At 41.4% G+C, this 144,179-nt stretch overlaps 5 protein-coding genes and 1 pseudogene across 6 annotated transcripts in view; 4 read left to right on the plus strand and 2 right to left on the minus strand.

Annotated features, from left to right (window-relative positions):
• Positions 1 to 16,504: 16,504 nt before the first annotated feature.
• LOC137296699 (uncharacterized) lies at positions 16,505 to 19,954 on the minus strand. The gene is made up of 3 exons (XM_067828524.1): positions 19,900 to 19,954; positions 17,719 to 18,959; positions 16,505 to 17,210 (listed from the first exon to the last, which is right to left on the minus strand). Exons 1-3 carry the CDS (start codon positions 19,940 to 19,942, stop codon positions 16,644 to 16,646), a joined length of 1,851 nt encoding a protein of 616 aa, XP_067684625.1. The 5' UTR covers positions 19,943 to 19,954; the 3' UTR covers positions 16,505 to 16,643.
• An 18,179-nt stretch (positions 19,955 to 38,133) lies between these two features.
• On the plus strand, positions 38,134 to 47,816 carry LOC137296563 (uncharacterized; annotated as a pseudogene).
• Positions 47,817 to 51,450: 3,634 nt separating this feature from the next.
• Positions 51,451 to 59,166, minus strand: LOC137295892 (1-deoxyxylulose-5-phosphate synthase YajO-like). Its single transcript, XM_067827459.1, has 8 exons — positions 58,983 to 59,166; positions 56,375 to 56,517; positions 56,042 to 56,195; positions 54,902 to 55,075; positions 54,305 to 54,402; positions 53,143 to 53,315; positions 52,518 to 52,657; positions 51,451 to 51,707 (listed from the first exon to the last, which is right to left on the minus strand). Exons 1-8 carry the CDS (start codon positions 59,088 to 59,090, stop codon positions 51,582 to 51,584), a joined length of 1,116 nt encoding a protein of 371 aa, XP_067683560.1. The 5' UTR covers positions 59,091 to 59,166; the 3' UTR covers positions 51,451 to 51,581.
• A 60,566-nt stretch (positions 59,167 to 119,732) lies between these two features.
• Positions 119,733 to 120,971, plus strand: LOC137296564 (tigger transposable element-derived protein 4-like). The gene has a single exon (XM_067828370.1). The coding sequence runs from the start codon at positions 119,733 to 119,735 to the stop codon at positions 120,969 to 120,971; it is 1,239 nt and encodes a 412-aa protein (XP_067684471.1).
• Positions 120,972 to 135,291: 14,320 nt separating this feature from the next.
• LOC137295894 (uncharacterized) lies at positions 135,292 to 140,086 on the plus strand. Its single transcript, XM_067827460.1, has 2 exons — positions 135,292 to 135,329; positions 138,837 to 140,086. The coding sequence occupies exons 1-2, from the start codon at positions 135,295 to 135,297 to the stop codon at positions 139,537 to 139,539; spliced, it is 738 nt and encodes a 245-aa protein (XP_067683561.1). The 5' UTR covers positions 135,292 to 135,294; the 3' UTR covers positions 139,540 to 140,086.
• A 4,020-nt stretch (positions 140,087 to 144,106) lies between these two features.
• Positions 144,107 to 144,179, plus strand: part of LOC137295891 (tripartite motif-containing protein 3-like) — a 4,632-nt gene continuing 4,559 nt past the window's right edge. Inside the window, exon 1 of one of the 2 annotated variants that reach the window (XM_067827458.1) lies at positions 144,107 to 144,179. This exon is cut by the window's right edge and continues 83 nt beyond it. The gene's annotated coding sequence lies outside the window, so the exon portion shown is untranslated. The other variant, XM_067827456.1, reaches the window with a different exon arrangement.

The following is a 144,179-nucleotide window of genomic DNA, read 5'->3' on the forward strand; positions in this document are numbered from 1 at the left end:
CGAATGCATATTTTATTCCTTTTGTACATCAACGTAGGTGTTTTATGTAGATCGTATTGTCTACAAGATAGCAAAGTGAATTTAAGAAAAATGAATTCTTAATGCAGCACTTGACTTTGGCATGTATATTGGTGACAGACAGCAGGAAGAGAACTCGAACAATAAAATATTTCACTGTAAACCTGTATGATATTTTATCCACACTTGGTATTTTATCATTATAGGAGCATCAAAAATAGAAACAAAATGTAAAATCTATTGTTAATTCAGTAAGTGATTTTAACTATATGAGGGATTTGTAAAATGTGCCTTTCATGTTAACAGGTCAAAGATTTTCCGTAACTGGGCCGACCTCAAGGTATGGAACGATAATTTAGATTTTTATGAATATTAAGGCCGAGCAACAAATCAGTGTAGTCGCTCAGTCAGTGTGTATGTGGGATTCAAAGCGTCCCACAATGTACGTACCTTCAGAGAGAACTGCATCCACTCCGACCAGTAAATGTCCTATACACCTTCATGCGATGGACAATGAAGGTCATAGCTTTATCAATATTTGAAGAAATCAATAAACATTTCACGCGACTCTCTTATCGCTGTCTGATCACTCACTTAGATTCGATCTTACTCGGAGCACGTCTTTTATGATGTATGTTTAAATATCTTAATGTATGTATCCTGTAAGATGTAACTGAGTTAATAACTGTAATAACACTAATAACTGTAAATGATATGTGTCAGGGTTTCATTTTCCGAACATATCCAATTATAGTTATTACAATGCCCTGTGTACCAGGTACTTGCGAAAGAAAACTTCTGTACATTGTACATGAGAACCACCTTATCGATGAGTGGAACGCACAGTGCCCAAGGCTCAGATTAAGCAATTTATTACGGTCTGCGTGACGTGTGCTGAAACAGATGCTGGTTATTGAATTAACCAGACTATATCGTTGTAAACCTCTAGTGAGCGAGGCCTGAGGCAAGGTGTCACAGGCGGATCGCCATACTCCTAAAAATAACTGTTATTTTGGGCATCGGCAAGGTTATATAAAGGTAGCGGTATATTAGTAGAGGCCAAACAGAATTATGGTACGTTACTGACGTTATGTTATAAAAGTAAATGTGGGACAGTGTTTTCAAACTAGTTCATGATGCAGTATCAATATAGAAGAAAGACTTTCGTCACCATGCCGTATTTGAAGTTGTCTTAACTTTCAATAATAGTTCATAATCGTAAATTATGACTCTCAGATATATACCTTTAAAAAACATAAGTCTGAATACTTGAATATTTCGAATATAGACTGTAGACGTGCTCAAACCACCTCTGAGCAAAATTTGCCTACCATTTAATTTGGATGGAAAAATTCGATTTTTCGTCGAAGTTGCGAAATGTTGTCGTTTAAGTCTGGTGCTGTAATGAGTGAGTGAGTTTAGTTTTACGCCGTATTTACCAATAGTCTAACAATATCACAGAAGGAGACACCTGACTTTGTCCACACACATTGTACCCATATGGGGAATCGGACCCGGGTCGTCTGTGTGACCAGAGGTCTATAATAATTGATTATAATTATAATGCTCAAAATTGATTTCCACCATTTCTTGAGCTGTGAGAACTGAAGGGTGAGTTTGTTAACATTTAATGTCATCTGCGTCATTTCGCACAGAGATAAAGTTAATACATCAATATGTGGTTCACAAGTACAACCTTATATTTAAGACTAAATGTGTTATAAACATTGACGCATTTCTACAGCTCTTTAACACCCGGGGCAGAGGCAACCAGTAATCAAGGCAGTGTCACCTCGCTGATGAAGATCCGGGTTAGAATTGGTCTTCAGCAACCCATGTTTTTCGTAAGAGGCGATTATTGGAATCGGGTGGTCAGATTCGCTGACCAGCTTGACATGTCATGGTGTCCTAATTGCGTAGATGGATGCCGTGCTGCTGATCACTGGATTGTCTTTTCCAAGCGTATTTACAGCGTATTTACAATATTTTTGTAATATTGATTAGAGCGGCCTAAAACTAAACTCACTCACCCATGCAGTCACTCATTAATGATCTTCAGTGCATACAGAATGCCAGCATTTACCAAAATGCAGAAGAGAGAATTCGTAGGTAACAATACTTTTAATAATCGTATTACATACACGATTAAAAAAAATAAGGAAACCTTTTAAAGCTATTTCAGTGTTAGCGGTCTAGTTTCATAAAATGGACAGACACTTACACTCAAGATACTGATCCGTCAGAGTTAATGCCACTGTTGGCGAAATTCCTCGTATATAAATACATAATTTCAGTTTCCACTGCAATTACGTCACAGCGTTGGCACCGACGGTCTGCAATGGAACCAGTGGCAAATGGCAAACGACCAGTCTATGTTTAGTACCTTTTATGTTGGAGAAATAATTATTTTGATGTTAAAAGACATTCTCATGAAAGGTTCATTTTTAAAATATTTGTAGAACTAGATGGAGCCCAGGTTTTCCGCTGCTATCGTGTTCTGAAGAAATTAGGATGTCGGTATTTTAATCATTGAGGGAAATACACCAGTAGGTTTCCTTCATACACAACATAGACTGCATTTATGTAACATCTACGGACATATATCTGAACAAGGTTTAATGCCTCGTCTTAAGATATAACGTTAACATCGTTTTAGGTCTTAGTGAGTGTCCGTTTACGATGCCTTTAAGCAATGTTTCAGTATTATCGAAGGTCCCGGGGCAGAATAGGCCTTCAGCAACCCATGCTTGCCATAAAAGGCGACTATGCTTGTCGTAAGAAGCGACTAATGGGATCGGGTGGTCAGGTTCGTTGACTTGGTTGACACATGTCATCGGTTCCCAATTGCACAGATCGATGCTCATGTTGATCACTGGATTGTCTGGTCCCGACTCGATTATTTACAGACCACCGCCATATAGCTGGAATATTGCTGAGTGCGGCGTAAAACTAAACTCACTCACTCAGTATTACCACAGGAATGGGCTTCACGTGCTTCTGTCCAAGTAGGGAATGGAACCCGGACACTTTAACCGCCCCTATTCCTAGCTTAAAGATCACATGCAACGTAAAACACAACTTTTCAGATTCTGATACCTTACGGTATGCACTTGCCGAAACAAATCATCAAAAATGCCAATTCAACCTTTAAAGTTGAAAAATACGCGATCAAAAAAAAAGCACTAACGATTTACTAAATTTCCTCCAGTGCTGGAGGAAAAGTGGTTTCAACAGCTGTGCTGCGCTGCGCCCATAACGCACGTGTAGTGAATAGGTTCGCGGAGCTTGAAACAGTATGCCTGCCCGGAGTGTGTGGTCGTGAGTAGTAGTCTAATCTTGTGTACGCAAACAAGTAAATAATGTACTCGTTATATAAAAAAACTTGTTGATTGTGGTAAGCAGCCTCTGTCACAGACAAAGCTCAATGTCTGGTTTATTGACACCTATGTCTGCCTCCCTGTCTGCTAAAGACAATATGCAATACACAGCTTCTATCACTGACCACATGCAGTTTGATCTTAACACCTATCAGGCTATATGCCATAATCACGTAAATGTACGACCAAAGCGGAAGTTAGCCGGAAGATATTTTTACAAGCTCTGCTCATGCGCACAACGATTCTTAAATTAATGTGAAACCAACGAATGTGTGGTTGACAAAATGCCCGTAAGAACAAGGTTGAACTGAACAGGATGATATATCAGCTAGTGGCAGTTATTCGTATTAATCAGATGGATAAGTTTCTGTGTTATACAGCAATACATCAATCCGATACTGTCCCGTTTTTGACCGGACTCTATCACTATAGGGTAGGGTGAGAGTGGTTCAAGAATATAGACTGTATTATTCTTTTTCAGTACAAGTAGTTACGCGTTAGGCAGTCTCTTTGATCTTACACCAACTCTGAACCATTTTCATGAACCATTAAACAGTGATGCACCTCATATTTATGTGGAGTAAATACGTTCGTTCATGCTCCACTTTTTATTGCCTCATTAGCGTGTACATGTTGTGCTTGTCAATTTCTCTTTGTCATCACTGATATTCACACGCAACAAACACATTCTTCATGTTTTTCATGTGAATGTACCAACTGACCTGCGATGCATGTTCGGTGTATTTCTTTGCCTCTAAAACACCGATAATTATCTCAATAATATGCTCTCTGTCACGAAATGCAGACAGGCTAGTAACTGTCCCATAAAAAAACAAACAAAAAAATTAAAAGTGTGAACAGGTTTTATTGATTCCCGTGCAAATATGCCGATCGTATAATTTTTGCATAAAAATATGTCTTTGGAGACTGACATTGTATATTCATGAGTATATCAAGTCATTACACTACATATTATGCCAAGTACCAGATTATCCACATTGTACACACATAGGGCTGTATCTCACCTAGGGATGACAAACTGTGTTCTAGAAAGCTAACCGCCATATACATTCTGTGCATTATCGGACTGAGTGAGTTAGTGAGTGAGTACATTGTACACACATAGGGCTGCATGTCATTTCTCACCCAGGGATGACAAAGTGCATTTTGGAGGATAGCTAACCGCCACATACATTCTCTGCATTATCGGAGTTAGTGAGTGAGTACTTTTGGTTTGGTTTCCAGTCATACGTGAAAGAGTAACTGTTTGGGTGTACTGTGTATTTTTTTTTTTTTTTTGAGATAACAACAACGAAGACGTATTTATATAGACTAATGGGTAATCCATTAGGAGCGTGTAAATAAAATACAAGATATAACCTATCACCTACAACATCATTACATCGTATACCGGACTAGATTTCCGATCCGTATATTGACTATGTTGCATGGCGAATACAAGAAAAGACCGACAGATTGTGATGTATTTGAATCTGGCATCAGAGGCGATAGTGCGCACACGTCGCAGTTTCATAGGTCGGCTTTATGAACTGAGTTGAGGAGTGAGTGTTCAAGTGTATAATTTCTTTCGTCCGGCTGTTTAGTTCACCTGCATGCACTCAAAAACCACCTCTCGTACCTGTGAAGATATGGGATAGAATTAATCTTAAGCAGCACATGCTTGTCGTAACAGGCGACTGAAGGGTTCGGGTGACCAGGCACTCTGACTTGGTTGACACATGTCATCATATGCTAATGCTGTCGGTCACTGGATTGTCTGGACCAGACCGCCGCCATATATCTCGGATATTGCTTAGTGTGGCGTAAAACTAAAATCACCCACTCACTCATATCTCTTTTCTTGCTGGACCCTAATTTCCAAATTTTCATGGTTTAGAGATGTGGACTTGACACGATCAAATGACCAAATGAAATCATTAAGTTTTATTACTGCACACCAAGAAACAATGAACGGTTAGTCCGAAGAATCTTGAAATATCCATTTGTATAGGCAGCACCAATCGTAGGATTAAGGTATCACTCAACTGTTGTGTGGACCTATAACACTATACATCAGTTTTCTCAAAAACAATTATTGAATTTATTATTCACTTGGGGGTTTTTTTAATTAAAAAATGGGTACACATATTAAGATGTTGTTATAAGGTGAAAGTTTACAGTTAAGCATTTAGGATGTTGTTGGCTTAAGGCTTAACAATAACCCTTGACAAAGCATGGCTGTTCTTGGAAATCAGTCATAAGACAGCCGCTCACTGGTGTAAACGGCCATCACTAGCACATCCAGGATGCAATGCATGCTGGTATGTACAGAGCAGGTTATAATATCAAGATGCGCTAACGCAGTCGTTTCCTTTGTACCCCTGTGAACACCGACTGGTGTGTTGTCTCTGGCAAAACCACTTTAACCGTGGGATATGTACGTAACAAATATCCTTCCCGCCAGGTATATTATGTACCAAAATATAAAGAAAACGGAGTTAATTGCATTGGGAGGGTCTGTGTATTACCATGTCGAGTGAGCTTCAAGGGTAACGTTAAATAATTTACTCCACGAAAACATATTAAATTTGTTACATGAAAGGAAAGAGGTGGAGATCAGGTACAGTATGTGTATCATATCGTGGAGTCATCCTGCACATGATATCCTTACGTTATGAGCCTGCGTCCAACTGATCAGGGGTTCGAATCCCACCACGCCTCTCGCAATCTTTACGCCAGATGCGAAGGCCGCCGGCATGGGGTGTGAACATGCTTATAATATAATTGGGCAAAGTATGTCTTAGTACCCTGCTATGTGGCCCAGAAGGAGCCTTCTGTTGACCGGGGCAAACAAACAACATATACTACAAGTCTATAAAGTTTTAATCCAGGTAAAGGAGTTCATACGTGTAAGACTGTATACGGACCTATTCCAAAGAATTTGATAATTGTCATTTCAATGACAGTCTATGGATATTTTGGGTTGCACAATGTATGGACCTTTGTGTTAAAACAACAAGCATGGCGAAGACTGTATTTGAAAGATCATGCAAGGACACCAGCATGTTGCTTAAATGGAATGTGCAAATGGTGGATATCCACTGTTTAGTTGAGCACTGTCTATAAATTTATTCATGTTTTATATCTTAATTTCAAGTTTTCATTTTGCAAATGTACAACGTTGCAAAATCGCACATGGACTCTTTCACGTAAAAGTGACTGGTGGTGAGGAACAAACAAAACACTTTCTGTTTGATTTGCAAAGCATCCGACTTCATCCAAGTGAAGACCTCTTCGGGCTTGGTGGTCTTCTCAAGTGCCTTGCCTTGAAAACACAAGCCTGTGTCTTACAGCACACTACGCTAGGTTGACACTCACCAACAAAATCAACACTGACGTCGTGATTATGTCCTTTATCCTTTGCTCATTTCAGACAACTGTAAAATGTCTCGTTCTCACCATGAATCTTGACATGCTTCACACGACAATCGTCACAGAAATACATGTTTACAGAAGTGCACCATGACACTCTGTAATGAAGAATATCCACGTTAACCAAATATCATCATCATCATCATCATCATCATCATCATCAGTATGTGAGGCCCATTTCTCGTGTCCCCCGCCGTGATATTGCTAAAATACTAACTAATAGCGGCCTAAAACCACACTCACCTACTCATCAACACTTCAACCATCGTCTCTGACGTCATCATCATATAAAGTGAAACCATTTGATTCTTGGCTAATTGTTCACAGCAAAGTTTCAGCAAAGCGATGTCACACATGTCCCCCAAATATTTCTCTCCGTCAGCTATGTTCATACGTCATACTCACGTCATTAACACTAGAGATACATGACGGCTGTGAGCGGCGGTTGCACTGTTGTAACATACGAAATGTAGGGTAGCCTAGTGGTTAGAACGTTCGCTTGTCACACCGAAGACCCGGGTTCGATTCCCACTTGTGTACACCCATATCAGGTGTCCCCGCCCTGATATTGCTAGAATATTGCTAGAAGCTCACTCACTCAGCATATCACTCGGTATCAACTGAACGTCAATGCCTGGTATTCGTACATTAATCATTTGTAGCAGTACTTCACCGGGCATTCCCTCATTGTCACATACATTGTTCACCTCTGCCAACGACCTTTATCGCATCATGAGATGAGATTTACATGATATCTGACAAGAAAACAAACACATGTATTTGAATTATGTCGTTTCGTATTAGGTTTAGGCATCGCAACAGTGTCTGTGACGAAAATGAAAATAGTAGGAGAAAGAAAGTCAAACTGAACATTCACTTTAAAAATAATTTACAAACGTTATCAATAATTACTTTCTTGAATCAATCCAAACTCGTAATAAATACATCAAGTACCAATTTTCTGTTTTGGTTTGCCCTGTAGTCCCTCGTAGTTTAGACCAGGAATAAAGTAAATGCTTCACATAAATACTTATAACAGTGTTGAATCAATGAAATGGTGCATGATAAAGTAATTAGGGGGTTTCACTATTGATAGGAATGTTAGTAAGAATGTAAATGCTGTAAATCGTATTCTCTCATTTTCGCACTGTCTATCATAGCGCCATAAAAAGGCTCTTCACTTCCTCGTTTTGATGAAATAAATTAAATTAAATATTTACGTTGTTATAATATATTATGTTGTTCCTTTTTACTTCTATGGCGTTGGGTACATATATGTTTTGTGTTTAAATGTGAATCCTTGTGCCTCATCGATACACCGGTACCTGCTTTCGGGTTGCTTTGGGGATCAATACAGGTGTCAGTTTCACTACATTCTGTGTGAGGTCCATATCGGTCACTATTCCTACAGAATTTAATGAAGTGAGCTACAGTTTCAAGTCGCTTCGACATTATATCAGTCATATATCGAATACAATGATGACTCTGCTGCCATTCAATTTCACCGAAGTGATTTACGTCCATCTTTCGAGATGCTGTCAATTTGCTGGACGAGATTCTTCCTTGTCACAATTGTAATCAATGTTTCAAATTCACTTCCTGGTTCACAGGACCTGATATTGGGTCCAGTCACATAGTTCACAGAGTGCATACTGCAGTGGTTCAGTTAAGTTAATTGGATCCCCACTTTCATTAGTAATAACACGATTCTAAATTCGATGTTAAGGGCAAGGTCAAGGTTTGTTATTTTGGCTGATAACATAAAAGCAGAGAACTCTATACGTCTAAACAGCACTCGTAATTCAAAATTATTTAAGTGGAGTTTCCTGTCCATCAATCAGTTGATTGTCTGGTTTGTCTACACGTCGAGGTCTGCCGTGTGGTTTCCGGTATAAATATCTGCCTAATGTGTTACCGTGGTACCGTTCAAGCTGACCAGTACAGAGCAGGGCACGAGGATCCTTTTGGTGAACACCTGGTGTCAGACCTGATTTCATTGATCCATATATAAATACGTTCACAGCTATTTCCATTTATACAAAGCGGAATTTGTTTCTGATAATCATCACTGTTTCTTGTTTGTAAATGACGTTCGATATTGTAAATAGTCGAGTTAGGATCGGACAGTCATTGTCTGACAATATGGTCTTCGATCTACGCAACTGGTACAAGTTGACTAGGTGAGTGAGTGAGTTAGTGAGTGAGGTATTACTCACTTTTAGCAATAATCTAGCAATTCAACAATGGCGGACACCAGAAACAGGCTTCACATAGTGTCCCTGGTAGATCGAACAGGAGCCATCTGAGTAAACACTTAAACCACTACCGCCCTAAAACTCCAAGGGGCTATATTTCTTCACAGCGTTTTTTGAGAATCACAACCAGTTGATATCGTATATAACTGTTTGGGAGTTATTGCTTCTTATTTTGTTTAAGTATAATGTCATTCACAACTGCAACACCTTTGACGAATGGATTAAATCATAATTTTCCGCTTAATTGTTCAGTAGCTCTTTTCCGAAAAGCTATATTTGGAGTACTTTATGAAGAAGGGTTATTTGTTCCAGATCTCCGGTTCACGGAACATCGGACAGAAGTCATAGATATTCAAGTGAGTTTGTTCAAAATTGCCTCTGTTCACCCATTAGAAAATGGGTACCCGGTGACATAATGTCATGTGATTATAACCTTCTAGCGCCTAACAAGCAGCTTGGGTTATCCGGGGTAATGATCGATGATGATCAGAGTGTTAGCTCTTTGAGTATGCTTTCATGGAGATTAGCGCATTATAAGACTTCACATTATTATATACATGTCATGTCATCACAAGCACATGCACTATGACATCTACAGATAAAACCCGTCATACCCCAACCGTTTAACTGCAATTGAGTAATACAGGACTTTTATGCAGTCTGTTTAGTTCAGCTCAACCTGAGCTGAAGGGCAGGATAAGCCCCGAAACCTCGTAAAAAAACTCAAGAAGTTGCAATCCATAAAATTTGACCTGTATTACCACGTCAACTTCTAAATGCCTTTGAAGAATCACATGTATTTGAGTTACCATTATACCACTTTTTACTCCAGCTTCAAGAGTCTATCTCGCCACAATGTCACACCCCTGACGACACTTGCCATTACATTAAGTTCTGTGTCCATGTGGCCATGTGGCTGAGTTCGAAACTCAGATTCGTTCTGACTTTCCAACACCATTCTCACTCATTCTTTTCACTAAAGTCTACAGCATGCGTTACTACGGTTTGTTCTCCTATAATAAACAGACCGATATAGTTGATACAGGGGTCTACCCAGTGTGCAGATTGTCGTTGGTCTGAAGTGAATGAATGAGTGCCACACCTGGCAATCCTACCAGCAAGTGGTTCCCTCATCGTCAAAAAAATCAATGATTATCGTTTGTTAAAACATTTTTGATTCCGATGTCCAACGTTATGACACAAATCATCAGTTGGTTTGTCGATTTCATGTATCTTGTGCACTTAGTGAGCAATCACCGATCTCAAACGAAATCATGCGGACTGTAGCGTCGCTTATATTTTATGTACGCTTCATAGACCGAAACGGTGATCTTGACATCAGCTTTAGTTATGTGATCATGTCAGTAAAGTGATGTAAGTGAAAGTTTACTAACTGCATGAAATCGACCAGTAAGCAGAGAAGAGCAATTTAGACAAAACACTGTATTTCCAAAACAGATACGACAGCTTTGTTAAACAACACTGAAGCAAACAAATCCTTTGTTCTCCGTATAAAAAGTTTATTTTACACTATTTTACTACATTGTAAACCACGCATGTCATCAATTGTTGGTTAAAGTTTACACATATATGTCAATGTAACAACACGTCAAAGAACAGAATAACTAGTGTCAAGTATCCGCCGAATCAAACTCACCCTATTTAAAGCCTTATTAGTGGTTAAATGCATCGATTAGTAAGAATCAGTTTTAAAACCAACGTTTAACGACTCACAAGTTCTGCTCTTCAGGCAGAACCCGTCCACAGTGTAACTGGATGTCTTTGCGTTTTGCATAGAGACAAACAGAAGCAAAAACAAAATACAAAACAACAAACACGCCTTCACAGACACAGACACACACACGCACGCACACGCCCGCACGCACACGCACACACGCGCGCGTGCGCACGGACAGATGACCATAAGATTTTCACTTGTGTTTACTGCCTATGCATTGTTTAGTATAGCCCCAATTCTCTAGACACCAACATATATAAGTTCAAGGACAGCGAGCACTTCAGATCTATAACTCACGAGATGATATGTCTGTTTGTCAGTTTTCCCAGTTTCCCAACAAGTGTCACTGTCTGAGGGAAATTGACAAACAGTTCTTATCTGTGACAGACTATGGTTACAGCTGCAAAATAGCTTAAATACTCGCTCTATGGTCGTCATCTTGTCACAACACGTAGAAATGATCACAAGTCGTGGAAATGATCACAACCCGTGGAAATGACTGTTCCCGCAGTTAACAGAAGTACAACCAGTCAGTCTCAGATTGTATGCCATTACTGTTATCAGGAAACTGTTACATCTCGATTTCTATTTTAATGCTCAGTTGTTCCAGGGGTCATCAAGTACGACAATTACTTTTAAACAAAGAAACAAAAAACAACGTCAAACAATAGGCATTTGTATTGTCTAATTACATATCTTCACAAAACCAATGCAAATTACTGCAAAGGAATTCCAATGGTGGGTCAAAAGATACGACGGCACTCCTAACGGTAATTATAGTCACATAACAGCATGATCATTAAGTGAGTGTTTAGCAATATACCATTAATTCTAGAACTTTACTTAATTCATTGTACGCATGTGTGAAATTCAAACAGGGCCTTCGACGTGTCGAGCGAACGCTTTGTCCGCTACCCAACGCCCATACTTCCGAAAAAGACCTGGATTAGACATCCAGCATGAAAATTAGAATTTCTACAGACTGGTGGATTATATAATATAATCTATACACGCACAGAGATTCCCGACTTGACCCTGCTACGATGTATTATCCCGGCTGATCTAGAAACGCACAGATTACTCCTGCCTCATAATCTGAATATCAGGCTATTTGGCGGTGGCCTGTAAATAATCCAGTGTGCTCTAGACAATCCAGTGATCAATAGCATGTGCATCAATCTACGCAATTAGGATACGATGACGTAACAGCCAAGACAGCGAGCCCGACCACTTGATCACGTTAACCGTCTTTTACAACATGCGTGAGTTGGTGAAGATCAATTCTAACCCGGATCTGCACGGGTCACAAATATACACTAGCACACAAAGGTCTGCTTTTTACCGAAACTTAACAGAAACAATTTTGTACAACACTGGTAAAGTCATCAATAACCCGGGTACAAGCAATACCATGCTTGGGTCTAGAATGTTTAATGATATCCAGTTATATAGGGTATGGGACGCATCTGCAGTTACGTGCTCCGTCATGTCAACATCATAGTGAGTGACTAGTTTTACGCCGCTGTTAGCAATATTTCAGCAATATCGCAGCGGGGGACACACGAAATGGGCTTCACACACTATACCCACGAGTGGAATCTGATGAGTGAACATTTCAACCATTAGACTACACCACGGTCACTAATATCAAACTCACCCAGACTCGATTGTTTACGGGTATATACGTTGTCACATATGTGGAATATTGTGGTCGCTGTTGAGCAATTTTGTTGTTAGGTGCAGTAGATTAAGAACCTGATCGTTCCTGGACGTTTCACTGTGATGCCGCGTTATTTCCGTCTATCATAAAACTTACACAAAAATTTGAAAGCAAAGAAGAGCGACCATGTTTTTCATCAAATTCTTTTCAGTATATGATGAGGTGTTTTCGGTTCATGTAAGTAAAAATCGATGTCTTACATGTCATGTTTTTTTTGCACGCGAACAATAAACTAAAGACTACAGTGGAGACTTGTTTTCATCAATAGTTTAATGACAATATAAATACAGAAAAAATATATTTAAATGTTGTGAGGTCGATAAACATTCGAGGTAAACGACTATATTTGTTTGGGGAGTGGATAACTCCATAGTGATCATTAAACTCAGTCGTGTGTGTCCCTAAAGAATGAACGATTTTAGGGAATATTTGTTTATATTTTTGGAGATACATTTGGTCGAAAGTATTTTTTAACATCACTCATCCATCCTGCAACGACTTTGGTCATGTGACCTTGAACAATCACAGAGCGGCGTTAGTGAGATCAGCTTAGTGTCGAGGAAAGAGGGTGAAGTCTTGAGGAGTAGCTGGGGCATTGTTGATAAGTAAATGTTTGTTTATAATTGATCCTGGTTGATCGTAGGTAAGTAGTCACATGTTGTCCTGCATGGCGGTATCGAGCACGTTTCCTTCACAAGATCAATCAGATCGTGGCTTATCGTGTGTGTTCTTTCTTCTGTCAAATCTGCTGGAGCGTTATCTCCAAGTGGCTGTATATTTTCTTCGGGGTGTATCTGTATAATTCAAGCTACTTTCGATTTTTCATCTTAAGACTATCTGAGAGGGTAGCAGGTAGCGTATACATGTACAAGCGAATTAACATCAAATCAGTTTTTAGTACATTAAAGAGGGTTGTATTTTAACATCTTTACCAAATGAAGGCATATTGGTATTTTGACACTTCACATGGTATCGAGGGAGACCACGTGTATACCCAGATTGATGCAAAGAATGTTTGTGAATCTTATGAATGAAATTTTGAACTGCACGAAATTTGTCAGAAGCATGACATATTTGAGAAAAATCTTCAGCGTGTTCACTTAACAAAGCCGTTCAGAAAGACCACATTTGTCCTTATTTTTGTGAAAGTATGAATAAGTATCTCCCAGCGTGAGGCAGCTTGTCGATTCTACGTCCATGGAACACCGTTACAAGGATGACGTCACGTTACTGACCATCCCTGTAGTGTCCGACCAGCAGGTGCGACCCCGAAGATCGATGGATTCGAACCAGGCACCTTCGACACAAACTCCAGCCAACAACTCGGTGCAACGCCTGACAACAATGTGCCTACACGAACGTTTCTACGACGTCGACGGCCAGTTTCGGAGCAAGTGCATCCACGTCGACATCTTCAGTGCAGCAGAGTTCACCATTCACAGCGTTGTCTAGTGTTTGTTTTAAAATCTAAACAGCAAATATTCTCTGATAGTTCTGGAAAGCATATTTGTGACCACGGGCACAGTAGTGACTGAGCCGTATTGCGAAGTGCTTCCATATCAAGTTACACATATGCTGGTTATGTCTAACAGATTTACATCAGCGAGTTCCCTTTATCGATGAGTCATGATTAATTCTAACCCGGGTTGACGGCATGACAGGTGTGAACGTTGCAGCAGCAGGTCATGTTCCGGAAGGGGACTCATTTTGACGGGAAGTTATGGAAGGGATAACAACTGCAGTAAACGGCCAGTTTACCTTTTGGTTTTGTTTTTACCACATATTACAGAGAAAAGAATGAACACAAGCGAAGAAAAGAAAGAACAGAAACACAAGACACTGATTTAAAACTTAAACATAACATTTAAAAATATCTTAGTGTCTGTCCCTAAAACAGTTTTCTGTCAAACTAAAACCTGTTTTTTTAGATCCAAAGATCCCATCCAACGGATCTAACTAAAAATCCAACTAAACACATTTATGTGTATCCAGTAGAAACTATGAAACACTTACATACTTGACTTTTTTATCCACGAAAAGTAGTTCGCGTAAACAATGTATGTTATGTATTAATTTTAAACGTAAACAGAACTTAGGTCGTAGTATGAATTATATGGATATTTATGGATTTTAAGAATTGTTTTCTAAATACTTCCTACACGCTGTCGAAACATTCACAGGTGTTTTCAAATTAAAGTTCTTCATGGAGGCTTTCCTATGGACAGGCATGCTCGTTAAATCTCTTAGTTTCTTACTTACTTTGGCATTGAATCTTTCTTCAGTTTTGCTCCCACAGTTCTGTAGAAACTAAGAAACTAAAAGATTAGCCAAGTTTCTATAGCTTGCTGGGTTTTTCAAAGTGCACAAGACGTCGCTGTACCCCAAGTGTTTCCCTTGCTGGATTGGTCCTTACGCTTTGATGCCCGAAGAAATGACACATTTTACCTTTTCGTGATGGAGTGAGACATCACAGTGAAATACAGTTTCATATCGCCAGTAGACCGCACACTGAAAACAGCATTACTTTATTGTCATGAAGATGCATCAGTGTTAGCAAGGGAAAATGGGAAATGTCTCTCCACTACAATGCCACTGACTGGAGCTGGGATTACGATATTCATAAGAACACATTGATGATACTTGAGTAGTTGTTTGTTGCTTTGAAGATAACAATAAAATCACCTACAACTATTCATGTATGTATATAAATGTAATTCGTCTGTCCATTTAACAAATCTGAAAAGGTCTGTATTCAATGTATATTATTCCATATGAAACTTATATACGGTATTTATATATTTAGTCTTCCATATGAAAACGAACGCATCATTTCTAAAATGTACAAAAAGCAAGTGCAAGACTAAAGGGGCCGCCATATAGCTGGAATATTGCTGAGTGCCACGTAAAACTAAACTCACTCACTCACTAAAGGGGCCCTTCAGATGGCAAGATGCGTTGCTACACTTCACGACAAACTCTCGTAGTTGATGTTCTTAGAGTGTTCACTCTGAATAGTTGCCAGACTTCCTATTTCTAATGTTATAACAAGCGCTGTATTCTGTAAAAGTAATTGTTGAAATTGCCTGGAAGTGTTTTCAAATAAATATTTCCTGTGGTGGTAATCAGGAAAATAACAAGACAATGTGGAATGACATGTAGTTACCATGGGAGACCAAATAAAATGGAAATTTGGAACCAAATCTTGTAAACATTGGCATGATGGCTTTCGTCAGTCAATCACAGGACGTCTTAAAACAGTACATGCGAGAATGTTCCGTATTTTTTGTTTCATTTTGACCATTTCTGAGATCGATGTAAATTTGAGGAGGGGTGAGGGGTGTAATGTCGAAAGGGAATCGGAAGTGTTTGCTAACTGTGTGCTGAGTTTATATTTCTAACACGGAGAGCCAACCAGCGAAACCTACACAATGTGTCGAGTTTCGGAACCCCAGTTGCGGCACAATCAGTAACCTATTCTAGCGGTAATGTATAGGGAGTGAATTGCCGTACCTTTGCGTCCGTGGTAAATGGCATTTCGCGGGAAAATGGCTACCATTATCAAGCGAAGTGAAAATGACGTACATACATTAAATGCTTATTTGCTTTACCCAGAGTCGTGTCTTTTTATAATAGTAAAGGGAAGCAACTCTTGCTGAAACGTGGGTCTTGATTCAGTAGTCCGGATAATTCGCAATCCGGACGAATTTGCTGAAAAACACAACTATCCGGATTAACGAGGCTTCATTGTACATCTTCTAGTACTGCTACGTGGTAGTTTATTCTGCCTGACGCTGGACAAGGGTTTGATTACTACATCACAATTTCTGCGTTACAGAGAAAATGCAATTCCAAATATAACATGTCGTACATTTGACTATGTACTGAATATTAAATCGCATTGTGTATTCACATCAAACCTTTGGTTGACTAATCCAACAGTACACAGAGCCAGAGAGGAAATTCAACTGGCGTATTTAGTCTTGGGGTGCAATAGTGTGCAAGACCAACAATAACGCCTGGAATCAGGAATGTGTATGCAAAGTGAAAGAGAAACAATTTAACAATAATAGATGCATCAGTACCCATGGATACAACATTCATGGCTAAAAGGCTCTTTTCAGGTGCCTAATTATTCGTGGAATGTCTCCAATGAACATAATAACGCAACACAAAGTGAGAAATGTACAGCCTGTTGCCCCAAAAGTCTTTGACGAAGGCCTGTCATCAGGCGCACTTATCTTTCTCCTCTTCGCTTTGGACGTTTGGTTTGGGAGGATCCGGAGGTCTGCTTGCAGATACTTTATGATTATCTGAAGTTCCTCAAGGGTCATATTCTGATATATATTGTTAGATTCCCCTTGACATGAACAACTTTGTCGCGGGTCCACGTTACCAGCTACCGTTGTTTCATCAGCACCTGAAGCGGAGAGAGTTGTGTCCATGCTGATCGTGGTTTCTGCTTCAGTATTTAAAGAAGTGGTAATAGCAGTTGGAGCAGCTCTCGTAGTTGTGGGCGGAGTTGTCGATGTTGTTGTTGCAGTGGTAGTAGATGTACTGGATGAGGTACTCACAGATGTCGTGATAATGTTTGTGGTAGTAGAATCTGTTGTGGGTGTCGAAAATGTGCTTGACTGACAATTTGTATTTTTCTCTTTTGTATGAATCCAATTCTGTAAAGAAAGAATATTGAAGTATATTCAGTTTTGTGTAAATACTTTGTCAGCCTAGCATTTGCAATGCTTCATTTTGCCAGTCAACCCTGAATGAAATCTGAAGGCCCAAACAAAATAAAATGAAAACAGGCTCCACTGTAACAATTTCACAATGTTCTGACAAAATCCGTTAGCGAAACCTATGATGCAGAGAGAATTTGGAATTTCTATGAGCAAAGCGCTGAAATACCAGGAGGTAAATTATCGTAACAAGATGGATCATGGGTGATAAAGATAAAATGTATACATAAGATTCCAGTTGAAAAAATAACAGATACTTTACTCAAGGTCTGCAAATATTTCAAACTGTTGGCGCCCCGGCCGGTGGTTATTTCAAAGTGCTTATGAGGCCGTAGGAAGTGCAAAAATGCAGCCTAAAATTTCTATTCGGAGCTACTGTCATGATTCTTTAGATCTGATGTTAATGACTTTATCAAGGAAGTAATTGATGTTTGTAGTCCCTTACCTCATTTATTGGAGTTAAATTCATTCCGACTGCTGAACAGAAGGCACCTGTACCTTTACTCTTCTGGAATATGTATACAGCAAACACATCCCTGACACTTTGTATGACGTAATAGCCTTTGGGAAGAAGAATGCATCCAGATGTCATGTTCGTGTGCATGACACTGACCCAGTTCTGTATATCTAGGGGTTGTGAGTTTAGCATTAAAGTTGATTTGAAGGACGAATCAATGACGACAATTACATACGCAGAACTCTTTTTGGAAGGAAACCGGAAGCTGTATTGATATTGCCACTGGGTGTTGGGATGAACAATCATCATACAGGGATCAAAGGTTTTTGTAACTGTCACAAACTTTACGAGCAATATTGCTTCATTCGACGTGACCTCAACAGGATCTGTTGCCGAAATCGTTGTTTCCAACCAGTCCCCTTCTTTTTCAAGGCGGTAAATTGAACCACCCACATGTACAGTTGTGTTTGGGGTGCTTGCAAGAATGCGATACAGGTCCTTGGATGTGTTCGTCTTTTCTGGGGAGAGAACGGACACAAAATGTTTCCCCCATGTAGTAACTGGGGTCATCTGTTGCGCAAGGTGATCTTTTGTTTTTGTAGTGTCCAAGTAGGATTTCTGTGCCCCTGCTATCACAGCAACTGGTTTAGTTGAGGACACATACGTTCCCGTCAGGTCCTTGTCGTTTTGCATCTGAATAACTTCATGCTTCTGTAGGGTTACATTTATCACACGTGGATTCAGAATGGTGATACCATTATACTGTAATGTAGTCAGACCAGGTGGGAACTCTATGGTTACTGAAGTATCGGCGGATGAGGACGTCACTGAGAATTGTGTCTTATCATCTTTACTCTGGTATGTCACCACATAGAAACTGTATCCGAATTCCTGAACGGGTAGTGCGAGATATACATCCATTGAATCTTCTCCAAAATCCACAGCAAGAACATTAACGTCATTATTAGAAATGATACGTACGACTTTATCCATTATCCCACTCCCTGACAACTGGATGCCTTCCTCTAGGCAAATGTAACCGCCTTCAGCGCTGGTGATGTTCACAATTTCTGTAAAGTTGATGCTCTGAGACAGACTGGTGACCTGCACAGACGCTACGCTCAGAACGGTCGTAATGATGATACATTGTTGTTTTGGCTTGTTGGGATTTAACACATTTTCTGGAAAGGTAACCAGGAATTCCTTTCCGCTGCTGTTGTTTCCATTTGCTAGGTAATAAAGAGGTATTTTATGTAGAAACGAGTTTCAGTAATAACAGACTCGTACAACTTTCATGATAAAATTGTTCATGTCATGCACATATTTAAAAAAATATGAAATATCCAAAGGCTTGAAAATCTTAAACAGATCCAAGCTTGTCGTCTGATTCATTTGTCTATAATTAGTCAACCATGGAGTCAGTTTAAACCTTTGATCTGACAATTTACTTTCCTCGGGCGTAGTATTGTTATGAAAGTGAGCATTTGTCTCAATATATAAATACTATGACAAACCAGTCACCGAAGGCAAGGAAGCACATGTGCCCATTGTACTCCTGTTCCAGGGACGCTGTGTGAACTGCATTTTGTCGTTTTGACAATTCAGCGCTAACAAAGTGCGAGTTCACCGAAAGATAATCTCATGTTGACATTAAGATGCGATGCGCATTTTATGACCTAACTCAAAAACTGAAATAAAACAGGTGTTAAATTGTGTCTTTTGTTTGTGCCTGAACAAAATGGTCATCTTTAATGATAAGTCTTATAAATAATAAACTTACACATTCCGAAAGTTTCTACAGGGATGTGAAACATTTGAGACTATATTAGATCACAGTAAGTACAATACTATATTGGAGGAGGATTACTCAGTGAAACAAACAGTATGAGAAATGTAAAATAGACGTGAAAATGATATGGAAGGAATCATTGGAGATCAGCGATGACATTATATAAAATCGTGAAGAAAATACTGTGCTAAAAAGTTGGACTACATAAATAACAGTAATAATAATTATTCATTTAGAGAGGGTTATTCAACAAAACATGCTCAATGAAACATATAAGACAAAATGATATGAAGGAATAATTGAAAATCATTAAATCAAACATAATATTGCCATGAAATCACAAGTGTAAAGTTTTACTGTCAGCCGTGGCACTGTCTTACCGTTATTTCCCACAACACAGAGACACATCAGTAGCAGGAGCATGTTGACTGTCCCGCTGCTTCACGACAACTAAGTCAGCGCTCTCTCGTTTTGTTCATATTGTCAATACCTTTAGCATATTGACGCATTGCGCCATTGCGCTCTGTACACCGTCGGTTTGGTCATCGTATTGTCAGTGTACATCTGTTTCAGCTCAGTTTCGCTAAGTTGAAAAGCAACCTCTTTCCTTGCTATTGATATATGACGAAAATGTATTTAAATGGAGGTTGTCCCGCCATAGTGTGATGAATGGGGAAACCACTGTGGGAAGCTGATTCGGATGACTAATCAGCAAGCTACACAGCTTACTCGCTCATGTAGCGAACTGCATGGTGGTTTTATTCGTATATAGGCAGTGGGTCTGTCTGGTGGTAAAGTCGTTGCCCCTTCACGATGATACAGGTTAGATTCCCCATATTGGATACTACGTGTGAACTCTCTTGCTATGATTGGTATAAGTGGCGTAAAAAGCGCGCGCGCTCGCGCGCTCTCGCGCACGCACACACACACACGGCCCATTCTCGTAATTAATAGCATTTCCAGAAATTATTGAGAACGTTGTTTTGGTAAATAGCCAACAGATATTTTAAAGTCTGTCACACATCGCAAGCAGCACATTAGTTTATGGTGTTCGTTATGTCTATATGTATTGATATATTTGGGCATGTCACCGTTGCGAGTAGATAAGGATAGGTTCATTGATTGTCAGTCAGACACTGACTTAACAGTGTTTGTTTTTTGTGACTGTGTCATAGTGAAACAAAGCGCCAGGAGCAATGCCTATTCCCTTGAGTAGTCTGCAAGAGAAATGGCTCTCAGAGACCATTCCAGTGTCCCATTCCTCCAAGCGATCGTGAAGCTGCGACAGTCGTATGTCGATGTAAAAGTATGGGAGTTGCACTACGACAGTCGTATGTCTATGTCAAAGTATGGGAGTTGCGCTACGACAGTCGTATGTCTATGTTAAAGTATGGGAGTTGCGCTACGACAGTCGTATGTCTATGTTAAAGTATGGGAGTTGCGCTACGACAGTCGTATGTCTATGTTAAAGTATGGGAGTTGCGCTACGACAGTCGTATGTCTATGTTAAAGTATGGGAGTTGCGCTACGACAGTCGTATGTCTATGTTAAAGTATGGGAGTTGCGCTACGACAGTCGTATGTCTATGTCAAAGTATGGGAGTTGCGCTACGACAGTCGTATGTCTATGTTAAAGTATGGGAGTTGCGCTACGACAGTCGTATGTCTATGTTAAAGTATGGGAGTTGCGCTACGACAGTCGTATGTCTATGTTAAAGTATGGGAGTTGCGCTACGACAGTCGTATGTCTATTTTAAAGTATGGGAGTTGCGCTACGACAGTCGTATGTCTATGTCAAAGTATGGGAGTTGCGCTACGACAGTCGTATGTCTATGTTAAAGTATGGGAGTTACGATCATCTTAGTGCCATGACTGCTTTGTGGAACAGGACCCCGACCCACAAGGGACGCCGCTAGTGCCTACAATAAAACAGGTTTTCGGCGTACACGTTTTTCATCGCTTGATAATATAATGTAAACAAAATCCATTGCCGTGTAGCAATCTGTAGCCTGTTTTTAAAATTAAATTGTCCTCTGTATTTAAAAAGGGTGATTTAGATTATTTAGTTTTATATCTATGTATGCGATCTTCTAGCTGTTGTTTGACAGTTCTTTACTGGCAATGTATTATAATTTCACTTACGAATCTGATGCTTGTTTTAGGCATGATATGGCTGAAATATTGCCGATGTGACAAAATCTTATGATGTCACTCACACGCTCATCGTATCATGGCCAATTGTCAATTGCACTACCTGTAACTGTGATGTGGCCATGGCAGCTTTCAAGCAAAAATATTGAATCACGACAAGCTTCGTTTTTTATTCACGTGTAATAGGCGTCGTTCTCTCTTCTGTTTTCGTCTTCTTGCTTCTTGGCAGAAGGTACCCGTGAAGGTCCGGGGTAGAATAGGTCTTCAGGAACCCATGCTTGCCATAAAAAAGTTGACTTTATCGTAAGAGGCGGCTAGCGGCATCGAGTGGTCAGGCTAGGTGACTTGGTTGACATGTGTCATCGGTTCCCAATTTCACAGATCGATGCTCATGCTGTTGATCACTGGAATGTCTGACCCAGGCTCGATTACTTACAGACCAGCGCCATATTGCTGGAATATAGCTGAGTGCGGCGTAAACCTACACTGACTCACTTACTCTTGGCGGTATAAGAATGTTGAGTTTGATTCTCAAGTGGATCACCTACACTTGATGCATTTTGTTACTTAGTACCCTCTTAGACAGTTTAATTCAGAGAAAAAATACTATAGAGATTTTTGTTGATCTTTCGAGGGCATTTGATAGTATATATACACAGTGGAATGTTATGTAAGCTTTTTGACAAGGCGTTAAACCTCACAAGGCAAATACTTTATCACAAAGCAAACTTGAAACTGTTTCGTCTCGATACAAGGGATCACCTATCATCGGGTGTCTCCAACTCGACAAAAAGCACCTGTCGAACGCTCCTTGTTTACCCGATAGCGGTATCCGTGGAACTGAACCTTCAAGCGAGTACGTAAATCGCTGTGCCGACACCATAATCGATGCCAAACAAAACAGTGATAGCTGTGATCCGCATGCTTCCGCGAACAACGGTGAGAAAAATCCATTTGGTATTGCTAACATGTATCATTCATACCCCAAACTAACGCTAGCCTACCCTTTTCTGATATATATTGTGCCCAATATTTTTAGCTCCCGTTACCAGCTTTTGTGATTTTCTCATGTCTGAATAATGATATTTATATTGTTACGGTTAAAAGTTGTTGTGACAGGAGGTGAAAGAAATCCCCTCAGAACCAGCAAAATACAACACTGAAAAGTCTAAGATTTTCAATAAGTTGCATTCAGCAAAAACACAGGCAAGATACAAAAGATTACTAAAGAGGTTTCATGTACTATACAACTGTGTCAGTTCTAAAGTAATGGGTCACAAATATAATGTCAACTCACCGAAGTCTTGGTGTGAGAGTGAGAAACAGTTTTACAGAATGTAACACAGCGAGCAGTCAGTCAACGGTTGTGTAGGTCAAGCGTTGACGAAGGCAGTTTGATATTAGAAACGGTTTTGGGATTCGGGATTCGGGATTCGGGATTCGGAAAATCTTAATTTTTTTTCACAAATTTGAATTTCTGTCTGTCTGTCTGTCTGCATGTATGTATGTATGTATATCTGTATGTATGTATGTATATATGTATGTATGTATCTATGCATATATCTATGTGTCTATCTATGTATCTATGCATCTAAGTATGTATCTATGTATCTATGTATGTATCTATGTATCATGTATCATGTATGCATCTATTGTATCTATGCATGTATCTATGTATGTATCTATGCATGTATCTATGTATCTATGCATCTAAGTATGTATCTATGTTTCTATGTATGTATCTATGTATCCATGTATGTATGTATGTATGTATGTATGTATGTATGTATGTATGTATGTATGTATGTATGTATGTATGTATGTATGTATCTAATGTTACGAGTATGTATTTTCTGTATATTTTGGTATTAATTAAGTAATCATTTTCATTGGGTCACAACATTTCGGGTATAGCTATGATGGATCACATTTCGTTTCAATAGCTGGTCAACACTTTTAGTATTCTGGTTTTCCGGAATTTATCTGCTGCTAGTTTTCTATGTGTTTTCTTCCGGGAGACTTATTCTAGGACATTCTACAGCGTTGACGATTTTCGTTTGTGCCCGAACTTTCGGGAAATGGCTATATATATATATATGTGTGTGTGTGTGTGTGTGTGTATGTGTATATATATATGGGCTGGTTGCCGTGTTGAGGGCGACACTCATGATCACATTCATTCATATTTGCTGGAGTTACATCTCTGCCACGCTTGATCATCAAAACCCGTCAACGCCTGACCTACATTATCTGCTGTCGCACCGATCGCTGTGTTGACATTCTGCATAGTTGATTACCTCTCGTTCTGAGACTTTGGTGAGTGTCCTACTATATATATCTTGTGACCCACTGACTTAGATTTTGTCTCTCAGCATTGTTATATTGACTTGTGACTTTGTATACCTTGCTCTCGTTGCATAATAATAATATCTGAATGTTTTAAACTTGTCTTTGTTCTGTTTTGCTGGTTCCCGGGGGATTTCTTAAATTGTTGTCACGGTAAATTTTTAACCGTAACACTATGTATGTATTTATGTATCATGTATGTATCTATGAATCTATCTATGTATCTGTGTATGTATCTATTTATCTATGCATGTATCTATGTATCTGTCTATGTATCTATCTATGTATCTATGTATCGGGATTATAATCTTAAAAACATGAACATCACAATCCTATCAAACAACCAAGCGATTTATTCTCTGTATATTTCAGAACATGCAAACAGATTCATCTTCGTTTTAGTCATAGAATGTTACAATCTAGGCCTAGTGATTGATTGATGTATTGAATGTCGCATACTATGCGCGTTGAGTTTCAAGCTGGATCGGCTGGACACGCTGAAAGGTTTCACTGTAAAATATGGTTTGGCATTTCGTCCTACAATGAACCAGTAACACTGACATGTGATGACAAAAGCCAATGAAAGCCAGAAAACCTTCTAGGTTTCCATTTCATGTTTTCCTATAATCTGTTCTTATTTCCTTAATATTTTGTTAAAACATATGACGTTTTATGATTCTGACGACAACACGAAACTGTAAGTTCAGATAAGTATTGTTTGTTATGTTTTTATCTTTATGAACTGTTTGGATTTGAGACTGCCTAAGAATGTGAAAGACTTTCGCTGCAGTTGCCATAGCTACAGGAGAAACCCAACTTAAGGTGAAATACCTAATCTAATAACGATACTATAAGATCAATACAGAGATTGTTTTGCATTGACTGTTAGAATATGTCATCATATAGCTATATTGACTTGCTAATGTTTTCGCGCATGATAAATTTTGTATGTGCCTTATTGTTGTTAGTTGCAGAACTTGGGCTTCTATTCACGGTGTCTTGCAAAGGATAATGCACCTAAGCATACTCAGTTGAAATGAATATCCTTCAAGAAAAGTAAGTGCAGTTACAAACAGCACAATAAAGTCTAAGACCATGTGTACTTTGTTTGGTGGTATGTTCGGTAGAGAAGACATGATATCATCAGGAGACGAAGAGAAGGAAGACGTTTATTGTCCTGTATGTAGGCTCATACAGAATCTGAGTATTTAACTCACAAAATCTGATGTCACATCCAGTATTTCATCAATCTGGATAAATATATAGACCAGCTCCAATGACATCAATTTCCACGAAATGCTTCGAGAGAGTAGTGCTCTGATTTTTACTCAGACCAAAACGTCTCAGAACAGTTCCATCCATTACAATCCGCCTTTCGCTTCAAGCTTGGAGTCGGGGATGCAGGAAACATATCGAAAATCACACATTTTATTGGCAAAAATGTTATCTGTGAACGTGAATTTAACATCTTGTTACGGACTGAAAAGGTTTGAACTGAAAGACCACAGTTTCCTAGAGTAACTACATCTCCCTGGGAGGCACCGACCACCGACACTGGAGCCCCACATTGTTGCATACTCTTACCACCGCTGTTGTTAGTGTACCCAAATGACTTTGGTTGCCAGCATGATTGCTCTATAAGTTTGTAGACGACGTAACTCTTGTAGGCTTGTCGACAAACATACGCCACACCTACAAACAGGAAACCGTGATTGTCACAATCACTTACTGCTCAATGTTTCTAAAACTAAAGAAATGATTACTGATTTCAGAACACCTAAGCCTGGGAATTTATAAGTCAATGTCATCATGTTTTAGCTGCATATTTTAGTATGTGTTCAATTATGTATGTCGCAGTACATTAACTCAGAAACGCTCTTTTATCTTTTTTTTATCCTATATTCATGTGTGCACAGCAAAATTCCCATTCAGATTTTTCTTCTTTTTCTCTAAAATGCTTTGTACAGCAGGCTTTACGTGTAAAGATAGTTGTAAAATAGCGGTATGATTTCTTAGGGTAAAAAAGAAGAGAATGCAATTTTTAGTGCTTTACTATATAGTACATGTACTTTTTGGTACAAACCCCATTCACTTTGCATTGGTTCATCTTCATATCAACTTTTTATGACATCATTAGCTGTTGTAACATCATTATCCCTTGAAGGATTATCATATACTAATACGTACTGGGATTAATAGGGAAAACCTCGGCCCCGTCTTGATTATCCATATTCTCCGTCGTGAAACAATGACATCGGCAATTGTTGAATATTTCACTCTTGTACTAGAGTACATCACGTGTTAAGTACATTCACGTTGGTGTGATTTTGATGAAAATAACTAGATTCACCCAGCATTACATATCAAGAGACGTCAAAATAAATTGCCATGTGGTCTGTACAAGAGCAATTACACATGTCACCGACGGAAACATACAGTTGAGTAACATGGACGTGTAAGGCTTAAACGATTGTTACCATGACAACTGGTTAAACAAAACCATAATCATTAACCCTGGAGGGTAGTCATGTAAAGTCTTTGAATAATTTTGAACCATACTGTGTAGACTTAAAAATCAATTTATAATCTAACAATATAGTTACTAAAGTAACTGTCCCAAACAATCATATCAATGTTCTTCCAGATCATGGATTTCTCCAGCGCTGCATCACGGCTAAAGAATGTCCTGTATCTACCTGCAACGGGAGTTTGTGGATTTCTAGATAGGAGTTCTATTGCAATATTTCTGAAAGGAGAGAATGTGGAGTGGATTCATCCATGCAGTGATTCCCATACATACTTATCCTCAAAGGCTTAAACTTTGGATCAGTGTGGTAAAATAATCTACTGTACCACGGGACAACATGGTTGTGCCTCATATAAAACTCATACGTAACCGCTTCATTAATCATGCCAGGACCTCATGGCGACTTGTCAGACAGCGTTTTTCTGACAATACTCATAATTTAGCAGACTGAACATATTACAACAGTTTCTAACGTTTTAATTGTAGGTTATTAAAACAAAGTTAAATTTATATGACAAAATATGAAGTTTTATCTCAATAGTCAAGTTGTATCTTGATATCTGATATTTGTTTGAGTATTCTTAACGAATTTTACAATGTTGCTTATTTGGATCCTTAATATATGGAAATATACATAGTATATCTAGCCGCAAATAGCTGCCAAACTGAAAATGCAATGTAAAACATTTTTCACTCACTCACTCACTCACTCACTCACTCACTCACTCACTCACTCAGTTCAGCATATTTGAAATGACAGTCTTCCTTATCCAGTCGTATGTACATTTCAGACCGTATTATGATCATGTTTCTTTTCTTTAACGCACAGCATTACAGGTGTAAACCCACGGTGGAAACTGAACCACAGAAACCTGTGATTGACACGTTTGGTTACGATGACAGACCATTTCACCGTTTCAATGAAAATGAGGGTGTTCGATAAAATGTGAGCGTATCCTGCCTCATTTGGGGCACGCGTCATTAACTTGTGAAGTGCTGGGATGGATATCAAACGCCGTTTGACATCGTCAGTGGAAACTGAAAGTGAAATAGCTGGGAAAACACGTAAGATCTTATACCCCGTGTATCATGCGACCCCTTCCCTGACCCCCTCATTCTAGGTACGAAAAACTCGCATTATACGCGGGTATATACGGAATGGAATTCTGGTAAAATTCAGGAAAGAATAGTACAGGTCAAAAATAGGAATTTCATCTTTAAAATGTTGGTACAAGAGCATACTTCATTGTACGTCATGGGTTGTAAAATGGTAATACCAAAGCCTGGCGCTGTTGGAATGTTGCTCGACATAAATGAAAGACGACAACTGGCATTATTGCTTTCGTCGAACATCCTTGTGGAGAGATTGTTATGCGTAAATCTTAATATTGTTTCCTTTATTTAAAAGTTCAATAAATCAGCCGAGAATAATTTGCTATTTGGTCACTGATGTTTCTCACTGGTAACGGTGCTAGACCATCGATTTAGCTGGGGCTAAGTGAAGGTTACTTTGCTTTGGTCAGTTTTCATTAATAGGTACGTGCCTATGTCTTGTCGAAAAGCTTTGTTCCAAACGTTTATGAAATCGATACCAATGGGGAAGTCCAGAATTACACACCATATTTTCAAAATACGTGTATATTTTCGGAAATGTAAGATGATTACAGAAGCACACGGGAACGTCTATCAATGGTAATGGAGGGGAAGACACAGCGTGACGATCAGATGTTGCTGGTGAAGTCTGCAGGGCGTAGGACGTTCGTAAGGACGCCTCCAGCTGGGTCACGTACTATCCAAATTATTATTATTCAACAAGTTCGAATGTGTCGATTGTGCGTTTGAATCTGCTCACAGGCCTTGGGGACAATTTCTGATTACATATGACCTTGTTCCGTTTTCTGGTGCTAGTGACAAACTTGTATTTTGAATGAATTTCGGCATTCGGCTTATGTTTAACACAAACACACACACACACACACACACACACAAAAAAAAAAAACAAACAAAAAAAAAAACAAACAAACAAACAAACAAACACACACACACACATACACGAGCCCATTCTCGTAATTAATAGCATTTCCAGACATCATTGAGAAAGTTGTTTCGGTAAATGTCCAACAGATATTTTAAAGTCCTTTTCGTTCTATTCTGTCCTTCATTAGTCCCGACACGTTCTCAATAAGCTTAGGAAGTCAGCAGTAACTAGGTCAGTTTAAAATCTGAACTTAACAACCACTGTTTTGTGAAGCCGGCAGTGTGTTTTATGTCGTTATCATACTGGAAAATCCAATTATACAGTGTGCGGGCTGTTGGGAGGAGGTGATCACTAAAGATGTCAACGTATTATGCAGAAATCATGTAGAAGCAACTTTTTTTCTCATCTGCAGTCAAATCTGTCATGACAGCCAAGGAAACCGTTTGCTACACCAGGGGAGAAACTACACCGGGGGAGATATTGGTAAGGTGAATACTTTGCTGTCACAAAAGGTTTAAGAAATCCCCCCAGAACCAGCAAAATACAAGAGAAGTCTGATATTTTCAATAATTTGTATCCGGCAAAAACCCAACAAGATACAAAGGTACACAATAGTGGTTTCATGTACAATGCAACAGATTCAAATTCTAAAGTAATGGGTCACAAATAATGTCAACTCATGATCACCGAAGTCTTGATGTGAGAGTGAAAACAGTTATGCAGAATGTAACACAGCGAGCGGTCTTGCGGAGGTGTTGTGAGTCAAGTGTTGACGGAGTGGCAGAGTTGTGTACTCCAGTTAATCTGTGCGTGTCCCATGTGTCATCAACACAACTAGTAGCCTTTATTCATACAGTCACTGACTGAAATATTGGAGCTCATACATCCATTGCCATTAACGTAGAAGCTTCTCGCAATATTCTCGGATGAAAATAATCAAAACATACGCTCAAGAGGAGGTTACTCCTTAAAGCCTGCTGCCAAAATACTAAAAGCATTGAACATTTATGATACGGAATGTGACCCATCATAATTATCATTCAAAACACTAAACGTTGTGACCCAATAATAATTATTACTTAATTAATAATACAATTACAGAAAATACACACTCGTAACAGTGTTCGGAAACAAAGATCTATTTCTGGGTATAATATACATACATGTAGCCTGGAACTTACAACCGACTGATTTAAACAGAAACCAGGACCAGGATCATTGTTCTCGAAACGACTGTATGATTAGAACTTTTAACTTTGATAGTAGCGAAAGCGTTCATAATGGGCTTACCAAGTTCTAAGGTTTACAAAGGGTTCGAGAGAAAACTAAACAGATACTGTGCCTTTATTGAGAGGAGAAATAATCCAAGTCAATTAATTACGTGAACCTGCTCCATCACTATGTTTAGTAATCTAGTCGAACGATTCTGTGATCTTGATCAAAAGCGCCTTTGCTAAACAACGAACCCTACAAGAAATGGTTGCCCTTGAGACAGGGTTGAATGCACCTAATGTTGATGTAGATAATGGTGTCAGATTAATGGTATAGGTCAGTCAGAAGTTCCAGGAAATAAACTTCTACTAGAACAAGCTTAAGTCGATGTGACACGCACTGAGAACAATAGGGATAAAGGTCTTATCGGATTTCATTCCAGCTTATAAGATGGATTTTGTAATGGTTTACGTGTGCTGTGTGCACCTACCTTGAGTTAAGTTTTTGCTCATTGGATGTCAGTTGTTGGTAACTTGTAACCCTTTCTTATGTTGTAGTGTCTGTAGTAATTTCATTTTATAATATAGCATACTAGTTTTATATGTCTATCTGTGATACTATAGTGTTTTTTTCTGTCCCTCGATGACACTCTAAATTTCTTGATATCCATATTGATATAAATGAAATTGTTCTCTTCATGATATGGTTGAAATAGTACAGATGAGACACGAAATATCATGTCACTGAGTGAATGAGGTTGTGATACTGTCGTCATAATCTTATACCACAGCGTGAGCATGTCAGTTCAGTTTCATCCATGACGATATAGGTAAGAATTGTCTTCAACATCACGTCTCCATATGATATTCTTGCTGTTGATCACCGGATTGTGTGATCCAGACGCTGTTATTTACAGACCATCACCATAGAGCTGGAAATTGCTGAGTGCATCATTAAACAACAAAAAGACTGACAAACATACATCTCTTTAACTACCAAGTCTTATATCATGCCGGCCGTACACCGGTTGTCCTCTTTGCTAAACCCTTGATCTCACATGTTCGCTCGTAATGGTAGAAGAGGTCGTCTTAATGTTGGGGTCGAATTTCTTAAAAGAAATATATTCTGGATTGTAAATTAATCCAGCATGCCCTCTCAGACTCCTGTGAAAATCCAACTTAGAAAACAGGTTTTGTTGTAGCGGTTGTTGGGTATCGGATGGTCATGGTAATTGTTTGCATGTCGTCGTTTGTAACCGCCGTTTGTTTGGTTTGTTTGGTCCAAATTTGAACATTTCCTGATATCTGTCACGTGGCTGGAATATTGAAGCGTTTGACGGTAAACAAAAAATCCCCAAACCCAAAGAACAAGAGAATTCCGAGTGAACATATACACATATGTGACATTGCCTGACATCCCTATCGAATCATTTACCTTTCATGTATGAAAAAAACAATTGATCAAAACGGCATGGTTTTCACGCATGATTGTACTCAACATGCTGTTCAATAACGTATGTAGGTGTGGACTTGGTAATAATATGCCTTCACACTGATTTGTACCTCATGTGACCTCGTGCTAACATGGGATCAATCTCTTGCTGTTATAAGTGGTTGCCTCGTTTCCCAGTACTCCAGGTTTATAGTATGGGTGACTGAACGAAGACCAATAGCATGGTAACAATGTTATGATGTCAACATTCAACATTTATACCTGATTTATGCACACCTTCCTCAGGGATATTAGTAGATACATGGAGGGGGGGGGGGGGGGGATATTTTTATAACAAAAACATCAGTGAAAAACAATGTATGTGGCAATTCTTATTTTGAGATGTGTTCCTGTAATTTTATCAGGTGTAAGATGACTTGGTTTGGTCGTTCTTTGAGCAATATTCCGGCTATGTGTCGGCGGTTTGTATATAATCAAGATTCAGATCAGATTTTTGATCATACAATAGGCTGTGCTTTGAGGCTGTGCCTCTATGATAAGAAAAGTATTATTAAGTGTTTTCTGGCAACTGGTTTCAGCAGTTCATGGTTCGAAATACTCTATTCAAGTCCGGTGAAGCCAGTCATACATCTACATACCCGGCACATTCCCCTGGATTCCAGCTTCTGAACAGTCCTTTAACATAATGATATGTAAGTGTTTTCGAAACATACCGAGTTTGTATGGTGTATAATTCCAAGTTGAATTATCATCCACGGTGCACTAGGTTCTTGTAGTGTTTGAAACGAAGTTTCATTTGAGAGATGGCATCACTTAAAAGTTAAAAATCCACTTAATTTCGTAACTGAAGAGACCAATTATTGTGAAGGAGGCTTCTATTTGGTATGGCATTTAAAAGCAGCGCTAGGAAACCATGCAGGAAGCAACAGTATTATAAAACCCCGTGTTCCTTAGTATTTTGGTCAAACTCTATTTGCTTGAGATCTATAGCTCTATTTGACATTGTGTCCGTCAATTGATAATTTATTTTTTAAATACACACAGAATAATGTTATTACTATGTGATAATCCAGGTACTGCACTGTCCTTCGATGACAGCTTTGTTTTTTTATTTAAGTCATGACTTTCTGCCGATGTGACGTAAAATTTGAAATCACCCTCACTTAAATGCACTTCAGACTAACAAATCACTGTTGAAACTTAGAGTAATCAAAGTATTACGCAAGACTGATCCCAATGTTCAGGACGTGCATTGGCGGGCGACTGTTCTTAATATGAAGATCGCAATCTTTTTGCACAAATATTCCTATCCATATACCTGCACTGAGTTTCCTCAATACTTTTCTTAAGCGGAACTGTTGAAGTTCTAGAAATTGGCGCTATTCCAAATAAATGGATTTTCTCGCTCATCGATCAGTTGACTGTGTACTGACTGGCGTCGCATACTGTCGGGTTGTAAATAGAATTCTCTCAGTAATAATACTTGTGTAAACCCAGTAATAACAATATTATACTATACGAAGTGATAAAATATTTCGATATCCTGGTTTGGCCAGTTTCGTTACATGTTTAATCGGTATATTTTAGGACCACAAACGCAAGTGCTTGTCATTTGGTAATACTAGTCTATTATTTGGTAGCATGTCTGGAACGATCATGGGTTTGCAATATTGTTTACCACTTTGTTACATAATATCCACGTATGCATTGTAAACTGAGAAAATAATATAGATATGCTGTTGGGTTTTTATATTTCTTTTGAGAGCAGCATACAATTTATATTAGTTAGAACTGATTTTCTTGTTCAACAAATGTTTAAACGACAAATCTGAAAACTTATTCAAAGATCGCATATTTTGTCGTCTTCGTCTTCACGTCAGTTCTCTCGTTGAAAGTGGATAGGGTTTTAGTCCCACACAGAATCAGTATAATTGTTCTGCAGGACTAGGGTATATCGGAAGTATGAAAATGTGAGCATTATAGAAATGATTTGGTGATCGTGTATGTTTATAAGTGAATATATCACGACATGACGATCCACTGTCCTGCCATACCTCGTTTGTTATGGTGATGTTGAAGGACGCTTTAATCCTGTCAGTGTTTTGCACATTTCTCAGTGCATATCGATATTGTTCACATTACGACGAGAACACTATTATGAAATCAAAGACGGCAAATGTATGTGTCTTCTTTTATTTTTTATTTTTACGTGTACTGAACAGTTAATGAATGTCAATTCCATGAGGTTTATATGAACCACTGCCACCTTAACCCGTATTAGAATAGATTATGTAGATGCATCCTTTGAACAAGAAGTAAGTTTGAAGTAGTGCTTGCAAAATACGACATTTACAATAAAATACAATGATAAACTGCCTGAAACAGCAACTCTGGTACAACACATATTTAATAATTACATTATCATGGTCATATATCTCACTGAAGTGAGTGAGTCAGTGAATTTAATTTTAACGCTACACTCAGCAATTTTCCAGCAATATGGTGGCGGTCTGTAAATAATCGAGTCTGGACCAGACAATCCAATGATCAAAAGCATGGCCATAGATCTGCACATTTGGGTACTGATGACATGTGTCAACCAAGTCAGCGGGCCTGACCACCCGATCCCGTTAGTCACCTCTTACGACAAGCATTGTTGCCTTATATGACATGCATGGGTTGCTGCAGGCCTATTCTAACCCGGGCCTTCATGGGTCTCTCATTCAGACAACGACTGTAGTGGTTTAACACGGGATATATATTTTTAGATTATTGATGTTTAATTCTCCGGAGTAAGGTTTAAATTTATTAACAGACATATGCCTAGCAAGCTGGTTTGATGGCTATGGTTATGCTTATCCAATTGTCTTCACGCGTCGGTGCTGTATTCTACTGTGGGAGGTTCTGTGGATGATATTTGTAAAGAGATTAATTCTTCATGTAGAAGGGAAGTAAGTTTTGACGTCCCTTGATATGTAATGCAATGAAGCTTTGTATTGTTTCTCAGAGTCACGTCAAGGTGTACTAACTCAAGTCGATGTTTCTAAAACGTAATGTACTCTCTTGGGGAATTGTGCTTCTCAAAGGGAGCAACAAAAGCGTAAATTCTTGCGATTATCATTATCTTTACCATGTACTGCCAGATTGTCACATATCCAGATTTCAGAGTACTTTTTGTAACATTGGCATGTCTGTTAAGTGTCTCCATAAATATTTTCCTTTTTAAAATTAGCTTTCAAATTCAAATGAAAATATATGACATGAATCTCACAAATCCTGTTATAATCTTCTTGAACTCGAAACAATATATCTTTTCATACTAACGCCTTAGTTGTTCAGTTAGGGTGGGGTTAATAAGAATTAATGATCAATGAAGTTAGATTGGCATTGATAAAAATGGAAGCTATGTTATAACAAGATTTAGAGAGAAGGAATTCCGCTTTGTCTTTACATGCTCTACTCTTTGTAACCTGAGAATTTAGTAGATAAAAATACTTTAGTAAACCACTAGAAATTGCATTGTCTTCATTTATGACCACTACAAGTGATACCAATATGTTTCACTTGTCCTTACATGTAAAGTATGGTTTATAAAGCATGATGTTTGTATCCAAATTGATGAAATACTCCATGTAACATCAGATTGTTTGAGTTACTGTGTATTTTGATTACTCTGTATGTCAGCCGAGGCCTACAGTAAAATAAATGTCTTCGTCTTGTACTTCTTCTTCTTCTCCTGATGATGTCATGTCATCTCCAATGAACATGACATTAAGCAACCGTTACGGGAAATATACGATCTCAGATGTTATGTTACTGCTACTTGCAAATATTTTCCTTACTGCATATTCATTTTTGTTGAATATGCTTTAGGTGCAGCATTCTTTGTAAAAATAAAAAGAGAAATACTTAGTTCTGAACAGAGGTTTTACAGCTGACAATAGTCAGGCATATACAATATTTATCATGCACGTAAACATTAGCTAATGACAATATGATGAAATATTCAGACCTCTTGGAGACGAGTCAAGGGCCATCAATCAATCGATATTGATCCTTTTGTATGGTGATTTGATTGTTATTTGTGGAATAGTTTGTCTTGTAGTTATGGCAACGGCATCAAACGTCTTTGATATTCTTAGGTTTGATCAATGCCCAACAATTCGTAAACATAAAACAAACCAAAAACCAAACATAACAAACAGTAGTTTCCTAGTTGTATTCAGAATCATTAAAACTAACATATGTACAGAAGATGTTTCCTTGTTAGCACATTAGTTATCTTTGTTTTTAAAAGTAAATATTAACGAAATAGGAACAGGTTATGGATATATATCGACTGGAGGGTATGAGGGGATATATAGATTATTATACTTATGTAATGAGCATGTGTATAACAATTTCACTGGCAACGGCATCGCCAGTGTTAGACGCCGTTCAATGATTCAGAACATTAACTATTATCTTTGAAATTTTCCTATACCACTGCACCTGTAATTGTCAAAGCTGTACTTTTGTCGAGTTCAAAGCGCACATTCATCAATAATAACTCAGCTGTCTCATTTCTTTGCATGTTATTCCGATATCCTCTGTAATTAAAACATGGAAACTTGCGGACGTTTGCAGATCGTCATCAAGTTCCTTGTTTAACTGTTTCATTGTAAGATAAAACGGCGAGTCTGTCCATTCTAGTAAACTTCTCTTTTTATCTAGACGGTCCAACTTGAAACAGAGAGCGCGGGGTATAGGACATGCCACTTAATGAATAAATAAATCACTTCACTTACAATGTAACATTGGGAGTAGATAAAACAAACACAAAGCCACAAATATATACAGAATCTCACCCAAGTGGCTGCTGATATCTGTTGTATGAAGTTGTGATGATACGGTTACAAATACCCGATCCTTGCCGAGCATATTTCTACTTTTCGTCAACGAGTATTCTGATATCCCAAGAAACGAGGTCAAGTTTCTATTTATCATGAAAAGATCACTCTTACAATGAAAAATGTACACCGTGCTGCCATTAGATACCACAAACAATAAAGGCCGGGTGGGACAACTTAGGAATGGAAAGCGAGTTCCTAACTTGACACATGCAGGAGGGAGCAAACTATATTGACATATTTTATATCATTGGAAAGATCTCGAAGAGATGAACACGAAACACGAAAAGTTCATGTGCCTGTGTGTTCACCTGTTAAATATGTGTAGAATACAATTTTCATTGATAAATATAAGCTCAGAGATACTTCCCGGGTGATATTGAATGCTGGAGCGAAATTTTAAGTCTCTTGCATTCCGCTCGTCGCAGAAATCAGCTGAGTTTTGCTTCCAAATTGCAAAATAAATTCCGAAGTTTTCAGACATAAACATGTAAACATGACACAACTTGAGTTCACTATTCATAACGGCTGGAAAATTGTTTATAACAAAAAATATTGTCGGTATTAAAGAATGTTGTTTGTACGTTACTATGGTTACAATACAACTACGACCAGCACAATTAACACTTTACCTTGATTAGGTGAGTGAGGAAGTGAGTGTGTTAGTAAATAGTTTAAGTCACATCGACAGTATTTCTACTATATCATCACAAGTAACAGATTCATAAGACAAAAAGACAAATGATAAAACTCTGTCAGTGAAGGACAATGAAACAACAGCTAGAAGATCACAGGCATAGCTTCACAATTGTTATGGAAATCTAAAACGTTTTGTACTTTAGATGACAAAACAATAAAGACAGGCCGCAGATTGCCAACACCTGAAAGTAGATCACCATACTAGGGACCATGGGGACTTACATGATATTTGCTTTCTGCATCCCTTCAACTTTTAACAATTTAGACGAATCTAGCCGTAAAATTAAAATGACATATAATCTGATATTGAAAAAAAATGTTAGAATAAAATTACTTTTGGACATCTACGTGGCAGTGGGAGTAGCTTTAATTTTAATTTCATCGAGTGATATCGGTTTATACTGATTGAAATATCAATGAGTTACTGAAAAAATTATAAAAAAACTGATTCCAATTGTCTTTTACTCTGACGCATTTCCTGTTTTCTGTTCCTGTTTTAGTTCAAGATTAATTAAATAATTCAATCTCAGCTAACAATAACCATCTATCATTTTCTCATTCAAGAGTGAGACTAATGACGTCTCCTGCTGGTTTGGACTGGTCTCTGAGAGGAGGAGCCATTGCTCTTACATAGTAATCCTACAGTGAACATTGCTGGTTGCGTTTTGCTTCACTTTGACAGAAAAAAACCCAATACAAATACTGTGAAGTCAGTGTCTGGTTAAAAATCAATGAACATGTCCATGACTTCCTGTGACAATGACGTACGCAAAATATCAAAGAATATCAGTATAATGAATGATGTGATGTGCAGATTGCGCGTAAGGCGGTTGGCGAGGGAAATTGACAGACGTACAAACTGCAGGTGATGTCAAAATATATAATAAATTCATACATATTTTAAACACACATGTGTTGTTTAGATGCTACCGGCATGGTCAAATCAGTATACTGTGAATCCATAAGATTTGCTTTTTAAAAACCTAATGTTATTTTCCATCGTTCTTTCGAAGTTTATGTGGTAATGTAGCTCATATCTATAAGCCGACCAATAACGACTGTCAACATATCATGTTGGTTCAGATACCTATGTGTGGAGCAAAAGGTATGTTTTACGGAAATGGCAGTTGCAATGACGTTAACGTCATTAGAGGGTCGCACAAAAATTACGTCCAACATTCAAGGACACAGAATTTTTCTGACAAATTTTTTTATCTAAATGACTAAAGTGCATGCGAGAGCTTCCATTCCACTTTCAAAACCTATACGCTATTTCGTATTGGACCCTGTGCATCAGTATACAGTATGTATTGATATTAAGTCAGACTTAGTGATTTTATGTACGTTTCACGTCTGTCAACATGTTCCTGCTACTGATGTGTCGCTGTGTTGTTGGACATAACGCTAAGACAGTGCCACGGCTAATCGTAAAACTTTACACTTGTGATTTCATGACAATGTTAGTTTCTGCTCGATTTTGATGTGGTGGCATCACCAATTCCTTCGCATCATTTTCATGACTATTTTATACATCTCATAGAGTTTGTTTCGTTGGATAATCCTCCTTAGATAAATTATTATAATTACTGTGATGTAATAGAGTCTCAAACACATCTCACGCTCTTTTTGAAATTCTTTGTGTCTGAATATTTAAGGTGAGAAAGAAATTTGATACCTGAGGTCATTGCTTTTCAGTCAGATAATATATTTCGCATCACAGTGTCAATATAAGACCATATCTAAAAATCCCACATATCTTTACACTGAATAATTGTCAAATCTCCCTGGCTTTAGTGCACATCGGGCTTTATTGTTGGGCTTGTGACGCTATTCCACTACGAAGATTAAACACGCCTGTTGAATTTCTCCTTTGGCACTGTGCACTGTGCGATTTAGTATAGTGAATTGTGAAATGTACTGTACCTGTAAATAAGTGTAAAAATGGTACATAAAAAAAACTTATTATGTTATAAAATTTGATTATTGGAGTAATGATAGGAAGATCGTGTGCTTTAAAAAGTGATCATGTCACCACATAGCGATCTGCGGTTCTGTCCTGTGCCAGGGATGTTTGGATGATGTCACTGTTTTGCACAAATACTCTATATTCAAATTCCGTTTTGCATTCAGGCAGTGCTTATCAATAGTTTCGACATTAAGACGAGAAGACTGCTCAGAATCAAAGACATAAAATGTGCAACAAATAAAAACAGCCTTTCCACTATATCTTCTTCTGTTGTGTATTGTACTGAACTGATCTGAGCAAATATTTAGAGTCACATCGGCCACATCATGACGAGAACAATTTGATTTACACAGGGAGCCTATGTAGAGAGGGAGAAGAAGCTGCCCAAAAAGCCCCTGAACGTATGTCTCGGGTCGTTACGTAACCAGTGTAGCCCGGTTTATTTTCAACAGCCGATTAAGTTCTCCGTGTGCCGTAACAACTGAAATCCTACACGTAGAAGATAAGTGAACCATTTTGTCACTTCAATTTAAGTCATATTTTTGGTATTAGTGTCCGTATTAGGACAGCAGATTTGTAGTTAAGTTTCAAGTCGGTATGTTATAGCTCACTGGCTTCTAGTCTCGATTCATCGCGAAGATAGACTAAATTGTGCCGATAAAAACTTCTTTCGCACATTCCTTTAATTTTTAGAAGGAAAACATACCTTTACCTGAAAGGTATTTGCAAGTAATAGTGATAGGTTTATGGCTTAAAAAATTGTTAGGGTGTAATTAAGGTGTGTGAAAAATATGACATTTCGCCGACCTGTTTAAATGATATCCACCATTAAAATGATATACGTCGTTGTTTTATTATTCCTAGTTACTTCCTCAAAAACATTTTCGCATACACTTTTAATTCATATGAGGGGAATATACTATCCGGTGAAATGTGTTTCCAAGTAATAGTGATAGTTTCATAATCTAAAACAAAATGTTAGGGTGTATTTGGGGTGTGTGAAAAATATGACATATTTTCTGATCTGATCTGATCTGATATGATTCGCCATTGATGCTTGTGATGTTTGAGGGTAATAGTTTCATAACTTCTTTCTTTTTTGTTGATCTTATTATTTGACAACACTGGAAAGGTGTTATAGAACGCTTTGTGACAGTTTTACACTTTATTTTTTGAGGGCAATGTGACAGTGTCAGTTAACGTTTTGTTAATGTCCATTCCATTCTCCACATGCAATAAGATATCTGAATTAATTATTAATGTAAACAAAAATGTCTCAAAGTAGATTTTTTAAAAGGACAGCTGATGTTAACACGTGTTCTCGCGATACTTTTGCGTTCTTTAACATGTTTTGGGAGGGAAAGCGGCGGTGTATCATTTCTTCTTTCATTCATTCACATATGTACTTCTTTCTTTATTCTTTTAATTTCTTTCTTTCATTCATTCACATAAGTCTTGTTATTAATTCTCACTATAATTCATTTATTCATCCATTGTAAAATTCCGACTCATACAATGAACTGGCTGAAGTTTCGTTAAACACAGCTGAAGTTGCGCTGGGAAAGAGCCAACTTACTGTGTGCGTTGGAGCATGACGAGACACGTTAATTAGTACAGATGGTAAAGAAAGCAAGCGAGTGACGTATCCCTGTTGTAGATTATCCCTGATTTACATAAATATCAAAATGAATAAATTAAGAATGTGAAAAACTGTCATCTAAGGACAGTGAAATACTAGACTGTCACAGTTATGAATTTCAAACTAGTACGCTATCATAAAAATATATCACAGGAGGCAACAGTACAACGCTAAATCACCACCATCTACGCGTTGATCAGTACACCAAATTTAGAGACCATGCCATGAACAGAGAATGAACAGAGAATGACATGACGTGATTAATGGAGTGGTAACAATTGAATTTGATCTGAAGAAAAGCCATGTTATCCTAACGTACAATAGATTATGTTGCCACACTGGCCTGAACATGCAGTTGAAGAGTTTGACGATGTATATGTACTGAGATCAGTGCATTGATGACTCCTCTCCACATCCTCTCTTTTCAGAAATATAGCTATTGAGCTCTCATCTAGAAATCCACACACTGCAATCAGATACAGAAACATCTTTTGATCATGAAGTAGTTTTGATGTAGCCCTGGAGAAAGCCATTATCCATGATCTTATAGAAGCACAATCGTTCGATTGCTTGGGACAGTAATTTTAGTAACTATATTTTTACATTATATATTGATTTTTAATTCCACGTAATGTGGTTCAAAATTGTTCAGAGACAAATGCATGACAATCCTCCAGGGTTAATGATGGCAGCTAAATTTAACCAGTTTTCATTGTAACAATCGTTTGAGACTATGTCTATGTTACGTGTACATGTCTATGTGTGTTTCGGTTGGTGACAAAACGACTAATTCCTCTTAAATAGCTTGTACATAACACATGGCATTTTTACGTCTTGTGACATGTAATGTAATATTAAGATATGTTTTGTTTCTAAAAATCGCATCAACTTGAATGTCACTCGGCCGAATGTGTCTAAAAGGTGTTGTACTGTTGTGAGCAAATTTATCTCTGTAAGAGGATGAAAGGTTTTTTCATATCTTTAGCACTACCATGTATTTTCAAATTTGGAAATGTTCTACTGCTATAGGAATTTTGGTAACACTGAACATTGCTTCACAAATTAGAAGCCTTAAGTTCTGGTTAAATATTTTACACATGGATGGACAAGATCTACCGAAAGTAACCCATAATATGCTCTTACACTTAAACAAAGCAGGTAAGGTAACATGGGCGCGATACATTCGAAAACTTTCATTCTCATATGGTTAAGGTATTGTATCCTTGCTCCAGACAATTGGCAATGTTCGTACATATTAAGAGAATTCAGGGAACGCTCCATAAAGGCAGGCAGGCAGGCAGGCAGGCAAACAGACAAGTTTATTCAGTTAAAGGCCACAGGCCCATCATACCGTCATTTGCATATGGTGTTGGATTCAGTGCACATGCTGTTTATGAGGAGCATTTCTAGTGCGCTGAAGTACATAGTACAGAAACATACTAACATCTTTTAAAACATAGTCATTACTTGTTTTCATAACATTAATAAAATTAGCATTTGGATCAAAATCAGTCAAATATTTCTGAATATATCGTAATCTTAAATCCGAAAAGCGTTCACACTTCAGGAGTACATGAAATTCATCTTCAAAAACATTTGTCATTCATTTTACAAAATAAACATAATCTTGCATGTACGAGTGTCTTGAATTGGGAGTAATAAAAACATTTATTAGAGTTTTTGACTGAAGTGAACCAACATTGTTTAAGATTATCTGAAAGTCTCTGGTTAAACAAGAATATGAAGTAATCAACACTGCCAACATAATGACTGATCCATGCATAGCCAAAGCCATACTTAAATAAAATATGACTGACACAAGTTGTCCAAGTATTTCGGCCAACATCATCTAAGGACATGAGCATGATATAACAATGTTTTGGCAGTATATTATAAGGCATATGTAATAAGCGACACCAGTATAAGTTTTATAGCAGAAGAAACGAGTTGGAGATTCTATTTGTCATCAAAAGTTCACTCTTCATTAGTTTTCAGTGCACCGATTGCAGTGTACCGATGTCATCAAGTTCATGACGTCATAGCACTGTCAGAACGACATCACCTTGGAGATCTCACAAGTGACAACCCCAGTGGAACGCAATTTATAAAAACGATAAATATAATAAGTTCAATGATACATCTGAGATGACCTTGAAACATTGATCAAAATATACAATTACTTGATGTCCGTTCGACACAGGCATCAGTTGATTTATTTTTCCAGAACATCAAACGAACATGCAACGTTCGCCTGTAGATTTTAACAATACTGAAGTACTCAGTCGGCATATGCCTGATGCAGACAAGATGCCAGTGTTCGAGAAAATGTGAAAGAATCGAGCACAATCAGTCGGCATAAGCCTGATGCAGACAAGATGCCAGTGTTCGAGAAAATGTGAAAGAATCGAGCACAAACAAGTCATCAGCGTGTCATACACAAGTTACAGATATCAGTGTTCAGACTGGAACATGAACCATTAGAATTCACTTTTGTACCGATAAGGATTAGTAAATGGTGTGAAGAAAAACGAGTTGAGAGTTATTGTCACATTGGCATAATGTTTAAGCCATATCGTGACTCAATCAGGTAACAAATTTATAATAAATAAAGCTGAATTACAAATCCCTGTCATGTGGAGGACAATAAAACAACAAATAGAAGATCACACATATGGATATAATACTACTACGAAAATCTAAAACATGTTTTAAACTATATAAATACAGACAATACGTTGCCAACGATTGAAGGTAGACCACAATACTTGGGACCATGGGGACTTCCCGTACATTGATGTGGGGCTTTTGGTGAAGGACATTTCCACACATACAAACCGCAGGTGCTGTCAGAATACCTTATATATTCATACGGCGGAATGCTTGTATGTGCATACTTGTCTCCCGACGCTACGGAATTGGTCAAATCAGTGTAACAAGAACAAGTTCTGCTTCAAATAATTGTAATATGTGTTATTCCTCTATGTTCTTTAGAGGTTCAAATAGTAATATAGCTTACATATGTACGATTTGTGTGGCGGAAGATGCAGTTGCAATGACGCTGACATCATCATGGTGTCGCACAAAAATGAGGTCTGATGATCAAGGCCGATCTTATCTAAATCACTAAAGTGCAAGTAAAGGCGTCCATTCCTCTTCCAAAAGCTACACGTTATTTTGCATATCAACATTTACCACAAAACTAACCCATATCCCATATATGAGTGAGTGAGTTTGGTTTTACGCCTCTGTTAGCAATATTACAGCGATATCACGGCAGGGCTTCACACATTGAATCATCGGGGAATAGACTCCTCGTCTTCGGCGCGACAAGAGAACGCTTTAACTGCTTGGTTATCCCATATATAATTAGGACTGCATCATGTTAACTATTTCCCATTTGGCTCAAAAGAGGACGGATGAAACATAACAAAGCTCAATGAAACGCTGATCATGTTCAAAACATCAGCCGAAATCTGTGTTTTGGGGTTTTTTTTGCAGATATAAACAGAGAAACAGCCAGGCGTGCGAGAGAGGACGGAACCGGCACAACACGGGTAAAGAAATCAATAACTTTGTCGGCACTTGTGCACGTGGACCCCGTACAATTGGCTGCCCCTTTTCACAATGCGTCAATATGCTAAGTGTATTGACAATATGAACATGGCGATGTTATTTTCTTCTCGATATGGATTTAGCGATTTTTAGTGATGCCTTCGTATCATTTTCAAGCCTGATATGTTTCACGGAATCTATTTTGGTGGATAACTCTCCTTAAAGGCCCCTTAACACTTATCAGGAACTGACGGGAATCAAGGAGTATCAATGTTAAAATAAACAATTTTTTCAAGTTTTATAAGAATGCGACTCCCGAATGCTATCAGCCGTTTCAGTGACAGATGGAAAGGTTTTGTGCGATTCGGTGGCGTTCATTAGGACATACGAAGAGCATTCGGGACGTTCTGACCGTATTCCAGGTGTATTCGAGGTACATTCGAGTTCTGTTCAATCGCAATATTCCGATACATTGGAAGCATATTCCACGTGACGTCCAGCAGTAATCGAGATACATTCCAAGTCATTCGAGGCGTTTTCGAGACATTCTCCTTTGGAAGTGGCTTGTGTTTTTGATGCTTCAAAATGGAAAATGATGCTTTAAAACTTCTCTGCAGTAGGCCCGTATACGGACGGAGAGGAATTCCTGCCAACAAACCTGGCTAGCTGTTCTCGAAACGTTCGTAGCCCTGCGTAAGTCCATTCCTATCACATGGGTTACGATCAAAATTAAGAATCCTTTTGGCTACGAACTGTTCGAGAATAAGGGCCCTGATATTTCCCTTTTGAAGCAGCCAGTGAATTTGTTTGCATCGTTGAATTTGTGTTCCATTTGACAGCTGCGTGATTGGCAAGAGTCAGGAAAAGCATGCTGTGTATGGGCAAATCGCCTTTGAAGTGTTTCATTTGCATCCTAAGTACAGTGTCATCAGAGGCCCCATTGTTCTCTGCGCAACTGGTTTGGAACCTCCTGATCTGCGCCAAGAGATTGCCTCGGTTTTCCACCGGGAGTACATCCCTTCTGATACCCTGGGTTATACAGAAGGCTGCAGTTTTGGGAGGTTTACATATTATCTAGAAAGTTTTGGTAGGTTCGACCTGGCACCGTTTCCTAAGAGAAGTCCCAATCGCTGTCTGGTTTGCGTTTAGAGGGGCAAGGGCGCTGAGCTGATGAAAGACTTACCAGCCTGACTGTGCCATTATCACCCGAATCCTCTCTACTGTATGCGGTCTTTTATTTGTAAGGCATAATAAGAATCTACATATTCTCCCGAACGTTCTTGGTTGGTTCGACTAGGCCTGGGAAATGTCCCATTTGCTGTTGTGGGCCTGAGCTGATTATGTGCCTTACCAGCCTGACTATGCTAAGATCAACCGAACCCTCTCTGACGCATTTTCATCTTAATCTGTTAAAACAAAACAGGCTATACATTGCCAACAACTGAACGTAGATCACCACATTAGGGACCATGGGGACAAAGTGCCTTTGCTTCCTGCACGAACCCTGCCTAAGGTTTACACAATCCCTTCAGATGTTCGCAAGTTTTGACAATCTAGCCATAAATTAAAAATTACACAGATACTGTGGTTACATGAGTTGCAAGTATAAATTTAGCTTGAACGTTTTGGGACTTACATACCCTCTCAGTATTACAGTCATTTTACGGTACTTTAACTACCTTGAGAACAAGGTCCTAGTATGAAGGATCCTGGAGAATGTTTTACTCTGTGGTTGAACTCTCAGTCTAAATTAGTCAAATGAATCAGCCGAACGAATCAAATGAATCTATTTAAGTTTTTAAGGGCTTTGAATATATTTAATTGAAAAAAAATGTTTGAATTACATTCAATATTTATTTGTGAAAGTTGTACCGATTGAATCTCGTTTCTACATAAAATACCTTTTTATTTCGTAGCAAATGGAAACAGCAGCAGCGGAAAGGAATTCCTGGTTACCTTTCTAGAAAACAAATTAGAGGTCAACAAGCCAAAACAACAATGTATCATCGTTACGACCGTTCTGAGCGTAGCGTCTGTGCAAGTCACCAGTCTATCTCAGAGCATCAACTTTACAGAAATTGTGAACACCACTAGCGCTGAAGGCGGATACATTTGTCTAGAGGAAGGCATCCAGTTGTCAGGGAGTGGGATAATGGATAAAGTCGTACGTATCATTTCTAATAATGACGTTAATGTTCTTGCTGTGGATTTTGGAGAAGATTCAATGGATGTATATCTCGCACTACCCGTTGAGGAATTCGGATACAGTTTCTATGTGGTGACATACCAGAGTAAAGATGATAAGACACAATTCTCAGTGACGTCCTCATCCGCCGATACTTCAGTAACCATAGAGTTCCCACCTGGTTTGACTACATTACAGTATAATGGTATCACCATTCTGAATCCACGCGTGATAAATGTAACCCTACAGAAGCATGAAGTTATTCAGATGCAAAACGACAAGGACCTGACGGGAACGTATGTGTCCTCAACCAAACCAGTTGCTGTAATAGCAGGAGCACTGAAATCCTCTTTGGACACTACAAAAACAAAAGATCACCTTGCGCAACAGATGACCCCAGTTACTACATGGGGGAAACATTTTGTGTCCGTTCTCTCCCCAGAAAAAACCAACACATCCAAGGACCTGTATCGCATTCTTGCAAGCACCCCAAACACAACTGTACATGTGGGTGGTTCAATTTACCGCCTTGAAAAAGAAGGGGACTGGTTGGAAACAAGGGTCTCTGCCACAGATCCTGTTGAGGTCATGTCGAATGAAGCAATATTGGTTGTAAAGTTTGTGACAGTTACAAAAGCCTTTGGTCCTTGTATGATGATTGTTCATCCCAACACCCAGTGGCAATATCAATACAGCTTCCGGTTTCCTTCCAAAAAGACTTCTGCGTATGTAATTGTCGTCATTGATTCGTCCTTCAAATCAACTTTAATGCTAACAACCCCTAGATATACAGAACTGGGTCAGTGTCATGCACACGAACCTGACATCTGGATACATTCTTCTTCCCAAAGGCTATTACGTCATACAAAGTGTCAGGGATGTGTTTGCTGTATACATATTCCAGAAGAGTAAAGGTACAGGTGCCTTCTGTTCACCAGCCGGAATGAACCTCAAGCTGATCAATGAGGTAAGGGGCTACTGATATAATTACTGTCTATATTAATTGCTTAATTTCCCCATTGCCGTAGAAAATAGTATCAGATCTGAAGAATCCTGACAGTACTTTCGCATTGAAAGGTAGCCAATCTGGAAAAAACAACACTGAGTAAACTTCAATATTCTTTCTTTGTAGAATTGGATTCACACAAAAGAAAACATTACAAATTGTCATCCAAGCACATCGTCGACACCCACAACAGATGTATCTATAACAAAAACGATCACGACATCTGTGAGTACTTCCACCAGTGCAACTACTACCACTGCAACCACAACATCGAGAACTCTGCCCACAACTACGAGAGCTGTCCCAACCACAAGCACCTTCACTTCTTTAACTACGAAAGCAGAAACCACGACCAGCATGGATACAACCCTCTCCGCTTCAGGTGCTGATGAAACAACGGTAGCTGGTAACGTGGACCCGCGACAAAGTTGTTCATGTCAAGGGGAATCTAACAATACATATCAGAATATGACCCTTGAGGAACTTCAGATAATCATAAAGTATCTGCAAGCAGACCTCCGGATCCTCCCAAACCAAACGTCCAAAGCGAAGAGGAGAAAGATAAGTGCGCCTGATGACAGGCCTTCGTCAAAGACGTTTGGGGCAACAGGCTGTACTTTTCTCACTTTGTGTTACGTGGCTATTTTTCTTGTAGACATTCCCCTAATAATGAAGCACCTGAGAAGAGTCACGTAGTACTGATAGTTGTATCAATGGGTATTTGATTATTTAATTGTTTAATTGAAACGGTTGAAGGCTTTATTGTTGGTCTTGTGACACTATTCCATTTACAAGATTAAACACGCCAGCTGAATTAACTATTTAGCTCTGAGCAGTGTTGTACTAATAAGTAACTGTTATGAATACGCAATGAGATTTTGTATTAATAATTTTCAAACAAAATTTATGTTAAATTTGAATTTGTATACAATGGTTAACATCTGAAGGGACAGCGTAAATCTTGGATCCATGCAGGTAGCTAAAGTACTGTAAAACCTCAAAGTCCCATGTATGGTGATCTACCAGCAGTTGTTGCCAGTCTATAGCCCATTTTTCACTTTCCTGACCTCGTTTAAAGTCATGCTAGTTTTAATTCTTGATACTGCGATATTCTAGTTGGTTTACTGACCTTCGTTGACAGTTTGCTTTTCATGATTTACATGCATTATGGTCATTTTGAAACTTGTTTTAGTGAAGATATGGCTGAATATTTCCAATGTGACTGTAAAAAAACCTAACTCACTTCAATTCTTTACAGTCTGTTATCATTACATCTTAGAAAATATGATTATTGGGTTAATGATCTGAAGATCTTGTACGTTCGTAAGTGATTGATTGTGAGCACATGCCGATCAATTGATGATGGACTTCATGTGTTTTAAGTGTTTCCCTAGCTTGCCATGGTGATTGCCATTAAACCCCAAGCCCTTCTTTCGATCCTGTCAGTGTTTTACACAAACAATCTACAGCCAAATTCCGTTTCGCCTTTAAGAAAAACGGGACTTAATGCATGAAAACACAGTATTTATCGATATTATCGATATTAAGATGACAACACTGCTTGAAATCAAAGAAGTCACATTTGCAACAAAAAAATCAAATATCCGCTGTGCCTTCTTTTTCTTAGTACTCCTCGCAAGCCAAAATCAAAGTAATGTATGTACCAACAAGCGCCTATGCGCCAAGAAAAAGTTGCTAATCAGTATAATGAAAGGTTCAAATGGGCAAATCGTTATAGCTTTTAACTGTTATTTCAGTGCCTATATACATCAAAATAAAACATAAATAAATTCTTGAAAGTTTGATCATGCAAACTTTGCTTTGGTAACTCGGTAGGATTGACTGCGTGAGTTTTATGTAAGTCACGTCGGAAGTGTTTCAGTAAAACGAACATACAACGTTCGTTTGTACATTTTGACAGCGCCATAAGGTTTGATGCAGACATGATAACAATTCTCGAGAACGTGTGAAAGAAGAAAGAAAAAAACATCAGAGTATCATACACACACATCAAATGTCATTGTTCAGAATTGAACATGAAACTATTGGAATTCACTCTGGTACTGAGAAGGCCTGGTAAATGGGATGAATAAAAAATGTTATTTGGATGACGGAATGTTATTTGTATGTTACCATGGTTACATTGCGGTTATGGGCAGCATAGGTGCAACTGATGTTCATACGACGAGTTAAGAATATGGTCACATTTCAGCCATATATTGACTAAATCAAGATTCATTATGAATGAAGTCAAAACAACCCTTGCCAATGAAGGTAACTATAACAACTGGACATTGCGGAAGCCGCGGTAGCTGAGCGGTTTAGGCTGCTGACTTGTGTGATGGCGGCTAGGTGTGGATTCGAATCCCAGGTGGGACTCAGTTCAACGCAAATACTACAATATGTATTTTACTAAGAGAGTGTAATCCCAAATATGACATTTGTATGATCTACATGTTAAATAAAGTTAGAGACAGCACATTGCCTTGTGAGACTTGCCAATCCTGTTTGAAATGATCAGAAAGAGTAGAGCCCGTGCTCACTTGAAACTGCCTGTGTCGGTTAAAACCTCTGCCTTATCTAGATTCAAGCAAATGGCCTCGTAGTTAAATGGCATGTAAATCTTTTAACATGTTATGTCTCCAGGCAATGTCGTATGTGTTTTCTAAGATTGAGACATGCTGTTTCCTTACAATGACATCCTTAACGAATGATTTCAGTCGGACTCAATGGTCAATAGTACTACGCTCCTAATGGAAACCATATTGGATATTTATGATTAAATCATTGGATTCCAAGTGAAAAACAAAAGTGCAGAGTGCATTTCCTGTGTTGTACTGTATTGTAAGTGCTGTAATATCAATTTTCACTCCACCCTGAAATGTTCACTTGTTTGAATTGGATAAAAAGAAGAACCAAGTCAGTATTTTATTGAGCATGGTGCCATATTTTTTTCAAACGCAAGTAGTCAGTGTATTATATCTATATATGTGATTGGGGGGTTGTGGTGGGGGGATTTCCTTTCATATATTTCAGTGTACAAACGTATTACAATATATTGTTGACTAAGTTGTTACAACTGGTTTTGATTATTGTATGCATGGTGCTCTTTCTTAATATCTAATGTCCTAAAGTCCATTTCCACTTAAACCCTTAACAGTTAAAAGTGTATCAAGTGTTTATATGTGACGAGTAAATTTCCACTTCCCTGCTGCCCAAAGCTCAGCTTGACCTCTCCAAAGTTCATCCACCTCCGTATGGTTGTCACCCAGCTGACTGTAAGCTGAACTACATATGTACAGACAAATATGTGAGTGCTTTACCCTTCCATTGCTAAGTTGTACATGTACTACTTGTACTTTATAATGAAATGTTCATTGGTTAGAACAAACATTGTTACAGTAACTATATCCCCTACTTGTAAATTTGTGGTTGTTAATTTTGCAGTTTCATTCGTATATTATTTGAATGAATATTGAATGTTATATACAATGAAACTTGTACATTTTCTGAACTTCATGGAAAGCCATTGTTTATTGTAATCTTCTGTACTTCATCAGCAACTCTATTCCTCAACTCAACGTAATATTCACCTAATCTTCATCAAGTCCACAGCCGTAGCCATGTATTAAGTGTCTTTCCTAAAGTGTCAATACAATAAACCCCGTTGTTGAGAGTATCAGTTTCGTGTTCTTGCATTTTGTGTTCCAGGTCCAAACGTGTTACCCAGTACTGTCCACGAGTTTTTTCCTCATACGAGAAACAAGAAAATATCAACTTTCTGAAAAACGTTATTTGCATTCATTCTGAAAAGCAGTTTTCACTTGTTCATAAACATCAACGTTTTTGTTCTCAGTCCACACGCATATCGTTGTAAGAAAGTGCTCAAAGCGAACGACTTTACAGTTGAAGCCCAAAGATCGTTTTGTGGGAGAGGATTAAGATCGATACCTGTCTTTTCCTATAAACATTTACTTTGTCTCCACAACAAAGAGACAAACAAATAATACGTTATTTTTTAAATAGAAACATGAGATAAGATACCGTAAGAGCAGACCTGGTTCCCTTTCTACTAAGATGTGGTATGTTTTGCGAATGAAGATGCAATCTGTTTTATGATCTACGAATAATGTAATGATGCAAAAGAAATAGCATTGCTTATCACTCCACGCTTGTTGAATACCCCCACCGGACCTTTTCACAACAGGCACAATGACTGAGTTTAGTTTTACGCCGCAGACTGCAATATTCCAGCTATATGGAGCTATATGCATATTCAACAAACACATCTGTAAGCGGGTTGGGTAAAGCAGGTATACGTGAATTCGTATGAGACAAGCAAGACGAGAACGGCATTTATTCCATTAATGGTCACTGAAGAGACACACAGATATGTGTTCAGTATTAAAACATATTCATGAGTGTTTAGCATCCGGGTACAGGTCGTTGTCTCAGGTCTTACTAGCTGGAACTGTTCTGTACGGTGTAAGAGGGGATGAAAGAGTTGCTTCGACCTTTGTTCAGGCGAATGTTGAATTCGTAAGGATAGGGAAGTTTGGGCGCCGATACATCATCGAGGGCCGCCATCTGAAAGAAACCATGAGAATTTAAGGTATTAAGGTATCAGAGAGGAGAGAGATATCAATTTGTGCATGCCCAGTTTTACTGTTAGACCCGGGTAGCCTTGTACCCTATATAGTGAAGCGTTTGCTAATTTTGTTATAAGTACTGTTTAAATTTTCCACATCGATGCCAGTTTTGGTAGTACTACCCTGTCGTTTCTTCCCAAGCGGCATGACCCCATACCCACTCACGCCATTCACATCCGATAACCAAAACGATTCCTGTTCAGACATTTAAAAAGGGGTATTGTGGATTAGTGTTGTCCAAAACTAAAGGTGAATTGATTACAGTTAATGCACATTGTTAAACCAATATCTTCAGATTTGAAAGATAGTCATTGATTAGTGCTAAAAGGCTGAGAATCCTAAATAAACACATCAACTGAATACATCATATTGGAATTCGAGAAACTAGTAAATAAATATTATTTTAGTAAGCTTTGTAAAGAAGTCTTTTCCTTAGTCACACATGGTCGGAACTGATAACATAAAACCGAAGCTACCTGTAATGGACAACGAACATTATAAAAATTAAGCGAAACACGAAATGGAAGCGTCGGTTAATTAAGACTGAGACATATAGTGCGGGAATGAATTATAGGTGTTCAAGAGTACTATACCTTCTAACTAGTGTATAGAGTGAGTTAAGTTTTACGCCTCTTTAGCAATATTACAGCTATAAGATGGCGGGTGACACCACAACTGAGCAACCGAGCCCGTGTGTTCGGCGTGACCACATCAGAGCATCTAGATATAGACATCGTGAAGTACGTACGTCCTCGGGTGACAATTTCCATCCGTTTGCAGCGCCCATGTTATCTTCCAGTTGGGCCATCTTGGTTGTCCCGATGAGAACAGATGACACGATGTCCTTCTGGAGAACCCAACGAAGGGCCACTTGGGCCATAGACTTGCCTGGAATGTTACAGGTATCAACTTTCCATAATCGTCTCTGATATGGTGAACATTGTTTAGGGGTTGGTATAGTATAAATACAGACAGGTAAGAATACTCAGCCCATATTTTCATGCATGTTTGTTTGTTGCAGTCTCAAATAATCGAGTCTGGATCAGACAAACCAGCGATCAAAATTACGTGCATCGAGATTACGCAAGTAGGTCACGATGGAATGTGTTAACCAAGACAGCGATCACGTCTGTCGCAACTTATGACCAGCTATTAACCGAATGTTCACGGGCCGTTAGCGAGAAGCAACATCACTTCACCGGAAACCTGATGGCTACATACATTCTAAATAGCCAAACTTACAACTCCGGTTAAATCACAAAAGACTTGTCCACAGTATATTACTTCGCATGAGTAAATTATATTGAAAAAGTCTGAAAAGTAATTGCAGTAAAAATCTATTATAAAATTGCATAATGGCCGCTTGTGATCACCATGTTTCTTTGAAATGCCCTCCAGTGTATCCAGGGTGTTCCATATTTGGTCATCTTGGAGAAGTGAATCCCAAGCAGGCCAGGCCTGTGCCCCAAGTCCTTTCTCCGCTGCCCAGCCAATCCTGCCCTCTTTGGGGCGGGAATCACGTTTGTACTTGCCCGTCAGCAGACCCCTGAAGAGATTTATATATTTCTTTGTTCATATTATCAAGTAAGAAGGAACAGATAGGGTGGCTCGGTGTTGCCCTGTATACATCTCCTTCACTAACATAAAGACAAAAGATGTGTGAAATATGATGAAAGACTGATGCAGCAGTCAACATGTTCATCCAGCTATGCACCACTTGCACTATGAAATATTCAGTACTAGTGTAAAAACAATAAATAAGAAATGGAGACCAACTCTAGAGCAATTTGTTCGTTTTTTATTTGATCTTGGAATACATTCTGATGATTCCTCTGTTGATTGTTATTGATCTTGTATTATTTCATAAGACGTTTTGGTCTTTTTTTCGTATTGAGTAGAACGTAATTTCGACCTACCAACCCATTTCATTTATAAATCAATTTCAAGAAATATCACTTTTATGTAGCCTTGAGTTGTTCTAGGTTGTCAATTTAATCACACTTATATCTGAATCACTATAACATTGACAAAAAAGGTATGGGAGGTCGGAGATTCTCTTCAGCATTTCAGATGAACGCTACCATCTTGACTCAGAGGCAAAATGTATTGAAACATGGAACTATTTCTTTGGTAAAATTGTGAATGATGTTTTGGATTTGAACCAGACAAAGAGTGTTAGAATGATGGACCCAGCATTTTTTGTTTGCACTGAGGGCAAAGAGCGGGACATATTCCAGACATTGGCTCGCTGTGTTTACTTTAAAATGTCAGACAGCCAGACACTTATTATTTCCATTCAATGCAGCCTTAAGAAGTCACAAAGAACACCTCTGTTCATCGTTCTGGAACCAGTTCGATATGACACGCCGAGTGGAACACGGCAGACAGAGCTGTTTGTACGTCTCAGAGTTCTACCTTGCTACGTGACGTTGCTCGCCGGTTTCAAAGAGACAGTATTTGCCACTTATGGAGACGTTTTCATGGAAGAGATCGAGCTATAATATCTCGTAACTAATGCTCCATCGAAACACTTACGCCTTCAATGGACTCCATGGTAAGACACCCATACCGTTAGCTTTACACACTTGGAAAGCCTCGAGCTCCGAGTCCCGGCTAACAAGACTGTATTGTTGCTGTTGAACAAAGTAGGACTGTGTAGCTTTTGAAACTTGCATTGCCTCTGTGTCATGGGGTTAGCATGCAGAACATATGTTTAAACTAAACTTAAAGATAGCAGATCAATACAGTGCCTTCAGATCACTTGATCAAAGTTGCTAAGACTGCAAATGGCGACCGACCGGTACTCAAATGTTCCCCATGGATCAAACAGTTAGGTTTCTCAGTTCTCGGTGTGTGTGTGTGTGTTTTTGTTGTTGTTGTTGTTCGTTTGTTTATTTGTTTTTGCGAGTTTGTCAGCTCTGACTGTTCTTAACTTTCGTAAGTCGTAAATGTCAGTTTGGTTTTTTCAATGAATTAAATGGACACAAACATGGTCTTTGGATCATGTAACGCTTCTCAAGCCTCTTACCACAGTAAGTAGCCACGAGCAAGTGAGCCATCAGTGTCCCTTCTGTAATACTCTCTCTTACTGAGCAGAGAAACGTTTAATCGTATGCATGACACGCACGATACCTGTAAACTGATGAAGGGATTTGTCCCCATCATTTGGGTGATGTCGACCAGACGCTGCATCTGCCAACCCAACATGTTGCTGGCCCCAATATATCTGACCTTGCCACACCGGACAAGGTCATCTAGCGTCCGCACGGTCTCCTCAACAGGTGTAGCGTTGTCCCACAGATGCATCTACAACGTCACAACTGCAGTTACATAATTACGGTGGAATCTCATGTTTAATATCGCTCTTGGTATGACCATAGTACCCAGAACACCGAAATTTACTTCATGTAATCCATGCCATGTAATTCTTACATTTCCATAAACCGTTTCGAATACCTTAACATCAACTAATAGAGACATATCAAATACATTTAGTGGCAAACAAGGATACGTTCACCACCGACCTGACAATTAACCCGTATAAAGCATATATGTCTACCGCCCACTGGCGCATGCCATTGTAAGCGAATGGGGCCCAGCTTGTCCGAGATCAATTGTAGTGCGATGTGTGAAGCGCGCGCACTAGCTTTCATCTGCTCCACCTTCCACAAACCAAATGGGTTTGCTCATTACCCGCCTACTTCTCGAAAACGCGTTCTCTGCTCCGGTCCAACTTATTCTTCTTTGCCAGTATAAATATATATAGAAATAAGCAGTTAAGGTTTCCAGAGTATGCTAAGGTCTTGAAAAACCTAGACATAAATTGGAATGAACCATGGTTCGAATCCACGATCAGAGCACCCTGATGTCAACAAGTAGCTTAACTCTGCAGAGCGAACTTGAAGTGGTGCGGCCAGCTGGGTTGTTTAATGGAATGTCATTTATTGAAATCCAGCTGGGGATGGCATATATCTGACCCTGTCTCACCTGGTACAGATCGACCCGTGAAGGTCCCGGGGTAGAATAGGCCTTCAGCAACCCATGCTTGCCATAAAAGGCGACTCAGCTTGTCGTAAGAGGTGACTAACGGGATCGGGTGGTCAGGCTCGCTGACTTGGTTGACACATGTCATCAGTTCCCAATTGCGCAGATCGATGCTCATGTTGTTGATCACTGGAGTGTCTGGTCCAGACTCGATTATTTACAGACCGCTGCCATATAGCTGTAATATTGCTGAGTGCGGCGTAAAACTAAACTCACTCACTCACTCACCTGGTACAGATCCACATAGTCGGTTTGGAGCCTCTCCAGGCTGTTCTGAATGCTCTCCACGAGGTGGCGTCTGCTTAGTCCAACACTGTTCGGGTTGTCAGCAGACATCGGGAACCGCACTTTAGTCGCAATCACAAACCTTTCCCTCTCTTGTCTGAAACAGTGAGTGGGTGATGAGACAATTTGAGGAGCAGTACGCCTAATCTTTGGTCATAGGACCTGTTCGACGCAATGCACCGGTCACACAAATAACACGCAGGGTGTATCCAGCATCATAATGAATTCAAGAACAACGTTCATGATCAAAGTCTTTCACAGAAAATTTAGACTAACTTCTTCAACCAGTTGCCCAATATCGATTCCGACTTTCCACTGGAATAAGCGTCTGCAGTGTCGATGAAGTTGCCGCCCCACTCCACGTATCTGTCCAGGATCTTGTGAGCCAACTCCTCGCTCGTCTGGCCCCACATTCCCATCTGAAGATAGGAGAAAGAGTGAGAGATTTTATGGTTTACACCGCCCCCAGCAATTCTCCAGCTATATGGCTGTGGTCTGTAAGTAATCGAGTCTGGACCAGACAACCCAGTGATGAACAGCATTACATGTGTCAAACCAGGTCTGCGAGCCTGCGAGACCATTCTAACATCCCCCATTAGTCGCCTCTTACGACAAGCATAGTCACCTTTTGTGGCAAGCATTGGTTGCTGAAGACCTATTCTACCCCGGATCTTCACGGGTCTCAAACTGAAGAAGAAGAGGTGTCATGCAGTGGGCAATTATTTGGGCTCGCTCGTCTTTGACCAGAGCTACAGTTGTAAAGTGGTCGGATAGATTTAAGCAACAAGAACGTTCAAAATGACGCCTGCAGAAGAGTTTACATGTTTCCACCTTGCACGTCTTAATGATGAGGGACCATAAGTGTATTACCCATCCATATTTACTATAAAGCCATGAGGTAGAACTGGTCTTCCGTAATCGTATCCCAAATGCCTAGATCGATGCTCATGCTCTTGATCACTGGAGGTAGACAAGCCGCTAATGCTCCTCACTCCGACGGCCCGAGTTCGATTCCCAATGATTGGCACATTATATGAAGCCCATCTCTGGTTTCCCCGACAGCCAGATTGACGAAATAGTGCTATATGAGGCGTAAATCTTAATTCACACACCAACACTTAACAACCTTGCTATCGAACAACCACTCATCTTCCAGGAAACATGGGACGTTGGGATAGCGTAACAGAGATAACTCTTGACGCCGTAGACCCGAGTTCGATTCCTCACATGGGTAAAATGTGTGAAGCCCGTTTCTGGTTTCCCCAGCCGTGTCAACTACCCGTAACAGCCCCGACAAGCATAAAATTTATCTACGTTGAATAAGGGTTATCTCCCTTGGAAATAGAATCTAAATGACACGGCACGTCGCCTTTACTGCCGTTTTAGATATCATTTCAGTTACTTCATGGCTGGCCAACTTGAGGGAAGACAACCTCAAGTGATACAAGTCTCAGATGCTTACCACCTAGGTATAACCAAAAATGTATATACGTCTTTGGTGTAACGAATACGGGTGCAGGAAAACCCGAATCTTAAGCCTCATATGCGTACATGTTTAACGTAACAAAATAGCAACATCTCGCAGCCCGCATGTTGATTTATTTGAATGTTCCATAAAACAAGAAATTCATGCATCGATACACTGAGTTCGAGGTGACAACCATTCATCCAACATTGACATAGCGGCCATGGGGAACAGTAACAGGTGTGCCAGAAGCCTGCCATCTGCTTGAATCGTGTTCCTGCTGTAAATATTTTTGTAGTGATTTACTATCTGTGGCACGATATGTTTTCCAGGGTCACTGTGAAGTCTTTGGGTTGTGTTTTTACATCCACATTTATCTTGCATCCATGCTCCTGTTATCGCAGACATGATAAAAAAAATATAGGTCAGTTGTTATGATCGTGACCGTTAGCATTATTGCTTGTCTTGCCTGGCCTTGACCAACTAAATAATGATCATCACACCGCTCCGTTTACGGGACAGCGTTCTCATCAGGGTAAACCATATCCTTCGGTTTTTTAAACAAGGAACGAGTAAATGTTTGCTTTATATGCTGGTTGTTCTGAAAGGAAACTGTCAACACGTTTCTTTAAAGAAAAAAATGTGACATGATGCCGCGACTGTATCTTCTGTTAGTTACCAAATGTTTCTTGAACTTTTCCGGAGTCCAGGGACTCCCTTTCAACACTCACATACTAACCAGTAACAGTGTCTACAATTTGTATCATTTCACTGAGTGCTGTTACATCGCTTCATATCTGCATCGGGTAGACCTTAAAGTACATCAAGGTCACGCCCTTACGTGCACGCGGGTGCATGTAATCCGCTGTTGTGAAGATGTCGACTATGGCGTTCACTTGTGTCTGAGCCGTGATGACCTTGACCTGCTTCACCACCGAACGTCTCTATCTAGTTTTCGGTAATCATGTGTGATGAAAATCTCCTACCACCCGTCCTCTTGAAACATCAAAACCAGGGGCGGATATAGCTGTTTTAGAAAGGGGTGCGCACTTCAGCAAAGGGGGTGGGGTGAGGGAGATAGCGCAGTTCATTTACACACATTCTCTAAGTGTTTCAATGACCATTTAGTAAACTTGCAGGACAAAAGGCGGATGCGTACTATTGCACCCCACCACCACCCCACCACCACGCCACCCCACCCTACACCATCCCACCACCTACACCCTCTATATATGCCTATGGAAGCCATAACAAACATATAATTACACATTATATTTTAATTAAATGACATTCCTGTTAATCCAAATGTATCAAAATTGTAAATGCATGGTATAACCAATATATATATTAACATAGTGAGTAAATACAGGTAAAATTATTCAATTTTTAACATGTGGCATAAACTGTTGGTATACATACCTTGTTTTCTCCAAATGTCATCGTTCCGAGGCAAATATTAGACACTTTCAGTCCAGACTTGCCGAGAAATTTGTAAACCACTTTGGATTCGTCTGGAACCACCGCCATTGTGAACAGTGCTTGAAGACCAGTCTCAATATCACAATGAAGCAAAGGCGCAGCTACCTGTGTTGGGTGCAAAGTGCATTATGAAGGTCATTCGCATTATGAGTCAATTCAGGACAACGAAAAGAGATAAACACATGGGCAAAACAGTGAAAGGCGGAGCCAAGATTTTGAAAAACTTGGTAGGGGCGAGACTAGAATCGTAGGCAGTTTGATATGTTGCAGGTAGTATCGCCGACGTGCAACTGATATATATTTAATGTTTGTTTGCTAATACATGCATTTGTATAGCGTCAGTATGCAGCGCGGTTGCCCAAAAGCGCGTTGTTTCTCCGTCGATCATTGGATGACAATCTCAAACGGCGCGTCGTATTGTCAATCTCAACTCCCTGTGGATCATACAACACTTGCAGCCAATAGGTGCGCTGAGTTAATAGTTTTCCCATCCATCCGAAGTACCATTCGCAACTGGTGTTCATGTGGCCACCATCTAGTCATTTACCAACGGATTCGTAGTTTGCACACAAAGGTGACTCAGAGGTTTCTACAAACAGTCACAGGTGGGCTCGATCCCGACACCCCAACCTGGCAGGATCACCAGCCGGGCGCCTTAGACAGCCCGCACACCACGCCCCTAAATATCTATACATTGAATTTGACATTGCGGTCTGTTAAAATGCAATAGCAGCAGCTGTTATCTCCATGCCGGCTACTGGGGTATGATACTATAGATTACCTGCTGGATACTACAGGCTGACGAAATGTGTCACCTATTTCCACTTAATAAATTGAATAATACCATAGGGTGTACGTTTCGGAATCTGAATTAATAAATTTCTATTTTTGATTACAGATACTCTTTCCTGATATGAATTTGTTCCGTAACATAGATCATTTCACTTCAACACATGGTAATATATATGTTAAATGTTTGAATTTAACTTTATTTTACTTCTTGGCGCTTTGAGTAAGCCCCGTCGTGGTGTGGAGAATTGAGAGGCATAAATTCCATTATTATGAGACAGGTTCTATCTATCTATCTATCTATCTATCTATCTATCTATCTATCTATCTATCTCATTATTATTGTTATGATTAATGGACCTACTCATCCAGGTTTGGTGCATACTACCTAAAATTCCATATCAGTATATTGTCCATTATAAATATTGACAACACGTAAGCATATTTGACGAATAACGTATAATTTCGCCAGTTGACAGCAAAGTGTATGTCCTGCACGAATCGCGCGTGCCCCCGGGGTATAACTGCATAATTGCCTTCAACGTGCCTTCTTTTTTCATGGCTGACCTTAACAACGTGTGAATGTCGAACAACATGTGAGTGTCGAACAACATGTGAGTGTCGATGTTCATTTCACCTTGAGGCAGGACTGTAATGTCTCGTGTATTCGCCAAGAGCTGTTAGTTGAGGCGCTGACAAAATACACGCCTCCGTTGTGGCTTGATGTTTTTGTTAGCATCTCAAGGACATTGCCCTGAGAACATAATACCAAAGCTGTCTTGTCAGCATAACCCAGTGAGTGAGTTTGGCATTACCCCTTTCGCAATAGTCCAGCAGTATCACGGCAGAGGTCACCAAAAATGGGCTTCGCACGAACCTGGGTCTTCGGGACCCGTGAAGGTCCCGGGGTGGAATAGGCCTTCAGCAACCCATCCTTGCCATAAAAGGCGACTATGCTTGTCGTAAGAGGCGACTAATGGGATCGGGTGGTCGGGCTCGCTGACTTGTTTGACACATGTCATCGGTACCCATTTGCGCAGATCGATGCTCATGTTGTTGATCACTGTATTGTCTGGTCCAGACTCGACTATTTACAGACCGCCGCCATATAGATATAATATTGCTGAGTGCGGCGTAAAACTAAACGCACTAACTCACTAACTAACTGGGTCTTCGGTGTCAGTTACGAACGCTTCAACCACTAGCTGTAGGCTAACCCTCTGCCCTCAGCATACTGGACTGAAACAGATCCATTAACACTGTTTTCCTATTATTTTTTCCTTTCATCATCTCGTTATAATGTTAACAGTTAATCTGCACTGATGTTTGCTAACTATTCTTAACTGTGTCCTTCCTGACTACTTGCAGTTCTCGGACCAGACTGTGTGTAAACTAACTGGCCAAAATTACTTACATCAACGACGATCAGATTAATACGAAATTCACTTTGGTAACATTAACTTGCTTAAACTATTAATTTTAATGATACCCTTGAAGATCCGTGTTTGAATTGGTCTTCAGGAACCTATGCTTATCCCAAGATGCGACAAATGGGATCTCGCTTTTCCCCCTGTTTGATATCACCCCTCACATGATACTTGCCAGTTAACTAATGTTATTTGTCACTATCTCACGCCAAATACAAGATGATATGAAGGCACCCTGGATAACAGGATGGAACGTTGCTCACACAGTAAGCCATCGGTTCAAGTTGAAGAGTTCACACCAGAGTCTGTTTTGTGGACTTGGAAGTGATAACCCTAAACAATTAGCGATAACATTTACAACTTTGTTTTGAAAGAGTTCGCTCGCAGAGTCTTCTCATTTTCGCTATCTTCTGATCTATACCTAACATCAAATGATATATGAGTGTTTGAAATCAGTTATAAAATATCGTTCATGATATCGTTCAAGTTCAGAGTGAAAAATGTTCTCAAGCAAAATTAGACCTGCAGCTTTTAAATATAAAGGCAGACGCTCTACCACACGGCCACCGAACCGACGTAAGAAGTGGATACTCGGCAGTGTGACATCAAGGTGATATTCCCAGTGTAGGCTCGGCAGTGTGACATCAAGGTCATATTCCTAGTGGATGGTGGGCAGTGAGACATCAAGGTAATATTCCCAGTGGAGGCTCTGCAGTGTGGCATCAAGGTAACATTCCCAGTGGAGGCTCGGCAGTGTGACATCAAGGTGATATTCCCAGTGGAGGCTCGGCAGTGTGACATCAAGGTGATATTCCCAGTGGAGGCTCGGCAGTGTGATATCAAGGTGATATTCCTAGTGGATGGTCGGCAGTGAGACATCAAGGTCATATTCCCATTGGAGGCTCGGCAGTGTGACATCAAGGTGATATTCCCAGTGGAGGCTCCGCAGTGTGATATCAAGGTGACATTCCTAGTGGATGGTCGGCAGTGTGACATCAAGGTCATATTCCCAGTGGAGGCTCGGCAGTGTGACATCAAGGTAACATTCCCAGTGGAGGCTCGGCAGTGTGACATCAACGTCATATTCCCAGTGGAGGCTCGGCAGTGTGACATCAAGGTAATGTGTGACATCAAGGTAATATTCCCAGTGGAGGCTCGGCAGTGTGACATCAAGGTAATGTGTGACATCAAGGTAATATTCCCAGTGGAGGCTCGGCAGTGTGGCATCAAGGTAGCATTCCCAGTGGAGGCTCGGCAGTGTGACATCAAGACAATATTCCCAGTGGAGACTCGGCAGTGTGACATCAAGGTAATATTCCCAGTGAATGAGTGAGCGAGTTTAGTTTTACGTCGCAAATATTTAGTCCAGCTATATGGCGGTGGTCTGTAAATAATCGAGTCTGGACCAGGAAATTGGGAACCGATGACATGTGTCAACCAAGTCAGCGAGCCTGACTACCCGATCCCGATTGTCGCCTCTTAGGACAAACATGGGTTACTGAAGATCACACTCGTGCAGGTTCCGGGGTAGAATGCGCCTTCAGCAACACATGCTTGCCATAAAAGGCGACTATGCTTGTCGTAAGAGGCGACTAACGGGATCGGGTGGTCAATTGCGCAGATCGATGCTCATATTGTTGATTACTGTATTGTCTGGTCCAGGCTCTATTTACAGACCGCTGCCATATAGCTGGAATATTGCCGAGTGCGGTGTAAACCTAAACTCACTCACTCACTCACACATTTTCTTTGAAAATGTAATTATAACGCCGTGAAGATGTCTCATCTACATGATACTCATGTACTCATGTGGGCCATCGATACTGGGTCTTCGGTGTCAGTTACGAACGCTTCAACCACTAGCTGTAGGCTAACCCTCTGCCCTCAGCATATTGAACTGAAACAGGTCAATTAACACTGTTTTTTCTATTGTTTTTTTTTTCATCATCTCGTTATAATACTAACAGTTACTCTTTACAGATGTTCGCAAACTATTTTTAATTGTATCTTTCCTGATCTACATGATACAGACGATTTTAAGTATAATATAAACATCAATAATAATTTCTCCCATTCTATTGGGACAGCTTGGGACACTTGAGCGGAGTCGCAACGCATTGCCCTTTGTTCACAACTGAATTTCCTAATCCCAAGGAACAAAGGCCTCACAATATTTGCCAACACCGCAACAAAGTGTCACTGTTACCACTAGCAAGAGCGGGTGCAGATAAACATGTTGTATAATACGGCTTTCTTTGTCAGGCTTAGTTGAGTGAGTGAGTTTAGTTTTACGCCGCACTCAGCAATATTCCAGCTATATGGTGGTCTGTAAATAGTCGACCAGGCAATACAGTGATCAACAACATGAGCATCGATGTGCGCAATTGGGAACCGATGACATGTGTCAAGCAAGTCAGTGAGTCTGACCACCCGATCCCGTTAGTCGCATCTTACGACAAGCATAGTCGTCTTTTATGGCAAGCATGTGTTGCTGAAGGCCTATTCTACCCTGGGACCTTCACGGGTCAGGCTTATTTGTGATAAGAATAATGTGGTCACGTGTACATTGATTTCAAACTTACTAAAATGTGTGAAAAAGAAATTATGTGAAGTAAGTAATTCACATCAAGGAAACACATGACCATCTTGCTTGAGCATAGGTTAAAAAAAGATGTGTCGTATGAACTGTTCATATACATTTCCATGAAGTCAGGTACATATAAATGATAAATATCTAAAGTGTTTAAACATTTGCAAATTTGAAGAATTACATGTTTCCCCACTTAAGACAATATTACATGTTTCAAACCCGAGTAAAGGAGGTACATGCTCTGAAACACACACACACAGAGTAGGATATATATATTTCTTGCTGTATTTTACGTTTAACGGTGCAGTAGCCGGCTTTTGGTCCTATGCAAGTAACGCGGTACGAGGGAGTAGTTTATTATAGGAGGCTGTACGACGCGATGACAACTGACATGCATCGGTAATTACCAAGGGGCCGAAGAAGTATGGCGCGATGACGCCCATGCAATCTGACGTCACGCAAAAATAATAATTAAAAAAAATACCACACTCATAACATACGAATCATACGCAAACTCGTTTCGTACACTTCGTATGTAATGAGACCTCGTGCAGTATTCTTTACTTATTGTCGCCTTAAAATTCGGTCCCGCGAAAGCGATATGACGAGAAAGCGACACACCGTAGTGTGACTCCTGGCTGTTGCGGTTTTCACGTGCAGCATGTGACTCGCTTCTTGTACTAAACTTTGAGCAGGCGACACCACGCGGTCTCTCACCTCGGAAAGTTGACGAACCGCCCAGGTTGCTGTGATTAAATCAGATGCTTTCTTCTGACTTTGGGGGACCAGTGACTTTCACAATATGCGATAGCTGCTTTTCAGTAGGACATTTGGTTTTGGACAAATGCGATGCAAGTACGATTTCTGAGCTGACAAACATTGAGAATGGATGGCAGGCGTCGCCAGCGACAGGTAGGACCTCACTAGCTGTGTTAGTTAGCCATATCAACAAAACTATTTGAGACAGTTGCTTGGCACCTCCCCAAACCAAACTTCTTCAGGGAAGATAGGACATCACATAGAACATAGTTTGTTTGTTGAAAATGGGAGTTTCGCTCGCACCCTTTTCTTTTTATATCTTAAATCTGGTTCACTTGTAGTCCTTGAGTAATATTCCAACACTGAAGTGAGTTCACTGGTTGTTTGTATACCTGTTCTAGGATACTGAATGTATATTTAGGGTGGAGTATGCACGTCATTTAGCAATTTTGTTATTTGATGGAGTTTGGGGGGGGGGGGGGTGGAAGCTATCATTGGAAACTGTATTGCTGTCACCATCTGTTGCTTTCCCAACAGTCGTTTGTCGGTCACATTGTCGTGATTATTAGAACGCTGCATCGGTTTGTTTTCACCGTCTCCTCTGAATCACCGTTCCATCTTAACAGTTGCCGTAATGTGTTGAAACCATTCTGTCTAGCCGAGAGTTTGTTCGCTGTTTCCATGCCCACATAATCAGTATGAACAGGACACGAACTCATTCTTCATTAGAATACTTTTAAAATTAGAAATCGTTTAGGTTATTTGTAAACACATAACAAGAGCCGGCACTCACATATCCCTCGCACTACAGAGACTCTAGCAAACACTTGTACCAAAACATTAGAAGCAAGCACTTGCCATATCCATCACAGTACCTGGAAATGAGAAAGCACTTACCTTACACAACGAAGATTATTTGACACAAACGATAAATCTAATTGGGTAACGAAAATGTATTACTCATTGTGGTTTTAGTCACGTGTTTGTCACAAAATCCTCCCCAAAGTCATTTTACAATGCTTTATGGCAAAGATTAAAACGTGTATAGTCAGACCTTGAATCCACAGTTAATAGAGTCGCATAAAAGCACATTTTCCAGTTTTTATTTTTTTAACTACAGAGCAATACATCCATGATATTAATCTCAGAAAATTCCTCCTGCTTCCATATTTAGATGCTTTAAACGTGATCTTGTGATCGAGAAGGACAGATATTATACATTCCAAGAGAAAACAGATTATGCCAGTTTGTACACTATATGTATCTGAGGATAAGTTTGACTTAATACACCAATTTTACGACAAAATAACTGCCACAATATTACAATACATTTCACACCATGTTCCAATTTAATCTGTAAATCAACAACAATAACACCGCTTATATCAGCGAACTCAGTATTCTCTCCATCAACTTGAAAATATACACTACATATCGTATCGCCGACAATATAATGCAATTTCATCTTGTATCTACAGTTCGGAACGTATCAAATACTCAGACTGTATCATGCAATTCCGCCTTATACGTACAGTAGAGGACATAAGATGTCGTCCGACAACTTCATACAGCTACAAATATATGTACACTACAGTACATATCATATATCCTCCGAGTATACCATGCATCTTCTATGTACAGTAGAGTATCCATCGTACCGCCTACTTGGAATGCAATTCCGTCGTGTATGTACAGTACAGCACATATCATATATCGTCCGAGTATTTGATGCAGCTACTACTTATATGTACAGTACAGTACACATCACATATCGTCCGAGTATATCATGCATCTTCTTGTATGTACAGTACAGTACATATCGTATAGACGACGTGAAATGCAATTCCGTCTTGTATGTACAGTACAGTACATACCATATATCGTCCGAGTATTTCATGCAGCTGCTTCTTGTATGTACAGTACAGTACATGCCATGTCGTCCGAGTATTTGATGCAGCTACTACTTATATGTACAGTACAGTACATATCACATATCGTCCGAGTATACATGCATCTTCTTGTATGTACAGTACAGTACATATCGTATCGCCGACGTGAAATGCAATTCCTCTTTTATGTACAGTACAGTACATATATCGTATTTAATGCAGTTGTGCGTGCGTGCGTGCGTGCGTTCGTCCGTCCGTCCGTCCGTCCGTCCGTCCGTCCGTCCGTGCAGGTTGTCTTGACGCCTTCTTACCACGTGTCTATTTCACTGACCACAAAGGCAACAAACTGGTGTATGAATATTTCAACGTGGGCAGGTGCGTTGGTTGGTACGGGGGTGGGTGCGTGCCTACGTGCCTGCCTGGGTGCGTGCCTACTTTCGAGTGTGCCTGCCTGTGTGCGTGCCTGCTCACATGCTTATTCATCCCGTTTGCTGTTTTGATGGCTATTGGAGTAGACTCGTGGTTAGAAGTAGTCCTGAAAAATCCGTTGATTATGTACGGAACCTCCATCTTGTATGTACAGTACAGTACATATCATATATCGTCCGAGTAAACCGTGTATCTTCTTATATGTACAGTACAGTACATATCATATATCGTCCGAGTATACCGTGTATCTTCTTGTATGTACAGTACAGTACATATCGTACCGCCTACTTGGAATGCAATTCCGTCTTGTATGTACAGTACAGTACATACCATATATCGTCCGAGTATTTCATGCAGCTCCTTCTTGTATGTACAGTACAGTACATGCCATGTCGTCCGAGTATTTGATGCAGCTACTACTTATATGTACAGTACAGTACACATCACATATCGTCCGAGTATACATGCATCTTCTTGTATGTACAGTACAGTACATATCGTATCGCCGACGTGAAATGCAATTCCTCTTTTATGTACAGTACAGTACATATATCGTATTTAATGCAGTTGTGCGTGCGTGCGTGCGTGCGTCCGTCCGTCCGTCCGTCCGTCCGTGCAGGTTGTCTTGACGCCTTCTTGCCACGTGTCTATTTCACTGACCATGAAGGCAGCAAACTGGTGTATGAATATTTCAACGTGGGCAGGTGCGTTGGTTGGTACGGGGGTGGGTGCGTGCCTACGTGCCTGCCTGGGTGCGTGCCTACTTTCGAGCGTGCCTGCCTGTGTGCGTGCCTGCTCACATGCTTATTCATCCCGTTTGCTGTTTTGATGGCTAATGGAGTAGACTCGTGGTTAGAAGTAGTCCTGAAAAATCCGTTGATTATGTACAGAGCCTCCAGCTTGTATGTACAGTACAGTACATATCATATATCGTCCGAGTAAACCGTGTATCTTCTTATATGTACAGTACAGTACATATCATATATCGTCCGAGTATACCGTGTATCTTCTTGTATGTACAGTACAGTACATATCGTACCGCCTACTTGGAATGCAATTCCGTCTTGTATGTACAGTACAGTACATACCATATATCGTCCGAGTATTTCATGCAGCTGCTTCTTGTATGTACAGTACAGTACATGCCATGTCGTCCGAGTATTTGATGCAGCTACTACTTATATGTACAGTACAGTACATATCACATATCGTCCGAGTATACATGCATCTTCTTGTATGTACAGTACAGTACATATCGTATCGCCGACGTGAAATGCAATTCCTCTTTTATGTACAGTACAGTACATATATCGTATTTAATGCAGTTGTGCGTGCGTGCGTGCGTGCGTTCGTCCGTCCGTCCGTCCGTCCGTGCAGGTTGTCTTGACGCCTTCTTACCACGTGTCTATTTCACTGACCATGAAGGCAGCAAACTGGTGTATGAATATTTCAACGTGGGCAGGTGCGTTGGTTGGTACGGGGGTGGGTGCGTGCCTACGTGCCTGCCTGGGTGCGTGCCTACTTTCGAGCGTGCCTGCCTGTGTGCGTGCCTGCTCACATGCTTATTCATCCCGTTTGCTGTTTTGATGGCTAATGGAGTAGACTCGTGGTTAGAAGTAGTCCTGAAAAATCCGTTGATTATGTACGGAACCTCCATCTTGTATGTACAGTACAGTACATATCATATATCGTCCGAGTAAACCGTGTATCTTCTTATATGTACAGTACAGTACATATCATATATCGTCCGAGTATACCGTGTATCTTCTTGTATGTACAGTACAGTACATATCGTACCGCCTACTTGGAATGCAATTCCGTCTTGTATGTACAGTACAGTACATACCATATATCGTCCGAGTATTTCACGCAGCTGCTTTTTGTATGTACAGTACAGTACATGCCATGTCGTCCGAGTATTTGATGCAGCTACTACTTACATGTACAGTACAGTACATATCACATATCGTCCGAGTATACCATGCATCTTCTTGTATGTACAGTACAGTACATATCGTATCGCCGACGTGAAATGCAATTCCTCTTTTATGTACAGTACAGTACATATATCGTATTTAATGCAGTTGTGCGTGCGTGCGTGCGTTCGTCCGTCCGTCCGTCCGTCCGTGCAGGTTGTCTTGACGCCTTCTTACCACGTGTCTATTTCACTGACCATGAAGGCAGCAAACTGGTGTATGAATATTTCAACGTGGGCAGGTGCGTTGGTTGGTACGGGGGTGGGTGCGTGCCTACGTGCCTGCCTGGGTGCGTGCCTACTTTCGAGCGTGCCTGCCTGTGTGCGTGCCTGCTCACATGCTTATTCATCCCGTTTGCTGTTTTGATGGCTAATGGAGTAGACTCGTGGTTAGAAGTAGTCCTGAAAAATCCGTTGATTATGTACGGAACCTCCATCTTGTATGTACAGTACAGTACATATCATATATCGTCCGAGTAAACCGTGTATCTTCTTATATGTACAGTACAGTACATATCATATATCGTCCGAGTATACCGTGTATCTTCTATGTACAGTACAGTACATATCGTACCGCCTACTTGGAATGCAATTCCGTCTTGTATGTACAGTACAGTACATACCATATATCGTCCGAGTATTTCATGCAGCTGCTTCTTGTATGTACAGTACAGTACATGCCATGTCGTCCGAGTATTTGATACAGCTACTACTTATATGTACAGTACAGTACATATCACATATCGTCCGAGTATACATGCATCTTCTTGTATGTACAGTACAGTACATATCGTATCGCCGACGTGAAATGCAATTCCTCTTTTATGTACAGTACAGTACATATATCGTATTTAATGCAGTTGTGCGTGCGTGCGTGCGTGCGTCCGTCCGTCCGTCCGTCCGTGCAGGTTGTCTTGACGCCTTCTTACTACGTGTCTATTTCACTGACCATGAAGGCAGCAAACTGGTGTATGAATATTTCAACGTGGGCAGGTGCGTTGGTTGGTACGGGGGTGGGTGCGTGCCTACGTGCCTGCCTGGGTGCGTGCCTGCCTGTGTGCGTGCCTGCTCACATGCTTATTCATCCCGTTTGCTGTTTTGATGGCTAATGGAGTAGACTCGTGGTTAGAAGTAGTCCTGAAAAATCCGTTGATTATGTACGGAACCTCCATCTTGTATGTACAGTACAGTACATATCATATATCGTCCGAGTAAACCGTGTATCTTCTTATATGTACAGTACAGTACATATCATATATCGTCCGAGTATACCGTGTATCTTCTATGTACAGTACAGTACATATCGTACCGCCTACTTGGAATGCAATTCCGTCTTGTATGTACAGTACAGTACATACCATATATCGTCCGAGTATTTCATGCAGCTGCTTCTTGTATGTACAGTACAGTACATGCCATGTCGTCCGAGTATTTGATACAGCTACTACTTATATGTACAGTACAGTACATATCACATATCGTCCGAGTATACATGCATCTTCTTGTATGTACAGTACAGTACATATCGTATCGCCGACGTGAAATGCAATTCCTCTTTTATGTACAGTACAGTACATATATCGTATTTAATGCAGTTGTGCGTGCGTGCGTGCGTTCGTCCGTCCGTCCGTCCGTCCGTGCAGGTTGTCTTGACGCCTTCTTACTACGTGTCTATTTCACTGACCATGAAGGCAGCAAACTGGTGTATGAATATTTCAACGTGGGCAGGTGCGTTGGTTGGTACGGGGGTGGGTGCGTGCCTACGTGCCTGCCTGGGTGCGTGCCTACTTTCGAGCGTGCCTGCCTGTGTGCGTGCCTGCTCACATGCTTATTCATCCCGTTTGCTGTTTTGATGGCTAATGGAGTAGACTCGTGGTTAGAAGTAGTCCTGAAAAATCCGTTGATTATGTACGGAACCTCCATCTTGTATGTACAGTACAGTACATATCATATATCGTCCGAGTAAACCGTGTATCTTCTTATATGTACAGTACAGTACATATCATATATCGTCCGAGTATACCGTGTATCTTCTTGTATGTACAGTACAGTACATAGCGTACCGCCTACTTGGAATGCAATTCCGTCTTGTATGTTCAGTACAGTACATACCATATATCGTCCGAGTATTTCATGCAGCTGCTTCTTGTATGTACAGTACAGTACATGTCATGTCGTCCGAGTATTTGATGCAGCTACTACTTATATGTACAGTACAGTACATATCACATATCGTCCGAGTATACCATGCATCTTCTTGTATGTACAGTACAGTACATATCGTATCGCCGACGTGAAATGCAATTCCTCTTTTATGTACAGTACAGTACATATATCGTATTTAATGCAGTCGTGCGTGCGTGCGTGCGTGCGTTCGTCCGTCCGTCCGTCCGTCCGTGCAGGTTGTCTTGACGCCTTCTTACCACGTGTCTATTTCACTGACCATGAAGGCAGCAAACTGGTGTATGAATATTTCAACGTGGGCAGGTGCGTTGGTTGGTACGGGGGTGGGTGCGTGCCTACGTGCCTGCCTGGGTGCGTGCCTACTTTCGAGCGTGCCTGCCTGTGTGCGTGCCTGCTCACATGCTTATTCATCCCGTTTGCTGTTTTGATGGCTAATGGAGTAGACTCGTGGTTAGAAGTAGTCCTGAAAAATCCGTTGATTATGTACAGAGCCTCCAGCTTGTATGTACAGTACAGTACATATCATATATCGTCCGAGTAAACCGTGTATCTTCTTATATGTACAGTACAGTACATATCATATATCGTCCGAGTATACCGTGTATCTTCTTGTATGTACAGTACAGTACATATCGTACCGCCTACTTGGAATGCAATTCCGTCTTGTATGTACAGTACAGTACATACCATATATCGTCCGAGTATTTCATGCTGCTGCTTCTTGTATGTACAGTACAGTACATGCCATGTCGTCCGAGTATTTGATGCAGCTACTACTTATATGTACAGTACAGTACATATCACATATCGTCCGAGTATACATGCATCTTCTTGTATGTACAGTACAGTACATATCGTATCGCCGACGTGAAATGCAATTCCTCTTTTATGTACAGTACAGTACATATATCGTATTTAATGCAGTTGTGCGTGCGTGCGTGCGTGCGTTCGTCCGTCCGTCCGTCCGTCCGTGCAGGTTGTCTTGACGCCTTCTTACCACGTGTCTATTTCACTGACCATGAAGGCAGCAAACTGGTGTATGAATATTTCAACGTGGGCAGGTGCGTTGGTTGGTACGGGGGTGGGTGCGTGCCTACGTGCCTGCCTGGGTGCGTGCCTACTTTCGAGCGTGCCTGCCTGTGTGCGTGCCTGCTCACATGCTTATTCATCCCGTTTGCTGTTTTGATGGCTAATGGAGTAGACTCGTGGTTAGAAGTAGTCCTGAAAAATCCGTTGATTATGTACGGAACCTCCATCTTGTATGTACAGTACAGTACATATCATATATCGTCCGAGTAAACCGTGTATCTTCTTATATGTACAGTACAGTACATATCATATATCGTCCGAGTATACCGTGTATCTTCTTGTATGTACAGTACAGTACATATCGTACCGCCTACTTGGAATGCAATTCCGTCTTGTATGTACAGTACAGTACATACCATATATCGTCCGAGTATTTCACGCAGCTGCTTTTTGTATGTACAGTACAGTACATGCCATGTCGTCCGAGTATTTGATGCAGCTACTACTTACATGTACAGTACAGTACATATCACATATCGTCCGAGTATACCATGCATCTTCTTGTATGTACAGTACAGTACATATCGTATCGCCGACGTGAAATGCAATTCCTCTTTTATGTACAGTACAGTACATATATCGTATTTAATGCAGTTGTGCGTGCGTGCGTGCGTTCGTCCGTCCGTCCGTCCGTCCGTGCAGGTTGTCTTGACGCCTTCTTACCACGTGTCTATTTCACTGACCATGAAGGCAGCAAACTGGTGTATGAATATTTCAACGTGGGCAGGTGCGTTGGTTGGTACGGGGGTGGGTGCGTGCCTACGTGCCTGCCTGGGTGCGTGCCTACTTTCGAGCGTGCCTGCCTGTGTGCGTGCCTGCTCACATGCTTACTCATCCCGTTTGCTGTTTTGATGGCTAATGGAGTAGACTCGTGGTTAGAAGTAGTCCTGAAAAATCCGTTGATTATGTACAGAGCCTCCAGCTTGTATGTACAGTACAGTACATATCATATATCGTCCGAGTAAACCGTGTATCTTCTTATATGTACAGTACAGTACATATCATATATCGTCCGAGTATACCGTGTATCTTCTTGTATGTACAGTACAGTACATATCGTACCGCCTACTTGGAATGCAATTCCGTCTTGTATGTACAGTACAGTACATACCATATATCGTCCGAGTATTTCATGCAGCTGCTTCTTGTATGTACAGTACAGTACATGCCATGTCGTCCGAGTATTTGATGCAGCTACTACTTATATGTACAGTACAGTACATATCACATATCGTCCGAGTATACATGCATCTTCTTGTATGTACAGTACATATCGTATCGCCGACGTGAAATGCAATTCCTCTTTTATGTACAGTACAGTACATATATCGTATTTAATGCAGTTGTGCGTGCGTGCGTGCGTGCGTGCGTCCGTCCGTCCGTCCGTCCGTGCAGGTTGTCTTGACGCCTTCTTACTACGTGTCTATTTCACTGACCATGAAGGCAGCAAACTGGTGTATGAATATTTCAACGTGGGCAGGTGCGTTGGTTGGTACGGGGGTGGGTGCGTGCCTACGTGCCTGCCTGGGTGCGTGCCTACTTTCGAGCGTGCCTGCCTGTGTGCGTGCCTGCTCACATGCTTATTCATCCCGTTTGCTGTTTTGATGGCTAATGGAGTAGACTCGTGGTTAGAAGTAGTCCTGAAAAATCCGTTGATTATGTACGGAACCTCCATCTTGTATGTACAGTACAGTACATATCATATATCGTCCGAGTAAACCGTGTATCTTCTTATATGTACAGTACAGTACATATCATATATCGTCCGAGTATACCGTGTATCTTCTTGTATGTACAGTACAGTACATATCGTACCGCCTACTTGGAATGCAATTCCGTCTTGTATGTACAGTACAGTACATACCATATATCGTCCGAGTATTTCATGCAGCTGCTTCTTGTATGTACAGTACAGTACATGCCATGTCGTCCGAGTATTTGATGCAGCTACTACTTATATGTACAGTACAGTACATATCACATATCGTCCGAGTATACCATGCATCTTCTTGTATGTACAGTACAGTACATATCGTATCGCCGACGTGAAATGCAATTCCTCTTTTATGTACAGTACAGTACATATATCGTATTTAATGCAGTTGTGCGTGCGTGCGTGCGTGCGTTCGTCCGTCCGTCCGTCCGTGCAGGTTGTCTTGACGCCTTCTTACCACGTGTCTATTTCACTGACCATGAAGGCAGCAAACTGGTGTATGAATATTTCAACGTGGGCAGGTGCGTTGGTTGGTACGGGGGTGGGTGCGTGCCTACGTGCCTGCCTGGGTGCGTGCCTACTTTCGAGCGTGCCTGCCTGTGTGCGTGCCTGCTCACATGCTTATTCATCCCGTTTGCTGTTTTGATGGCTAATGGAGTAGACTCGTGGTTAGAAGTAGTCCTGAAAAATCCGTTGATTATGTACAGAGCCTCCAGCTTGTATGTACAGTACAGTACATATCATATATCGTCCGAGTAAACCGTGTATCTTCTTATATGTACAGTACAGTACATATCATATATCGTCCGAGTATACCGTGTATCTTCTTGTATGTACAGTACAGTACATATCGTACCGCCTACTTGGAATGCAATTCCGTCTTGTATGTACAGTACAGTACATACCATATATCGTCCGAGTATTTCATGCAGCTGCTTCTTGTATGTACAGTACAGTACATGCCATGTCGTCCGAGTATTTGATGCAGCTACTACTTATATGTACAGTACAGTACATATCACATATCGTCCGAGTATACATGCATCTTCTTGTATGTACAGTACAGTACATATCGTATCGCCGACGTGAAATGCAATTCCTCTTTTATGTACAGTACAGTACATATATCGTATTTAATGCAGTTGTGCGTGCGTGCGTGCGTGCGTGCGTTCGTCCGTCCGTCCGTCCGTCCGTGCAGGTTGTCTTGACGCCTTCTTACTACGTGTCTATTTCACTGACCATGAAGGCAGCAAACTGGTGTATGAATATTTCAACGTGGGCAGGTGCGTTGGTTGGTACGGGGGTGGGTGCGTACCTACCTGCCTGCCTGGGTGCGTGCCTACTTTCGAGCGTGCCTGCCTGTGTGCGTGCCTGCTCACATGCTTATTCATCCCGTTTGCTGTTTTGATGGCTAATGGAGTAGACTCGTGGTTAGAAGTAGTCCTGAAAAATCCGTTGATTATGTACGGAACCTCCATCTTGTATGTACAGTACAGTACATATCATATATCGTCCGAGTAAACCGTGTATCTTCTTATATGTACAGTACAGTACATATCATATATCGTCCGAGTATACCGTGTATCTTCTTGTATGTACAGTACAGTACATATCGTACCGCCTACTTGGAATGCAATTCCGTCTTGTATGTACAGTACAGTACATACCATATATCGTCCGAGTATTTCATGCAGCTGCTTCTTGTATGTACAGTACAGTACATGCCATGTCGTCCGAGTATTTGATGCAGCTACTACTTATATGTACAGTACAGTACATATCACATATCGTCCGAGTATACATGCATCTTCTTGTATGCACAGTACAGTACATATCGTATCGCCGACGTGAAATGCAATTCCTCTTTTATGTACAGTACAGTACATATATCGTATTTAATGCAGTTGTGCGTGCGTGCGTGCGTTCGTCCGTCCGTCCGTCCGTCCGTGCAGGTTGTCTTGACGCCTTCTTACTACGTGTCTATTTCACTGACCATGAAGGCAGCAAACTGGTGTATGAATATTTCAACGTGGGCAGGTGCGTTGGTTGGTACGGGGGTGGGTGCGTGCCTACGTGCCTGCCTGGGTGCGTGCCTACTTTCGAGCGAGCCTGCCTGTGTGCGTGCCTGCTCACATGCTTATTCATCCCGTTTGCTGTTTTGATGGCTAATGGAGTAGACTCGTGGTTAGAAGTAGTCCTGAAAAATCCGTTGATTATGTACGGAACCTCCATCTTGTATGTACAGTACAGTACATATCATATATCGTCCGAGTGAACCGTGTATCTTCTTATATGTACAGTACAGTACATATCATATATCGTCCGAGTATACCGTGTATCTTCTTGTATGTACAGTACAGTACATATCGTACCGCCTACTTGGAATGCAATTCCGTCTTGTATGTACAGTACAGTACATACCATATATCGTCCGAGTATTTCATGCAGCTGCTTCTTGTATGTACAGTACAGTACATGCCATGTCGTCCGAGTATTTGATGCAGCTACTACTTATATGTACAGTACAGTACATATCACATATCGTCCGAGTATACATGCATCTTCTTGTATGTACAGTACAGTACATATCGTATCGCCGACGTGAAATGCAATTCCTCTTTTATGTACAGTACAGTACATATATCGTATTTAATGCAGTTGTGCGTGCGTGCGTTCGTCCGTCCGTCCGTCCGTCCGTCCGTGCAGGTTGTCTTGACGCCTTCTTACTACGTGTCTATTTCACTGACCATGAAGGCAGCAAACTGGTGTATGAATATTTCAACGTGGGCAGGTGCGTTGGTTGGTTCGGGGGTGGGTGCGTGCCTACGTGCCTGCCTGGGTGCGTGCCTACTTTCGAGCGTGCCTGCCTGTGTGCGTGCCTGCTCACATGCTTATTCATCCCGTTTGCTGTTTTGATGGCTAATGGAGTAAACTCGTGGTTAGAAGTAGTCCTGAAAAATCCGTTGATTATGTACAGAGCCTCCAGGTTGTATGTACAGTACAGTACATATCATATATCGTCCGAGTAAACCGTGTATCTTCTTATATGTACAGTACAGTACATATCATATATCGTCCGAGTATACCGTGTATCTTCTTGTATGTACAGTACAGTACATATCGTACCGCCTACTTGGAATGCAATTCCGTCTTGTATGTACAGTATAGTACATACCATATATCGTCCGAGTATTTCATGCTGCTGTTTCTTGTATGTACAGTACAGTACATGCCATGTCGTCCGAGTATTTGATGCAGCTACTACTTATATGTACAGTACAGTACATATCACATATCGTCCGAGTATACATGCATCTTCTTGTATGTACAGTACAGTACATATCGTATCGCCGACGTGAAATGCAATTCCTCTTTTATGTACAGTACAGTACATATATCGTATTTAATGCAGTTGTGCGTGCGTGCGTGCGTGCGTTCGTCCGTCCGTCCGTCCGTCCGTGCAGGTTGTCTTGACGCCTTCTTACCACGTGTCTATTTCACTGACCATGAAGGCAGCAAACTGGTGTATGAATATTTCAACGTGGGCAGGTGCGTTGGTTGGTACGGGGGTGGGTGCGTGCCTACGTGCCTGCCTGGGTGCGTGCCTACTTTCGAGCGTGCCTGCCTGTGTGCGTGCCTGCTCACATGCTTATTCATCCCGTTTGCTGTTTTGATGGCTAATGGAGTAGACTCGTGGTTAGAAGTAGTCCTGAAAAATCCGTTGATTATGTACAGAGCCTCCAGGTTGTATGTACAGTACAGTACATATCATATATCGTCCGAGTAAACCGTGTATCTTCTTATATGTACAGTACAGTACATATCATATATCGTCCGAGTATACCGTGTATCTTCTTGTATGTACAGTACAGTACATATCGTACCGCCTACTTGGAATGCAATTCCGTCTTGTATGTACAGTACAGTACATACCATATATCGTCCGAGTATTTCATGCAGCTGCTTCTTGTATGTACAGTACAGTACATGCCATGTCGTCCGAGTATTTGATGCAGCTACTACTTATATGTACAGTACAGTACATATCACATATCGTCCGAGTATACATGCATCTTCTTGTATGTACAGTACAGTACATATCGTATCGCCGACGTGAAATGCAATTCCTCTTTTATGTACAGTACAGTACATATATCGTATTTAATGCAGTTGTGCGTGCGTGCGTGCGTGCGTGCGTTCGTCCGTCCGTCCGTCCGTCCGTGCAGGTTGTCTTGACGCCTTCTTACTACGTGTCTATTTCACTGACCATGAAGGCAGCAAACTGGTGTATGAATATTTCAACGTGGGCAGGTGCGTTGGTTGGTTCGGGGGTGGGTGCGTGCCTACGTGCCTGCCTGGGTGCGTGCCTACTTTCGAGCGTGCCTGCCTGTGTGCGTGCCTGCTCACATGCTTATTCATCCCGTTTGCTGTTTTGATGGCTAATGGAGTAAACTCGTGGTTAGAAGTAGTCCTGAAAAATCCGTTGATTATGTACAGAGCCTCCAGGTTGTATGTACAGTACAGTACATATCATATATCGTCCGAGTAAACCGTGTATCTTCTTATATGTACAGTACAGTACATATCATATATCGTCCGAGTATACCGTGTATCTTCTTGTATGTACAGTACAGTACATATCGTACCGCCTACTTGGAATGCAATTCCGTCTTGTATGTACAGTATAGTACATACCATATATCGTCCGAGTATTTCATGCTGCTGTTTCTTGTATGTACAGTACAGTACATGCCATGTCGTCCGAGTATTTGATGCAGCTACTACTTATATGTACAGTACAGTACATATCACATATCGTCCGAGTATACATGCATCTTCTTGTATGTACAGTACAGTACATATCGTATCGCCGACGTGAAATGCAATTCCTCTTTTATGTACAGTACAGTACATATATCGTATTTAATGCAGTTGTGCGTGCGTGCGTGCGTGCGTTCGTCCGTCCGTCCGTCCGTCCGTGCAGGTTGTCTTGACGCCTTCTTACCACGTGTCTATTTCACTGACCATGAAGGCAGCAAACTGGTGTATGAATATTTCAACGTGGGCAGGTGCGTTGGTTGGTACGGGGGTGGGTGCGTGCCTACGTGCCTGCCTGGGTGCGTGCCTACTTTCGAGCGTGCCTGCCTGTGTGCGTGCCTGCTCACATGCTTATTCATCCCGTTTGCTGTTTTGATGGCTAATGGAGTAGACTCGTGGTTAGAAGTAGTCCTGAAAAATCCGTTGATTATGTACAGAGCCTCCAGGTTGTATGTACAGTACAGTACATATCATATATCGTCCGAGTAAACCGTGTATCTTCTTATATGTACAGTACAGTACATATCATATATCGTCCGAGTATACCGTGTATCTTCTTGTATGTACAGTACAGTACATATCGTACCGCCTACTTGGAATGCAATTCCGTCTTGTATGTACAGTACAGTACATACCATATATCGTCCGAGTATTTCATGCAGCTGCTTCTTGTATGTACAGTACAGTACATGCCATGTCGTCCGAGTATTTGATGCAGCTACTACTTATATGTACAGTACAGTACATATCACATATCGTCCGAGTATACATGCATCTTCTTGTATGTACAGTACAGTACATATCGTATCGCCGACGTGAAATGCAATTCCTCTTTTATGTACAGTACAGTACATATATCGTATTTAATGCAGTTGTGCGTGCGTGCGTGCGTGCGTTCGTCCGTCCGTCCGTCCGTCCGTGCAGGTTGTCTTGACGCCTTCTTACCACGTGTCTATTTCACTGACCATGAAGGCAGCAAACTGGTGTATGAATATTTCAACGTGGGCAGGTGCGTTGGTTGGTACGGGGGTGGGTGCGTGCCTACGTGCCTGCCTGGGTGCGTGCCTACTTTCGAGCGTGCCTGCCTGTGTGCGTGCCTGCTCACATGCTTATTCATCCCGTTTGCTGTTTTGATGGCTAATGGAGTAGACTCGTGGTTAGAAGTAGTCCTGAAAAATCCGTTGATTATGTACAGAGCCTCCAGGTTGTATGTACAGTACAGTACATATCATATATCGTCCGAGTAAACCGTGTATCTTCTTATATGTACAGTACAGTACATATCATATATCGTCCGAGTATACCGTGTATCTTCTTGTATGTACAGTACAGTACATATCGTACCGCCTACTTGGAATGCAATTCCGTCTTGTATGTACAGTACAGTACATACCATATATCGTCCGAGTATTTCATGCAGCTGCTTCTTGTATGTACAGTACAGTACATGCCATGTCGTCCGAGTATTTGATGCAGCTACTACTTATATGTACAGTACAGTACATATCACATATCGTCCGAGTATACATGCATCTTCTTGTATGTACAGTACAGTACATATCGTATCGCCGACGTGAAATGCAATTCCTCTTTTATGTACAGTACAGTACATATATCGTATTTAATGCAGTTGTGCGTGCGTGCGTGCGTGCGTGCGTTCGTCCGTCCGTCCGTCCGTCCGTGCAGGTTGTCTTGACGCCTTCTTACTACGTGTCTATTTCACTGACCATGAAGGCAGCAAACTGGTGTATGAATATTTCAACGTGGGCAGGTGCGTTGGTTGGTTCGGGGGTGGGTGCGTGCCTACGTGCCTGCCTGGGTGCGTGCCTACTTTCGAGCGTGCCTGCCTGTGTGCGTGCCTGCTCACATGCTTATTCATCCCGTTTGCTGTTTTGATGGCTAATGGAGTAAACTCGTGGTTAGAAGTAGTCCTGAAAAATCCGTTGATTATGTACAGAGCCTCCAGGTTGTATGTACAGTACAGTACATATCATATATCGTCCGAGTAAACCGTGTATCTTCTTATATGTACAGTACAGTACATATCATATATCGTCCGAGTATACCGTGTATCTTCTTGTATGTACAGTACAGTACATATCGTACCGCCTACTTGGAATGCAATTCCGTCTTGTATGTACAGTACAGTACATACCATATATCGTCCGAGTATTTCATGCAGCTGCTTCTTGTATGTACAGTACAGTACATGCCATGTCGTCCGAGTATTTGATGCAGCTACTACTTATATGTACAGTACAGTACATATCACATATCGTCCGAGTATACATGCATCTTCTTGTATGTACAGTACAGTACATATCGTATCGCCGACGTGAAATGCAATTCCTCTTTTATGTACAGTACAGTACATATATCGTATTTAATGCAGTTGTGCGTGCGTGCGTGCGTGCGTGCGTTCGTCCGTCCGTCCGTCCGTCCGTGCAGGTTGTCTTGACGCCTTCTTACTACGTGTCTATTTCACTGACCATGAAGGCAGCAAACTGGTGTATGAATATTTCAACGTGGGCAGGTGCGTTGGTTGGTACGGGGGTGGGTGCGTGCCTACGTGCCTGCCTGGGTGCGTGCCTACTTTCGAACGTGCCTGCCTGTGTGCGTGCCTGCTCACATGCTTATTCATCCCGTTTGCTGTTTTGATGGCTAATGGAGTAGACTCGTGGTTAGAAGTAGTCCTGAAAAATCCGTTGATTATGTACGGAACCTCCATCTTGTATGTACAGTACAGTACATATCATATATCGTCCGAGTAAACCGTGTATCTTCTTATATGTACAGTACAGTACATATCATATATCGTCCGAGTATACCGTGTATCTTCTTGTATGTACAGTACAGTACATATCGTACCGCCTACTTGGAATGCAATTCCGTCTTGTATGTACAGTACAGTACATACCATATATCGTCCGAGTATTTCATGCAGCTGCTTCTTGTATGTACAGTACAGTACATGCCATGTCGTCCGAGTATTTGATGCAGCTACTACTTATATGTACAGTACAGTACATATCACATATCGTCCGAGTATACATGCATCTTCTTGTATGTACAGTACAGTACATATCGTATCGCCGACGTGAAATGCAATTCCTCTTTTATGTACAGTACAGTACATATATCGTATTTAATGCAGTTGTGCGTGCGTGCGTGCGTCCGTCCGTCCGTCCGTCCGTGCAGGTTGTCTTGACGCCTTCTTACTACGTGTCTATTTCACTGACCATGAAGGCAGCAAACTGGTGTATGAATATTTCAACGTGGGCAGGTGCGTTGGTTGGTACGGGGGTGGGTGCGTGCCTACGTGCCTGCCTGGGTGCGTGCCTACTTTCGAGCGTGCCTGCCTGTGTGCGTGCCTGCTCACATGCTTATTCATCCCGTTTGCTGTTTTGATGGCTAATGGAGTAAACTCGTGGTTAGAAGTAGTCCTGAAAAATCCGTTGATTATGTACAGAGCCTCCAGGTTGTATGTACAGTACAGTACATATCATATATCGTCCGAGTAAACCGTGTATCTTCTTATATGTACAGTACAGTACATATCATATATCGTCCGAGTATACCGTGTATCTTCTTGTATGTACAGTACAGTACATATCGTACCGCCTACTTGGAATGCAATTCCGTCTTGTATGTACAGTACAGTACATACCATATATCGTCCGAGTATTTCATGCTGCTGCTTCTTGTATGTACAGTACAGTACATGCCATGTCGTCCGAGTATTTGATGCAGCTACTACTTATATGTACAGTACAGTACATATCACATATCGTCCGAGTATACATGCATCTTCTTGTATGTACAGTACAGTACATATCGTATCGCCGACGTGAAATGCAATTCCTCTTTTATGTACAGTACAGTACATATATCGTATTTAATGCAGTTGTGCGTGCGTGCGTGCGTTCGTCCGTCCGTCCGTCCGTCCGTGCAGGTTGTCTTGACGCCTTCTTACCACGTGTCTATTTCACTGACCATGAAGGCAGCAAACTGGTGTATGAATATTTCAACGTGGGCAGGTGCGTTGGTTGGTACGGGGGTGGGTGCGTGCCTACGTGCCTGCCTGGGTGCGTGCCTACTTTCGAGCGTGCCTGCCTGTGTGCGTGCCTGCTCACATGCTTATTCATCCCGTTTGCTGTTTTGATGGCTAATGGAGTAGACTCGTGGTTAGAAGTAGTCCTGAAAAATCCGTTGATTATGTACAGAGCCTCCAGCTTGTATGTACAGTACAGTACATATCATATATCGTCCGAGTAAACCGTGTATCTTCTTATATGTACAGTACAGTACATATCATATATCGTCCGAGTATACCGTGTATCTTCTTGTATGTACAGTACAGTACATATCGTACCGCCTACTTGGAATGCAATTCCGTCTTGTATGTACAGTACAGTACATACCATATATCGTCCGAGTATTTCATGCAGCTGCTTCTTGTATGTACAGTACAGTACATGCCATGTCGTCCGAGTATTTGATGCAGCTACTACTTATATGTACAGTACAGTACATATCACATATCGTCCGAGTATACATGCATCTTCTTGTATGTACAGTACAGTACATATCGTATCGCCGACGTGAAATGCAATTCCTCTTTTATGTACAGTACAGTACATATATCGTATTTAATGCAGTTGTGCGTGCGTGCGTGCGTGCGTGCGTTCGTCCGTCCGTCCGTCCGTCCGTGCAGGTTGTCTTGACGCCTTCTTACTACGTGTCTATTTCACTGACCATGAAGGCAGCAAACTGGTGTATGAATATTTCAACGTGGGCAGGTGCGTTGGTTGGTACGGGGGTGGGTGCGTGCCTACGTGCCTGCCTGGGTGCGTGCCTACTTTCGAACGTGCCTGCCTGTGTGCGTGCCTGCTCACATGCTTATTCATCCCGTTTGCTGTTTTGATGGCTAATGGAGTAGACTCGTGGTTAGAAGTAGTCCTGAAAAATCCGTTGATTATGTACGGAACCTCCATCTTGTATGTACAGTACAGTACATATCATATATCGTCCGAGTAAACCGTGTATCTTCTTATATGTACAGTACAGTACATATCATATATCGTCCGAGTATACCGTGTATCTTCTTGTATGTACAGTACAGTACATATCGTACCGCCTACTTGGAATGCAATTCCGTCTTGTATGTACAGTACAGTACATACCATATATCGTCCGAGTATTTCATGCAGCTGCTTCTTGTATGTACAGTACAGTACATGCCATGTCGTCCGAGTATTTGATGCAGCTACTACTTATATGTACAGTACAGTACATATCACATATCGTCCGAGTATACATGCATCTTCTTGTATGTACAGTACAGTACATATCGTATCGCCGACGTCAAATGCAATTCCTCTTTTATGTACAGTACAGTACATATATCGTATTTAATGCAGTTGTGCGTGCGTGCGTGCGTGCGTGCGTGCGTGCGTGCGTCCGTCCGTCCGTCCGTCCGTGCAGGTTGTCTTGACGCCTTCTTACCACGTGTCTATTTCACTGACCATGAAGGCAGCAAACTGGTGTATGAATATTTCAACGTGGGCAGGTGCGTTGGTTGGTACGGGGGTGGGTGCGTGCCTACGTGCCTGCCTGGGTGCGTGCCTACTTTCGAGCGTGCCTGCCTGTGTGCGTGCCTGCTCACATGCTTATTCATCCCGTTTGCTGTTTTGATGGCTAATGGAGTAGACTCGTGGTTAGAAGTAGTCCTGAAAAATCCGTTGATTATGTACGGAACCTCCATCTTGTATGTACAGTACAGTACATATCATATATCGTCCGAGTAAACCGTGTATCTTCTTATATGTACAGTACAGTACATATCATATATCGTCCGAGTATACCGTGTATCTTCTTGTATGTACAGTACAGTACATATCGTACCGCCTACTTGGAATGCAATTCCGTCTTGTATGTACAGTACAGTACATACCATATATCGTCCGAGTATTTCATGCAGCTGCTTCTTGTATGTACAGTACAGTACATGCCATGTCGTCCGAGTATTTGATGCAGCTACTACTTATATGTACAGTACAGTACATATCACATATCGTCCGAGTATACATGCATCTTCTTGTATGTACAGTACAGTACATATCGTATCGCCGACGTGAAATGCAATTCCTCTTTTATGTACAGTACAGTACATATATCGTATTTAATGCAGTTGTGCGTGCGTGCGTGCGTGCGTTCGTCCGTCCGTCCGTCCGTCCGTGCAGGTTGTCTTGACGCCTTCTTACCACGTGTCTATTTCACTGACCATGAAGGCAGCAAACTGGTGTATGAATATTTCAACGTGGGCAGGTGCGTTGGTTGGTACGGGGGTGGGTGCGTGCCTACGTGCCTGCCTGGGTGCGTGCCTACTTTCGAGCGTGCCTGCCTGTGTGCGTGCCTGCTCACATGCTTATTCATCCCGTTTGCTGTTTTGATGGCTAATGGAGTAGACTCGTGGTTAGAAGTAGTCCTGAAAAATCCGTTGATTATGTACGGAACCTCCATCTTGTATGTACAGTACAGTACATATCATATATCGTCCGAGTAAACCGTGTATCTTCTTATATGTACAGTACAGTACATATCATATATCGTCCGAGTATACCGTGTATCTTCTTGTATGTACAGTACAGTACATATCGTACCGCCTACTTGGAATGCAATTCCGTCTTGTATGTACAGTACAGTACATACCATATATCGTCCGAGTATTTCATGCAGCTGCTTCTTGTATGTACAGTACAGTACATGCCATGTCGTCCGAGTATTTGATGCAGCTACTACTTATATGTACAGTACAGTACATATCACATATCGTCCGAGTATACATGCATCTTCTTGTATGTACAGTACAGTACATATCGTATCGCCGACGTGAAATGCAATTCCTCTTTTATGTACAGTACAGTACATATATCGTATTTAATGCAGTTGTGCGTGCGTGCGTGCGTGCGTTCGTCCGTCCGTCCGTCCGTCCGTGCAGGTTGTCTTGACGCCTTCTTACCACGTGTCTATTTCACTGACCATGAAGGCAGCAAACTGGTGTATGAATATTTCAACGTGGGCAGGTGCGTTGGTTGGTACGGGGGTGGGTGCGTGCCTACGTGCCTGCCTGGGTGCGTGCCTACTTTCGAGCGTGCCTGCCTGTGTGCGTGCCTGCTCACATGCTTATTCATCCCGTTTGCTGTTTTGATGGCTAATGGAGTAGACTCGTGGTTAGAAGTAGTCCTGAAAAATCCGTTGATTATGTACAGAGCCTCCAGCTTGTATGTACAGTACAGTACATATCATATATCGTCCGAGTAAACCGTGTATCTTCTTATATGTACAGTACAGTACATATCATATATCGTCCGAGTATACCGTGTATCTTCTTGTATGTACAGTACAGTACATATCGTACCGCCTACTTGGAATGCAATTCCGTCTTGTATGTACAGTACAGTACATACCATATATCGTCCGAGTATTTCATGCAGCTGCTTCTTGTATGTACAGTACAGTACATGCCATGTCGTCCTAGTATTTGATGCAGCTACTACTTATATGTACAGTACAGTACATATCACATATCGTCCGAGTATACATGCATCTTCTTGTATGTACAGTACAGTACATATCGTATCGCCGACGTGAAATGCAATTCCTCTTTTATGTACAGTACAGTACATATATCGTATTTAATGCAGTTGTGCGTGCGTGCGTGCGTTCGTCCGTCCGTCCGTCCGTCCGTCCGTGCAGGTTGTCTTGACGCCTTCTTACCACGTGTCTATTTCACTGACCATGAAGGCAGCAAACTGGTGTATGAATATTTCAACGTGGGCAGGTGCGTTGGTTGGTACGGGGGTGGGTGCGTGCCTACGTGCCTGCCTGGGTGCGTGCCTACTTTCGAGCGTGCCTGCCTGTGTGCGTGCCTGCTCACATGCTTATTCATCCCGTTTGCTGTTTTGATGGCTAATGGAGTAGACTCGTGGTTAGAAGTAGTCCTGAAAAATCCGTTGATTATGTACGGAACCTCCATCTTGTATGTACAGTACAGTACATATCATATATCGTCCGAGTAAACCGTGTATCTTCTTATATGTACAGTACAGTACATATCATATATCGTCCGAGTATACCGTGTATCTTCTTGTATGTACAGTACAGTACATATCGTACCGCCTACTTGGAATGCAATTCCGTCTTGTATGTACAGTACAGTACATACCATATATCGTCCGAGTATTTCATGCAGCTGCTTCTTGTATGTACAGTACAGTACATGCCATGTCGTCCGAGTATTTGATGCAGCTACTACTTATATGTACAGTACAGTACATATCACATATCGTCCGAGTATACATGCATCTTCTTGTATGCACAGTACAGTACATATCGTATCGCCGACGTGAAATGCAATTCCTCTTTTATGTACAGTACAGTACATATATCGTATTTAATGCAGTTGTGCGTGCGTGCGTGCGTGCGTTCGTCCGTCCGTCCGTCCGTCCGTGCAGGTTGTCTTGACGCCTTCTTACTACGTGTCTATTTCACTGACCATGAAGGCAGCAAACTGGTGTATGAATATTTCAACGTGGGCAGGTGCGTTGGTTGGTACGGGGGTGGGTGCGTGCCTACGTGCCTGCCTGGGTGCGTGCCTACTTTCGAGCGTGCCTGCCTGTGTGCGTGCCTGCTCACATGCTTATTCATCCCGTTTGCTGTTTTGATGGCTAATGGAGTAGACTCGTGGTTAGAAGTAGTCCTGAAAAATCCGTTGATTATGTACGGAACCTCCAGCTTGTATGTACAGTACAGTACATATCATATATCGTCCGAGTAAACCGTGTATCTTCTTATATGTACAGTACAGTACATATCATATATCGTCCGAGTATACCGTGTATCTTCTTGTATGTACAGTACAGTACATATCGTACCGCCTACTTGGAATGCAATTCCGTCTTGTATGTACAGTACAGTACATACCATATATCGTCCGAGTATTTCATGCAGCTGCTTCTTGTATGTACAGTACAGTACATGCCATGTCGTCCGAGTATTTGATGCAGCTACTACTTATATGTACAGTACAGTACATATCACATATCGTCCGAGTATACATGCATCTTCTTGTATGTACAGTACAGTACATATCGTATCGCCGACATGAAATGCAATTCCTCTTTTATGTACAGTACAGTACATATATCGTATTTAATGCAGTTGTGCGTGCGTGCGTTCGTCCGTCCGTCCGTCCGTCCGTGCAGGTTGTCTTGACGCCTTCTCACTACGTGTCTATTTCACTGACCATGAAGGCAGCAAACTGGTGTATGAATATTTCAACGTGGGCAGGTGCGTTGGTTGGTACGGGGGTGGGTGCGTGCCTACGTGCCTGCCTGGGTGCGTGCCTACTTTCGAGCGTGCCTGCCTGTGTGCGTGCCTGCTCACATGCTTATTCATCCCGTTTGCTGTTTTGATGGCTAATGGAGTAGACTCGTGGTTAGAAGTAGTCCTGAAAAATCCGTTGATTATGTACGGAACCTTCATCTTGTATGTACAGTACAGTACATATCATATATCGTCCGAGTAAACCGTGTATCTTCTTATATGTACAGTACAGTACATATCATATATCGTCCGAGTATACCGTGTATCTTCTTGTATGTACAGTACAGTACATATCGTACCGCCTACTTGGAATGCAATTCCGTCTTGTATGTACAGTACAGTACATACCATATATCGTCCGAGTATTTCATGCAGCTGCTTCTTGTATGTACAGTACAGTACATGCCATGTCGTCCTAGTATTTGATGCAGCTACTACTTATATGTACAGTACAGTACATATCACATATCGTCCGAGTATACCATGCATCTTCTTGTATGTACAGTACAGTACATATCGTATCGCCGACGTGAAATGCAATTCCTCTTTTATGTACAGTACAGTACATATATCGTATTTAATGCAGTTGTGCGTGCGTGCGTGCGTGCGTGCGTGCGTGCGTTCGTCCGTCCGTCCGTCCGTCCGTCCGTCCGTGCAGGTTGTCTTGACGCCTTCTCACTACGTGTCTATTTCACTGACCATGAAGGCAGCAAACTGGTGTATGAATATTTCAACGTGGGCAGGTGCGTTGGTTGGTACGGGGGTGGGTGCGTGCCTACGTGCCTGCCTGGGTGCGTGCCTACTTTCGAGCGTGCCTGCCTGTGTGCGTGCCTGCTCACATGCTTATTCATCCCGTTTGCTGTTTTGATGGCTAATGGAGTAGACTCGTGGTTAGAAGTAGTCCTGAAAAATCCGTTGATTATGTACGGAACCTTCATCTTGTATGTACAGTACAGTACATATCATATATCGTCCGAGTAAACCGTGTATCTTCTTATATGTACAGTACAGTACATATCATATATCGTCCGAGTATACCGTGTATCTTCTTGTATGTACAGTACAGTACATATCGTACCGCCTACTTGGAATGCAATTCCGTCTTGTATGTACAGTACAGTACATACCATATATCGTCCGAGTATTTCATGCAGCTGCTTCTTGTATGTACAGTACAGTACATGCCATGTCGTCCTAGTATTTGATGCAGCTACTACTTATATGTACAGTACAGTACATATCACATATCGTCCGAGTATACCATGCATCTTCTTGTATGTACAGTACAGTACATATCGTATCGCCGACGTGAAATGCAATTCCTCTTTTATGTACAGTACAGTACATATATCGTATTTAATGCAGTTGTGCGTGCGTGCGTGCGTGCGTGCGTGCGTGTGTGCGTGCGTGCGTGTGTGCGTGCGTGCGTGCGTGCGTGCGTGCGTGCGTCCGTCCGTCCGTCCGTCCGTCCGTGCAGGTTGTCTTGACGCCTTCTTACCACGTGTCTATTTCACTGACCATGAAGGCAGCAAACTGGTGTATGAATATTTCAACGTGGGCAGGTGCGTTGGTTGGTACGGGGGTGGGTGCGTGCCTACGTGCCTGCCTGGGTGCGTGCCTACTTTCGAGCGTGCCTGCCTGTGTGCGTGCCTGCTCACATGCTTATTCATCCCGTTTGCTGTTTTGATGGCTAATGGAGTAGACTCGTGGTTAGAAGTAGTCCTGAAAAATCCGTTGATTATGTACGGAACCTCCATCTTGTATGTACAGTACAGTACATATCATATATCGTCCGAGTAAACCGTGTATCTTCTTATATGTACAGTACAGTACATATCATATATCGTCCGAGTATACCGTGTATCTTCTTGTATGTACAGTACAGTACATATCGTACCGCCTACTTGGAATGCAATTCCGTCTTGTATGTACAGTACAGTACATACCATATATCGTCCGAGTATTTCACGCAGCTGCTTCTTGTATGTACAGTACAGTACATGCCATGTCGTCCGAGTATTTGATGCAGCTACTACTTATATGTACAGTACAGTACATATCACATATCGTCCGAGTATACCATGCATCTTCTTGTATGTACAGTACAGTACATATCGTATCGCCGACGTGAAATGCAATTCCTCTTTTATGTACAGTACAGTACATATATCGTATTTAATGCAGTTGTGCGTGCGTGCGTGCGTTCGTCCGTCCGTCCGTCCGTCCGTCCGTGCAGGTTGTCTTGACGCCTTCTTACCACGTGTCTATTTCACTGACCATGAAGGCAGCAAACTGGTGTATGAATATTTCAACGTGGGCAGGTGCGTTGGTTGGTACGGGGGTGGGTGCGTGCCTACGTGCCTGCCTGGGTGCGTGCCTACTTTCGAGCGTGCCTGCCTGTGTGCGTGCCTGCTCACATGCTTATTCATCCCGTTTGCTGTTTTGATGGCTAATGGAGTAGACTCGTGGTTAGAAGTAGTCCTGAAAAATCCGTTGATTATGTACAGAGCCTCCAGCTTGTATGTACAGTACAGTACATATCATATATCGTCCGAGTAAACCGTGTATCTTCTTATATGTACAGTACAGTACATATCATATATCGTCCGAGTATACCGTGTATCTTCTTGTATGTACAGTACAGTACATATCGTACCGCCTACTTGGAATGCAATTCCGTCTTGTATGTACAGTACAGTACATACCATATATCGTCCGAGTATTTCATGCAGCTGCTTCTTGTATGTACAGTACAGTACATGCCATGTCGTCCGAGTATTTGATGCAGCTACTACTTATATGTACAGTACAGTACATATCACATATCGTCCGAGTATACATGCATCTTCTTGTATGTACAGTACAGTACATATGGTATCGCCGACGTGAAATGCAATTCCTCTTTTATGTACAGTACAGTACATATATCGTATTTAATGCAGTTGTGCGTGCGTGCGTGCGTGCGTTCGTCCGTCCGTCCGTCCGTCCGTCCGTGCAGGTTGTCTTGACGCCTTCTTACTACGTGTCTATTTCACTGACCATGAAGGCAGCAAACTGGTGTATGAATATTTCAACGTGGGCAGGTGCGTTGGTTGGTACGGGGGTGGGTGCGTGCCTACGTGCCTGCCTGGGTGCGTGCCTACTTTCGAGCGTGCCTGCCTGTGTGCGTGCCTGCCTGTGTGCGTGCCTGCTCACATGCTTATTCATCCCGTTTGCTGTTTTGATGGCTAATGGAGTAGACTCGTGGTTAGAAGTAGTCCTGAAAAATCCGTTGATTATGTACGGAACCTCCATCTTGTATGTACAGTACAGTACATATCATACATCGTCCGAGTAAACCGTGTATCTTCTTATATGTACAGTACAGTACATATCATATATCGTCCGAGTATACCGTGTATCTTCTTGTATGTACAGTACAGTACATATCGTACCGCCTACTTGGAATGCAATTCCGTCTTGTATGTACAGTACAGTACATACCATATATCGTCCGAGTATTTCATGCAGCTGCTTCTTGTATGTACAGTGCAGTACATGCCATGTCGTCCGAGTATTTGATGCAGCTACTACTTATATGTACAGTACAGTACATATCACATATCGTCCGAGTATACCATGCATCTTCTTGTATGTACAGTACAGTACATATCGTATCGCCGACGTGAAATGCAATTCCTCTTTTATGTACAGTACAGTACATATATCGTATTTAATGCAGTTGTGCGTGCGTGCGTGCGTTCGTCCGTCCGTCCGTCCGTCCGTCCGTGCAGGTTGTCTTGACGCCTTCTTACCACGTGTCTATTTCACTGACCATGAAGGCAGCAAACTGGTGTATGAATATTTCAACGTGGGCAGGTGCGTTGGTTGGTACGGGGGTGGGTGCGTGCCTACGTGCCTGCCTGGGTGCGTGCCTACTTTCGAGCGTGCCTGCCTGTGTGCGTGCCTGCTCACATGCTTATTCATCCCGTTTGCTGTTTTGATGGCTAATGGAGTAGACTCGTGGTTAGAAGTAGTCCTGAAAAATCCGTTGATTATGTACGGAACCTCCATCTTGTATGTACAGTACAGTACATATCATATATCGTCCGAGTAAACCGTGTATCTTCTTATATGTACAGTACAGTACATATCATATATCGTCCGAGTATACCGTGTATCTTCTTGTATGTACAGTACAGTACATATCGTACCGCCTACTTGGAATGCAATTCCGTCTTGTATGTACAGTACAGTACATACCATATATCGTCCGAGTATTTCATGCAGCTGCTTCTTGTATGTACAGTACAGTACATGCCATGTCATCCGAGTATTTGATGCAGCTACTACTTATATGTACAGTACAGTATATATCACATATCGTCCGAGTATACATGCATCTTCTTGTATGTACAGTACAGTACATATCGTATCGCCGACGTGAAATGCAATTCCTCTTTTATGTACAGTACAGTACATATATCGTATTTAATGCAGTTGTGCGTGCGTGCGTGCGTGCGTGCGTGCGTTCGTCCGTCCGTCCGTCCGTCCGTGCAGGTTGTCTTGACGCCTTCTTACTACGTGTCTATTTCACTGACCATGAAGGCAGCAAACTGGTGTATGAATATTTCAACGTGGGCAGGTGCGTTGGTTGGTACGGGGGTGGGTGCGTGCCTACGTGCCTGCCTGTGTGCGTGCCTGCTCACATGCTTATTCATCCCGTTTGCTGTTTTGATGGCTAATGGAGTAGACTCGTGGTTAGAAGTAGTCCTGAAAAATCCGTTGATTATGTACGGAACCTTCATCTTGTATGTACAGTACAGTACATATCATATATCGTCCGAGTAAACCGTGTATCTTCTTATATGTACAGTACAGTACATATCATATATCGTCCGAGTATACCGTGTATCTTCTTGTATGTACAGTACAGTACATATCGTACCGCCTACTTGGAATGCAATTCCGTCTTGTATGTACAGTACAGTACATACCATATATCGTCCGAGTATTTCATGCAGCTGCTTCTTGTATGTACAGTACAGTACATGCCATGTCGTCCTAGTATTTGATGCAGCTACTACTTATATGTACAGTACAGTACATATCACATATCGTCCGAGTATACCATGCATCTTCTTGTATGTACAGTACAGTACATATCGTATCGCCGACGTGAAATGCAAATCCTCTTTTATGTACAGTACAGTACATATATCGTATTTAATGCAGTTGTGCGTGCGTGCGTGCGTGCGTGCGTGCGTGCGTGCGTCCGTCCGTCCGTCCGTCCGTCCGTGCAGGTTGTCTTGACGCCTTCTTACCACGTGTCTATTTCACTGACCATGAAGGCAGCAAACTGGTGTATGAATATTTCAACGTGGGCAGGTGCGTTGGTTGGTACGGGGGTGGGTGCGTGCCTACGTGCCTGCCTGGGTGCGTGCCTACTTTCGAGCGTGCCTGCCTGTGTGCGTGCCTGCTCACATGCTTATTCATCCCGTTTGCTGTTTTGATGGCTAATGGAGTAGACTCGTGGTTAGAAGTAGTCCTGAAAAATCCGTTGATTATGTACGGAACCTCCATCTTGTATGTACAGTACAGTACATATCATATATCGTCCGAGTAAACCGTGTATCTTCTTATATGTACAGTACAGTACATATCATATATCGTCCGAGTATACCGTGTATCTTCTTGTATGTACAGTACAGTACATATCGTACCGCCTACTTGGAATGCAATTCCGTCTTGTATGTACAGTACAGTACATACCATATATCGTCCGAGTATTTCACGCAGCTGCTTCTTGTATGTACAGTACAGTACATGCCATGTCGTCCGAGTATTTGATGCAGCTACTACTTATATGTACAGTACAGTACATATCACATATCGTCCGAGTATACCATGCATCTTCTTGTATGTACAGTACAGTACATATCGTATCGCCGACGTGAAATGCAATTCCTCTTTTATGTACAGTACAGTACATATATCGTATTTAATGCAGTTGTGCGTGCGTGCGTGCGTTCGTGCGTTCGTCCGTCCGTCCGTCCGTCCGTGCAGGTTGTCTTGACGCCTTCTTACTACGTGTCTATTTCACTGACCATGAAGGCAGCAAACTGGTGTATGAATATTTCAACGTGGGCAGGTGCGTTGGTTGGTACGGGGGTGGGTGCGTGCCTACGTGCCTGCCTGGGTGCGTGCCTACTTTCGAGCGTGCCTGCCTGTGTGCGTGCCTGCTCACATGCTTATTCATCCCGTTTGCTGTTTTGATGGCTAATGGAGTAGACTCGTGGTTAGAAGTAGTCCTGAAAAATCCGTTGATTATGTACAGAGCCTCCAGCTTGTATGTACAGTACAGTACATATCATATATCGTCCGAGTAAACCGTGTATCTTCTTATATGTACAGTACAGTACATATCATATATCGTCCGAGTATACCGTGTATCTTCTTGTATGTACAGTACAGTACATATCGTACCGCCTACTTGGAATGCAATTCCGTCTTGTATGTACAGTACAGTACATACCATATATCGTCCGAGTATTTCATGCAGCTGCTTCTTGTATGTACAGTACAGTACATGCCATGTCGTCCGAGTATTTGATGCAGCTACTACTTATATGTACAGTACAGTACATATCACATATCGTCCGAGTATACATGCATCTTCTTGTATGTACAGTACAGTACATATCGTATCCCCGACGTGAAATGCAATTCCTCTTTTATGTACAGTACAGTACATATATCGTATTTAATGCAGTTGTGCGTGCGTGCGTGCGTGCGTGCGTTCGTCCGTCCGTCCGTCCGTCCGTGCAGGTTGTCTTGACGCCTTCTTACTACGTGTCTATTTCACTGACCATGAAGGCAGCAAACTGGTGTATGAATATTTCAACGTGGGCAGGTGCGTTGGTTGGTACGGGGGTGGGTGCGTGCCTACGTGCCTGCCTGGGTGCGTGCCTACTTTCGAACGTGCCTGCCTGTGTGCGTGCCTGCTCACATGCTTATTCATCCCGTTTGCTGTTTTGATGGCTAATGGAGTAGACTCGTGGTTAGAAGTAGTCCTGAAAAATCCGTTGATTATGTACGGAACCTCCATCTTGTATGTACAGTACAGTACATATCATATATCGTCCGAGTAAACCGTGTATCTTCTTATATGTACAGTACAGTACATATCATATATCGTCCGAGTATACCGTGTATCTTCTTGTATGTACAGTACAGTACATATCGTACCGCCTACTTGGAATGCAATTCCGTCTTGTATGTACAGTACAGTACATACCATATATCGTCCGAGTATTTCATGCAGCTGCTTCTTGTATGTACAGTACAGTACATGCCATGTCGTCCGAGTATTTGATGCAGCTACTACTTATATGTACAGTACAGTACATATCACATATCGTCCGAGTATACATGCATCTTCTTGTATGTACAGTACAGTACATATCGTATCGCCGACGTCAAATGCAATTCCTCTTTTATGTACAGTACAGTACATATATCGTATTTAATGCAGTTGTGCGTGCGTGCGTGCGTGCGTGCGTGCGTGCGTGCGTCCGTCCGTCCGTCCGTCCGTGCAGGTTGTCTTGACGCCTTCTTACCACGTGTCTATTTCACTGACCATGAAGGCAGCAAACTGGTGTATGAATATTTCAACGTGGGCAGGTGCGTTGGTTGGTACGGGGGTGGGTGCGTGCCTACGTGCCTGCCTGGGTGCGTGCCTACTTTCGAGCGTGCCTGCCTGTGTGCGTGCCTGCTCACATGCTTATTCATCCCGTTTGCTGTTTTGATGGCTAATGGAGTAGACTCGTGGTTAGAAGTAGTCCTGAAAAATCCGTTGATTATGTACGGAGCCTCCAGCTTGTATGTACAGTACAGTACATATCATATATCGTCCGAGTAAACCGTGTATCTTCTTATATGTACAGTACAGTACATATCATATATCGTCCGAGTATACCGTGTATCTTCTTGTATGTACAGTACAGTACATATCGTACCGCCTACTTGGAATGCAATTCCGTCTTGTATGTACAGTACAGTACATACCATATATCGTCCGAGTATTTCATGCAGCTGCTTCTTGTATGTACAGTACAGTACATGCCATGTCGTCCGAGTATTTGATGCAGCTACTACTTATATGTACAGTACAGTACATATCACATATCGTCCGAGTATACCATGCATCTTCTTGTATGTACAGTACAGTACATATCGTATCGCCGACGTGAAATGCAATTCCTCTTTTATGTACAGTACAGTACATATATCGTATTTAATGCAGTTGTGCGTGCGTGCGTGCGTGCGTTCGTCCGTCCGTCCGTCCGTGCAGGTTGTCTTGACGCCTTCTTACCACGTGTCTATTTCACTGACCATGAAGGCAGCAAACTGGTGTATGAATATTTCAACGTGGGCAGGTGCGTTGGTTGGTACGGGGGTGGGTGCGTGCCTACGTGCCTGCCTGGGTGCGTGCCTACTTTCGAGCGTGCCTGCCTGTGTGCGTGCCTGCTCACATGCTTATTCATCCCGTTTGCTGTTTTGATGGCTAATGGAGTAGACTCGTGGTTAGAAGTAGTCCTGAAAAATCCGTTGATTATGTACAGAGCCTCCAGCTTGTATGTACAGTACAGTACATATCATATATCGTCCGAGTAAACCGTGTATCTTCTTATATGTACAGTACAGTACATATCATATATCGTCCGAGTATACCGTGTATCTTCTTGTATGTACAGTACAGTACATATCGTACCGCCTACTTGGAATGCAATTCCGTCTTGTATGTACAGTACAGTACATACCATATATCGTCCGAGTATTTCATGCAGCTGCTTCTTGTATGTACAGTACAGTACATGCCATGTCGTCCGAGTATTTGATGCAGCTACTACTTATATGTACAGTACAGTACATATCACATATCGTCCGAGTATACATGCATCTTCTTGTATGTACAGTACAGTACATATCGTATCGCCGACGTGAAATGCAATTCCTCTTTTATGTACAGTACAGTACATATATCGTATTTAATGCAGTTGTGCGTGCGTGCGTGCGTTCGTCCGTCCGTCCGTCCGTCCGTGCAGGTTGTCTTGACGCCTTCTTGCCACGTGTCTATTTCACTGACCATGAAGGCAGCAAACTGGTGTATGAATATTTCAACGTGGGCAGGTGCGTTGGTTGGTACGGGGGTGGGTGCGTGCCTACGTGCCTGCCTGGGTGCGTGCCTACTTTCGAGCGTGCCTGCCTGTGTGCGTGCCTGCTCACATGCTTATTCATCCCGTTTGCTGTTTTGATGACTAATGGAGTAGACTCGTGGTTAGAAGTAGTCCTGAAAAATCCGTTGATTATGTACGGAACCTCCATCTTGTATGTACAGTACAGTACATATCATATATCGTCCGAGTAAACCGTGTATCTTCTTATATGTACAGTACAGTACATATCATATATCGTCCGAGTATACCGTGTATCTTCTTGTATGTACAGTACAGTACATATCGTACCGCCTACTTGGAATGCAATTCCGTCTTGTATGTACAGTACAGTACATACCATATATCGTCCGAGTATTTCATGCAGCTGCTTCTTGTATGTACAGTACAGTACATGCCATGTCGTCCGAGTATTTGATGCAGCTACTACTTATATGTACAGTACAGTACACATCACATATCGTCCGAGTATACATGCATCTTCTTGTATGTACAGTACAGTACATATCGTATCGCCGACGTGAAATGCAATTCCTCTTTTATGTACAGTACAGTACATATATCGTATTTAATGCAGTTGTGCGTGCGTGCGTGCGTTCGTCCGCCCGTCCGTCCGTCCGTGCAGGTTGTCTTGACGCCTTCTTACCACGTGTCTATTTCACTGACCATGAAGGCAGCAAACTGGTGTATGAATATTTCAACGTGGGCAGGTGCGTTGGTTGGTACGGGGGTGGGTGCGTGCCTACGTGCCTGCCTGGGTGCGTGCCTACTTTCGAGCGTGCCTGCCTGTGTGCGTGCCTGCTCACATGCTTATTCATCCCGTTTGCTGTTTTGATGGCTAATGGAGTAGACTCGTGGTTAGAAGTAGTCCTGAAAAATCCGTTGATTATGTACTGAGCCTCCATCTTGTATGTACAGTACAGTACATATCATATATCGTCCGAGTAAACCGTGTATCTTCTTATATGTACAGTACAGTACATATCATATATCGTCCGAGTATACCGTGTATCTTCTTGTATGTACAGTACAGTACATATCGTACCGCCTACTTGGAATGCAATTCCGTCTTGTATGTACAGTACAGTACATACCATATATCGTCCGAGTATTTCATGCAGCTGCTTCTTGTATGTACAGTACAGTACATGCCATGTCGTCCGAGTATTTGATGCAGCTACTACTTATATGTACAGTACAGTACATATCACATATCGTCCGAGTATACATGCATCTTCTTGTATGTACAGTACAGTACATATCGTATCGCCGACGTGAAATGCAATTCCTCTTTTATGTACAGTACAGTACATATATCGTATTTAATGCAGTTGTGCGTGCGTGCGTGCGTTCGTCCGTCCGTCCGTCCGTCCGTGCAGGTTGTCTTGACGCCTTCTTGCCACGTGTCTATTTCACTGACCATGAAGGCAGCAAACTGGTGTATGAATATTTCAACGTGGGCAGGTGCGTTGGTTGGTACGGGGGTGGGTGCGTGCCTACGTGCCTGCCTGGGTGCGTGCCTACTTTCGAGCGTGCCTGCCTGTGTGCGTGCCTGCTCACATGCTTATTCATCCCGTTTGCTGTTTTGATGGCTAATGGAGTAGACTCGTGGTTAGAAGTAGTCCTGAAAAATCCGTTGATTATGTACGGAGCCTCCATCTTGTATGTACAGTACAGTACATATCATATATCGTCCGAGTAAACCGTGTATCTTCTTATATGTACAGTACAGTACATATCATATATCGTCCGAGTATACCGTGTATCTTCTTGTATGTACAGTACAGTACATATCGTACCGCCTACTTGGAATGCAATTCCGTCTTGTATGTACAGTACAGTACATACCATATATCGTCCGAGTATTTCATGCAGCTGCTTCTTGTATGTACAGTACAGTACATGCCATGTCGTCCGAGTATTTGATGCAGCTACTACTTATATGTACAGTACAGTACACATCACATATCGTCCGAGTATACATGCATCTTCTTGTATGTACAGTACAGTACATATCGTATCGCCGACGTGAAATGCAATTCCTCTTTTATGTACAGTACAGTACATATATCGTATTTAATGCAGTTGTGCGTGCGTGCGTGCGTTCGTCCGCCCGTCCGTCCGTCCGTACAGGTTGTCTTGACGCCTTCTTACCACGTGTCTATTTCACTGACCATGAAGGCAGCAAACTGGTGTATGAATATTTCAACGTGGGCAGGTGCGTTGGTTGGTACGGGGGTGGGTGCGTGCCTACGTGCCTGCCTGGGTGCGTGCCTACTTTCGAGCGTGCCTGCCTGTGTGCGTGCCTGCTCACATGCTTATTCATCCCGTTTGCTGTTTTGATGGCTAATGGAGTAGACTCGTGGTTAGAAGTAGTCCTGAAAAATCCGTTGATTATGTACTGAGCCTCCATCTTGTATGTACAGTACAGTACATATCATATATCGTCCGAGTAAACCGTGTATCTTCTTATATGTACAGTACAGTACATATCATATATCGTCCGAGTATACCGTGTATCTTCTTGTATGTACAGTACAGTACATATCGTACCGCCTACTTGGAATGCAATTCCGTCTTGTATGTACAGTACAGTACATACCATATATCGTCCGAGTATTTCATGCAGCTGCTTCTTGTATGTACAGTACAGTACATGCCATGTCGTCCGAGTATTTGATGCAGCTACTACTTATATGTACAGTACAGTACACATCACATATCGTCCGAGTATACATGCATCTTCTTGTATGTACAGTACAGTACATATCGTATCGCCGACGTGAAATGCAATTCCTCTTTTATGTACAGTACAGTACATATATCGTATTTAATGCAGTTGTGCGTGCGTGCGTGCGTTCGTCCGTCCGTCCGTCCGTCCGTGCAGGTTGTCTTGACGCCTTCTTGCCACGTGTCTATTTCACTGACCATGAAGGCAGCAAACTGGTGTATGAATATTTCAACGTGGGCAGGTGCGTTGGTTGGTACGGGGGTGGGTGCGTGCCTACTTTCGAGCGTGCCTGCCTGTGTGCGTGCCTGCCTGTGTGCGTGCCTGCTCACATGCTTATTCATCCCGTTTGCTGTTTTGATGGCTAATGGAGTAGACTCGTGGTTAGAAGTAGTCCTGAAAAATACGTTGATTATGTACGGAGCCTCCATCTTGTATGTACAGTACAGTACATATCATATATCGTCCGAGTAAACCGTGTATCTTCTTATATGTACAGTACAGTACATATCATATATCGTCCGAGTATACCGTGTATCTTCTTGTATGTACAGTACAGTACATATCGTACCGCCTACTTGGAATGCAATTCCGTCTTGTATGTACAGTACAGTACATACCATATATCGTCCGAGTATTTCATGCAGCTGCTTCTTGTATGTACAGTACAGTACATGCCATGTCGTCCGAGTATTTGATGCAGCTACTACTTATATGTACAGTACAGTACACATCACATATCGTCCGAGTATACATGCATCTTCTTGTATGTACAGTACAGTACATATCGTATCGCCGACGTGAAATGCAATTCCTCTTTTATGTACAGTACAGTACATATATCGTATTTAATGCAGTTGTGCGTGCGTGCGTGCGTGCGTCCGTCCGTCCGTCCGTCCGTCCGTGCAGGTTGTCTTGACGCCTTCTTGCCACGTGTCTATTTCACTGACCATGAAGGCAGCAAACTGGTGTATGAATATTTCAACGTGGGCAGGTGCGTTGGTTGGTACGGGGGTGGGTGCGTGCCTACGTGCCTGCCTGTGTGCGTGCCTACTTTCGAGCGTGCCTGCCTGTGTGCGTGCCTGCTCACATGCTTATTCATCCCGTTTGCTGTTTTGATGGCTAATTGAGTAGACTCGTGGTTAGAAGTAGTCCTGAAAAATCCGTTGATTATGTACGGAGCCTCCATCTTGTATGTACAGTACAGTACATATCATATATCGTCCGAGTAAACCGTGTATCTTCTTATATGTACAGTACAGTACATATCATATATCGTCCGAGTATACCGTGTATCTTCTTGTATGTACAGTACAGTACATATCGTACCGCCTACTTGGAATGCAATTCCGTCTTGTATGTACAGTACAGTACATACCATATATCGTCCGAGTATTTCATGCAGCTGCTTCTTGTATGTACAGTACAGTACATGCCATGTCGTCCGAGTATTTGATGCAGCTACTACTTATATGTACAGTACAGTACATATCACATATCGTCCGAGTATACATGCATCTTCTTGTATGTACAGTACAGTACATATCGTATCGCCGACGTGAAATGCAATTCCTCTTTTATGTACAGTACAGTACATATATCGTATTTAATGCAGTTGTGCGTGCGTGCGTGCGTTCGTCCGCCCGTCCGTCCGTCCGTACAGGTTGTCTTGACGCCTTCTTACCACGTGTCTATTTCACTGACCATGAAGGCAGCAAACTGGTGTATGAATATTTCAACGTGGGCAGGTGCGTTGGTTGGTACGGGGGTGGGTGCGTGCCTACGTGCCTGCCTGGGTGCGTGCCTACTTTCGAGCGTGCCTGCCTGTGTGCGTGCCTGCTCACATGCTTATTCATCCCGTTTGCTGTTTTGATGGCTAATGGAGTAGACTCGTGGTTAGAAGTAGTCCTGAAAAATCCGTTGATTATGTACTGAGCCTCCATCTTGTATGTACAGTACAGTACATATCATATATCGTCCGAGTAAACCGTGTATCTTCTTATATGTACAGTACAGTACATATCATATATCGTCCGAGTATACCGTGTATCTTCTTGTATGTACAGTACAGTACATATCGTACCGCCTACTTGGAATGCAATTCCGTCTTGTATGTACAGTACAGTACATACCATATATCGTCCGAGTATTTCATGCAGCTGCTTCTTGTATGTACAGTACAGTACATGCCATGTCGTCCGAGTATTTGATGCAGCTACTACTTATATGTACAGTACAGTACACATCACATATCGTCCGAGTATACATGCATCTTCTTGTATGTACAGTACAGTACATATCGTATCGCCGACGTGAAATGCAATTCCTCTTTTATGTACAGTACAGTACATATATCGTATTTAATGCAGTTGTGCGTGCGTGCGTGCGTTCGTCCGTCCGTCCGTCCGTCCGTGCAGGTTGTCTTGACGCCTTCTTGCCACGTGTCTATTTCACTGACCATGAAGGCAGCAAACTGGTGTATGAATATTTCAACGTGGGCAGGTGCGTTGGTTGGTACGGGGGTGGGTGCGTGCCTACTTTCGAGCGTGCCTGCCTGTGTGCGTGCCTGCCTGTGTGCGTGCCTGCTCACATGCTTATTCATCCCGTTTGCTGTTTTGATGGCTAATGGAGTAGACTCGTGGTTAGAAGTAGTCCTGAAAAATCCGTTGATTATGTACTGAGCCTCCATCTTGTATGTACAGTACAGTACATATCATATATCGTCCGAGTAAACCGTGTATCTTCTTATATGTACAGTACAGTACATATCATATATCGTCCGAGTATACCGTGTATCTTCTTGTATGTACAGTACAGTACATGTCGTACCGCCTACTTGGAATGCAATTCCGTCTTGTATGTACAGTACAGTACATACTATATATCGTTCGAGTATTTCATGCAGCTGCTTTTTGTATGTACAGTACAGTACATGCCATGTCGTCCGAGTATTTGATGCAGCTACTACTTCTATGTACAGTACAGTACATATCACATATCGTCCGAGTATACCATGCATCTTCTTGTATGTACAGTACAGTACATATCGTATCGCCGACGTGAAATGCAATTCCTCTTTTATGTACAGTACAGTACATATATCGTATTTAATGCAGTTGTGCGTGCGTGCGTGCGTGCGTGCGTTCGTCCGTCCGTCCGTCCGTCCGTCCGTCCGTGCAGGTTGTCTTGACGCCTTCTTACTACGTGTCTATTTCACTGACCATGAAGGCAGCAAACTGGTGTATGAATATTTCAACGTGGGCAGGTGCGTTGGTTGGTACGGGGGTGGGTGCGTGCCTACGTGCCTGCCTGGGTGCGTGCCTACTTTCGAGCGTGCCTGCCTGTGTGCGTGCCTGCTCACATGCTTATTCATCCCGTTTGCTGTTTTGATGGCTAATGGAGTAGACTCGTGGTTAGAAGTAGTCCTGAAAAATCCGTTGATTATGTACAGAGCCTCCAGCTTGTATGTACAGTACAGTACATATCATATATCGTCCGAGTAAACCGTGTATCTTCTTATATGTACAGTACAGTACATATCATATATCGTCCGAGTATACCGTGTATCTTCTTGTATGTACAGTACAGTACATATCGTACCGCCTACTTGGAATGCAATTCCGTCTTGTATGTACAGTACAGTACATACCATATATCGTCCGAGTATTTCATGCAGCTGCTTCTTGTATGTACAGTACAGTACATGCCATGTCGTCCGAGTATTTGATGCAGCTACTACTTATATGTACAGTACAGTACATATCACATATCGTCCGAGTATACATGCATCTTCTTGTATGTACAGTACAGTACATATCGTATCCCCGACGTGAAATGCAATTCCTCTTTTATGTACAGTACAGTACATATATCGTATTTAATGCAGTTGTGCGTGCGTGCGTGCGTGCGTGCGTTCGTCCGTCCGTCCGTCCGTCCGTGCAGGTTGTCTTGACGCCTTCTTACTACGTGTCTATTTCACTGACCATGAAGGCAGCAAACTGGTGTATGAATATTTCAACGTGGGCAGGTGCGTTGGTTGGTACGGGGGTGGGTGCGTGCCTACGTGCCTGCCTGGGTGCGTGCCTACTTTCGAACGTGCCTGCCTGTGTGCGTGCCTGCTCACATGCTTATTCATCCCGTTTGCTGTTTTGATGGCTAATGGAGTAGACTCGTGGTTAGAAGTAGTCCTGAAAAATCCGTTGATTATGTACGGAACCTCCATCTTGTATGTACAGTACAGTACATATCATATATCGTCCGAGTAAACCGTGTATCTTCTTATATGTACAGTACAGTACATATCATATATCGTCCGAGTATACCGTGTATCTTCTTGTATGTACAGTACAGTACATATCGTACCGCCTACTTGGAATGCAATTCCGTCTTGTATGTACAGTACAGTACATACCATATATCGTCCGAGTATTTCATGCAGCTGCTTCTTGTATGTACAGTACAGTACATGCCATGTCGTCCGAGTATTTGATGCAGCTACTACTTATATGTACAGTACAGTACATATCACATATCGTCCGAGTATACATGCATCTTCTTGTATGTACAGTACAGTACATATCGTATCGCCGACGTCAAATGCAATTCCTCTTTTATGTACAGTACAGTACATATATCGTATTTAATGCAGTTGTGCGTGCGTGCGTGCGTGCGTGCGTGCGTGCGTGCGTCCGTCCGTCCGTCCGTCCGTGCAGGTTGTCTTGACGCCTTCTTACCACGTGTCTATTTCACTGACCATGAAGGCAGCAAACTGGTGTATGAATATTTCAACGTGGGCAGGTGCGTTGGTTGGTACGGGGGTGGGTGCGTGCCTACGTGCCTGCCTGGGTGCGTGCCTACTTTCGAGCGTGCCTGCCTGTGTGCGTGCCTGCTCACATGCTTATTCATCCCGTTTGCTGTTTTGATGGCTAATGGAGTAGACTCGTGGTTAGAAGTAGTCCTGAAAAATCCGTTGATTATGTACGGAGCCTCCAGCTTGTATGTACAGTACAGTACATATCATATATCGTCCGAGTAAACCGTGTATCTTCTTATATGTACAGTACAGTACATATCATATATCGTCCGAGTATACCGTGTATCTTCTTGTATGTACAGTACAGTACATATCGTACCGCCTACTTGGAATGCAATTCCGTCTTGTATGTACAGTACAGTACATACCATATATCGTCCGAGTATTTCATGCAGCTGCTTCTTGTATGTACAGTACAGTACATGCCATGTCGTCCGAGTATTTGATGCAGCTACTACTTATATGTACAGTACAGTACATATCACATATCGTCCGAGTATACCATGCATCTTCTTGTATGTACAGTACAGTACATATCGTATCGCCGACGTGAAATGCAATTCCTCTTTTATGTACAGTACAGTACATATATCGTATTTAATGCAGTTGTGCGTGCGTGCGTGCGTGCGTTCGTCCGTCCGTCCGTCCGTGCAGGTTGTCTTGACGCCTTCTTACCACGTGTCTATTTCACTGACCATGAAGGCAGCAAACTGGTGTATGAATATTTCAACGTGGGCAGGTGCGTTGGTTGGTACGGGGGTGGGTGCGTGCCTACGTGCCTGCCTGGGTGCGTGCCTACTTTCGAGCGTGCCTGCCTGTGTGCGTGCCTGCTCACATGCTTATTCATCCCGTTTGCTGTTTTGATGGCTAATGGAGTAGACTCGTGGTTAGAAGTAGTCCTGAAAAATCCGTTGATTATGTACAGAGCCTCCAGCTTGTATGTACAGTACAGTACATATCATATATCGTCCGAGTAAACCGTGTATCTTCTTATATGTACAGTACAGTACATATCATATATCGTCCGAGTATACCGTGTATCTTCTTGTATGTACAGTACAGTACATATCGTACCGCCTACTTGGAATGCAATTCCGTCTTGTATGTACAGTACAGTACATACCATATATCGTCCGAGTATTTCATGCAGCTGCTTCTTGTATGTACAGTACAGTACATGCCATGTCGTCCGAGTATTTGATGCAGCTACTACTTATATGTACAGTACAGTACATATCACATATCGTCCGAGTATACATGCATCTTCTTGTATGTACAGTACAGTACATATCGTATCGCCGACGTGAAATGCAATTCCTCTTTTATGTACAGTACAGTACATATATCGTATTTAATGCAGTTGTGCGTGCGTGCGTGCGTTCGTCCGTCCGTCCGTCCGTCCGTGCAGGTTGTCTTGACGCCTTCTTGCCACGTGTCTATTTCACTGACCATGAAGGCAGCAAACTGGTGTATGAATATTTCAACGTGGGCAGGTGCGTTGGTTGGTACGGGGGTGGGTGCGTGCCTACGTGCCTGCCTGGGTGCGTGCCTACTTTCGAGCGTGCCTGCCTGTGTGCGTGCCTGCTCACATGCTTATTCATCCCGTTTGCTGTTTTGATGACTAATGGAGTAGACTCGTGGTTAGAAGTAGTCCTGAAAAATCCGTTGATTATGTACGGAACCTCCATCTTGTATGTACAGTACAGTACATATCATATATCGTCCGAGTAAACCGTGTATCTTCTTATATGTACAGTACAGTACATATCATATATCGTCCGAGTATACCGTGTATCTTCTTGTATGTACAGTACAGTACATATCGTACCGCCTACTTGGAATGCAATTCCGTCTTGTATGTACAGTACAGTACATACCATATATCGTCCGAGTATTTCATGCAGCTGCTTCTTGTATGTACAGTACAGTACATGCCATGTCGTCCGAGTATTTGATGCAGCTACTACTTATATGTACAGTACAGTACACATCACATATCGTCCGAGTATACATGCATCTTCTTGTATGTACAGTACAGTACATATCGTATCGCCGACGTGAAATGCAATTCCTCTTTTATGTACAGTACAGTACATATATCGTATTTAATGCAGTTGTGCGTGCGTGCGTGCGTTCGTCCGCCCGTCCGTCCGTCCGTGCAGGTTGTCTTGACGCCTTCTTACCACGTGTCTATTTCACTGACCATGAAGGCAGCAAACTGGTGTATGAATATTTCAACGTGGGCAGGTGCGTTGGTTGGTACGGGGGTGGGTGCGTGCCTACGTGCCTGCCTGGGTGCGTGCCTACTTTCGAGCGTGCCTGCCTGTGTGCGTGCCTGCTCACATGCTTATTCATCCCGTTTGCTGTTTTGATGGCTAATGGAGTAGACTCGTGGTTAGAAGTAGTCCTGAAAAATCCGTTGATTATGTACTGAGCCTCCATCTTGTATGTACAGTACAGTACATATCATATATCGTCCGAGTAAACCGTGTATCTTCTTATATGTACAGTACAGTACATATCATATATCGTCCGAGTATACCGTGTATCTTCTTGTATGTACAGTACAGTACATATCGTACCGCCTACTTGGAATGCAATTCCGTCTTGTATGTACAGTACAGTACATACCATATATCGTCCGAGTATTTCATGCAGCTGCTTCTTGTATGTACAGTACAGTACATGCCATGTCGTCCGAGTATTTGATGCAGCTACTACTTATATGTACAGTACAGTACATATCACATATCGTCCGAGTATACATGCATCTTCTTGTATGTACAGTACAGTACATATCGTATCGCCGACGTGAAATGCAATTCCTCTTTTATGTACAGTACAGTACATATATCGTATTTAATGCAGTTGTGCGTGCGTGCGTGCGTTCGTCCGTCCGTCCGTCCGTCCGTGCAGGTTGTCTTGACGCCTTCTTGCCACGTGTCTATTTCACTGACCATGAAGGCAGCAAACTGGTGTATGAATATTTCAACGTGGGCAGGTGCGTTGGTTGGTACGGGGGTGGGTGCGTGCCTACGTGCCTGCCTGGGTGCGTGCCTACTTTCGAGCGTGCCTGCCTGTGTGCGTGCCTGCTCACATGCTTATTCATCCCGTTTGCTGTTTTGATGGCTAATGGAGTAGACTCGTGGTTAGAAGTAGTCCTGAAAAATCCGTTGATTATGTACGGAGCCTCCATCTTGTATGTACAGTACAGTACATATCATATATCGTCCGAGTAAACCGTGTATCTTCTTATATGTACAGTACAGTACATATCATATATCGTCCGAGTATACCGTGTATCTTCTTGTATGTACAGTACAGTACATATCGTACCGCCTACTTGGAATGCAATTCCGTCTTGTATGTACAGTACAGTACATACCATATATCGTCCGAGTATTTCATGCAGCTGCTTCTTGTATGTACAGTACAGTACATGCCATGTCGTCCGAGTATTTGATGCAGCTACTACTTATATGTACAGTACAGTACACATCACATATCGTCCGAGTATACATGCATCTTCTTGTATGTACAGTACAGTACATATCGTATCGCCGACGTGAAATGCAATTCCTCTTTTATGTACAGTACAGTACATATATCGTATTTAATGCAGTTGTGCGTGCGTGCGTGCGTTCGTCCGCCCGTCCGTCCGTCCGTACAGGTTGTCTTGACGCCTTCTTACCACGTGTCTATTTCACTGACCATGAAGGCAGCAAACTGGTGTATGAATATTTCAACGTGGGCAGGTGCGTTGGTTGGTACGGGGGTGGGTGCGTGCCTACGTGCCTGCCTGGGTGCGTGCCTACTTTCGAGCGTGCCTGCCTGTGTGCGTGCCTGCTCACATGCTTATTCATCCCGTTTGCTGTTTTGATGGCTAATGGAGTAGACTCGTGGTTAGAAGTAGTCCTGAAAAATCCGTTGATTATGTACTGAGCCTCCATCTTGTATGTACAGTACAGTACATATCATATATCGTCCGAGTAAACCGTGTATCTTCTTATATGTACAGTACAGTACATATCATATATCGTCCGAGTATACCGTGTATCTTCTTGTATGTACAGTACAGTACATATCGTACCGCCTACTTGGAATGCAATTCCGTCTTGTATGTACAGTACAGTACATACCATATATCGTCCGAGTATTTCATGCAGCTGCTTCTTGTATGTACAGTACAGTACATGCCATGTCGTCCGAGTATTTGATGCAGCTACTACTTATATGTACAGTACAGTACACATCACATATCGTCCGAGTATACATGCATCTTCTTGTATGTACAGTACAGTACATATCGTATCGCCGACGTGAAATGCAATTCCTCTTTTATGTACAGTACAGTACATATATCGTATTTAATGCAGTTGTGCGTGCGTGCGTGCGTTCGTCCGTCCGTCCGTCCGTCCGTGCAGGTTGTCTTGACGCCTTCTTGCCACGTGTCTATTTCACTGACCATGAAGGCAGCAAACTGGTGTATGAATATTTCAACGTGGGCAGGTGCGTTGGTTGGTACGGGGGTGGGTGCGTGCCTACTTTCGAGCGTGCCTGCCTGTGTGCGTGCCTGCCTGTGTGCGTGCCTGCTCACATGCTTATTCATCCCGTTTGCTGTTTTGATGGCTAATGGAGTAGACTCGTGGTTAGAAGTAGTCCTGAAAAATACGTTGATTATGTACGGAGCCTCCATCTTGTATGTACAGTACAGTACATATCATATATCGTCCGAGTAAACCGTGTATCTTCTTATATGTACAGTACAGTACATATCATATATCGTCCGAGTATACCGTGTATCTTCTTGTATGTACAGTACAGTACATATCGTACCGCCTACTTGGAATGCAATTCCGTCTTGTATGTACAGTACAGTACATACCATATATCGTCCGAGTATTTCATGCAGCTGCTTCTTGTATGTACAGTACAGTACATGCCATGTCGTCCGAGTATTTGATGCAGCTACTACTTATATGTACAGTACAGTACACATCACATATCGTCCGAGTATACATGCATCTTCTTGTATGTACAGTACAGTACATATCGTATCGCCGACGTGAAATGCAATTCCTCTTTTATGTACAGTACAGTACATATATCGTATTTAATGCAGTTGTGCGTGCGTGCGTGCGTGCGTCCGTCCGTCCGTCCGTCCGTCCGTGCAGGTTGTCTTGACGCCTTCTTGCCACGTGTCTATTTCACTGACCATGAAGGCAGCAAACTGGTGTATGAATATTTCAACGTGGGCAGGTGCGTTGGTTGGTACGGGGGTGGGTGCGTGCCTACGTGCCTGCCTGTGTGCGTGCCTACTTTCGAGCGTGCCTGCCTGTGTGCGTGCCTGCTCACATGCTTATTCATCCCGTTTGCTGTTTTGATGGCTAATTGAGTAGACTCGTGGTTAGAAGTAGTCCTGAAAAATCCGTTGATTATGTACGGAGCCTCCATCTTGTATGTACAGTACAGTACATATCATATATCGTCCGAGTAAACCGTGTATCTTCTTATATGTACAGTACAGTACATATCATATATCGTCCGAGTATACCGTGTATCTTCTTGTATGTACAGTACAGTACATATCGTACCGCCTACTTGGAATGCAATTCCGTCTTGTATGTACAGTACAGTACATACCATATATCGTCCGAGTATTTCATGCAGCTGCTTCTTGTATGTACAGTACAGTACATGCCATGTCGTCCGAGTATTTGATGCAGCTACTACTTATATGTACAGTACAGTACATATCACATATCGTCCGAGTATACATGCATCTTCTTGTATGTACAGTACAGTACATATCGTATCGCCGACGTGAAATGCAATTCCTCTTTTATGTACAGTACAGTACATATATCGTATTTAATGCAGTTGTGCGTGCGTGCGTGCGTTCGTCCGCCCGTCCGTCCGTCCGTACAGGTTGTCTTGACGCCTTCTTACCACGTGTCTATTTCACTGACCATGAAGGCAGCAAACTGGTGTATGAATATTTCAACGTGGGCAGGTGCGTTGGTTGGTACGGGGGTGGGTGCGTGCCTACGTGCCTGCCTGGGTGCGTGCCTACTTTCGAGCGTGCCTGCCTGTGTGCGTGCCTGCTCACATGCTTATTCATCCCGTTTGCTGTTTTGATGGCTAATGGAGTAGACTCGTGGTTAGAAGTAGTCCTGAAAAATCCGTTGATTATGTACTGAGCCTCCATCTTGTATGTACAGTACAGTACATATCATATATCGTCCGAGTAAACCGTGTATCTTCTTATATGTACAGTACAGTACATATCATATATCGTCCGAGTATACCGTGTATCTTCTTGTATGTACAGTACAGTACATATCGTACCGCCTACTTGGAATGCAATTCCGTCTTGTATGTACAGTACAGTACATACCATATATCGTCCGAGTATTTCATGCAGCTGCTTCTTGTATGTACAGTACAGTACATGCCATGTCGTCCGAGTATTTGATGCAGCTACTACTTATATGTACAGTACAGTACACATCACATATCGTCCGAGTATACATGCATCTTCTTGTATGTACAGTACAGTACATATCGTATCGCCGACGTGAAATGCAATTCCTCTTTTATGTACAGTACAGTACATATATCGTATTTAATGCAGTTGTGCGTGCGTGCGTGCGTTCGTCCGTCCGTCCGTCCGTCCGTGCAGGTTGTCTTGACGCCTTCTTGCCACGTGTCTATTTCACTGACCATGAAGGCAGCAAACTGGTGTATGAATATTTCAACGTGGGCAGGTGCGTTGGTTGGTACGGGGGTGGGTGCGTGCCTACTTTCGAGCGTGCCTGCCTGTGTGCGTGCCTGCCTGTGTGCGTGCCTGCTCACATGCTTATTCATCCCGTTTGCTGTTTTGATGGCTAATGGAGTAGACTCGTGGTTAGAAGTAGTCCTGAAAAATCCGTTGATTATGTACTGAGCCTCCATCTTGTATGTACAGTACAGTACATATCATATATCGTCCGAGTAAACCGTGTATCTTCTTATATGTACAGTACAGTACATATCATATATCGTCCGAGTATACCGTGTATCTTCTTGTATGTACAGTACAGTACATGTCGTACCGCCTACTTGGAATGCAATTCCGTCTTGTATGTACAGTACAGTACATACTATATATCGTTCGAGTATTTCATGCAGCTGCTTTTTGTATGTACAGTACAGTACATGCCATGTCGTCCGAGTATTTGATGCAGCTACTACTTCTATGTACAGTACAGTACATATCACATATCGTCCGAGTATACCATGCATCTTCTTGTATGTACAGTACAGTACATATCGTATCGCCGACGTGAAATGCAATTCCTCTTTTATGTACAGTACAGTACATATATCGTATTTAATGCAGTTGTGCGTGCGTGCGTGCGTGCGTGCGTTCGTCCGTCCGTCCGTCCGTCCGTCCGTCCGTGCAGGTTGTCTTGACGCCTTCTTACCACGTGTCTATTTCACTGACCATGAAGGCAGCAAACTGGTGTATGAATATTTCAACGTGGGCAGGTGCGTTCGTTGCTACGGGGGTGGGTGCGTGCCTACGTGCCTGCCTGGGTGCGTGCCTACTTTCGAGCGTGCCTGCCTGTGTGCGTGCCTGCTCACATGCTTATTCATCCCGTTTGCTGTTTTGATGGCTAATGGAGTAGACTCGTGGTTAGAAGTAGTCCTGAAAAATCCGTTGATTATGTACAGAGCCTCCAGCTTGTATGTACAGTACAGTACATATCATATATCGTCCGAGTAAACCGTGTATCTTCTTATATGTACAGTACAGTACATATCATATATCGTCCGAGTATACCGTGTATCTTCTTGTATGTACAGTACAGTACATGTCGTACCGCCTACTTGGAATGCAATTCCGTCTTGTATGTACAGTACAGTACATACTATATATCGTCCGAGTATTTCATGCAGCTGCTTTTTGTATGTACAGTACAGTACATGCCATGTCGTCCGAGTATTTGATGCAGCTACTACTTATATGTACAGTACAGTACATATCACATATCGTCCGAGTATACATGCATCTTCTTGTATGTACAGTACAGTACATATTGTATCGCCGACGTGAAATGCAATTCCTCTTTTATGTACAGTACAGTACATATATCGTATTTAATGCAGTTGTGCGTGCGTGCGTGCGTGCGTGCGTTCGTCCGTCCGTCCGTCCGTCCGTCCGTCCGTCCGTCCGTCCGTGCAGGTTGTCTTGACGCCTTCTTACCACGTGTCTATTTCACTGACCATGAAGGCAGCAAACTGGTGTATGAATATTTCAACGTGGGCAGGTGCGTTGGTTGGTACGGGGGTGGGTGCGTGCCTACGTGCCTGCCTGGGTGCGTGCCTACGTTCGAGCGTGCCTGCCTGTGTGCGTGCCTGCTCACATGCTTATTCATCCCGTTTGCTGTTTTGATGGCTAATGGAGTAGACTCGTGGTTAGAAGTAGTCCTGAAAAATCCGTTGATTATGTACAGAGCCTCCAGCTTGTATGTACAGTACAGTACATATCATATATCGTCCGAGTAAACCGTGTATCTTCTTGTATGTACAGTACAGTACATATCGTACCGCCTACTTGGAATGCAATTCCGTCTTGTATGTACAGTACAGTACATACCATATATCGTCCGAGTATTTCATGCAGCTGCTTCTTGTATGTACAGTACAGTACATGCCATGTCGTCCGAGTATTTGATGCAGCTACTACTTATATGTACAGTACAGTACATATCACATATCGTCCGAGTATACCATGCATCTTCTTGTATGTACAGTACAGTACATATCGTATCGCCGACGTGAAATTGAGTTCCTCTTTTATGTACAGTACAGTACATATATCGTATTTAATGCAGTTGTGCGTGCGTGCGTTCGTCCGTCCGTCCGTCCGTCGGTGCAGGTTGTCTTGACGCCTTCTTACCACGTGTCTATTTCACTGACCATGAAGGCAGCAAACTGGTGTATGAATATTTCAACGTGGGCAGGTGCGTTGGTTGGTACGGGGGTGGGTGCGTGCCTACGTGCCTGCCTGGGTGCGTGCCTACTTTCGAGCGTGCCTGCCTGTGTGCGTGCCTGCTCACATGCTTATTCATCCCGTTTGCTGTTTTGATGGCTAATGGAGTAGACTCGTGGTTAGAAGTAGTCATGAAAAATCCGTTGATTATGTACAGAGCCTCCAGCTTGTATGTACAGTACAGTACATATCATATATCGTCCGAGTAAACCGTGTATCTTCTTGTATGTACAGTACAGTACATATCGTACCGCCTACTTGGAATGCAATTCCGTCTTGTATGTACAGTACAGTACATACCATATATCGTCCGAGTATTTCATGCAGCTGCTTCTTGTATGTACAGTACAGTACATGCCATGTCGTCCGAGTATTTGATGCAGCTACTACTTATATGTACAGTACAGTACATATCACATATCGTCCGAGTATACCATGCATCTTCTTGTATGTACAGTACAGTACATATCGTATCGCCGACGTGAAATTGAGTTCCTCTTTTATGTACAGTACAGTACATATATCGTATTTAATGCAGTTGTGCGTGCGTGCGTTCGTCCGTCCGTCCGTCCGTCGGTGCAGGTTGTCTTGACGCCTTCTTACCACGTGTCTATTTCACTGACCATGAAGGCAGCAAACTGGTGTATGAATATTTCAACGTGGGCAGGTGCGTTGGTTGGTACGGGGGTGGGTGCGTGCCTACGTGCCTGCCTGGGTGCGTGCCTACTTTCGAGCGTGCCTGCCTGTGTGCGTGCCTGCTCACATGCTTATTCATCCCGTTTGCTGTTTTGATGGCTAATGGAGTAGACTCGTGGTTAGAAGTAGTCCTGAAAAATCCGTTGATTATGTACAGAGCCTCCAGCTTGTATGTACAGTACAGTACATATCATATATCGTCCGAGTAAACCGTGTATCTTCTTATATGTACAGTACAGTACATATCACATATCGTCCGAGTATACATGCATCTTCTTGTATGTACAGTACAGTACATATCGTATCGCCGACGTGAAATGCAATTCCTCTTTTATGTACAGTACAGTAGATATCACCTATCGTACGAGTATACCATGTATCTTCTTGCTGTATGTACAGTACAGTACATATTGTATCATCTACATGGAATGGAATTCCGTGTTGTATATACAGTACAGTACATGTCAGTGGTATAATTAATGGGGAAACGAGACCAGCTCCCTGTATATAAGTTATATAATATCAATAACGCAATTTGACTCCCTTATTCATAAACACAAAAAAAAACCAGACACTAGCCGTTTGCGTTCACATAAGGCTTGGTCTGTTCACATAACTTGCAAAAAGTCATTTTAACACCCCACACCCTGCAACCTGTCTGAGCTCTCAGACAGTAGATATTGCACAAGCAATTGTATTTACTCAGTAATCATGTGCTATAGTCAGAGTACCTTTGTCAGTTATGGGTTCAGTGTGGTATGTTTGTCTTATGTTGTTTAGGTAGCTGGCTATACATATATGTAAACTATCAACAATAAATTCAGTCAGAAAATACTATTTGAAGACATTTTCATAAATAACAACTGATAGATGCCATGCCCAAATTCTTTGAGTTTGTTAACAATCAGAGGCTCGACATCAGTCAAGGATATATTTTCAGCCTGCCACAAGTCCATTATTGTACATAGGTGAGTACAAATCTCTAAGAGGACACACTGTGATCACGTGATAGCTCTATGGCAATGGTGGTAGACGATCGATAAATCCGGGGCCAGCTGAGTACACTGTAAGATGACTATAGTGTATGAGTTGAAAAAGCAAGCACTAAGTCTTAATTTTCACTACGTGAGTTGTGTTATGGTGTACCTACAAAATTATTACAGTTTAAATGTGGAAAAACTCTGTTGACTGTTGTCAACAACCCAACTCCTACTGCTCCTAATCCAATGCTAGTTGCCATTAGAGTGGTATCAGCTTAAAGCTCTATTGTTTTTGGTGTTTTTTTATGGTTTTTTTTTTTTTTTGTAGTGATGCCTGAGTATCACGGTCTTGTTCTAGCCGACGTTTTATTTCACATATCTGTTTCAGTCGAAATCCTTCTGTACTACCCTTTATATTTTCTTCTTCATCTATGGCTGGATACAACCTCATTCTGTTTATCTATAATATAGTTGATAAATTAGTTTTTAATTATAAGTTGCTTAATTTTTTATTGATATATTTTAAGCCTATAAGGTTCATATTATCGTATAGGAAAATGGGTGAGATACTAGCATATGTGTTACTTATAATACGAACCCCATCGAGGCTTGTTGATGGTGGATAGTCTTGACTTATTATGATTCTCATGCCTTTTATACCAAATTATTCCAAGGCCATATAAAAGTTTTATTGGATCAGTGGAACTCTCTGCAAGATATACATCTATACTTAGTGTTGTGTGTGGTTTCTTAATATATGAATTCGAAAAAATAATCACGTTGTTAAACATATATAGTCTGAATGGCTGAACTGGCATTCGAGTCGACTGGTGCTAGAATGTTGTCAGTATTCTTAACACTTGTATAGAATTATCTTTAAAAGAAATAAAGGACGTGAGAAGGAAGCCACTGTTAGTAATTTTAGCAATGTAATCATTTCGACTAAAAACAATGTAATAGTTGGATAGTGTTATTTTAATTACCCATTCAAGCTCTGTAAAATCTGCTAGTTGCATTCGTTTGTATATGTTATCTTTAAAGTATAAGAGGTACAGGGTGGCTTCCTCATCAGGTAAACTGAATCTCTTTGTGTGTCACCAAGTGTTACATTGGAGCTTACCATGGTTTATAAAACTGTTAGAAAATAGTTTCCAATTGTTTTTCTGATAATGTATGAACTTTAGAATTGACGTGCTCAGATAGAAAAAATCTTGGTTAGAGTTACAGTGTCTTCCACAGTCACTGTGACGTCTCGCAAACTGGTGTGTGAATCCCCATGACAGTATGTGGACTCCTCTTCTCGAGACTGGTGTGATGGTTACACTGCATCTCTGTGATGGGACGTAAGCCACGAGCAGGAATCCATTGTTTCCAACTTTGTTTAGGAAGTGGTCTTTGTTTTCCATGAAAACGTATGGTGAAATTAGTGTTACGTTGAGAAGCCAGTTGATCTGAGCTGGCAACATCGTCCACTTATTGCTGCTAGTGCGTATTAGATAGTAGGCTGTCTTGATAAGTCTCTGTTGGCCTATCAAGGTCTTCTAAATCGAACAATTTACCACCGAACGATGGGTGTATTCTCCATTCATCCGCATAGGTGTGAACTATATCATATTGTGTGCTGCTGGCAGATCCTGATATATCTAGGTTAAAGGTATCACCAGATTCACTGGCGATGGGGACTTCAACGCATCCCTAAATGTTGTTTACAAGCTTAAAAGCATATATTTTACCATCTATTCCTGTATCATCAAACCCTATAGTATCACCCAGATCTGATAAACGTATACTAATGCATCTTTTTATTTGCATTTCTGGTCCTTGATTACTAGCCATTATTGTATATGCAGTGTTATGCTTAGGTTACCTATCTTTATAGGATTATTTTTTGTCTAAAATTGAGATTTTTTATTCAGAAAAATTACTATTTGTCAATTTTTCACACTGACGCGATGAAAATGATCCATCTGAGTTGTCCAACACCAAGTTTCACTTTTGAGTCATTTATTTTAAGTTTAGCTCCCAAGTCTTTAAAAATTTAATCTTTGAGAGATCACATCCTGTAGTAACCATCGGGTATGTAGAACCATTGTGCATGGATGAAGATCTTATGATATTTTTTTAGGATGATATCTGTCCATCGTGGGTAGTAGGTTATATCGTATGGTGCTATTTCGGGTTGGCCAGATGGGTTATCAATGTCATGTATAAATTGAACGGTCTCACCATTCGTTATATCCAAAAGCGTAATGTACATATTATAATATAAATTATATATAATGATATACATAACCCCCAAACGACAACATAAACGCCTCCAACTTCACACACATGAAAATCGCTGTGAATGCGAATGGCACGAGTTTTAAAATGGCCTTCATTGATATCTTCAAAAGCTATATCGTGACCGTCAGTAATGCACAGGTGGTGGTAAACTGGAATCAAAGCCAATGCAGTTTTGGCAAAACCAACTCAACTTCGCTGTGTGGTGTGCAACGACAGGGTCGGGTGTGACACTAGACTATGGCATAGACGAACTGAGTAAGGCAGTCATCTTGTTTTATGTTTATTATCAAAGAAGACGGATCTTGAATGAAATAAGTGCTCCTCTTCCCCAAGATAAAGCGTGGAGTATCATCAATAACCAATACGATAAACGCACGTATGAGCGTATTTGTGGGGAGTTCATGATTCCAACGAATAAAGACTTTCGTGTTCCCGGTGTGAACCACAGCCTTGGTAAAATATATGTGTCCTTCTATAAATCCAGAACATACAGGCTCGGTTCTATAGATGGTACATATGACCCTAATTACCATACGTTTATGGGCCCCACAACAAATGAACATCCATGTCATTCACATATAGCAAACCGATCCTGAGGCAGCCACTGCCTGGACTAACATGACCTCAAAAACATTGGAGCGGTTCACTCGTGCTGGTACCATCCGCTTGAACGACTCTATTCGAACGTATGTTTGGGCTGTGTTGGGCTCTCAGACACACTCCAGTATCATAGGTAAGGGAACCGTTGTGACACGCAGTTATGACAGTTCATGGTTAATATTGAGGATGCTATTGCATCGTCAGTAGATCTACCGAGTACTATCAAACGATCCCAGGATACATTACAATACGCCAGGTCAAAAGTTGACTATGTGTTTGTGGTGTGATTGTACATGGCTCCAAGCGACATGCGTCTGAGAATCAATAAAAAAAACGGGCTACAACAATGAAATTATCATCACCACGGCTGATACAAAATTGGGCGTTTACACCGATGTCAACGTGTTCCCACGTACCACCACCCACGCATACTGGTGAAACAGGTATAGTGCAATCACCACCAGAGCCAAGGGAATTGAAATTGCCTGACTGGCAGGTCTCCCCACCGTGCAGGTAGCCAACCAGCAACATGGCGATCATAAAACAGCGTTGGATGTCAGAGGTGTTGTGGTCGGCTTGTCTTATTTGGTTAAAACACTTCTAGTAGGGGAACCCCATACCCCTCCAAGCCACAACACAAGCCAAGCCACAGCGATAATGAATGCCCATAGATTTTGACCAAGCCACGTGGCAGTTTTACCCAGCATACTGAGCAGTCATGATACAATACTTACTAGGATACCAGACATGGCTTACCAGCGAGTTTAGCCAGGGCCTCTCCGATTGATTTAAAAAGGTTTTTTTTATACAGTCTCTGACGTCACCACCTCTTCGGGTTGTGCCCACACTGGGGGAACCTCCCATTAGCAATATTACAATACAGTCAAGTTCACTTATAACGTACACGCTTACAACGAATTGCCGGTTACAACGAACAAATTCAGAAGTCCCGACTGCTTTCCTATATGTTATGAATTAAGTACCGTATACAACGAACACTGATAGTACGAATTATCTGTTACAACGAACAAATTGACGGGTCCCTCTGTGCTATTTCACTCGTTAATTGACGTGTTTACAATGAACAGCTGATCCGAATCCACTCGCGTGTCATCTCACGTGTCCCCAATTACCTTGTAAAAACAAACAAGCTTCCTCACATGGGATCAAGGGGATACTAAAATAAACTTACCTGTGAACTTTTATCATTTATTTAATCTTGTTAATCTTGTTGACATTGTCAAGGCATAAATAGCGATCTGGGAAGTCATTCTCTCAAGTCAGCATGGAAGGCTTGTCATGGAAACGTAAAGCGCTAGATCTCGACACAAAATACCAGATCATCCAAGCTGTAGATGCAGGCGGAAAATCCAAGACTGTCATTGCAGCAGAATTTAAAATTCCCAAGTCCACATTAAGCACCATACTTAAAGACAAGGAGGCGATCATCTCAAAGTTGCAGTCAGCCGAATATGGAAGCAGTCGGAAGAGAATTCGAGTTTCCAATTTTGAAGATGTTGAGAAAGCTCTGTTTGAATGGTTTAAGTCTGTGCGGAGTGAGAATATTCCACTAAGCGGCCCGATACTTCTTGCGAAAGCTGACGAGTTTAGTGTCAAACATGGACATACAGATTTCAAGGCCTATCAGTCGTGGTTAGAGAGATTTAAGAAGCGACGAGGGATATGTTCGGCCATGACACACATAGAAAGCTCGTCTGTTGACAGCAAGTCAGTTGATGATTGGCTGACGTCACAGCTTCCAATGCTGCTGAAGAACTACTCGCCAGAAAACCTATTCAACGCTGATGAATCGGGACTTTTTTATAAGCTTGTACCACAGAGAACACTTCACTTGAAAGGGGACAAATGCCACGGAGGAAAGAAATCTAAAGAACACATTACTGTTCTAACTGCAGCAAACATAAGTGGTACAGAAAAACTTAAACTGTTTGTCATAGGGAAGTCAGAAAAGCCACGGTGTTTCAAGAATGTTCGAAGTTTACCAGTGGACTACAGATCAAACGGCAAAGCATGGATGACCTCTGATTTGTTCACTCTGACCTCTGAATGGGTGAACAAGCTCGACCAATCAATGAGGAGACAGAATCGGAAAGTTTTACTGTTGATTGACAACTGCCCCGCCCACCCACGTGTTCCTAATTTAAAGAATGTGACAGTGGCCTATTTACCACCGAATACTACATCGAAAATTCAACCGATGGATCAAGGGATCATTGCATCGCTTAAAAGTAACTATAGGAAACAGATGATGACAGATCTGATTTGTGCCTATGACAAGAAGGAGAAATACGACGTGACATTGCTGTCTGCAATCACTAACATCCACCAAGCCTGGTGTCACGTGACCTCTCAATGCATCGTCAACTGCTTCAGAAAGGGAGGGTTCAAGTTACCGGACGAAAATGACAAGGATGATTCTGAATTGGATGAAGATGACATACCCCTTGCAAACGTGCGTGGAATGTGGGGAGAAGTGACATTGCTAATGTACCGGCAGAGGTGACGCTCGAAGATTTCTTGAATGCAGATGAAAACATTGTGACCACAGAACGACTTACAGATGAAGATATAGTTACGGCAGTGAAGAAAGACAATGAAACAGTTGATAGTGATGAAGATGACAGTGAGACAGTGGCAGAAATGGACGTTAAGACGACAACAGAGGAGGCAACATGTTTCAAGACCAAATGTGCAGTTGTCAGTTATTAATGATTGTATGCAAGCTCTGGAATCTATTCAAATGTCTGCTCGTGTTCAAACTAAAGTTACCGATTTTGTTAAAGATGCATAATAAAATACATAATCGATGATGAAATGAATGATCCATGACGATTATATGTTCGGTGGTTTTGTCTTATTTCATTTTCCATGTGAACATGATCTTGTCTGAAACTAGTGGCATGGTGACGATTCTTGGTAATTTCCGAATATTCACGAACAGTCCCGAATCGCTTAGAATGAACTTCGCTTACAACGAACTGAAAACAACAGTCCCTTTGAGTTCGTTATAAACAAATATTACTGTAGTTGATATGATGAAGCCCAATGCTGTCAGAATGCTGGCAATGGTGATGCCTTGCTCACGGAACAATGTTCGGATCTTGTTGGCTAAAGTTGTATCTTCATTCAGTATTTTATCGATTGTTTCTCAAATACATTCGGCTGATCTGGGAACTCAGCTGTTCATGATTCGAGGCAGCAGATTCCAAACGTGTCCAATGCTTGTCTTCTAAATTGAGTAGTCGTTCCATGATACGACACTTCATATATTTATTTTCAAGAGCTATATGCTCGTCAAGCATTCAGTTTTCCTATGTTGGTCACGAGGTCTCCGCATACACATTTCAAGACTTTGTCTAGACCTTACAGTTCCCTCATTGGAAATTCAAATCCTGGCAATGGATTGTCCCAGTAACTACTTAAGTTTCTCGATACTGACAGGCGCTTTTGTAGCACGCTGTGTAATGTCACCGTGGGGTTCCCCCAGTTCAGTTCAGATCGTGCAGTTTGCAGATCTTGAAGGAACTTAGGAGGGACTTGCAGCCCTCAGGACCCTTTGGTTTTGCACCACCATAATCCGGCATGTTTAGTTTTTCTCGAATAAAATCGGCTCCATGGCGACCGGCTAGAGTTGACAAGGCGAGTGGTTTTCTATTTTGCTTGTTAAAGAGGTCAACATTCGGGTTATCCTTAAGATGCAGAATGCCACTATCATCTAAGGTAAACTTTGAATAGTCTCGACCCAGAGGTTTGACGTAGTTTTTATCTCTTTTTAATACATTGTAATAATCGTCTATTGCTGTATTCACAAGTTTGTTGAACTTTGTCAACGAAGTATCTTCGCAATCAATATCAGGAGGAGCATCTAAATCGTCCATATTTTGAAATTATATTATATTAAATATTAATATGTATAATGTCTTATGGCGGAAAACTAAATCCTTTTCGACGAATAAGAGAACCACCAGGCATCAAAGCCGTGCTCCAGTTACAAACAACCCCAGCAACCAGAACCAACTACTGTTGGTTAGATTCCCAACTTGTGTTAGAACGATGCCATAGTGCCAGGTACGACACGATTGGCATTTAACATCAAGTTGACTTCGGGCAACGACAAACGTGAGCTTGTGAATAATGTGGGTAGTGCTATAGTCAAGAACACCACCAAAAGAATTAGCGGCAACGAGGTGCTTAGCATAGACGACAGCGATGTGTATTGCTGTTACACAGATCTATGGAAAAGTGAGGGAGAACGCGACAACAGCATGTACCAAGGAATCTGCAGCCTGAAATCGAATAAGTTGCGTGTTGGTTTCACCTTCACGCCAGAGGAGACAACCAAAATACCTGATAGAGAAAAAGCAATTGCTGAAGCATATGGGAACAGGTTTTGTATCGTGCTTGACTTTGAGTTGCTAACTGGGCATGCTCCGTTTTACCAAGCTGCATTGGGCGACAGGCTGGAATAAGAACTCACGTTCAAATATTACAGCAAAGTCTTTCATACGCCGAACGTTGATAAGGGTAGTTACAAGATCGACAACATCTCAGTGGAGTTTGACATGGTGACTAGTCTCAATCTTACCCGCCATATTCAAAATTAGTACTCTGGAAAAATGACCATCCTGTATGATAGGATACTGCGTCATAGAATGATGTTACGTGATAAGAGCGACACGGTATGGAATATCAGCATGATCGTGCCAGTGCGATCGATGAAAAGGGACAGAAAATTCAATGATATAGATAATTTCATTGGTTTTATCAAAAAGGACAAGATCGGGTTTGTTGGCTGCAATTTGTCTCAGGCTGTAAATTGGCTTATTCCAGAGAAGTTTAAAAGCATCGTTTTCCAGGATGCCCTGGACATGTTCAGGGTCATACCATGGATGGACCTCGGGGTCAAAGGCACAGGCATGGTGGAAATGATAACAAAAGCAGCGAGCCATGCCATCATGTCTTTTAAGATATGCTGTTTATGCCAAGGAAGGGCATCCATTAGAATGAACTTCGCTTACAACGAACTGAAAACAATAGTCCCTTTGAGTTCGTTATAAACAAATATTACTGTAGTTGATATGATGAAGCCCAATGCTGTCAGAATGCTGGCAATGGTGATGCCTTGCTCACGGAACAATGTTCGGATCTTGTTGGCTAAAGTTGTATCTTCATTCAGTATTTTATCGATTGTTTCTCAAATACATTCGGCTGATCTGGGAACTCAGCTGTTCATGATTCGAGGCAGCAGATTCCAAACGTGTCCAATGCTTGTCTTCTAAATTGAGTAGTCGTTCCATGATACGACACTTCATATATTTATTTTCAAGAGCTATATGCTCGTCAAGCATTCAGTTTTCCTATGTTGGTCACGAGGTCTCCGCATACACATTTCAAGACTTTGTCTAGACCTTACAGTTCCCTCATTGGAAATTCAAATCCTGGCAATGGATTGTCCCAGTAACTACTTAAGTTTCTCGATACTGACAGACGCTTTTGTAGCACGCTGTGTAATGTCACCGTGGGGTTCCCCCAGTTCAGTTCAGATCGTGCAGTTTGCAGATCTTGAAGGAACTTAGGAGGGACTTGCAGCCCTCAGGACCCTTTGGTTTTGCACCACCATAATCCGGCATGTTTAGTTTTTCTCGAATAAAATCGGCTCCATGGCGACCGGCTAGAGTTGACAAGGCGAGTGGTTTTCTATTTTGCTTGTTAAAGAGGTCAACATTCGGGTTATCCTTAAGATGCAGAATGCCATCCATTAACAAGATGTTGGATAGTCTCTGTGAATTCATTGCACAGTCGACATTTCATGTTAACATTTTGGTTAAGAATCACATTCTGGCGATTGCGAGTGGGAAGTGACTGGTCCTGAGTAGCAAAAAGGAAGCCCTCAGTTTCACATTTGTGACCAGTCGACTTCACCCAGGCGAAGGAGTCGATTGCATTGCTGTTCTGTTCCACACACTGCATGTACACACGACGCAATGGCTTCTCAGAAAGCTTCTCCACAAAGGACCAACTCTGTGCAGACTTGGTGAAGGACTGGTTTAATCCCATCACTGTACCGTCCAGCAGTACATCGCCATCGGCAAAATCAACTTTAAATTTCAGATTGTGTCCAAAAACCTTTGCACACTTGAAATAGCTGTGGAATTCCTTGCTTTCATCGTGAGTCTAGACGTGCATCACCAGAGGAGCATCCGATAAATCAATATGTGCAAAAGTAAACACTAAAATTTTATCCAGAAGAGCCTCCACATTAATCAAACCGCGACCTCCCGCTCTGTTATCAGACATGATCCTTCTGGTCAGGCGATCAAGACTTTGGATGTCTTGTTTGGTCCAATCAACTACTACAAAGGAATAGGAAAGAACTGGCACAACAAAAGTATTGGTGGCCTTGATCTTGTTTCGAGCATTTAGCATGGAACTCCAGATTGTCTTTAAATGAGATTTATACTCTGCCCAGATTCAAGATAAACTTTGAGCTTTCTGGAGCTTGTCTCGAACTTGCATTCCAAGATAGGTGTAGGCCTGATCTTCCACAAGATGTTCAATAACGCTTCCCCCTTAAGAAAGTGAAATCCCAAATATGACATATGTTGCATTCCCCCTTGTAACCTGACCGATTCATCACTGGTTACGAGCTCCGTTTCAGATGAAGAGTATTACATTTGTCGAGTCCAAATGTCATGCCAATATCATTAGAAAAGGACTCGACAAGGAGAATCTGTTCTTTCAAATTGGTGTCTCCTTTGGCAATGAGCTCAATGTCATCTATGTAGAGGAGATGAGTAAGAGGTGTTGGGGATCTGTGCTGAGGAGGTCTGGGATGGTAGCCCTCCTCCTGATTGAGCAGGAAACTCAAAGGATTTAAAGACAGACAAAAAAAAGCAAAGGACTAATATTCCCCTTCTGACTGGAATAGATTCCGAAGTCTGCACCTGCCCTTGTGAGTACATCTCAGGTTGAGTCGACCAACCACTCATTAAAGACTTGAGTAAATCAAGTAGTCGCTCAGGGAGGTCAATACACTGAAGAGACTTCAGAATTCATTCGTGAGGGACAGAGACATATGCCTTTTTGTAGTCAGTCCAGCACATGGAGAGGTTGTGGTGATACGTTTTAGTCTCTTCTCAAATCATTTCCTGTACAAGAAGTTGGTCCTTGCGCCTCCCTTTCTGGCTCCCTTCCGCTCTCTGTAAATCATATCATTGGAAGAGCAGTAAGATGACACCAGGTTTGTCAAACACCCTGTGAATAATTTGTATTGAGTATTCAAACACGTGATAGGGAGGAAGTCTCCTTTCTTGGAAAGGAGCCTTGTGCGATATTTGCAGAGTCATGGAGGAACATCACCTGTGTCCACAAGAGAGTTAAAACAGTGAAGTATTGGTGTTTTGGACACAGGGAAGCAGTTTCCAATACCAGTTTCGAATGCCGTCAGGCTCTGGAGCTATATCAGATTTGGACTTTGTAATGACACTTTTCAAGCATTCTGGTGAGATATAACAAACAACCTAGTTACTTTCTCATGCATTGCATGGTCATAATCATTGACCCATGGTGCCTCCAGGTTACAGTTGCCAGGTATAGACCACAACTGTTTCCAAAACATTTCATTAGCATCCATGGGAGGTCGTTTATCATGCTCATCACCACCACTTGTTTCCTTTATAGAATTCTTTTTCATTACCTTTAAATGGTTTATTTCGTTTGATAAATTTGGGGGTTTTTTTTCATCTTTTCTTTCTTTCTGCCCAAACTTTTATTTTTGAATAAGGGGAATTGACAATTTGGAGAAGTACCTATTTTTTGTTGTCTTATACTGTAATTTCAATTTTCTCCAAATTGCCTTTAGTCGTTTTGACTTGGGACTCCCTGATGATCTTAACTTAAGGCATAGCTCTATCCAGGAAATATTTCTTCTAGTTTCAGTAAATTTTACTAGAAACCGGTTTTTTGTTTTGACTTTTGTTTCCCTTTGAAAACAGTGTGAAGTTGCTCCAAGGTTCGAGTAGCAGCATAGACACAGCAATTACTGTTCATGTAATGAACAGTTCGCAGAAAGATTCAGAGAGATAATTTCATTAAGTAAATCAATTTCATTTTTGGGAAAAGACACGTTTAGTTGCTTAATTATATAACGATGGTTTCAAACTAATAATATGGCAGAGAGAGTTGGTGACTATCATCGGTTTAAGAAGATGATCTTAAGACTATGATGTTTTTGTAGATAGCTGGAACTATGCTCTACATTGGGTTTATCTATATCAAATGGACGACTTAGAAAAAAATCTGTCGGTGGTGAAATAACTATCGAAGGTTTGGTTCAGAGCCAGCGTTCACAGGATGTTCGTAGCATCACCGTTTGTGTTTGTGTTCTGACCTTAACATCCAATCTGTCACTCAATCGCTCTGTTTGTCTTTTTTCACTCTGATGCACATGGATAACCTAAAAAGTTGCAAACGACAATGGTGAAGCGTGGCTCAATAGTTATATCTTACAAGTCCTTGGAGACCACTGTAATAACGTTGAAAGTTCACTGGTTGCTTCACGCATCTGCAAGTTTGTGTGAATGAAGCGAATAATTTCTCGTTAACCGCTCATCACATGACTCAGTCTCGAAGTTATAACAGCTTTGTGAAGAGATGGTCTCTTGTACTGATATCAGCAGTTGCACATTTCATGTAACAATGCATGCCATAAACAAAACAAGAAGGAGCGTTGTACATGGGGAAAACAGTTGGTGTAGTGAAAGGAAGATTGATTCAAGAATAGGCACTACTGCAATCCTTCTTTACTCACTGTGTCATGTTTACCTCATCGTTTGAACCTCTATTAGAACAAGGAACCTCAAACACTTCTATTGAAGTCTGTGTACATGAAAAACAATACATGTTGTTTTACAAATACGTAAATAGCAAAGGCATCAATTTTCCACGTGTTTCAAACGCATGTGCATTGCCATAATTTAAAGCTCCACAATCGCATGTTACGCGTATCTAGCTCTTTCAGTCGATTTTTCCTCTTCATGATTTCATATCTGTTTTCAGGGTTAGCACCAGTAGCAATGATCATGCCCAACTTACATTTCTTCCTTGAAGTTGTTTAATTGACATGGCCTTGTTGATTCAAGCACATTCATCAATATTCTTGCTCTGGGTTTCGTCACTTGAATGTGCACACTAACTTGTGTTACGCGTTCAGTCGACCGATTCCATACGTTTTCCTAGGTTTTCCACCTCCTCAGGTACTTCAGTGTTTACACTGTTCACTTCAAATATCATTTTACTTCTCCACTGTGATGTAAAGTTCCTTTCTGAGACGTTTAGCTTGTTATCGAAATTGACTTTCGATCTCCTAAAGCCACAAGCAATAACTTTGCCTGGTCATCACACATACATATTTCATGCAGATCATTTGTTTCTCTGGGCGACTTTTTGCTATTCCAATCAGCAACAAAAAGTTTTCATTATTTTTGCGGTGGCATATTATCTTTCTCTGAATCGTCTTTTTAATCTTTTTAAGATCATCCGCTAGGCACTGTTCAGAGTGTGATTGATTCACATCAGCCATTGCAACTGTCACAAAATCCTAACAGCTACTGACTGTGAGTGGGTTTAGTTTTACGCCGCACTCAGCAATATTCCAGCTATATGCCGGCGTTCTGTAAAGAATCCATGCACTCCAGCAATCGATCTGACTTGTTACGTTTAACAATGTGCCCTGACATACAATGTAAGAAACCCCCTGTGAACCAGCAAAACAGAACAAAGACAAGTCTAAAACATTCAGATATTGTATTAAGCAAGAGAGCAAGTTATACAAAGTCAGTTTCACAATATCGATTTCAAATACAATTCAAGTGAGACAAAATCTAAGGCAATGGGTCACAAAATATAATATGGCAAACTCACAAAAGTCTTTGTGCGAGAGAGAAACAGTTAAGCAGAATGTAACTCTGTGAGCGGTCTGACAGCGGCTAATGTTGATTCAAGCGTGAACGGATTTGTTGGCGATGTAAACTCCAGTGTCCTTGTCTCAACATGGCAACCAACTTTTTTTATATATATTCAATCATTTCCCGAAAATTCGGGCACATACGACCATCGCCAACACTGTAGAATGCTCTAGCAGTCTCCAGGAAGTAACGTCAAGTCAGGGAGCCAGAGTCACTGAGAATCGCCATGCCTCATTCCATGATTTCACCACTGAAGAACTTCAGCAACCATATGAATGGTAGAATAGGCCTTCAGCAACACATGCTTGCCATAAAAGGCGACTATGCTTGTCGTAAGACGCGACTAATGGGATCTTGGTTGACACGTGAGGTCTTCTCTGACGCTGTACATTAGAAACACATCAATTTTTTTAAATCAAAATATTTTGCAGAAAGAAACTTTTGAATACTACTTCATTTGTGGATACTAGACGATCCGCGCGCAACGGAACCGGCTGATGATTTCCCAAAGTGCCAAAATGTGGACAATACGTAACGTTAAGTGAGTGAGTTTAGTTTTACGCCGCACTCAACAATATAAATAATTGAGTCTGGACCAGACAATCCAGTGATCAACAACATGAGCATCGATCTGCGCAATTGGGAACGATGACGTGTCAACTAAGTTAGCGAGCCTGACCACCCGATCCCGTTAGTCGCCTCTTACGACAAGCATTTCATGGCAAGCATGGATTGCTAAAGGCCTATTCTACCCCGAGACCTTCATGGTTCCGTAACTTTAAGTTTAAGATGACAGTACTCAAATGTCGACGACTCTTGCCCACGTTTTTATTTTATTTTTTCTATGATTCTCACCATTATGAGATGACCGGTACCTAAGTACTTCATGCAGATTTCTTTAACTGAACGGAACGTATCGGAACCGTTACGTTTTGTACTTGAGATTACACTTCACGAGTAAACACTGGTTCTTGTACGCTTGGCTGTGGAAGCCGCAGTTGGCTGAATGGGTTAAATGGCCGAGTGAAAGGGTGCCTCACTAGCTCTAGGAGTGTGCGCTCGAATCCCGGATGGGACTCCAGTCTAACAAATGTGCTAGAATCGGTACTTCAGGGAGAAAGTACAAAGTCCAAATGTAAGATACGCTACATGAGACGATTTGACCACTTACTAAATGACATTCGGCGTATTCACGGCATGGACCGTATTAAATGACGAAAGACACAAAATCTGTTATTCTTATTAATTATTTAGTACCACGATGGCAGTTTATTCCCATCACTACTGTTTTACAAAATCTGACATCCATTCATTATACAACATGTTTATCTCAAGCACGAGGGAGTACTCCTAAGTTCATAACAGTTTCACTGATTCGATAGCATCTGAAATCCAGTTCGTATTTCACTTCTCACGAGCTGCCGGTATAACGTCAAATGTGCCAATGTAAGAGATAACGACATAAATATTTCATTATATAGTGTTTCTTGTCGCTTGTATTTTTACTTTTTATACTTTTTCATTCTCTTCCCACAGTAGTTACTCCTGTTATATCTTCCTACGCAACCTCCCGGTCATCGAGAAATCCTCTTGCGGCAAAAACTCGCAACAGGAAGTATCCCCCTTGTTACTATCCAATCAGAACACGCCTTAAAGGTCACATAAACTGTAATAGGGTACAAATGCAAAATCGCTTGCTGACATCGTTATAAATGAAATCCCGTCATTAAAACTGCTCATTTCGATCTTTAATTACCTTAAATCAACCTTTTTGTCAACAGTGCACAATTCTCAGCCGCAAGCGAAATTTCAACCAATCAGAGCGTCTCCGTGACGTAATTGTAGGTATAGAAATGAGGGTCTGTGCAGTATTCATCTACATTTCAGGGGTTAAACTATTTCGTTTACAGGTTTGTACAAACCTGAAATCGCGAAAGCTGTTGTGAAAAATGAAAGCTATATGTTCTCACAAATCTACTATGACTTAGTTTTGTCTCCTGCTTTGACTAGTTTTTGAGTTACAACCCTTGTTTTCATAGACGATTCTGTCAAAATCACTTGGTGTCACTAGGTTGTAATCCGTGTTAGGTGGTATAAACCTACGCGTTGTTTGTTATCATTCACTTGATACTCAGTTAATGAATTTATAACAGGTATAATTAGTGGTAACGCCACTTAGATTATCCGACAAAGGCCCCCCATTTGGCATTTCTTGTGTCTGAATCGATCAAAGGATTAACCGATAACACGCTGATTGAGTAATTAGTTTTATACGGATTTAAATGGGGGATTTGTCAAAAGGTAGTGTTTTTGTATATGTACATTTACTGATCTATACTGAATACACTCTGTCGTGTCTGTGTCTATGTAAAAACAACATCCTTCCTTCAAAGGATTAACCGCCAATACATTGATTCATTGCTCATTATTGGCTAACTAAATTACTTTATTAAACGAATGACGCACATTATGCAATTGGTTACTAGGCGTGCTGTCTTGGGACTATACAGCAATGTGAAAAACCTGAAACGATACATTTCGTATGTCGACACATCACTTGGGAAATCTGCAGATGAATTATATATCACTCGTTTTTGTGGATATTGATGGATACATTCCTCGAACAAGGTAAGAGCCTGACATAACTATAACTTTAATTTGTTTTAATTTTAATATTTGCGTTTTGTTTTTTATTAAGTTGTCGTAACTTTCAACAGAATCATTGTTTTCGTCGTGAAGTTGTAATGATACAGACGACATACACTATGGCGTGCGTGCGAATTATGATTCATATAGGCAAACTATAAAATGTCTAGATATTACATACCTGTTATACATTCGCAGATCGCTTTTTTCTGTTGAGTTTCAAAATCCATACAAATATGATTATTAAGTTATTTGGATCATGAGACCAAATATAAAGACGTATTTTCACTTCGACCCCGACCTCGCTTGTGTTATGTTACAGGTTGTGTCATGCAAACTCCTTTTGGCCATGATTCAAATACATATTTAACTACTACCAGAAAGTAGTTTCGAGTTTCTAACGTGATGAAAACAAACCATAATCTCAATAATTCAAATGGACTTCAGTCCGTGACTTCACGATTTTCACAAATTGCGGCGCCCTGTCTAAAGATAAATGCTATTTAAGTTTCTTTTCACCGACTTACAAAATTAAAATTACTTTTCACTGGTAGTGAAGTATGCATTTTATTGATGGACATTAGGATTTTACATGACAATGCTTATAACATAACAATTTCACTCTTGGAATCGAGGCGGGGGCCGATGTAATATTGCTTACGATAATATTGGAACTTCGACCACAACCTCGCGTCCGAGGAAGAAAGCGTTATGTTCATGCAAAATCCTTTTGGTCAGCAATGTTTAGTAAGCAGTCTATATTTTATAAACTCGATGAAACTTGAACTCCCATGGCCACTTTCTGTCCTGGAGGCGTGGTAGGGTGCGAACCATCCGATTTAGTATATACCACAGGCTTCCACAACGCTCGCTTCGTACACACAAACAACCAATTTAAGCACAAACTACGGGGTCCGGTGGAAATCTGTGCATAGTGACACCATCATAGACCCTAAGGAGCAATTGACGGCAATACAACAATTCGGCATATCTCCCTTGACTTCGAGAAACCAGCAAAATGACGAGCTTCCTACACATTTAATATATAACTAACTGGAATGACGAGCTTCCTACACATTTTATATATAACTAACTGCTAAGCGTTCTTTTACGCCACTTCCGGTTCTCTGGCGACAGTGTTAGGTAACCGTGCCTGTGGTTTCGCTTTGCGGGCGAGAGAGAAGCAGACGGCTTTTTAGCAACTTTTAAGCGCTTGGTATTAATTAACCACAACGGGATTTTTTAATATGGTGTTTCGTTTATGACTAACCAGAAGTCTTTCATATGCAGTGATAAAAAGAGTACCAAAAATTGAGTTTAGTGGTCATTTGAATAGACTTTGCTCCAATATGACGACCCCATGGAGTTCATCAACATGCGAAGGAAGGATTTCACGTTTAACTGAAAATCAGATACAGGCGATAGAGAGTGCAGGGATCAATCGCCATGATGTGTTTGTAGAAACAAAAACTGGTAGTGGCAAGTTTTCCCGATGTATTCGGAAATTACCGAGATCTTGCGAATGATCACTCTTGAAACAACGTCTCTGATTGCACAATTAAACGCCTGAACGCCTCCAATCGCGAGTCTTGAACACTCGCACCATGAAAGGGCCGTATTAGAACAGAGGTTATGTTGGAAGATATGACAGGAGTAACCTCTGTGGGAAGAGACTGATACTTTATATGCTTTTGAAAAATTGTCATGGACAGGAAACGTAAACAAACAATTATCAGATGTCACCTGATCTGTATATCTTAATAGAGTTGTGCATAATAAAAACACATAATGAAACACTTACCATTATTTCTAAGATGCTTCGGCGAAAGATCAAAGGCGCCGACAATACTTTATCAGACGATAATGTACGTGCACTTGTTGCATTACGTCACAATGTGTTGACGTTACAGCGCCATTCCAGTCTGCCACCTCGTGATCGAACTTTTATGCATTACGTCACAATGTAACTGACGTCACGATGGATGTCAGCTGTCATCGCCTCGTACAGCCTTCCACAGTAGACTGCTTCGTCGCATCCCGTGTCTTGGATTGCAGTTGCACCACACAGCCAACATCACAGTAGAAACATTACGTTTATGTTTTCCGACGGATAAAATGTCTCATACTTCGACTCAAACTCTGACAGAGGCACGCCAATGTTGGCAATGTTTACATTCCCACAATGCAATCGTGGAATGTCGCTTGACTTGTCAGCTTCCTCTGAATGTACTGATCTAAACTTTCGTTGGTAGTAGAAATGAGACGGCCATGTTGCCTTGTATGGTTTAAGAGAATCACGGATGAAATGAAAATGATCTAGAGAAGATATTTAACCCGAACATCACCAAACTGTTCATCATTTGTTTTTCTAGTAAGCTTTGTCTTAACGTAGGGGGCTGACACGTTAAAAAAAACAGCGCGTCAGTTAGCCCTGTGCGAGGATGCTTAATTTAGGTCACAGACACCGTCGTTTGTTTTCTGGCATAGATTAATCGAAATTAGGCTTAGAAGTTAAAGGTCACATGCAACGTAAAACACAACTTTGCAGATTCTGATACCTTTCGGTATGCACTTACCGAAACAAACCATAAAAAATGGCAATTCAACCTATAAAGTTGAAAAAAAAACGCGATGAAAAAAAGCCCGCGAAATCGGAGTTCAAACGTTTCACTAAATTCCCCCCAGAAAACTGGTTTCAAACTGGGGGAAAACTGGTTTCAAAAGCTGTGCTGCGCTGCGTCCATAACGCATGCGCAGTGAATAGGTTCGCGGAGCTTGAAACAGTATGCATGCCCAGCGTCTGAGGTCGTGAGCAGTAGTCTAATCTTGGTTGTGTACACAAACAAGTACATAATCTACTTGTTACGTAAAAAACCTTGTTGATTGTGGTAAGCAGTCTCTGTCACAGAGAAAGCTCAGTGTCTGGTTTATTCACACCTATATGTCTGCCTGCCTGTCTGCTAAAGACAACATGCAATACACAGCTTCAATCATTGACCATGTGCATTTTGAACTTAACACCTATCAGGCTATACGACATAAAGAAAATAAGATGATTTATGACTCGTGCACCCGAGTCCCGTCTCTGCCACATTATATAACTAGGCACGTGTGATACACATGACATGTTTTTATGTCTGTGGGTTGCAAACAAACTACATTCATTTTTTTTCGGATGACTGGATCTGACGGAAACTGGTGCAAACTCTTGTCAGTCCTGCTTTGTACTTGGACGAACGACAGTTTCCAGTTCACCATCTCTGCTGAGATAATTTTTGACTGGATCGAGCGCAAATTCAGAGAACATGTATTTTCCAAACCCAACATCTCTATATACATTCTTCATGGATAACGACTTCTTTCAGTGTATGTGATTTTGTTTGACAACAGTGTATGAATCCACACTGAAACGACGCATCAAGTACACAAAAATAAGTTGTTATCCATAAAGAATCTCACTTTCTTGTGACTGGCCATACTTCTAAAATGCCCATCAAACAGATCATCTTTCTGTACACACAATGAACCCTCAGCATATCAGCAAACGAAACAGAGAATCGGAAGCCGTCGTCACACTTGAGTGCATATCCACCCGCTATGACTGGGTTCGGTCTCCCGAGGGCTTCGTTTCTGGGGAAGTAGGCCCAAGTACAAAATATTGCACTTTCGAATCGCGATTGTACGCTTATAATTGTGTTTATTTGGGGTTTTTTTAAAGCAGCAATGTATATTATATGTCATAAATAAGTGAAAAATGTGTTTTAATTATGTTTGACTTTTTGGTTGCGTGTGACCTTTAATGTTTGTTTCTGGATCTTTGGCATAGAGAATTTGAAAATGCTCCAAACTCATTTTTGAATTATATTATGGCAGTCTAAGTAAACTTATCCTCAGTACTTTTCGTTACACTCCAGTCAGTGGTGGAGTGTAACGAAATACACTGAGACTAAGTGTACTTAGACTGATTTTATGGATGCTTCTCGTGACATAAAGGGACACAACTCTAGGGAGCGCCTCTTAGGGAGGTATCTTGTAACATGGAGTGCTTGTAATTCATAATTCAATCTCACAGAATGACTGTAACAACATTATATTTTTTCTGTTGATCTAGTGTAGTCCAATGTCATTCGTTCTGACGGAATTAACATCAGTGACACCAAACTTTTTAAATGAGTTTGTTTATCCGTGTAAAATAACTTCTCCCTTAGTCACGGAATGTCATTCGCGAGACAGGTTAAACAAGTCTTCAGGTAAGGGGATTGTAAGGTGATAATGAACATGCAGACATGTACATATGCCACATCGTTCACTGATAAGCAGCCGCGATGAAGATGCGTTGTAAAATAGCTGACGTTAGTGGAGATTTGTGGATCTTTGCCTGATAATAGCGTCTGTAAACACGGTCGACAGCTGAGAAGGGGTCCTGGCGCTGAAGACGTGACTTCACATGACGTATCACATGAAGCTGGCACCCCCACTGGACTAGCGCTCAGTTTCTGAATTGTAGTGACAAACAATCCCATTTAAATTGAAAAGTAGCCGCAGTGAAATGGGATATTCAGAACCTCAGTAAATCTAGACTTGCTTCATTAGGGGCTTGGATGGGGCATTGCAGGGTGACGGTGTATTAGTATGTCTCACAGTCCTTGAACCACATTAATTTGCCTAAAGCCTTGCAATGCTAAAGCCTTAAACATGTTAAAACGGCATAGATGCGGAGCGAATAATGTTGCTCGCCAACGGTCTAATTACGAAACCAAGATGCAAATTGGTCAGCACCCGCTCCCTCGACCGTGACGGACAAAGGGACTGGGCTACTGTCCACATTAGCAGAATTTCTACACCATAAACAGTCAAGAGGCCGGATGCCCATCACATATGCCATTATTTTAAAATGGCCATGGTATTCCTTGTCTGATTGTAACAAAATATCCCAGCAGTGTAGTTTTTTCTGATGCCTGGATGGTATAGTGACTGATCCAATTTGATCCTGTTACTGCGTTTTTTACCTCTATATTTAATCATGTCATGTGAAAATATGATGTTTACAGGCACATTGCAAGCCATTTGTTTCATATAAGTCCAAAAGATTGCAAAGCTTTATATTTAGGGATGGCCCAGCTGTCATAGCAAAAATCATACGTAACTTTTGGTAGCTATGGTAGCTACCCTGGTTTATTATCTATGATAATAAAAGCACACAGTTGATTTATTTGAATTCGTAAACTAAAAACAACGACTTTGCCACTGGTAGAGAAATCAGAAAAAACTGATTACACCTATTTACCCAAGTACACAGCAAATACCTGTGTGTATTTCTTATGTAACAACGAAGTTCCTTGGTATCCTCAAAAAAGTTTCGGCCCATAAGTGTTTTCAGGCTACATGCGACACAGAGATTACATCTTCCTTGCTGTAACTCGCGTTTGATGGTATAAACCTAAACGTGTTATTTGTCATCATTCACTTGATGGTCAGTTAATGAATTTATGACAGGTATAATTAGTGGTAACACCACTCAGATTACTCAACAAAGGTTCCCATTTGGCATTTCTCCTGTCTGGAGCAAATACTCAGCATTATAAATTAAGGTCTGTAGTGGCAAATGTATTGTATGTTATATAATATGTGCATGTAAGTGATGCAAGAGGGTTTATCAACTGAGGTGCAAAAACAAAAATTGATCAAAGGACTAACCGATAACACATACTTTTATCTTCTACAGCGGATCTGTCAAAAATCAGTGTGTGTAGATGTACTAATCTACACCCTGTCGAAAAGTATGACTGTAAAAACAACATCCTCCCTTCATTATTGGTAACTAAATTACTTAGAATGGCGAACATCATACAGTTAGTTTCCAGGTGTGCTATCTCGGGTGACCAGTGAGAGGTTTATCAGGTTTTCACCAGTGTGAAAGACCTGAAACGATGTGTCACTTTTTCGCAAATTAGACTGTTGTAAGACACATGACATAGAGCAGGATTATTTACCAGCTGCAGATGAATGGAATATCGTTCTTTTATGTGGATATTGATGGATACAATCCTGAACAAGGTAGTAGCCTGACATTGTTGCTATAACATTAGTCTGATTTACGTTCATTATTTGCATTTTGTTTTGATTCATTTGTTGTAGCATTCAGCAGAATCTGTATGACAGAAAACACACACTAGATCGCGCATAGGGCCTGTGTGAAATAAGGTCGACCACATTGGCAGTCTATACAATATTTAGATGTTACAGTCATGTTAGAAATTTACTATAAGTGTAAGCAGACCATGTGTTCTTTTATTAATTTTCAAAATCATACAAATATGACAATAAACTAATTTGGGTTATGAGACAAAATATAAAGACGTACATTGGCTTCGTTATTTTTCCGTCCTAATAGTTTTTAACCATATCTACCACTGGCAGATGATTAACCTTCAAAGTGTTTCATTTGGTTTCATAATACATTTGCAATGAAGTAAAAATGACTTCACCTTAGTTGATCTGTCTATAATTAAACTCTCAATTGCGCATACGGGCTGACATTGTTGCTATAACTTTCGTCTGTCTTAAATTTAATATTTGCAGTTTGTATTAATTTATTTCTTGTAGCATTCAGCAGAATCTGTATTACAGAAAACATGCACTAGGTCGCAAATAGGGTGAGAGTGAAATATGATTCACGTTGGCAAGCTATACAGTGTTTAGATATTAAAATCATGTTAGAAATTCACTGTAAGTATAAGCAGACCATGTGGGTTTTTTATTTACATTCAAAATGCATACAAATGTGACAAGGAACTAATTAGGTTTATAAGACAAAATATACAGACGTACAGTGACGTCGTAACGTTTTGGGTGTTTTTATACCACTGGCAGATGAGTAAATTTCAAGGTGTTTGATTTGTTTTAATAATAACAAAGTAAAATGACTTCACGTTTGTTGATCAGTCTACACATAAACTATCAATTGCGCATATGGGTGGCGCAGCAGAGATCACGAACCAGTCACGAATTCTGGGATATCATCCGGGTACTCACGGGAGAAAAACAATAACAAACAAAACCACCAGTCCACGGAAATTGCTCTGCATCAGTGCCTCTTTAAATGAAGCAAGTCTAGATTTCCTCAGGTCTAAGTCTCTGGTCTCCTTGGGGCTCTTTTTCAATTAGTCTAGGCACCTTAGTCTAGGCGGTCAAAAGGCATTTGGAAAAATCAGCATGTTCAGATACAATTAACGAAACCTGTTAAAACTCACACTCATCACATGAGAAATATATATGCAGGTGATATTATTTGACTACAATGAAATTAAAGTGAGGGGGGAGGGTACTAGCAGTAGTCTCCGATTTTAGAATTACCACTCATTTCCCTTACAGCCAAACATTATGGATGAAAACTTCTTTATTTCAGACCGAAATCTGTAAAGTTTGTCAGTTTTGTACTTCCCAGTTTCCAGTCTTATTGAGTGCAAAGTTATTTCTGTTTCTATAGTTTTAATAAGTATAAGAAGATGTCTGGTCATCAACTGCTTTAGAATTAATATAATAACCAATATTGTCTAGATAGACCCTGCTGGTAATCACACTGGAAGTTGGTAGTATGAACATAATTTCATCCTCAGAAAATCCTAAAACCTACATTTTATTTTTTCCCAAAGGTGTTACAGTTTTTTATGATTCAGATCTGTGCACCATGGAGGAAAAATACACCTTCTGGTTGTTTGTATCATGACGTAACAGTGGTTCTTGTATTGTTTCAGAGTTTTCAGCACAATGAGTAAAACAAGATTCGAGATGTATGTGAAAGCTGGAAGTGATGGGAAGAATATTGGAGACTGCCCATTCTCTCAGCGCGTCTATATGTACTCACAGCTGAAGATTCCATCAGAACTTGTCACTGTCATACCCATTGACATCACCAACAAATCGGAAGAATTTCTAAAATTGAACCCAGAAGGGAAAGTTCCAGTACTTGTGGACCATGAAAAGAATAAAGTTATTGCGGACTCTGGTGCCATCACAAGTTACATACACGACAGTTTCCCAACTCCAGATCTGCATCAGAATTACAGTGGTCCTGCTGTACAGGCCTCGGGTGGAGTGTTTGGGAAATTGGCTGCTTTATTGAAGAATTCTGACCCAGCCTCCATACCCAAACTGAAGGAAGACCTTGAAAAGGAGCTGAGAACATTAGATGACTACTTGAAATGTGCAGATTGTAAAGACGGGTTCCTTGTGTGTGACAGGATCTGCGAACTTGACTGTTCAATTCTCCCAAAGTTGAGGCATGTGCAGGTTGCTGGGAAGTATTTTCAGGGATTTCAGATCCCAGAGGACTGTGTTGCACTTCTTGACTATATCAGGAAGGGGGAAAGTACAGACGTGTTCAAACAAACCTGCCCCAAGGATGAGGAAATCATTAAGGGCTGGTCAAGACACAACATCATGGTGGTCAAACAGTAGATGCGTAGGATTAATGTTACCTGTGGGTGTCCGGGGTCACAATAGCCAGTATATATTACAGTAAACTGCATTAGTATGCATGCTTATATCATAAGGAACTAAAATTAGTTTTCCTTTTCAGTTTGTTATATATGTAGTCATATATATTTGATGAACAGGCCTTTCAAGGACCAAACATTCAATACTCACCAGTGGCATAAATACTAGGTTTAAATTCCATTGTTACCATATATTGTTCTTTGTTGAAGTTAGTGATATTGCCCATTATGGGCAGGCCTCAATTGTATTTACCATTTGAGCAGTTAGTGGAGAGGATTCTAAATCCTTCATTGGGTATGATCTGTGATAACCATTTATAGTGTTTATGGCCACGATATTGATTATTGATGTATGTGGTGTAAAACCTAAGTCACTCACTCACTAAACCACAGATGTGGTAGAAGGTGACCTCAGTACAAGTAACTCTGACATCTGTATTTTGAAGGCAAATGTAACCAAGGAATGTCTAATGAAAAAATAAAGCTACTCTATTATATTTTTGTACATATGTTATGAGTCCTGTCATTTGTGAGCCAAGGGCATTTCACCAAATCTTTAGGGGTGGTTGGGTAGCCAAGTGATTAGAGTGTTCGCTTATCGTGCCAAAGACAGTTTGAAACCACTCATGGTTACAATGTGCAAAGTCCATTTCTGCTGTCCCCAGCTGGAATATTGCTAAAAGTGGAATAAACCTAAAACTCACTTACTCACTCGCCAAATAAGGATCATTAAAGATATATTCAGCAGATCAAATGACAAATTTGTGATTTCATTTTCCATGTCTGTGTTTAAGCTGTTATGATGCTGTATGGAAACACCCTGAACCATGATAATTTAAGCACAAGGTTTCATTGTGATGTAATGCAAATGTGTTTGATTACGAGGGGGAAGACTAAAATGGCCCAGTGATGCCAAGGCATTGTGACGCAATGCAAAAAGAGCATATTATCGTCTGATCAAGTGCTGTTGGCGCTTTTGATCTTTTACCAAAGCATCTTAGAATGGTTAATAGTAAATCATTGACCTGGTTTTAGACACCTATCTGTACATATTGGCTGAGGGTAAATCAGGGGCCTAGTTTGATACAGCTGGCTGTACTTAATGGCTGAAGATGAATAGGGGGCCTGGTTTGATACACCTACCTGTAATTAATGGTTAATGGAAAATCATTGGCCTGGTTTGAAACACATAGCTGTGCTTAATGGTTAAGAGCAGATCAGGGGCCATGGATTGATACACCTAGCTGTACTTCATGGTTAATGGTAAATCAAGGCAATAGATTGGTACACCTATTTGTACTTCATGGCTAATGGTAAATCAAGGGCCCTTGTTTGATACACCTAGTTGTACCTAACGGTTGAAGGTACATCAAGGGCCCTGGTTTGATACACCTAATGGTACTTAAAGGCTAATGGTAAATCAAGGAGCCTATTTTGATACGCCTAGCTGCTCTTAATGGTTAAGGATGAACAGGGGGGCTGGTTTGATACACCTAGCTATACCTAATGGGTGAAGGTAACTAAAGCGGCCCTGTGTACGTAATGCTTGATGTAAGTCATTGGCCTTCTTTGACACACTTCACTGTACTTAATTGTTAATGGTAAATCACTGGCCTTGTTTCATACACCTAGCTTTGCTTAATCGTTGAATGTAACTCAGGGCTGTAGTTTGATACAGCTAGCTGTACTAAATGATTGATGGTAAAATATGGGCCTGGTTTGACACATCCAGCTGTACTTAGTGGTTAATGATAAATCAGGGAGTCTGGTATAATACATCCAGCGGTGTGTAATATTTGATTGTAAATCAGGGGTTCTGCTTTGATACATCTTGCTCTACTTAATGGCTGATGGTAAATATGGGGGTCTTGTACATCAGGATACACCAGGAAGCGTTGCCTGGATTTTCTTGGAAGATTTCATGTTTGACATGAAGCTTCATACTCAGAAGGCACAGGGCCCAGTTGACTTTGGTTGTGTTCACATAAATTTCAAGGTCAAAGCGACACTGACGATTGACACCAAGATATCCCAGGAAGGGTTCACTGGATTTTCTTCCTAAATTTTCTAGACTTATCTTGAATTATTTTTTATTTCTTTATTACATTCATTTCAAAGTCAAAGTGAGTCTTGAAAATATTTCGGTGTGAACAGCTACGGAGCAAGATGTCACTTAAGGTTGATTGGTCATGTTTTTTAACTTCAACTTAAACTACGACCTTCACTTTCATAACTTTAAAATTTGGATAATTTGCGGCGGGGGATTATGTCATTTTAGTGACAACTGCTTGTTAAGTTTTAAAATGAAAATCGTACTGAAGCAAATTTCACGTCATTCAAGAATCATCTTTCAAAGGTAATTACAATACAAACAACTATGGTCATAAGGAAGTGGAAGTGGTCTTGCACTCTCAAAACAGTCATTAATGTCATATCAAGATTGGTACCGGTTAACTCCAATATTTCTCCCAATTTTTCAATCGTAGATTCAAAATGAAGGTCCCCTACTTTTTAAGAGTATATAATTATGGTGGTGGTCTGTAAATAATCCAGCCTGGACTAGGCAATACTCCGATCAACAGCATGAAGATTGACATACGAAACAGAAGTACGATGACATGTATCAGCCAAGTCAGCGAGCCTGACCACTGGATCCCGTTAGTCGTCTCTTACGACAGGCACGGGTTACTGAAGGTCAGTTCTAACCTAGATCTTCACGGGTCAGCCGTCCAACTAAGACGTGGTTAATTTAAATAACTGAACACAAATTGTGTATTTTGACGCAAGGAGAGGTTTGAGACTTTGCATTTCTCAATGTTGGTGTAAAGTGACAACATTGCATAACCTAATTTGCTTACTGATACGCCCAAGTCCAGTTAATACACGAGAACAATTTTAGTTGTCCGAGTTTTGTTTCTGTCGGAAAATCCGAACAGCTATATCTCATACTAATGTACTTTGTGATGTATTCAAAATAACGGAGATACTTCGACGGCTTTTAGATGGTGTTTTCCGTGTGTAAAGGCTGGATATTTTGTCTCTGGCCCTTGCACTCATAACCCAATATCCCTGTCTTTACCAAATATCTGATAAGATTTGGGTGCTCAAGCCACTGGTGCCATGGGTCCCATAGCAACAGTTTTTTCAGCCAATCCCCAGGGTGTATGTTGTCGCGTGACAGGGGCGAGAGGGAGCGTGGGAACCCCAAGCTCGAAATCTTCCTCTGTCTACCTGTACTGTCTAGGTGACAACAAGCCCTCTGGATTGTGTTGTAGGTAAGATTTCCGGTTTACCTCCAAATTGCTACTAGGTCTTCTGTATTAGGTTCCAATGCATAGTTATGCTGTTAGCAAGAAAGGTAATTGTGAGCAGTTTTCAAATTAATACATTATTATTTAATTCTGATAGATCAAAATTTAAAACATGTGTTTGGGTCACTGTTATCAATTGTTCTTGCTGTGCCAAACTGGCAAAATGTCACTCATCTGTGACTATCCAAATGTGCACTCGATGGCAAGAACAAGTGACATGTACTCATTGTAAAGTACTTCCCTCAGGAAATTAATTTTAGCAAAGTAGTTTGTGTGTTTGGAATTATAAATTGCTTATTTCATCTGCTTGTCAAAATTGCTCTTGTTCGTTGCTAAATTCAAAATTCCATTTTATTTAATACTTGTTGCCGTTAACAGCAGCACTTTTCAGCCATTTTATGTTACATTAAAAAGTGGCTGTACCATTGTCCCGGTTTCCATTGTTTTCCACTGCGCTCACTTAAAGTATCACTGTGTCATCTGGTGGAAATTTACTGCCGATCGTTATTATGCACTGACCAGTGCTGACCTCTCCACCGAGCAGCACACAACTTTGGTAGTGTTCGGCTCTCCTCGGCATTCCTCGGCTCCATTCCGGCTGCATTACATAATGGCTGCACCGGATGTAAACAAACCAGGGTCCATCGTCTGCTTCATGTTTATAATTATCGTAACACAGTGGAAGCCTAGTACAGTCTCATGTCACCTTATCCAGTATATCTGTAAACTACTACTGATGGGTAATGGCATGTGTGTTACATGATCATTCAGCATCTGAATATTACTGTCATCTCAAAACTGTGTTTACTTTTCTACACGAGACTATTTTCTCGTTCTCTTCGCGTCTGGCGTTACGCAATCTAATGTTGCCAAAAGCCTTAGCATTAACTATCATGTAACCCCCTCAATTTATTGTGTGAAATATCAATCGCAGTTATTTCTTTGGAATTATGTAGTATTTCTACATACCGTTATATCAATCGTTTCAGGATGTTTCCCCACTTGAGGTGAAAGTGAAGTCACTGTTTATTCAACAGTAATATGATGCATCATATTATATGGCCAATAATACACCTGCAAATTGTAGCAATATAAATAATGTACCATCCATTTATTACATCTTATTAATTTGTTAATTACAATTAGGTGTTCTTCCTGGGTAACCACTAGTGGCTTACCCCTTTTCATCGTGAGACGTGATTGTTACGCAATCGGAGCAATTCACCAGGTCTCACACGTTACAACCCGCATGGCTGTTCTTATTGATTATATCCGTGGCCTTCAACAGGTC

The sequence above is a fragment of the Haliotis asinina genome, chromosome 9 (assembly GCF_037392515.1).
Source record: "Haliotis asinina isolate JCU_RB_2024 chromosome 9, JCU_Hal_asi_v2, whole genome shotgun sequence".
Taxonomy (NCBI): Eukaryota; Metazoa; Mollusca; class Gastropoda; order Lepetellida; family Haliotidae; genus Haliotis; species Haliotis asinina.

What these genes read in the sequence shown, in the direction of transcription:
- LOC137296564 (XM_067828370.1), top strand. Translation starts at nt 119,733, where the DNA reads ATGGAAGGCTTGTCATGGAAACGTAAAGCGCTAGATCTCGACACAAAA.
- LOC137296699 (XM_067828524.1), bottom strand. Translation starts at nt 19,942, where the DNA reads ATGCTCCTGCTACTGATGTGTCTCTGTGTTGTGGGAAATAACG. An exon ending in CTGTGTTGTGGGAAATAACG is followed by an intron (nt 18,960 to 19,899) that starts GTAAGACAGTGC and finishes TTTATTACCTAG; the next exon opens with CAAATGGAAACAACAGCAGC. An exon ending in ATTTAACTCCAATAAATGAG is followed by an intron (nt 17,211 to 17,718) that starts GTAAGGGACTAC and finishes CTTTCTTTACAG; the next exon opens with AATTGGATTCATACAAAAGA.
- LOC137295892 (XM_067827459.1), bottom strand. Translation starts at nt 59,090, where the DNA reads ATGGCGGTGGTTCCAGACGAATCCAAAGTGGTTTACAAATTTCTCGGC. An exon ending in CCATGGAGTCCATTGAAGGC is followed by an intron (nt 53,316 to 54,304) that starts GTAAGTGTTTCG and finishes AAATCTCTTCAG; the next exon opens with GGGTCTGCTGACGGGCAAGT. An exon ending in GGAAATTGTCACCCGAGGAC is followed by an intron (nt 51,708 to 52,517) that starts GTACGTACTTCA and finishes GGTTTCTTTCAG; the next exon opens with ATGGCGGCCCTCGATGATGT.
- LOC137295894 (XM_067827460.1), top strand. Translation starts at nt 135,295, where the DNA reads ATGTCATTCGCGAGACAGGTTAAACAAGTCTTCAG. An exon ending in CAGGTTAAACAAGTCTTCAG is followed by an intron (nt 135,330 to 138,836) that starts GTAAGGGGATTG and finishes GTATTGTTTCAG; the next exon opens with AGTTTTCAGCACAATGAGTA.